This window comes from Pelecanus crispus, chromosome 5 (assembly GCF_030463565.1).
Source record: "Pelecanus crispus isolate bPelCri1 chromosome 5, bPelCri1.pri, whole genome shotgun sequence".
NCBI classification, from domain to species: Eukaryota; Metazoa; Chordata; class Aves; order Pelecaniformes; family Pelecanidae; genus Pelecanus; species Pelecanus crispus.
In genome coordinates, this window is record NC_134647.1 from 56,329,314 (window position 1) to 56,451,209 (window position 121,896).

Genomic DNA, 121,896 nt, shown 5'->3' on the forward strand with positions numbered 1-121,896 from the left:
GAGGGTTATGACTGCCAGGTCCCTGCACCCAGGCAGCTTCCACTGTGCACCTCCGTGGCACTACATCCCTCTGACAAACAGGGTTGCAACAGGTTGAGATGAGGAGGACGGGACTGACAGACAGACAGACAAGCAACAGGCAAACAGCCCAGGTGCATGAGTGACATTTTCCGTAGGAAGCCAGGCTAGAAGTCACTTCTGCAGAGCCATGTTCACGTTGCTTTGGGTCCTGAGCCCTGCCTCCAAGGTAATTAGTTCTTTAACTGTCTTTACACCAATGAGTGATTTAAGGAGCTCAATCTGTTTAGCTTATTGAAGAGCTGGGTAAAGAAGAAACTTTACCACAGTCTTTAAGCACCTGTGCAGGGAGATGATGTACAATATTTAGATAGGTCTTTGCCATAGTTGATGAAGACACCACAATGTCCAGCACTGAAAATTCAGCAAATTTCAAGCTGAAAGTGCAATGAGCCATTCTCTTGTAAGAGCAGTTGGCTGTCAGGATTACCGAGAGACCTGGCGGGCTCAGCGCCACTCAGAGTCGGGTCACCCACAAATTGTTGGTGTCCTCCGCAAATGAGCAGGGAAACCCCTTCCTTCAGGCTTATGCAGGTGCTCAAATGAGAAAACTTACACTGTAATCTTCAAGTATGCATAGCAGTGCACGAGAAGGGCTGTCCCAAGCAGGGGGTGGTGGATGGACAGAGCCTCAGAGAAAACAGGCAGTACATGGAACAGGAGGAGAACTTGGGAGTGAAGATAATAGATATAAAGGAACCAAAACTAGAGAAAGAAGTTGAGCAGCAGTCCTTTAAAAAAGGCACAGGAGAAGGTGTGCTTCAGGCAGGCTTTCACACAGCATGCTCTGGCACGGGTGTATTCCCTGCAAATACACAGAACTCATTGCTTTTCCTCGCCACCTCTGTGGGCACAAACATACGCTTTGAGTTCTCCCATCATCGTCGCTTCAAATTCTTCAGCTTCCCTCTGAATTGCAGCTTTACCTTATCTCTGTAAGTGTGATAGAGGGAAGAAATTACACATGGAGGAAAGCAATTTAAAATGTTCATTTTTTGTGAAGTTGTTGAAAAGACAAAACTGACATAGTTTCTTAGCACAGCATGTGCTCAGGAAAGATGCTCTTCAGAGCAAGGACATGGAAATACGTGATGGCTACTTCACTTTCAAGATCAGCAGCATGGAGCTGGCCACATCTTGCAGCTCCTAGCTCCTAGCTTTGTAGACACCCAGAGGTCCATGACACATAAGGACCCTGAAGGAGATGTAAAGCAGCATACGGAGAAGATGCATTTTGCGAGACAGCCCAAGCAGCGCCAGGACTCATTGCTCCTGCCAGCCATAGCGGCGAGGCCACGGGGTCTTGCAAGTTACAGGGAACTGGCCTGGCAGGGCCCTGGGGATGGTGCATGAGCACCAAGAGCATCCAGGCACATTTTCTGCTCCATGCCCCATGAGCCTTCACACCCGGCTAGCTGCCTGGTCAGCGACTCGGTCCAGAGATTTCTCAGTAATTCTTGGAGGTGTTTACTTTACTGTCTCATGCTACGTATTTGCATACATCCAATTTACAGTTCCCATCATCTAACTGCCTCAGTAATTGGGCAGCTGGTCTCAGAAATGCTGATTTACCGCTCTGCTGATGACATAATGTGTGTTTGCACTTGCAAGAGGCAGCCGTGAAATCCCTCCCTCCCGAACTGAATTCCACTATTGATTTTGCTTTATTGGATTAATATTACCATGACCTGCTGTTTTACTCAGCATGTTTAATACACTGGCAAGAACACACCCATGCAGCTCTGTATGGGTGCAAACTGCATTTCCCTCATGGGGCACGTGCATCTCCCCTGCTTTGGCACTCTTGCAAAGAAATAATAATCCCTGCCTGCTGGGAACAGCAATGAGACTGCAGCCAGGAGTGCAAACAGTAAATGCCACCTCGAAATATTTCTGGTTAGGTTGTGTTTTGCTTTGCCAAAACCTGCCTAGGCTGGGAGCAACTTTGCTGCTGCTTCCCCACGTCTCCCTGTGCCCACTGCCAGCTGCAGCATCCAGCACAGCCACCAAGCAAAGGGCTTCACCGTGACTTGTTCAGGTGGCTGCATGCATCCCTGCTGAGCTCCATGCACCGGCCATCGCTGGCGGTGGCAGCAGCAGAGATGCCTGAGCTGCCCAACCCACCTCAGTACAGCTGACTCAAGGAAGACAACATTCAGGACAAGTGAAAATGGTAATAAAGTGTTCCCGTCGCAGAGTGAGAGCACTCAGAGCCAGCTTCCCACACGGCCAGCTGTCTCGTGTGCTTTTTACGTTTGGTTTCCATCCAACCTGAAATAAGAGCAGTCTCCGAAGGAAGGCATTTGTCACTGCCCAAAAGGACTTGTAAGCAAGGTCAGCCCGGACTGCCACAGCGCAGCTTGCTGGTGCCTTGTGCTGAAGAAGGGCAGAAACATATTGTCCCCAAACCTCCACCCATGTCCCCCCTCAGCCCCAGGTGCACTGCAAAGAAAACAGCTACAGCACAGGCTCGGTACAAATTAAAAGAGCAAGAAAGCAATTTTGCTTATAGGCATGCTTGTTCTTGCAGTTCAGCAGGCCTGATTATTATTTTTTCCTGTAGCCGCTAATTTGTGTATTTGCTTATTTCCTAAAGGAAAGCTTTCTCTGTGAAGCCAGAAATGGCGAATGCCGGTGTTACATTCATACAGTGCTTCGGAGGCTTGCACATCGCTGTGCAGCCTGCCATGGCAGGGAGCTGATACCTGGGGGACATGGGTTTGCTTTGCATCACCCGGTGGCACGGGGCATCCAGCAGCAGAGCGCAGGACCTCTCCCACTGAATTTTCCCTTCATGACTTTCTAACCACCCTATGCAAAACGTGCCAGCAGGGACATGCCGGGGGAAATATTTTCTGAGAGGCTTTCAAAACTCCAGTGCAGTTCTTATGTGCCGGGACTTAGCGAGACCCCTTTTTTCCAGCACTGCACAACATGGTTGACGCGTACATTTCCCTTAATGTGCGAATTTGGGTAGCAGAAAACAGCACCAGAAGAGTTCATAATTTCAAGAGAGCAAATGATGAGGAGCACGTCACAAAAATGAAAGGCACTGGAAGGAAAAATACTTGCAAAAAGCAAGTTGAGGCTGCCCAGAGGGGACTGGGCAGCAGATCTCCACCTCTGTGATAGATAATATTAACTTTTCTACTAGTTCTTGAATTGCTTTAATTTCCGTGGAGCAGTAGGAACAAGCTCAGACCTTGCCGTCTACCCGTGCCTGCCTTGCTCTTCCCCGAACCCTCCGTTTCCCATGCCAGGAGTCCTGTGGGAGTAGTGGCAGCCGGGGGCTCGGGGGGGCCGGGAGCAGCCCCGTGCTGATGAGTCCCAATCACAACTTCCACGGAGCAGGTGGGCTCAAGTGTGTTAAAACGCCAGTCTTCCAGCTTCACCCATACTAATTATCTCCTGTCTCTTAGTAACTGGCTGGTACGGGTTATGTTAATACAGATTTAAATTCTCCAAAGGGCAGAAAATTAAAGGAAACTATGAATCAATTTACATTGCATCTGATTCACAAACCTACACACTCTACAAAATGAGCTGATTTGAAATAATTAAGGTTAAGAATGTCCTCATCACCTCTTCAATAATCCTACTAGATGCGCTGCATTTTCCCTGTCTTTACTCTTGCTCTCTTTAGCATTTCAAATTACACATCCTCCTTTGTTTTTTTCAAGCTATCGCAAATTTACCAGGCAGTTAAAAAGTGATATGTAATAATAATAACAGCAATAACAATAATAACAGCAATAGGCTGTGTTCACAGCAGTAGGAGCATAATGCCGAAGGAAGGGAGATGAACAGGGAATTCCTGCTTAGATATAGCCCTTTGAAGAGCAACCGCAGCACATGCTATTTGTCGAGCTGTGGGAATCAGATCATTTATAAGCCCTTTCACATGTGGAAGGGGGGGCCACAGCTCTCCCTGCAGCTTCAAAACCCTCCCTGGTGCAGCAGCCCCTGGCTTTAGCAAACATCTTCCTTTGCCTAGCAGACACCCATGCTCTGCTACAAGAGTTTCTTCTGCAGAGCTGCGAGGGCAAGCACTCCAACCCTTCTGAGGATTTCTCATTAAGGTAATTTTTTTTATCAGCAGGTTTTACTGTCAGGATGATACATTTAAATCAGCTCAACCACAGCTGACTCACGTGTGAATAACCCCTAATAAGGAGCAGAACCCGCTCATCATGAGGAAATTTTACAGGGAAATAGAGAAGGGATTTTTCCATCACCTCAGACCTGGTATGATGTGCTCCTCAGGCCATTCAGATGGTAAGATGACCCAGCTGGGTCTGAGATCCCACAGTACAAATGCATGGCAATTTTCTTTACCTACTGAAGGTAACATAGGGAGAATGGCTGTTTTCATGGATGTATTTCACAGCAATGGGATGCATTGCTCCAGTACACGCTTGCTTCCATTGATGCTTTTTATTAGCGAGTATAGATGTGTTAGTGGTTGCAGTAATTCTCTTCATTGGCAAATACACATCAACTACACGCAACGATGTGGCGGCAGTGGTATTTCACTCCAACAGACAACTGCTGTCTGTCTGGATTGCTCCAGCAATAAAGCAGAAGGAAAATGTCATGCATCTCCAATACTGCTTCCAAAGGTCTCCAGGGAGCGACGACATGGCCTTCCCCACCTGACCTCAGACAAGCACTACAGTGGGGATTTGTGAACAAGAGTTGCCAGAGTCCTCTGCTCGGAGTCAGGACACAGCAGGCTGCAAAGTACCCAAGGAGCAGGGCCCATTGCCACGAGAAGGTGGTGCCTGGTGCCAGCTGAAGGGCTCTGCAATGCTTCCAATGGAGCAGAAGGGCTCTGCAGGCACTGACGTGTGATGTTAAATAGAAGTGAATCGTGTCTTTTCTTGGCTTGGCTTGCTGAACCCTTAGTGCTTTGCAAACGAGAGGGTGTTTGATTTGATCGGGGTGACGCAGAAGCTCAGTTGTCTCCTTCATGCGTTGATCTGGCTCCATCAACTGCAAGCCAGAGCATTTGCTCCATGGTAGGTGACCCTGTGGTCCTTGGCCAGCCCTCTGCCATCTCAGGGAGGAGATGGATTTGTTTCCTTCTCCTCAGAAACAGGCCCACGGGCATGTTGGTCTGCAGACACACCGCAGGACAAGGCAACCTACACCCTGGGTTACTTTAGGAGGAGCAAGGCCAGGAGATGGGGGGGGGGGTATTAACACCCCTCTGCTTGGCACTGGCAAGGCTGCACCTGTAATAGAGCCCAGTTTGGGTCCCTGCCTCCAGTTCAGGAGAGAGGTGGACAAACCAAAGTCCACTAAGATGGTCAGGGCCAGATCTAGCACTGGCAATAGTCTTGCCCTGAGCCAGGCGCTGGACTAGGGATCAAACAGCAAACTTTGGTGATTCTGAGGTTCAAGATGCAAAGCCTTCCCTGCAAGGGAGGGACCATGACATCTTTGGGGAGACAAGCCTGTTGCTTCTCAGCATGCTGCAGAAACAAGCTGAAGATATTGAACCCCTGTGAACCATAGCCTGAATTTCAGCCCTGCCAAACAGACTCAGCAGCATTTGAATGGGGAGAGAAATGTCCAGGGGCGATGTCAGACCCTGGGAAATGCAGAGCAATTACAGCAACACCCAACTAGGCAAGCCTGCAACTTAGGAGCATAGCTGTGCTTTTCTCTTCAAGCCTTCCAGTTTGTATCACGTCTCGGGAGCTATTCCCCCTCTTCCTCCCCGCGGCGTGGACCAGCAGCTTGCATCCCACTTGTTGACACAGTTGTAAATTGCTCTTGACAAATTTAACAATGACTCAAGGGCAGTAAAGAAACAGCAAACAGCAAAGCATGACTGTTGTTCCTGCCAAAAACCCAGTGCGTGGCCCGGTGCCTCCTCCCCCAGCCACCTGCGCCTACCTCCGTGGGGCTGGGAACATGCGCTGACTGCAGCCAGGAAGGTCACTCACCCCCACTTAGAAATAAAATGCCAAATCACAGCTGACATTTGACTTGAACTCCCCTTGTCGAGTGTGCTGCAACAGGCACAGGAGCCTGCTCCAGGCAGGCTTGTGCCAGCAAAGGCGAGAGGAGCCCCCAGCACCTTTGCAGGTGGGCTCGCCTCTGCAGCTGATGCTTGAGGCTGGGAGCGCTGCCGTCCCCAGGAGCTAACGCCCATGGGCAGCACAGCTCCTGGTCAAACCTTCCTTGCAAGCTGCAGCCCCTGCTCCGTCTTGGATCGTGCCCTGGATGCTGCTGGTTGGCTGGGGATTTTAACCAGGCACGATCCCATGCATCCTGCAGAAGAGCCTATCTCCCATTTCACTCTGCCAGCAAAGCAAAGGGCTGGGTTTTCCCCGGCAAAGGGGCTGGAAGTGGAGTCACAGCTCACTGTGCCAGTAGCTAATTTCCCTGTGGGGCTGCAGGCCACTTCTCTCCTAAATAAAGCCATGGGGCATGGTCAAAAGCCCAACCCCACAGCCAGGGTAGCCCACGCCCTTTTGCTCCTTGCTCCAGTCCTCACCACTGCATGCAGAGAGCACAGTGAGCACCCAGGGGTGGGTCCTGGGGACCCACAATGAGGTGGGTCCATGACATCCCCCTCCAGCAGCACCAAAGCCAGCACTCATCTGCCAGGACACCTGGCCCTAGTTGCCCATGCCCTGCAGCCACCCTTCCCCTCTAGCCCCGGTTTTCAGGCAGTGCATTAGGTCGTGGAGGGCTCCTGTCACCAACATGTCTCGTGATTTGTGCCTCAGCCCTTCTGCTCTCCAGACTTCTGGGGCTTGGGTGCTCTGTGTGCTCCCAGCAGGACCACGTCAGCCGGAGAAGCAGGCAGGGATGGGAGAAGCCTGATGGGCTATTTGCATTGATAGCAGGAGGTATGATGGGAGTGAATATCAACTGTCATCTCCGTCATCTTGTGGCCAAGGTAACGGTGGGAAATGGGTTCGCCTTGTTGAATTCCTCTTCAGATGAAAAATAGCTAGCATCAAGCTGCTCTCGTTCACAGATTCCTCCTGTTCGGTTTCTAATATAACGATCCAATTTGCTCAACACAGCTGCAGTTTTTGGGCTCTTTCCAACTTCCGTGTCTGATACAGAAATTCTGCCTCCTGCGCAGAAATGAGCTGTCCATCCACATGCAGGATCCGTCCGCTTCCCCCTGCAATGCTCCCTGAACATGCTGTCCCCCATGCTCCAGGGTGCAGGACAGAAAACAGCACATGCAGGAACCTTTCCTGCACTTTTAAGGCTTTATTGCCCAAGGCAAAGGATTTGAAGAGTGCAGGCCTGGATGTCTGAGCCAACAGCGTGCAGTCACATCATCCCCTTCCCCTGCCCACAGCTCTTTCCCAAAGGCACCGGAAGCTCTTCCTTTAACTGGGTTCTCCCTTTAACACCAGTAGTTTGCTCCCTGAATTCTTTTGCTGCAAGATTAAGGCATATGGCAAAGAAGCAGAGCTGCCCGAATTGCGTGGCTCTTGCTTGCAAGAGAAGAGCACCTGCAAGTCATCTGGGACTCACTTTCCCGGGTGCTAGGTCAGCCGAGAGATCCCTATTTCTCACCTGAACATGGGAAGCAGACTTTGCCTGGCCTGCTCCCCTTCTCTGAATTACCCTAATCCAGCAGAAGAGGAGGATAATGCAGAAGGGGGTGCCCCCATCGTCCCTGCTCAGCTCTGTGCACCTGGGTCAGAGTTTATGATTCTTAATTCTTTCTTATTCTTACCCTGAGCACCGCGGTTCCCTCTATGCTGCCGGTCAGCAGACCCCCCTCCCCATGCCGTACAGCCTGCAGGTAGAATTTCTTTTCCGTCCCCTGCTTAGAGCCGTGATCTGACACTGCTCCCATGGGCAAACCATTGTGCTTGCAAATCTGACCATCTTCCCTCTGCTTAAACAAAACCCATCCTAAATATAACCTTGCCCTGGGCAATGGCTCGCCGAGCTTCCCACGCGCCGCAGGAGCCATGCAGCTGTGAAAGGAGCAGCGTCTCGGAGGGAGAGCTGCCAGTCACTCACCCTGCACGCAGGGCTCAGCACCCATGGCCGGGCAGGGACCGCTCTGACAGACAGACCCCTCAAACTTTCCCCATCTTGCTGAGCAGCCCTGGGAGGGGGACCAGACCTCAGCATCCCCCCGCAGAAGGACAGGAAGGACAGCAACCTCTGCGCCTCATCCTGCACCTGTGCCAGGCACCAGGCATGATGCACGGGGAGCTCTGACCTTTTAAAAGGGGATGTGCAGGTGGCAAAACAAGCCTCGCACCTCTGCTGCCAGGGGACAGGCAGGCGCAGGGCACTGCCGCTGCTCGGGGGGATGGCTGATGCCGTCGAAGGCTCATTTCTGCTTCGCGAGAGAAGAGCCATACAGCGGGGCAGAAATCAGAGCAGGCAGAGGCATGGCGCAGCTCTGGCCAGGCAGTTTGCCCATGCAGCTCCAATTCAGCTCCTTGAAAATGTTGTCCTACTTATTTAATCTTTCAGAAGGATGCCTGACGGGTTTTATAAAGTGGCTGAGTGCAGTTTATGCTCTTGGGTTGCAGGAAATTAAATGCCTTTTGGTTGTCTCTGAGGGTAGTAAAGAAAGAGTTCAGGAGCCTTATTAGACTTCATTTCCATTTCTCCCCATGTTGAAGGCATACTAAATAGCTCCATCTGGGTGGATTTGGAGTATCTGCCATTTGCATCTGTCGTTATTGTCATCTGCAGGACAAGCAACAGTATGGATTATTACAAGTTCAAAATTGAAAAAAAATCTTACACATTTTCTCATTTACTTTATTTTTTCACTTTTTTCCCATACTTATCATCTTGCAATTGTAAACAGCTTGGGCAGCTGAACTGTTGCTTCTCCTCAGTTTCATCGCCCTGATCCCAGACCCCGAGACTTTAAAGGCACACTGAAATCCAGACAAGAAACTGCTCCCACAAACTCTTACACTAGGGTCACATTTCTGCAACTCTAAGTTTCCAGAAATAAGTGCATCATATTTCTTTTTAATTCTAGGTTCAGAAGAGTTTTTCTCCTGTGTGTTTTGGATCTGTTTCTCTGAACGGAGCAGCCTGAGGAGGACCAAACACAAAGCAAGCGTATGATGAGGTTCCCCAGTCATTGAACCTGCCTTTAAATTTGCCCCTTAAATTCCTCTGCTGAGTTGTTGCACCCAAGAATGCTGCAAGGCATCTGGACTCTAGCAATTGGGCACAAAGGGAATCAATGACTTTCAGTGAGGAAGGGCAAGATTCTCCTGCTTGTACTGTCACTTCTCACCACACACCTGGCTACTGAGCAGGTTGCGAGATGTAGGGGTTGATGGAGAGGTGGATGTAATTCAGGTCAGGGAATGGGGCTCCTGGGAACCCTGCGGGGAGAAGGGCTTTTTCTCATTTTCTGAAAACAGCACTTCTATCGCAAAAAGCCACTTGGTTTGCTGCAAGTGGCAGAATTGGCGCTCTTTGACATTTCTGTTTCCCTGGGACATTTCTCTTTTACACTCTGTATATTAAAATACATTTTAAATTATTGTTATGTCACAAGGAAATGGCATGGCTATTTTAGTAATTATCTGGTTTATAGATTCATAAGCTTTAGGGCCAGAAGGGACTAATATGATCTGTAGAGCAGCGGCCAGAGAAGCTTGCCGGATGATTCCTCCCTCAAGCCCAGCATTTCTGGCCAAGCAACAATCCATCTTTGCCCAGAGAAAAATGCATCTGCAATTAGAAAACGTCAAGTGCTGGAGAATTTACATCACCTGTGGGCACCCTGTACCTGCACGGTGTGCTTGGCAGCTCTCCTCCCCAGCCACCTCGAGAGCGGCAGAGGGGCAGCCCACACTCTGCTATGGCGCTCTCATTAAGACAGAACTCTGTTTATACCAGGAAAAATCCTCTCTGCTTTGACCGTTTCCTTCCAAATGTCTGGAGCATTTGCAGAGGAAGGATGAGCTCAGGCTGAGCTGGCAGCACCAATCCAGCTGGCTACTGCCATCCACGGCAGGAGCACGTAACGGCTGGGGCCGTGCCAGCCCCAGAGAGCCCAACCAGGTGCACTGCCCAGGTACCCCTATCCAAAGGTACCCCGTCCATCAGCTTCCTCCTCCCTACAGGCTCCAGCATCTGTAATATCCAGGGCAGCACAACTGGAGATCACAGACTCTGCCAGAGTCCACGATCCTTTAGTTTGTTATCCTTTCCTTTCCTATAAGGAGAAATGCCTAGAGGTGGGACCTGGGGTCCTTTGCAGAAGCAGCAGGCTCTCCTGCTCCCAGGGTGCGAGGACCAGTTAATTGCTCCAATGTGATTTGTCAATCTGTTATCTCCAGTCCTCCCTCTGGAGCTGTGAAGAGTTTTACAAGTGCAGTGGGCAAAGAGGCTGATTCATTTCCCACAGCCTGGGGGCTGCACGGGAGCCCCCAGCCCCGGTGCCAGGCCCCCAGCAGCCACTGCAAAGTAGCTGTGGGTTGTTGTGGCACCGTGAGCTGTTTCACCTGCACGCCACAGTGGGGGACCAGGAATTAAATGGACTCTAATTTTATCGTCAGGGTTCATTAGGTTAATTAAATACTGTGGACGCACTCTGTTAATCAGCTTTGCAGTGGGAGAGTGGTTTCAGCAGGAGTCAAGGAGCTGCTCAGAAGCCGCTCGGCTAATGGTGCTAAATCCAATTTCATGCAACGGCACAGTGCTGGGGAGGTGATTAATGGGTTTCGTGTCTCCCCATCTGCGGGGGCTGTCCCCAGCTCCCCCCAGAGCTGGAGGGAGTGGGCGCTGGGCCAGCCTGGAGGCGGCTTGTTGCTGGCTCGCAGTGCAGCAGAGCCCGGTAGAGCTCCTCGCTCCTTTAAACAATCTTGGGATCTGGGCAAGGGAGAATTTTTTCAGGGCTGGTTGCAGCATCTTGATGCCAGGCAGGGCCAGTCCAGCTGCTTTGGTGAGCCCACCCAGGCACCTCGGCAGCGCCAGTCCCCATGCCCAACAATGTTTCAGCCAGTGGGGAGATGCTGATTCGGAGCTGTCACAGCAGAGAGCACTGGTGCTGTATTGAGGCAGAGCGATGATTTCAGGGGCCGATAACAAATTGTCCATACCAATATATTGCTGAATTCAATGATCTAATGCCATTTGGAAAGGATTTGCTTTTTCATATGTCTGAGAGGAAGATTAGAGACACCACCTTCAAGAAAGCTCTCATGGGCTATTCCCTCCTTTCTCCTTGGTACACGAGAAGTGACTTTGAAATATGAAATGGTGTTAACTGCAAATTAGTTGAAATAAAAGTACTCGTTATGGGACCCAAAGGTTTTCTTGGTGGGGAAAATTATCACCTGAACAAGCGGGAGGACGTGACTGGTGATGCCTTGAGGTCTGGGCTCCATGCAGAGTGGTGACACAGGCGTCACCACGTCAGGGGGTTGCCCCAGGCTGCTGAGCACAAGGAGGAGGGGGGTGATCAGAAATAAGTATATTTTCCCCCATTGCACAATGGGGATGAGAGAAGAGGTGGGCATCAGAGCATGCTCCAGCTAGGTATGTTGACTGAAGGTCCATAAAGGAGCTGGTGAAGGGCGGACTGGGCCAGTGCTGGGGGATAGCATCCCTCTTAACTTCACAGCAGCAAATAAAGGGCAAGTTTACTGGGATTCAGTGACTTTAGAGCAGGTGATAGGAAGATAATTATTTCCCATCCTCTGGCTTTTATGGGGACTTGATGCTCATCAGATAATTCTGATGTTGCTCTTTGATGAGATTATGACTTTGGCTGGTAAAGGTAACAGCACAGATGTGAAATACTTGGGCTTTGCTGGCATTTGAGTCTGGACACCGTGACAGTCTGATTTTAAAAGGTATCAGTAAAAGACACATTAAATTAATTAAAATGTAGCTGACAAGCCCATTTCAAGAAGTCAGCACGAGCCAGAAACCCTCAGCCAGCGGGCATTGCTGGGGTCTGCAGGGCTCAGGGTTTGGCATTTCTGCTGGTAGCATCGCTGCCGGCAGCGTTTGCCATGTGGCCAGGACAAGCCGAGAAGCTGCCACGGTGAACACAGGGCTGAGCTCTGCAGCCCATGACAAACAGGGAGCACAGGGGTGGAGGCTTTTTGGATGGTTCCCCTTCCCTGGGCTGAGCTAATGCACCTCTCAGCTTCTCCTCATATGGCCCATGCTCCCACCCCAGCCACCACGGTGGCCTCACCGGACTCGTGCCAGGATGTCACTGTCCTTGTGCCGGGGAGCCCAAGCCAGCCCCGGATCTGCAGCTGCAAACAGGCGTTTTCCCCCTGTCAGCTTCTAAACTCTGGCGATGCTATTTTAAAAGCTGAATTCAATGGATATGTCCATGTGCGCTTTTCTTACAGACAGTAATTTCAGCATCTGTTCGGGCTGCTGAAGCACCTTGTAGCACTGGAATCGTGTGCTCCAATATTTGTTAAAGGACAGGATTATTTTCCGTTGATTTCAGGCTAATCACACAAAGAAAAGCAACATCTGCTGAGTGAATGGGCTCCCAAGGAGAATTAACCACTCTCACACAGAAAAGAATGGGAAAGAGTTGAACCAGCAAGATTCTCTTTAGGAAGAAGAACATTTATTTTTAGATCCTCATGTGGCCCCATCCATCCCTCCCTCTTTTCTGCCAGTGCCCGTTGGAGGTGGGCAAATACCGCCAGCATCAGCTTTTCTCCTTCTTCCCCATCATCCCCATCCCCACATCTTGACTCTCCCTTACTGACTGAGCTACTCAGAAAAAAATACAATTTCTAGCTTGTCATCCTTCTGCGGTGCACATGAACTTATTTGCCAGCGAAATAAGTGCAACAGAGATTATTTGAATCCACGCCAAGGTTACCCATAAAACACAAGTCAGCTGCACAAAGGTGAAGTGGGGAGCCCCGGTAATAAGATGGAAGCAATATAGGAAACCATCCTAACAAGAGCGCAGTAATTAGAATTGGGCTGTTTGTTTCCCGTCGCATGAAGAGGCAAGCCATAAATCAGGAAGGCATCTGCCGTGCAGGATCCAAGGGCTCTCAAAGCAGTAGGAAAAAGCCATCCATCACTGTTAACAGAAGGAGGATTTGAGTTTAAATTACAGATTCTCTAACTATGCATTTGCAATTGTTTGGAAACAAAGTCCTCTTTAATTTCTCCCTTGGTGCTGGGAGGGGGCTGAGCTGGCTACAGCAGGGTTCGGCTCATGCCTAATCAGGCCCCAAAAGGAGCAGAAAGAGAAAATTGAGGGGGGACCCAAGGGCTCTGGTGCGTAGTTGCCGCCCTCCTGCTGAACATCTGCACCCACCCTCTTACCCACCTTGCCTTCTTCCCTTTGTGGCCATGTTCCCACTTACAACATGTTTCTGAAATAACCTGGTCCTTGAAACAGAGGTAAGGAAAGAGAGGGACAATCTCAAGACCTTTCTTCTTGCTGAACACTCCCGCTGACCTCTCTGTGCTTCCACCAGCGCCAAAGCCTCCTGCAGGGAAGCGCATCCTCAGGTTCCCCAGGAGATAGAATCATAGAATCATAGAATTGTTTAGGTTGGAAAAGACCTTTAAGATCATCCAGTCCAACCATTAACCTAACACTACCAAGTCCACCACTAAAACAATTAAGGGTAGAGTAATAATTAATTTCATGTTTCCTGGCTTGGTGGCTGGATTCTTTTTTAATGAAAGCAAAACTAGGAACCACTCAGGTTGGAAAGGATCTCTAAGATCATCAGTCCAACCATCGACCCAACACCACCATGCCCACTAAACCATGTCCCAGAGTGCCACATCTACCCGTTTTTTGAATGCTTCCAGGGATGGTGACTCCACCACCTCTCTGGGCAGCCTGTTCCAATGCTTGATGCAGGCACATTCCCCGACACCTGGTCCTGCAAAACCCTAGGCACTCGTTCACAGCCCTGGGCAAATCCTGTGCCCCACATTTTTGGACAGATGACCCTTCCCTGGGTGCCACCTTCAGCTGAGGCTGTGGAAATGATTCCTTCTGCATCCCAGCTCCTCCTGCGAGGCTTGGTCACCCCCCTGTCCCCATCATGCAGCCTGCAGCCACAGCCCTATGTCCCCCTCTTGCCCATTTGCTGTCACCCTGCTGGCATGCCCAGCACATTTCCATGTCTCCAGTGGCCCTGGTCCCTCAGCGTGCAGGTGTTAGCACAGGGACACCCCCCCCATCCAGGGTAGCCTGCCTCCTCCCTCTGGTGGCACTGGTGACACTGGGGACCAGCCACGCTCTGGCCCCAGCAGGCAGCAGGTGGGCGCAGAGGGGCTCTGAGCATTCCCCACCCCTCTCCCCAATGCCCCACCAAGGAGCTGGCCAGGCTGGCTCCGGGCACATCACTCCCCCCACCTCCTTCCATCCGTCTGTCTGTCCATTCTGGCAGCAGCAAGCAGCTGAGCACCCAGGCACCCACCTGAGCTGCTTGTCCCTCCTTCCACCAGTGTCCAACCACGGTGAAATTATGCAAATTCCATACTGATGGCAGCCGGGGCTATTAACAATGGTGCTTTAATTCTTCCCTGGGCATTTGCAGTCACTGGGATTTGGGGGCTGATATTTTATTTTTTCATATGAATATATCTCCAGGCAAGAAAGTTGAGCGGCAAACACAGAAACATTCATTGCCTGGATATGAGAGGTCCCTGAGGAGAATATATCAGAGTTACGGCATTAGCGTGTAAAATATGTGGGAGTGAGAGTGAAAGATTGCCTTTGCAGGCCATCACCTATCGACGGTGCGGCAAGACGGCTGTGGGAGAGGGGCAGAGCTGGGGGAGGTTTTCCAGGTGAGGGTAGGGACTGGCACGTGTCCCCGAGGGTGTAATTGAGCGCTGAGGAAGGCGTTTGCCATGGGCTTTGCCTCAGCAGGGCTGGGCGCAGGGAGTGTTTCTGGGAAAGCTGCACCCATTGGCAGGCACCAGCCTGTGGGCACAGCTACTGCACAGGCATGGCTGTGGTTTGGGCACCCAGGGGACTTTCATGTCCCCTTGCATGGGGAAAGGTGTGCATGCTCTCACGCTTATCAAGGGTGAGGACCAACCGCTTGCACCTAGCAGGAGAGATGCTCCCCCAACCTGGTGGGCTGGACGGGGGTATCCCAGCCCTTGCCTCGCCACCCTCGTAAGTCACCACATGTCAATCCCCAGATAAATGCAGGCTTGTGTCAGAATTAATCATTCTGGCAGTTTACAAGGCAATTAAAGGAAGGGGCCATGTGTCTGATTATACAGCAAATAAGCCTTGGCAAATTACAAACATATCAAAGGTAGTTCCAATTAGCTGCAGTGATTCACGGGGGAGAGCACCCAGGATAACAGCTCCTCCTCAGTTTGGTGTCTTGCAGTCGGGAACTGAGCAATAACAGGTCTGAAGATCATAAGCTGCATTCCCAAGTGAAGAATGCCAAGTATTGTATTTATTTATCAGCCGCAAGTGAGGGATTGCTATACGAAGCTTGACAGCTAGACGCGGCAATTAACATATCATTTGAATATGGCTACTTGCTTGTCACACAAATGAAGAAGATGCTCTCCTTTCTTGCTCCTTGGTCTAGAAGCTGAGAAAAGCCATATTCCTCCAGATTCCTTCTTGTCTCTGGTGCAACATAAAAGCTATGGCCAAATAGTGCCCACTGGACTGGGATCATAGGGACAAGGCTAGCCTGGAGTCCTCGGTGCCCTGGGCTCTTCCTGCAGAGAGGGGAGGTCTTGCTGTATAAATTCCCCTGCATCCAAACAAAACCAACCTCAAGACCTTTCCTTCTGCAGTGATTCTAGCTTAGGAACAGCATTGTGATAAACCATGAATGAATTTCACCAACCGACCGACAGCTTGACAAGCCAGCACCCTATGGTGTTGCCCCCCCCACCCCCACCCTGCCCCACTGTGGGATCACCAGGCTGGCTCCCTCTTACTTCTGGTCCTCACCCTCCTTCTCTTGGGCATCTTAGTTTTAGTCTAGTCTACCCTTAATTTTAGTCTAGTCTACCCTTAATTGGCTTAGAGTAGACTTGGTAGTGTGGGTTAATGGTTGGACTGGATGATCTTGAAGGTCTTTTCCAACCTAAACGAGTCTATGATTCTATGATCTGCCCTCAGCAACTCCCATCCCCATTGCTGCGGGCAGCCCAAGCTTCTTGTGGGCAGGGGAACCTGCCAGCCACCCAGGAACAAGCCCACTTGTGGGCTTCTTCCACTTTTGCATTATTTTTTTCCGCTCCATGGTCTGGCAGGCAGAGTGAGGCAGCTTCTTTCACCCACTGGGAGCACTTGGAGAAGTGGTGATTTAAGGGGATGTGACTCACCTTGCAGTGAGGTGGTCTGGGTGTAGAGGTTGGCAGGACTTTTTGGGTGGGTAGCAGTGGGGGAAGCTGTGCCCTGTGTGTGGCCCTTAGCAGCAAGCTGCAGATGTTTTCCAGCTGTGCCCAGGTACAGCCTAGAGGCTGTTGGAGCTGGGGAAGGAGCTGAGCCCTGGGGCTGTATGCTATGCTTGCTGTGGGGATGGGAAACATTCTACAATGAGGGGGTAAGTACTGATTTTTATAATGAGCAGCTGCTAATACATTTATTAATAAGTTTACTGACAACTATTACAACTGATCATGCTGAGGATGGTTAAGAATGATGTTTATGCAGTGTGTTCTTACAATACCATTTACGCATGTTTATCATTAATGGGCCAGTGAGATTAGAACAAGATGACTGTTGTATGGGATGGCTCTTGCGTGGCTGGGAATATTTATTCAGCGGATGTGGGCATTGCTTCAGCCTGCTGTGGGAGTACTCTGGCTGCTGGTCCTGGGTAGCTCCCATGTGTGGAGCCCTTGGAAAGCCCACATGGATGTGCTCCCACTGCCACCAGCTCCCTGTCATGGCAATGGGACCATGGGTGCCCCAAACCCTCTAGGCTCTCATGGCTTACTTGCAGACTGTGGTGGGGCTGGCTGAGGCTAGCAGGGAGGAATGTTAATTTTAGCCAGCACCTGCTCCGCTCCAGGGAGTGTATTTATTTCAGAAGCACCATGTGTTTGTCTTTCTGAAACAATAATGTTTCTAGACTTGGGCTTTGTGGAGAGCTTCCAAAAACCTGGGATAATTGCAAATAGAAAGGAAATCATAGTACAAAGAATCAAATGTCTATGAAGACAAAATCTGGGTTTTCAGGTGTTTCCATTAACAGTCCATCTGCACCCCGGTGGACATCAAAGATGGGCCTGTGTTTTTAAAAACAGCTCTGAAATTGTTTCCAGTCCCACCTCTAAAATAAATAAATACATACATACGTGTGTGCCTGATAAGAATGAGCTCTGCCAGCTCATCAGAATAAAATGTCAGCAAATGCCAGCAAGTTCCTGACCTTAATTCTAGCAGACTTGCCTTCCTCCCCTTTCTGAAGTTTTTTGCTTCCTTCGCAGCCCTTGCTATTTAGATGTTAATCACCAGATTTTGTTAAGCAGAAAAGGCATTTGCTTGCTGCGCTGACCCGCACACCTTGCTTAGCTCTTCTTCCCCCTGGGACTCTGCAGGTGACTGGAGGGACAAGGTGACTCCCTGCCCAAGCCCACCACGGGTTCACAGGTAGCGAGCTTTGGGATGCTCTGTGCCAGCTGGGCCTCGATGTCACGTAGGCGCGTGCTCTAGTGCACTCTTCAATGGCAGCACCATGACCCTAAAAGAATTTGCTGCTATAGGATTTTGTGGAAAGACATCAAAGCAAACTGGAGCACCCAACTATGAGCCAGATCCTACCTTCCCTATCTGAATTCCTGCCTAAGAGCCAATTTACTTTACAATTTATTGCTTAGAGGTGCAAAATCTGCCATCCGCTCATTTCCTCTCATAGCCATGCTCTGCGATGTTTCTCATTCCCACCCACATCCAGCACAATAAAACAAATATTTGCATACCTGGCCAAAAGCCCTTTTATTATTGCTCTCTGGAGGAGGGGCCTCCCGGGCACCAACAGTGCGCAATGTCTTTTCCCCAAAACCACTGTGCTGCACTGTCACTGCGGAAGCAACATGTGCAATGACGGCTATGGTGTAATCAGCCATGGGTACATTGAATCACTTGCTTTGAGAGAGCGAGCAGCAGGAGAAGGGGGACACAGGCCTGCTGGGGCTGCGGGGCGTGCTCGCCCTTGCCTTGTTTGCAGATGGCTGTCCTCTCCTCCCACGACGGTGCAGCACAAGAGTTGCAGGGAAAGTTGCAGCTGTGTTTGATGTACAAAGGGCTCTGCAAACATTACGTTTCCCCACATCCCCAAGGCTAGCTAAAAGATTACAAGTTGTTTCTGTCATAGGCTGTGGATGTTACAGTAAGAAACATGTCTTTCTGCTGGAAATACTGCAGTATTTTCATAGTGTGGGGGTTTTTTGTTTTTTTTTAAGGGCAAGACTAGACAGTGCATGCTGACACTTGCAGGCCAGACTGCCTTCATAAAATATTTGCACAATATCAGCTCTCTTCTAGTCCTGAAACCTATCAAAATTTTGGGTTGCTTTGAAAACCACTATGGGGGAGCTCAAAACACGCCTGGCCAACTCTTTCAGGTCCCTTGCTTTTGGGTACGTTGCTCAAGGCAAACCAATGCACAAGTGTGCTGCCAGCTGGGGTGACAGTCTGCTCTCCCCGTGGCACCCCAGCAGCCGCTGCCGGAGGATGTAGTGGAGCTGCGGGGCTCTGCCTCTGACTGACCTGCTGCTGGGCCTGTCCGGAGGGGTCTTGCGGTGGACTGTCAGGGTGGGCGCGTGGTGACAAACCTTTTTATCTGGGTTTCACATAAACATTGCAAGAACATCTTCTCAACTTCACAGGGTGAAAAAAGCAAGTCTGTGATTCTCAGGTGGGGCGTGGGACCATTTTTCCTGGGGTGCTGGGGCAGGAGCAAGGGCAGAAGCCCCCGAAAGCCCTGGGCTGCAGCGCAGGGGAGCTGGGGCAGGGCTGGAGATGGCAATCGCCTCCCGGCTCCGGTCTGAGCTTTCTGTGCTGCATTTCACGGCCTTCCCAGGAGATGGCAGGCCAGTTTTATAAATCCACACCCCGCGGTTGGCAGCCAGCAGCCGCAACCTGCGCCGAGAGAGGGCTGGGCAGGACCCCCGAGCGCCCGGGGAGGAGCGGGGACCCAGCCGCCTCCCCCCGGCCGCAGCTGGCGGGGTGCACCTCGGAGGCTCTTCCAAACTCTCCTGGTGAACGGGTGAGTCCTGCAGAAGGTCCTCGCGGCTCGCTCAGGATCGCAGGGGCCGCATCCCCGGCCATCCACCCTGGTTTTGGTGGGCTCCCCCCCTGCTCGGGTGGCGCGCGGACCTTTGGCCCGGGCCGTGGTGCAAACCCGGGCGGGAGCCACCGCGTCCTCGCCCGGGGCGGAAATGGATGGGACTGCGAAAACAAGCAAACCGGTTACACAACTTCGACGTGTAATTCCAGGGCTTCTAATTATTGATTTTGAAAGGGAGGAAACGGGTTCTGGACTTGCAGGACAAATACAAGTGTGAGAGTTTAACCCTCTCCCTATTCTTCAGGGATCTCCTGTACCTTCTGGTTGTGGTGGTGGTGGACTAAGCTCGACATCCTGGGATGAAAAGCCTGGAAAGGCTCTCCCAGGAAGCGGTGGTGGTTTGGCAGGCATGGTGCGAGGGCAGGGAGAGTTGGTCATTGACTCTTTTTTTTTTTTTTTTTTCTGGGCTCACAGTTAATTTCTGTAACATAACAGGAAGGTGGTATCGTGTGAAATGCTACAGGTATCCTAAACTCCCTGCAGAGCCTGCGTGACTCTGTCTGGAGCACAGCCTGATGCTGCAAATACCACCCAAATCACGCTTGGGGCAACAGGTGGGTGGGGGTTTGGGACAGAGCAGTCCCAGGAAGAGCTGCTGCCCCCCCCAAGCTGCTGTTTCCGTGCTGCAGCAGTACTGAGCTGCTGACAGAGAGCCCCACAAGCTGAGAGTCCAGAAGCAACTGCAGAGTGAGGCTTGTCCTTTGGTTCAACCCCAGTATTTGAAGAGCAGTCTCCAGGTTTGCTCTAGGTGCTGCAGCGGTCGCTGAGAACAGCTGCCGTGACTGTGGAAGAGGCCAGAGGAGCAGGCTGTGGGCTGCTCAGGGCATCCACCACCCACCAGCGTCTGCAAGCAGCCCCGGTGCTGCCAGGCAAACCCACCCAGACTGCCTGGGAGGAGCTGGTTTGCTCCCCCCGGGCTCTGAAGGCTTCCCATCAAACACCATCTCTGCGCCTGGGGGAAAACCCCCCAAAGGCACCATTCACTCAAGAGATGCTTGCAAGCCCTCCCACGCGGAAATTCAGTTCTTCACCAAATCCATGGGGATTTGCTAGCTGTGGAAAGCCAGCAGTCAGCAAGACTGTATGGCTTTAATCATATTTAGCACAGGAACAGGGCTCCAGAGAAGCTGTGGGATATCTGTCCCCGGGGATACTTGCAGCTCACCTAGATACAGCCCTGAGCTGCTGCTTTCGTCTTGAAGCTTGCCGTGCTTGGACATTGGACTAGAGACCTCCAGGGGACTTCTCCAGTGGCTGTATCATTCCCAGCACCTGGGACTTCAATGCTGTCAGCTAAACCTTTGCTAGAGGTAAACAGAAACCTTCAGCAAGAACCCAGAGCATCAAAGACCACAGAGCAGATCCAGGCTCAAGGCTATGCGACCACCAGCTTCTGCCCATCCCAAACTTAAGTGAGCTCAAGTGCCTTGTGGGTGTTCAGTTCTCTGTACCCTTTTTGCCCAGGGATCTCTGCAAGTGCAATCACCAAGCTGCTGCAGCTGCAATGCACAGCACTGATCCCCTGCCCCCTTCCAAAACAAGGGGTAAAGGTCTCCAAGAGCCCAGGGCTTGCTGGCATGTTGCCTTCAGTGGGAAATCATCCCTTGATTCACTTCTCCAAGTGCTTACAGCTCTGTATGCTCCCACCCCGAGCCTGGCACGGGGAAGCTGGCAGCACAGTGGCCATTCCCATACACCTCTCGTGGGCATGACTGAGCACAGGGATTTCTCAGCTTGTTCTCGGCAATTGTCTGCACCCAGCCCACTATCTGAGCCTCTGGGGATGGTGGAAAGCCCACTCCACTTTGAGGGGAAACAATAATTTTTCAGATGTGGCTGAAACACCATAGCTGTGGATGGCTTTGGACTACATTATAAACTCAATGCCACTTTCCCCACATTGATTCAGTCTGAAAAATCAATGGCCCTGGATCTGTTATGCCCAGGGAAGGGACAACAGCCAGCGCTGCTGTTTGCGCTGCAGTCAGTTAGAAACCTGAGGCACACGAGGGAAACATGCTCTGGTGTGTAGGACCATGCACGCAGAGCAAGGCAAGGGCTTTGGGAATTGTGGGTCTGCTGTGGACTGGGGGGACATTTCTGCCCTGGGAAAGGCTTGTCCCATGTGGTGCCTCTAGCATGTGCGAAGGCCAGTGTGAGCTTTTCAGCCACGTCGCAGTGAGGTGAGCTTCACAGCTGTCATGCAGCATCTGTGGGTGTTAAAACCCAGAGGGCTGGAGCCCTACCCGAGGGTGTGCCACACACGTGGGGATAAGGGGTGAAACAGCCTGGACTTGCAGTCAGAGCTACATGAGTGGGTCCCTGCACATCTGGAAAGCAACTCTGGGGTGCTTTCAGTGGGTGGGGGAGCACATTCACAGCTTTCAGGGCTTTTGTAGGGCATGGGAGGGTCTGGTCTGGTCACAAGGACTGGCCTTTCATTAAGCACAAGATGGGAGATTTTTCACCTCCAGCTCACTTGATTGCCACCATGCCCAGTGTTGATCTAAAGGCTCGGGTACAGAGTCCATTGGCCTGAGCGTTTGCAGCAGCCCGGGCTCTCCCACCCACCCGGGAGGGATGCATTTCTGGGGGCCCCGCTCCACCCGAGGGCTGTGCCCGGGGGAGGCGGCACAGCCTTCCCCCGCCGCTCGGCGCACCCCGGCCTGAGCAGGGCCCCCACCACCCTACCCACTTGCGAGGCTTGCCTTTTCGGTTTTTTCCTTCCCCCCCCGCCTTTTTTTAAACTTTGGCGGGGCTGGGGTGCAGACCCGCCACCGCGCACTAGGTGTCAGCGGTGCCTTCCCCAGCGCCCCTTTCGGGTCCTCATTTTTTTCACGCGTCCCTGCCCCTCCCCGCTGGAAGAGGCGGGGGGGGGGGGGTCGGAGCCCCGCGCTCCGCGACCCCCTCCCCGCCGCTCCCCGCCCTTCCTCCGCGCTCCGCGGCGGCGCGTCCCCGCCCCGGGGCCGGCCGGCGGCGAGGGGCGGAGGTTCGGCGGCGGCGGCGGCGGCGGCGGCGGCGCCGGGCGCGCTGCAGGGGCAGCCCGGCCGCCGCGGGGCCGCCATGCCCGCCAAGTCCAAGTACAACCTGGTGGATGACCGGCACGACCTCCGCATCCCCCTGCACAACGAGGACGCCTTCCAGCACGGCATCTGCTTCGAGGCCAAGGTGGGCAGCGGGCGCGGAGGGGGGTCCGCGGGGGTCCCTGACCAGCGCTTGCACCCCCGACCCCCCGGCATTCCCAGATTTCCAGCTCTCTTTTCGCATAGCCTTGTTTTTTCTCCGCTTTCCCCGTTGGCATTGCCTGCTCTCCCCCAAACTCGGCTGCAAAGAGTCGGGTGAGGCTTCCACCCATCCCATAAGGATGTCGAAGCTGGACGGATAGGTCAAGCTGGAGCGGGGTCGCTCTGCCGCTTTCCCTCCTTGGCCCCGCATCCCTCCTTGGCTTGGCGTGGCGTTGCCTGGGGACGTTGGCCCAGGAGAGCCAGGGACTGCGTGCATCTTCCTGGAAAGAGCGGAGGGCTCGGGCTTTGCTCCGCGTTTCCAGTGCTGTGGGTAACGCTGGAGCGCTGGCGTGGTGGGGAACGGTCGGTGTCCTGCAGGATGCCATGTACCCTGGTGCTCCTCTAATGGGATAAACTCATCGCGTGAGTGGATGAAGGAACTGTGCGCCGTTCGCGGTGCAGTGCAAGAGGTCAGGGCCACCCGCCCAAAATAAAAGCTTGCTGTTTCTCTTTACATATATAAACCATTCTTGCTAGTGGGTTTGGCAGGAAGCAGTATTTTTTTTTTCCTGTTGGGACCTCTCAGTCTCTTATTCCACTTAGGCTGTGGCTTCCCACAGTCTGAGTGCTTGCGCTCTCTCAGCAGGCTGGGAAAAAGCTGAGCTACCCGTCTGCGTTTCCCAGCCCTGAGCAGGTAACTTTGGCCAGCAGAACACCGAGAAGTAGCTGGCTGTGAAATTTGAAAAGGGGAAACACAAAATCCTGCCCCCTTTGCTGTTCCTGGGGGATACAGTTGTCATGCTGACAAGATACTCCAAGTGAGGTTGACTTGGAAAAAAACTGGTGTAAAACAGAGTTTGAGTGGCAGGGAGGGAGGCATCTGTCGTGCGCTGTTGTCCTTGGAGCACGGGTGCTGGCAGGGGAAGAATCGCAGCTTTGGCATTTAATCCTGTGCAGTGCCCCGGGGGGCAAGGCAGCGGCTCCTTGGAGGGTGCCAGTGTTATTGCCCTCTCTTCTTGCGGCTGGGAGGGTTCCTCTGCAGAGGCCATCGCCTGCCTGATGGCAGGCACCGTGCTGCAGAGAGCAGAACACCAGGGGAGTTGTTTACGGAGCAAACTTAAACCTGCTTTGCAACTCTTTCCTTGGAAAGACTGTACAAATTCAGCTTTGCAGCCTTTCGCTCCTGGATTATTGGAGCCAATTGCTGTTTTACTGCCAGCACCTGCTCACCCCTCACCTATGGGGAGGCTGCAAAGCATCTCCCCTCCTAAATCCCGTGTGCCCGGGCATTAAGTGCTGTGCTTCTTCCATGCCAGGTTTGGGTGGCCCAGCTTGGGGGATGAGGGGTGGGATGGGGCTTCAGTTGCCCCTCGGTCTGCTCATGGCTCATCTCTTTTCCATGCTGCTGGTCTGATTACGTTAATGGGGTGGTGCATATTAGTCTTTGTTAGCTCCTCTTTCTCTTATTTTGTATCCTGTGGCACACGTTACTGCCAAGCACAATCCATACGAAACCCCGCTTCCGAATTTGTGGGTTTCTCCAGCAGCTCCTGATGCCAGATGCAGAATGCAGATGGCTTAGGCAATTACTTCATCCTTTTATTAGATTGGTGGAGATTAATTAAATGCTTACACTCCTTTAATTCCTTTTATCCCAAGAATCCCGAGTGCTTAAACCTGCGTGGCTCTTGTTTCAGCCAGGCACCCAGCACGAGTCACAAAAATGAGGAACTCTGATTTAGAGCAGAACTTTGGGGGAAGATTAAAGAAGAAAAATGCTTGTCTGGGGCGCCGGGACTCGCGTGCCTGTCTCCTAAAAGCCTTCTGGGATTGCTGATAGTGCGGGCGGTGGGGATCCTGGTGTTACAGCCCTCAGCAGCTGGATCAGCAGTCTCTGCTCCGGCAGCCCGGGATTCCTGACGAGCTTGCTTGGGGCTCACCGCAGGGGGGTAACACAGGCCTGAGTCGGTATGCGCTGATTTATTGTTTTAATTTTTAATTTTATTTTTACACTCAGACCTACACTGTCTGCTGCTGTCTTTAAATGGCACACGTAGCGGATGTAATGCGTGTTTTGGTTCATCAGTAGCTGCTGGCATCCATGCTGATGTTCCACTTGCTTGTCTCCTGAGGGAGTCCCAGTGTCCCAGGGTGGGTGGCTGCAGGCAGTCAGGGTTTGGGCCCTTTTCAAGCACAGTGATGGACTTGCTCTGAAGCAAGCGGTGCTGTCACATGCACTGCTGTCAGGAGACTTGTGTTGCTCGACCCCACTGAAGCTACTTGCAGCCATATGCTCTGGCACAGGGACACTGAGTCTGAGTGAAGTGTCCTCTAAGGATTATGTTAATCCATTTTCTGGAGATAAATCCAATAGTTGGAAAATCCCACTCCATCTTCTTAGGAATAGTAATACATTTCATACTTTTGGATCTGTTTTCATTGGCCATCCCTCTTGGCATCAAACCCCTGTATGTCCCTGAGGCACCTCGGCCAGGCTGCTGGGAATCAGGGGGAGCTGGCTCTGAGGGAAGGCAGTGTGTTCGCTTTCTTCTGCATCTTGTGATCTGAATTGTTGAATAAAATCAAAGGCCTGGCCTCTTGAGTTAGCTGAAGCATTCGGATGAAAGAGCTGGGAGCTGCAGCGTGGCACAGGGGAGCAGGTGTAAATTCCCACTTGTGCAATGGTTTCCTGGTTAAATAAACGGGTACATAGAGAGTAAAGACTCCTTCTGTCCTCCTCCACCTCTCCACCCAGCACTTCTCCTCCAGTCAGGGCGAGGAGGAGGAGGGGGATGCGAGCTTACTCTTTATCTTCCCAAAGTCTTGGTGCTGCAGGACAAAACCCGAGGGCCAGCTTGTGCAACACCAGCAGTTCTGTGCATTCAGAAATCGTGACTCAGGCTACTCCAACGCCTCCAGAGAGATCAGCATGTAGAGGGAATTAAATGGGGTGGTGGAGCCTGTCACTGGACTGCCAGACCCTCCGTCCGTCTGTTCGAGTGCAGGGGTGCTGGGTGCTGCTGGGTTTGCAAGGGGAAGCTGTTACCGGCCCCCTCATTAGAGCCACTCTCAGGAGCTCACTGGGCTGGGCTCTCCTCCTGCCCTGGAGATCTTGTGGTCCAGAGCAAGGTCCCACCTACCAAATACCCATTATTTGGAAACAGCTGTTAATCCTTCAGTCCTGAGGCTCATTAATCCTTTCGCAGTGCCCTAATGTACATGGTTCCCAATGAAGGGGGAGGTGGGTGCAAGGAGCCTCTCTGCTCCCCCATCTGCAGGCAAGGGGAGAAGGGGCTGTCCAAGCAAACCTTGGTCCTCGGGCAGACCCACCGCCTGCAGTCCGGGACTGCCATGGGCTGGATCAAGACACGTGCTGAGACCTGGCTTTCCAGGTATCAGACCTGTTTGCAGATAAATGCGGGACTGGAGGTTTGGAAGGATTGCTGTTCTTCTGGGCAGCAGGTGGGGTTTTTGGGTTTGGGTGGTGGGGTTTTTTTTAAGGGATCTTGGCAACCAGGCATTTTCTCTCATGTTTGTCAGTACTTTTCTCTGCTTTTATGCGTGGGAAACTGAAGTTGAACCGAGCATCTGCTGCTGTCTATGTTTGGAGACGGGACATGAAGGAGACTTTAGTCTGATCCAGTATGTCCCTTCCTGTGAACCCCTCCAGCTCACCTCCTTCCCGAGGCTGCCAGTGCTGGCAGTGCCTGTGGGTTGCTGCAAAGATAATCACTTTGTCAGGAAAGGGATTGTAGCCTCAGGTGAACGCTAAGCAGCAAATGCATGTGTGTTTCCACTCTTGTGTATATTTTGATGTACGTAGGGGCCATACATAAAAGCATCTGAAATGGGTGGAGTTGCAGGCAGCTCTGATTTGGGTCTTCAGTTCCCCTCCTCTGCTTCAGCAAGGTTTCCTTTCCCAGAGGGCTGGGAAGCTGGAGACAGGTTGTGTGAAGCTCTGCACCTCTTTAGCTGCCTGGGAGAGACTTGGCAGCTTTATTTGGGGGCTGTTTGCACTGGCAGCTCTGGAGTACGGTGCGCTCTGTCAGGGCTGCTCAGCCCAGAGCAAAGCTGTGCTGTGATTTAGCCCAGGATTGCTTGCTCGAGGCTATAAATAACCTTCCCAAGTGCCACAAAAGTTCTCCTCTGAAACAGTGGCATATTTCTGCCATACTTGTTAAGTCGGTTCACAGGCTGCTTAGTGAAGCTCTTAGCCAAAAAAAAATCCCTCTGCTGGGATTTGGCAAAGCTGTGTGTGCTCAGACTGTGGGTACCAGCCAGGCAGTGCGTGGGCTTGGCAGATGCCAGAAGGTCCCAAGGAAGAAGTGATGGGGGTGGGATGCTCCCAGCCCTGCTTTCTGGCCACTGAAGTGCTCCGGTCTTGCGCATCCCATACAGGAACGCCTGTTAAGGCTGGAGCTGGGTGTAAGTGCAGGAAGCTCAGCCCCTGTGCGGGGGTCAGCTGTGGGCGGTGTGGCTGGGCTGGGTATGGGAAAGGGGGTGAGTGGACAGCCCTGCTTTATTGGCATGGAAAAACTTCAGCTTTCCTGCTGCACCCCCTTGCTCCTGGTGTCCCTGCCGCAGGGCTGCATCCTGCTGCAAAGGTGTCTCCCTCTGTTGCGCGAGCTCCATTTTGGATGCTGAGAGGGGAGCGTGGGTGCGGTGCACATGGCTCTGGTGGGCACTGGTGTCTTGGGACCCCCAGAGCTCTGTGTTACTGGCGCTCGAGCCCCTGCGCAGCTCATAGGCAGTGCAAGTGTTTCTAGGATCAGCAGCGGGGTAAGCACTTATATCCTTAGGGCATCAGCTTGACCAGTGGGGCCTGCCATGAGGTGTCCCTCTGCAAATGCCCGCTCGCTGGTTGTGTAGCTCTGGACGGGTCCAACACGCTGCGTTAAACTGCCTGGCTCCTAGGGCTGGATGCACCCCAGTGTCCTCCGGGTGCAGAGCCCTGTTAAGGGAGGACTGGGCAGGGCTGGAGCCCTCCAGCTCAGCAGAGAGCCCGCTGCACCCGCCTGCCGGGCTCAGGCTGGAAAGCCAAGACTTTTTTCCATTGAAGTCAGCTGGCGTCCCGACTTTTCCATCCCTTTTGGCCTCTGAGCCCACACCACTGTGGTCTGAGTAAACTTCCCCCCTTCCCTTCCAGCGAGGCTGGGTGTTCCTGGGGTGCAGGGCAGAGCTGGGGCCATGCCAGCCCACCCTGTGGCTCCCCGGGTGGAGGCTGTGCATGGGAGAGTGGGAGCACTGGGACAGCAAAAGCCCCAGGAACTGGATTTCTCCTTGCTTTCCCTGACCACGGCAGCCCCAGGAGAAGCCCTTATCAGCCAGGTTGCAGAGAGGCTGGGTGTTACCCCGGACACCGGGGAAATAAAGAGATTTCAAATCTCCGGGCTCAGGGCGCGTGGCTGGGGACTGGCGCCCAAGCACGTCCCTTGCTTCGTGGCACAGCCGTGTGTCACGGGGCTGATGTCCCAGTACCTGGTGTGGCCTGACGCTGTCCCAGATTCTTCAGAAATCTTGTGACCCTTGCGCCCCATATCTGATGCCTCCTGCCAGGCTGCTGGTACCTCCGGTAACCCCTCCCCAGCCTGGGTGCAGGGTCCCCTGCTCAGACGAGGCTCTCCTGGCCCGGAGGATGGCTGCATGGTGCGATGCCCCAGCCTGGGGCTGGTACCAGCGTGTCTCCTCTGCCTGCACTGCCACGCTGCCTGCCTGCCTGCAGCTCCTCTGCAGGAGCAGTGGCTCTTATCCGTGGCAAGCTCTCTGACTCAGGGTGGCTTTTGAAGCTGGAAACCCGGCAGCCAGCCAATCTAGGCTCCCCTGTAAGCTGGGCATGATTCAGCCCTGACCTTTGCACGCAGTATCGGGCTGGCGGAGAGGCAGCGTGCCTCCCTCGGGAAGGTGGCAGCTCCTCTCCAGGAAGGCTTTCGCTCCCCACCACTTCCCGCCACCCGCAAGGGCTCTCATCAACACCCCTTGGAAGGTGTCCCCATCTCAGGGATGCAATCGGCCTTCGGTTTTCCAAAAATATCTACCACCTGCTGTCAACAGAAAAAGCACCTTCTCAAGGAAATTCATTTCTGACAGAGCAGAAAATGAGCGATATTAAACAACCGCAGGGAAAAATGAGAAACTAAGTGACTTGTGCAAACATTGCTTTGGCAAAATGCTCTCCTTTGTTTTCTTGGTTTTTTGTCCTCTGGGCTGGGGAGGACTGGTATTTCCCTGAACTGGACAGGTCTTTTGTAAGCCATGGGCGGAGGCTGCATGGTGTGGGCTGCGTCTGGAGGCCCCTTGCAGCCGTACCTGCGACAGACAGGGGAGCGTATTTGCATGGGAGGGGGACAGCAAGCAAGCTCCCTTTGGGTGCCGAGAAGCCCGATGGGTGATGCCTGCCAAGCCTGTGCAAAGGCAGGGCGAGGGGCTGCGCTTTCTAGGGTCCCTGGAAGGACCGATGGACGGCTGGGTCCCACACATGGGGATGAGGAGCGGCGGGGCGAGCGGGGGGAAGGCACCCTGCAAAATAGGTACGTTGTGCCTGCCTGCCCGCGCCACCGGGCAATGCAGCCCCGAGTGGCTCTGGCCATTTGCAATGCGAGGGCTGCCTTTGTGGGGCTGCCAGAGCGCCTTGTTACAGGAGGGACCCCCTCAGCTGCCTATTCACTGGTGCTCGGAGCGGGCAGCCTTTCTCCTCCTAATTGGGCCCTCCCCACCGAGCCAGCCGTGCTCCCCCGCCTTCAGAGTGCAGGGATCGGTGATCCCCCTAATCCCGCCTGGCTCTTGGGTGCTCTCCACCTCTGCCCCCCATCCACTGGCAGGGCGGTGGGGCCACGGATCTGGAGGCGATTATTTGGGAAAGCTGTGTCCTGCATATGTGCATATAGTTTCCTCCTCCTCAGTTCCCGGGCGCTTGGGGAGGGTGGGTTCTTTCATGGGTTTATTTTCTTTGTCAGCTCTCTTTCACACAGCTTTATTTTCCTTCCTTTTGTCTCAGGCGCCTTCCTTTCTCCTCCCCGGGCCTGCTGCCTCCCTTTCCCGCAGGGCTGACCTGCTGGTACGGATGCTGGCCCGAGCCCTGGGAGCCCCTGCGGGGACCAGGGCCACTGCCATGCCTGGCACCTCGCTTGGGGCACACAGATTTTAAAGGAAAGCAAAAGCCCATGCCTGGGGTCTGGGAGCCCCCATGCTCGGGGGTCCCTGGGTCTCAGCGTTGGGGTGGGATGAGGGGGTAGTCCTCCACCCCATAGGCTCCTGCTGTTTTGCTGATCCTTGCCTCTGCCTCGCCTGCTTTTTCCCACACCTCTTCCCAAAATGAAGGTCAGTGCTGTGAGTGGGAGAGTTGGAGGAGAGCGGAGCAGAGCAGGAGAAGCCCTCGGTGCGCTTATTGCCTGCAAATCACTAATAAATATGGGTGGTTTCTCAGGCCGACCCCCCTCCTCGCCTTGGAAATAGTAGTTTAGCTGAAAGGCTGACCTCCAAGTCCACATTTTTGGGAGGATACTCACCACATTGTGAAGGGCTACTCCTCTGCAGTGCAGTTCCCGCTTGTGATTTCTGCCCTGAAGGCAGAAGTAATCTGGGGAGACTTTGTCCATCTGTTGAGTTTTGTGAAATGCGCAAAAAATACCTGCCTCCAAAGTGGAGGAAGAGGTGGGTGTTTTTGGAGCTGTGAGCACAGTAATTGTGTGAAGTGAGCCCACGCTGAGGCTGGAGGTGCTGTGGGCTCTGGTTCAGCCGTACACCCGGGTGCGGGATGCAGCAGGATGCCCAGGTTTGGAAGCAGAGGTGAATCCTGCATGGTTTGTGACCTGAGCCCCTTGGTTCAGGTGCTTGCAAGCATGGGCTGGAGGGGAATAGCTGAATAAAGGGACGTTATGTAGGATGGCATCGAGACATTTCCTACTGCTGGTGCTGTTTTTCAGCAGGGCCATCCAAGGAGGTCCAAGGTGGCGTCTGGTTTCTGCTCCATCACTTGCTTATGGGGTGGCACAGCCCTGCCGGGCTCGCACATGCAATTACGGGCATGACTGAGTGTTGCTGCTGGCCGAGGTTGTGGTCGTCAGCCAGGAGGTTGGCATTGCTCGAATTCATGTGGCTGTGGGAGCCAGCAGCGGACGGGGCTGTCTCCTGCCCGGCTGGTAGCTGCCACCGCTTGCCCCGTCCTTGCACGTGGCTGTACTCTGCGCTCGCCTGTGCAAGGAAAGCGATTACCCCTGCAGCAGCAGCGACCTCGTGCTGTTGGGAATAGCTAGAAGACGACATGCATCCTCTGGCTGTGCCTTTTGCTAGGAAAAGTCTGTCCTTCTCACACTTGAAGTTAAGAGGTCTCCCTTGCAGGAGAGTGGGAAGCAGTGCTGGGTGGCCCCCAGCAGAAGAGCGCTGTGGGGAGGCTCGGAGGGAGAGGTGCTGCGGAGCCAAGACGGGGTCGCCTGGCAGGGGAAGACGGGGAAAGGCTTCTCCCTTATGTGCTGCACGGTGACTGTGTGCCCAGGGCTCCGGCTGCCTCAGCCCTCCTCCTCATCTCCTGCCTTTTACTGATGGTTTCCAGGCTTTATATAAGAAAAGGGAATCGATTGATGTCAAAGACGCCTCTCTTAATGTGACCTGAACCTTTGAAGGGGTGGGAAGGCTCCATTTAGGGAACGCAACTGAACACTTATCAAGACTTGTGCTTTTGCAGTCGGGCATTCAGCAGTTGGGGTCTGGGCAGTTAATGCCGCCTTTGCCAGTGGCGTGCATCGTGGGCTTTAATTCCCGGTTACATAAAGCTGCCCTGCACTGTGGCAGCCTGCTCAGCACATGACGAACACGCCAGCTGTTTGGTGTTTATTTTTATATCCTCTCTCTGCCCGGTGCCGGTTGCTGGATGCTTGCCTCTGTCTGCACCCGGGGCAGGAGCTGTGCGGCTGGGGATGGCCTCGCTGTGCGGGTGGGCTTGTTGAGTTTGGGGTGTGGGTGTGGAAGGCTAGCAAGGAGCCCTTCATAGAGGTGGCAGCAGCATCCCAGCGGAGAGGAGCCAGGAGTCCTGCAGTGATGCTGGGTGAGAAATAACCCCTCTCTGCGGCCTCTGGCTGTACGACAACCCCTAGCACATGTTCGGCCTTTTAAACACCCGTCTCAGCGGTGCTGCTTGAAACCAGTGACCTGGGTTTTTACAGTGTCAGCAAAGGTTATGGCTGCGTTCACAGGAACACATAGCCCTGCCAGCTTTAGTGCCCGTGCTGCGCTGCCGAGGGTTACGTCAGCGCTCGTGTCGAGATGAAGCGTGGGATCACAGGGGGCTAGTAAATAGACTCGAAACGCTTTTCTTCTAACTACACGTTTTTAGTGCTCTGCATTGACTCTTCATCACTTGTCTGTTTTCTGATCCTTCTTCTGAATCTGCCCTCTTCCATTTTATTTTTAAAAAGGTTTTTGTTCGGCGTCTCTCCGTGCTGGGTCACAGCAGTGCTGCCTTTGGTCCCCTTTGAATAGCAAAGCGGCTCCTTTATTCTGGAGGCTTGGCCTGGAGGCTCTGCATCGCTGCAAAAACAGCCAAGGGTTTGGCAGGGCTGTGATTAAATAGTGAAGGGCCTGTCACAGGACAGGTTGCCCCAGCTATTTTAGGGATATTCCAATATGCAGGTCTATAATAGATGACTCAGTGCGGCCGAGGGGATATTGGATTATACCTCTGTACTTTGATCATGGCATAGATGAATGAGTCCTGCTGGCCTGATTACTGAAGTTATTTTATTGTTAGAATGAGGGTGGCTGAATCCTTGAAACATTGTGGTGAGGGAACAGCTTCGTGGTGGGAGGCTGGCAAGGCTTCAGGTGCAGTGGGCAAAACGCCGCCTGTTCCCCAGAAGCGACCCTGGGTTCTCTCCGGGGATGCCATCGAGGCCATGGTGGGTCTGTGAGGTTTCCAGTGCTGTGGAAACTCAACTAATCGTCTCTTTCTTTCCCGCTAGTACATCGGGAGCCTGGATGTGCCACGGCCAAACAGCCGGGTGGAGATCGTGACGGCCATGCGGCGGATCAGGGTGAGTGTGGTGAGGATGCTCCTTCCCCTTCTGCATTGGGGTGGCAGGGGCACCGCTCCTCCGTCTCCGCTTACAGCCTTCTCTCACATAAGTCCTGTCCTCCAGGTTATTCTTAACTGTATTTTTCACCGCCCCTCTCTCCGCTGAGATGTCTGTGTAAGCCAGGCACGGTGCCTGCAAGCTTCATGTGCCACACTGTCACGTTTGGAGCATCCCCAGCACTGGCTGTGCCTCCTGGTACCCGGGCATCCCGTGTGCCGTGGCTGGGGTTAGCTGCAGCCCCAGTGGTAGCAGGGCCGTCTCCGTGCTCACGGTGCTGCGTCCTGTGCAGGAGCGTGTGCTGCGGAGGCAGGGATGGGGTGGAAGGTGGGCGTGAGACACGGGGCTGCCAGCACCGGATGGAAACTATAGCATGTCCATGATACAGAGGATTTCCTCATGTGTCAGTCCCAATTCAGAGATAACAGCAAACTACTTGTGGAAGAGGTACGTTTGTGTTTGGCTGCTTGCGTAAGCACTTCAGCTGCATGAAAATTTGGGCGCTGCCTGGATGTGCCAGCAGGTTAGTAGATGGCAATGTGCAAATTAAAGCGCTGAGTAATGAGCTCTGGGGCTGGCCAGCAGTGAGCTTGTTTAATAGCGAGTAGGTCGGGGATGTCAGCTGGTAATGAAGTAATTTGGCTTCCCAAAATACTTATAGTCAGGATACGGGGAGCTGGTGCTGTATAATGCTTGGCTGATAGCCAGGAGAGGAGCTTTTCCTCTGCACCCCGGCCTCTTGCCTGCACGACTGGAAGGTGTTCAAGGGCGGGCTGGGAGGTGAGCAAACCACACACCCGGCGAGCTCGCTGCCCCAGGCTTAAAACAGCAGGAGCTTGACTGCTCTCCGACACACAAGACACACCTGTAGGCAGTGGCTGGACCTTGGTCCGATGTGCGTGGTGGTATGGCCACAGGCGCAGGTAATTTGGTCTGCTTCATGGGTCGCAGCAAGGGGTCTGCCCTGTCTTCCAGGGATGGCTCTCTCCTGGGAATAACACTCTTAATTGGAAGGAGCTGAGGATGGTTGCAGGGACATTGAGTAATGGATGAGCTGTCTTTCTGGTGGCCTCATGCAATCCCATGAGCACTGGACCTGTTCATGTGGCTGAGCAGCCCTACCGGAGCTCGGCTGTCGCCCTGCTCCTCATTCAGTCCCTCCTGCGGACTCTTGCTATAATCTTGTTCTCTCTTTTCTCATTGCCAGAGGAGGAGTATCATATCCCAAGGACACAGATTGCAAGGCTCTTCTGTTTCAAACTTTCAGCACATAAATAGTTTGTGGGCTTTTCCTAGCAGCTTTCCTACCGGCTGCCGTGTCCTCTTGATGGTGGTTAATATTGTGGCCAGTGCACAAGTTGAGAAGTCCTTTACGGCAGTAGGTTTGCTCACCTTGGTTCCAAACGAGGTTTGGGACAAAACAACTGTTACGCCATCAAGAGCTCTTATAAACAGCTGTTTCCTCTGCTGCCTTTCAAGATAAGACTTTTGAAAGAATGCAGCTCCAGCCCCAAAGTCACGTAACTCCACATCAGTATGGGAGGATAGGCACAACTTTGAGGGCTTAAATAAACTCCAGGAAAAAAAAAAACCACCAAAACATCCTTGTTGACCAATACAAATAAACTTAAGCATAATCTAGAAAATTCCTAGATAGCTCTGAATGGCAGCGAAAGGACACAAATTAGGGTAAAATAATGATTTTTCACGATGAATGATGTGCTTGAAACATGTGCTCAGGCTTTCTTGATCTAGTGTAAGACGGGACAGATGCAAATCATTGAAAGGCTGTGAGTTTGCAGATCAGATCTGCCCGAGAGACTTTTAATGTCTGTTTATTTGTCGTGGGGTGCTGTTTGTGAAGAGGACGCCAGGACGGTTTGTTTGACAGGAGTTTACGCATATAGCCCTTCCCTGGTTTCCTGTGTTTTGCGCTGCCCTCGCACCCAGCAGCAAGACATTACCGCAGCGTTGCAAGGGCATTTGCTGGCTGGGCTGGGTGCCTGAGGCTGGTTTCAGTTTGGCTGGAGGTCAAGGAATGCGTGTCCTTCTTAAAGCAGAAGGGTAGTTGTGTTCTTTAAGGAATAAAGTAATCCCAAAATATTGGCATGGGAAGAATGGAGGAAGAAAAAGCTTAGTTAGGCACAGAAAGCAAGTGATGGGAGATCTTCAACTGCAAGCTGCAGCGGTTCTGTATGGGGTGTGTGAAGCAGCTGCTGACCCTGAGGTTTGTATGTTTTTAATGCAGTCCCTGGTTTAGGGGGAAAGTGCTGTCTCCCAGCTTGTTCTGAGTTAATCGCTGCTGGTGAAGGAGGGGGACCCTTGCCGTCCCCCCTGCCGCTGCAACTCCCCTTTCTCAGTGCTGCCTTTACCCTAGCTGCTCACTGGGCTTTGCCTCTATTTACTAAAAAATAAAAAAAACCCAAAGATCCTGCAAAGAAGTGAGGAAAGCACCCTGCCTGACAGCAGGGGTCTTGAGGGGGAGAGCACCCTGGAAGCCCCCCATAACTGCCTGCACTGGGCTGGGAGCAGGGAGGGATGGGGCCACGAGCAGCAGCAGCTCCTGCAGCGCTGCCTCCCCTCTCCTCCCCGGCAGCTGGGACTTGGAGGGCAAGCGACGCAGGCCTGGCTGATCCCAGCTTCCTGTTTAGATGGAGACCTGACCCTTTGGGGGCAAAGAGGAGGACACGGCATAGCCGGCATTGCTGGGATTCCTGTTCCGCCTGGGCTCTGCCACCCTGCTGCCACTCTCCTGAGAGCAAAGCAGAGCAATGGCCGTGGGCAGAACGGCTCCACCAGAGCAAGGCGTATATATTAAGCCCAAATCTGGTCCCTTTTGTGGTTCTGGGTTGAGAGGGACTTTACACGTGGAGTTGGTGTCACAGGGCAGGGATGCCATCTCCTTCCTCTCCCCTGCTGAAGGGCTGGCAGTGGCATGGCCATCCTCATGGTGCTGGCCAGAGAGAGGGTTTCTGTCTAGAAGCAGGAGGATGTTGGAGAATTCCCGGGATTCTTGCAGCTCAGGGGCAAGAAGGGACAGGGAAGTGCTCAGCTGGCTGCCTCTGCCTCCCTCCTTCGGCTGGGCTTGCTGGGGACACAGTCCTGTCTTGCTCTGTGTCTTGGTACAAATCCCTGGCCCTGAAAGGACTTGGTGGAACGAGACATTAGCCGTGCCAAGGATGCACTTGGACAGCAATTTTGTGAGCATTTGCTGCAGTTTTCCTCCAAAGCCTACATCTTCTGGCTTTCTTGCAGAGCACCAATGGCCACATCAGTACTAATAAATACAATAGCCCAGGGCTTGTTTTCCTGGCAAGCGTTTGGGCTTATGTTTGTATAACTGAACCTCTTCTCCTCCTCATCCCAAAACAGGGTGACCCGTTCCGTGTTGCTTCATGCCCTAAACTGCTGGGGTAGGTTAGCCTTCACAATGCTCCTTTGCTCCTCTGGATGCAAGGTATGAGAAACCGATCCGTAAGTCCACATAGTTACCCATGGGCACCTGAATATCAGAAAGTCCCAAGCCCAACAGTCATTAAATGGTCATTAGAGCTGCAGCCAGCCTGTCCTGTTGGTGTAAGCCCAGGGAAGCTTCCTTGCCCAGGCTCTCCTGGGAAGCAGCAGCCCATAGGCCACAGTGGCATTCTGCTCTGTGCCAGTCACGGGCAAAGCTTGAGAAATTCAGATGGGAGCTCATGAGAGTGGTCTGGGACGGGTCATACATCCATCGGTTACTGAAGAGGATGTTATGGTACTGGAGAACAAGAGCCCAGCTGATGCATCTTCCCAACCATAAAGACTATGAGTTGTTGAAGATTTCAGTTTAAAGTGCCTGAGCTAGCTGCAAGACATCCTTTCTTTTCTCCTTTTTTTCCCCCCCTGCCCCAGAATGGCTGAGCACATGGGGCCCTAAATGATAACAATAACTGTATATTTTTTATGTTGTCATGATGTAAATATATGCAAATGCTTTCCTCTCTGTGCTCCTGGCATGTCTCCAGTGCAGCCAGTGCTACCTGGCTGGGGCTTGGTGTTGGTCGTTCTAGAGAATTTGGAATCATCATTTTTTTGCTACTTGGATTGCTGAGTGCAGCTTTAATCCAGGTTTTCTTTGATGACAGAAATGATTAAATCCTATATAGGCACTTCTTAAAAACTGCTTCTGTGGAAGTCTTCTGCAAGCCTGTTTCTGGGAAGCGTCCAGCTGAGTTTTGCAGGCTGAAAACAAGGAGGCATTTCGAGCACTTTAGAATCTAGCTTCTCTACACCTCCTACTCTGTCAGGTACATCTGATTTTGTGGGACTTCTGCTTTGCATAGCTGAGCTCTATTTTAGCAAATTGGCAAAACTGCTGAATTTCAACAAGCCTGTTTAAAGCAAGGCTTTGCATCTTCTGCAAGCCACATGCACAGTTGGACTGGTGTGAAAATTGATGCATTTGGCCAGTTATTTGTGTAGAGCGCCTGGTGTAATTCTGAGCTCATTTAATTAAAATATTTTGAGATACCCCTGTTCCTGCCATGGTGAGTTTTTAAAAGCATTAGGTCATTTACAAGGGTGCCTTCTTTTTTTTTTTTTTTTCTTTCATCATGCAAGGAGCAGCATAGCATGGCTGTCCCTGCTGTAAAACGGAGCAGGATTTGAAAGCAAGCTGGCCCTGCGTGCATGAGCCCTGCCTGGGGGCAGCCCACCCTTGGCTGCTCGCGGGGGACCTGCACAGCAGCAGGGGGCAGTGGGCTGGCCAGGAGATGCTCAGGCTTTGGCCACCTGAAGAGCGCAGCCTGCTCTTTGCCAAGTCACGGCACTCGGCGCAAGGTGAATTATTGGTGAGCTAATGACTTGACATTATTATCCAAGATGAACAAGATTACGTTGTATTGGATCTGGGAGGAAACAAAGGGATATCTGTAATAATTTCAATTGCTCTTTCAGTGCTCTGACAATCGCAGTAAAAAGGGTGAAGGCTTCTGGGTAAGTTCATTGTGTTTTTCCCAGCACCACCGGTGCCGCTTAACTTCATGATAAAATAACAGCTAGTCCGGTATTGCTACCAACATGCCACCTACTCAGTTGCATGAAATAGGTCAGGATCTCATCCTATGGTTAGTATTTAATCAATAAATTAGTACCCAGATTCACCGTAGCAGCCTTTTGACCAAGACTGCCCATAGGGGAGAGATGGTTTCCAGGAGAGTTAGCCAAAGCGTGGTGGCCCTGGCTTCGCTGTCTGTTTTAATGCCATGGCCAGGATGTGGCAAGTGCTTTCCAGCAAAGCTTTGAAGGTTACTGGCAGCGTTAAGTAGTGCGAGTTGTATGTACACTCTTGTGGTAATGCGCATGTAGTAAAACCGCAAGTTTAAGGGGGTAAATGAGTCCACATGGCAGAGGGCAGGCATCTGAACTGGTAAGAAGGTGTGAGCCATTAATGCTGGAAAGTGAGGTCTGAGCCCTGGAGGAAGCTGGGTAGGGACAGGGCCTTGGGCACCGCTTGCCAGAGGGACTTTGGGAAGGCGTTTCCGAGCAGACATGAGCAAGTACTGCCTGTGCCGGCTGTCTGCCAGGCTTGCTGGGTCACGCGGTGGCAGTAATGACTGGGCTCAGCTGGACGTGCAACCCAACAGGTCCTGGTGAGATGAGGGATGGGCATGATCCTCTTCCCCCGGTAGCTGCCCTAATAAATAAGTCATGATAAGCTCATTGCCTTTTGGCTTTCAGCAGTGCCCTAGCTAAGCGTTCTCTGCCAGGCTTGGGGCGGCAGCGTGTCACTTGTGGCCAGGCTCCAAATGGTGGTGGGGAGGAGAGCTTGGTGGCAAGGGGTCCAGCTTGGGAATGAGCAGGGAGTTTCCCAGCCAGACAGAGAGCTTGGCTGTGGGGCCAGTGAGGATGAAGGAAACCATAACCCAGACAGGGGAGTATGCTTTGGGAAGGCTGATGAGCCAGGAGGCGCATGCTGGTGCACGGTCTTCCCCATACCTCCTGTTTCTCTGGGATGCTCAGCCCTTCTGCTCTGAGCAAGCGTCCCGCGGGTTGGTGGTGCTCTGGCAGGAGCACATCAACTGCTGCTGGGCATGCCAGCGCAAGCAGCAATGCCTCTGGTGGGTGATGCTGGCCTGTAGCCAGGCAAATGGCTTTGAGAGGGCTGGGAGCCAGGTGGGCACTGAGCCCGGGGTAGGACTGGAGCTGCCGGCAAAAAGCTGGGAGGCAGCAGTGCCTCATGTCCCCTACGTCCCCATCACACATCCTTGCCCTGTACTTGCTTGGGTTGGCCTTTCCTCATTTGGGCTTTCTTCCTTCTCCGAGAGCCGACAGCGTCTCCCCGTGACTCATCTCACTCCCCGGCTAGGGGCTTTCCCCGACGGCGCTCATGATGAGTCACGTTACCGGCTCGCCTGATGCCATCGTCTGAGCCATTGGCAAATATCTGCCGGGAGCTCAAGGAAGAGAATGGGGAATAACATCTGCCAGGCCCCCTGAATGTGGGGGAGAGGGCAGACCTTCAGCATTGCTCCTTCCCAGCCCGGGAGTGCTCTGCCGGCTCCCACCCCCTGTCTAAATTCATGGAGAGCCTGTCAAGTCATTTCACAAATGTCTGTCTCCTTTTGTCCCCTTGTGCTCCTTCCTCTTCCTCCTGCTTCATGCTTGTTCTTCTTTGGCAATGTTTCTTCAAGCAAGCTTTAAGCATTGCACTAAGGGGTTGCATTATCCCTCGGGCTCAGCAGAGCTGCACATGCGGGGGTGTTGGCGCATGCTGGAGAGGTGCCCCTGGCTTTCCGTGGCTCCTTCCTTTGGGGCTCTCCATGTTACACGCACATTTTTGGTAGCGCAGCAGGCCCAGTTCAGTGCCAGGGCTCAGCTGCACTAGAAGCGAGGGAATCCAGTGCTGCAAACCTTGCTTTCCACAGGAACACGGCGCAGCTGGAGCACTGGCGTGCGTAACGTCTGCAGCCCCGCAAATGCCGCGGAAGCTGCTGGTGGTGCCGAGGCGGCTCTCCTGCTGTCCGTGTGCCTGCTCTGGCTTTTCCTTCTGCCTAGAAAGGAGTGATTTGTTGCATGCTCTGGCTCACAGGCATGATTGGATTTAGTCTGGCTGTCAGGGGGGAGGTCTGCAGCTTGTTCTGGGAGATTTGGGGTCATGAGAGCACTGGTAATTGCTGTTTGTGAGGGTTTGAAGAGTTCTTACAGAAACCTTCATCCTTTGAGAGCTCTTTGCTCCTTCTGCAAGGTGACAGAGCTGCCTTTGATTGCCTGACCCTCTAACTTGCATAAACCTCTGCAGAAATTACTGTTATTGAGGGAAAGGGCTGTGTTCAGTGTCACCATCCATAACACACCTAGCTCAGTGCTCTCCAGCCCCAGCACTGTCACAAAGAGGTGACAGTCTCTTCTGCTTCTAGAAACTTGCTGGCAAAGATAGCCATCTCCACTTATCTTTGCATTTTAGAGTAAATTCCTAACTGTGCATAAGAATAAGCTCCTGGTGCATGTGAGAGGTTGTAGAAAGGAGAAAATGGGTTTGAGAGGAGTACGCTGAGGTGTGGCTGATTTCAGGGTTGGCAACTCATCCTGACATCTCCCAGCACTTTCCTGGTCAGCATGGTGGAGAGCTGGACTCATCCCCCTTTTCCAATCCCCTTCAGTCTGTGTCTCCTCACACCCATGGCATTGCTTTTATTTGGAGGGTTTTTCTTCTGTTTTACTGCAACATGGAATTTTCCCATGTTTTTTTCATAAATTGGGGCTTTCATCAGTTTGCTGCCATCACGGCAACACTTTTGGGATGGAGTGGGGTCCAAACGCTCCCTTGTGCTGACCGCTGAAGCTGATGTTGCATGGACCTGAGCAGAAGAGACACGGGCAGCCATATCCTGGGCAGCCGCCTCTTCCAGCCAGGCATTAGCGTGTCCAGAGATGATACCTGGCTCTGGCTCTGTGATTAAGAGAAGAAATAGCTTAGGAAAAGGAGAGCAAAGAGTAAAAAAACCTCACAAGCAGGGGAGTAGGGGACAAGCAATATTTAATATCGGTTTTATGGATGAGAAACTGAGACACAGGGAGACTAAGTGACTTGTCAGACTCTTTCCGAGGGAGGCATCCCTGCGCAGGGAACCAGACTGAATTAAAATCAAACCAAGATGAAGTCAACACTTTAAATGCTACTCTTGTGTATGATTCTTTCTGCCCTTGTGCTTCTGTGCTGGTCCTCAAAGGCCAAGGACCCCATGATTTAATTTGTTGAAGCGTTCTCCTCTGCTGCATCACCTCAAAAGAGAAGCAACGCACGGAGCCGCAGCCTTGCAAAAAAATGCCACGTACACCAGTTTCTTCGCTGCTAAAATTAATTCTTGGTGGTTTTGGCTTGGTGCAGCATGAAGGCTTGTTCCAGGCGATGCTGTACACAAATGGCCGAGGGGGGAGACCAGCGTCAGAGCCTGCCTCACAGCCTGCGGCAAGGTGAGAAGGATTTTGGCGTGGGGTTTTGTGGCCGTGAGAGCTATAAGGGTGGGTGTGTTACGGCGTGTTCCTGCGGCGCGTGGGAGCGGAGGAAACGATCACATCTGTTTAAGAGGAGAGGCTGCAAAAACTATTGTGTGAGTTGGTCTGTGGAATGGATCTCCTTTAATTAGGGAGCTGGAGGAAAGGATGTGTCTATTGTAGGACAGCAGAACAACAAGCACAACCGAGAACAAGATAAAGGAGCCGAGCGCTCTCCCAGTCCCAGCGGAGAAGGGGTGTAGCGTGCAAAGCACGATGGAAGCCTTGGAGGTCCCCTGCCCCCTCCTGCCTGCACCTTCCTCCCCCGCAGGCAGGCTGTGGTGGCCGCTCAAGGGCTGCTGCTTCTTGGCACGGCACTGTGGTCCCCAGCTGCTCTGGTGTCCCTGTGGATCATAGTCAGTGGGTGAAGAGATGTGCTTCAATGGGGATTTTTGGAGGGATTCGACTTTCCCAGGCTGCAGTGAAGTCTGGCCAGAGGAAGACTTTAGATGAAGAGCGCAGCCAAATTTGGATGAATTTTCAGAGAAGAAAATGTTTTTTCTCATGCCAGGCTTCCCTGATGGAGAACAAGGATCCTAGTGATTCTTAATCTGTTGCTTGGTCTTCATCACCATGAGTTTAACATGGTGGAAGAAACCCCAACCAAACCAGTTCTCCTTGCCATATGCTTCCCTATGGAAACTGCTGATCCATTTCAGCAGAAACTGCAAAAATCGGCCTGGAGTGGGTATTCACTGCAGGGAACTTCAGCAAAGATGGTTAAATTTCAGCTTTTTCACTGAAAACCGGTGATGTTTTACAGTGCTGTTCTTGGATTGCAGTAGTGTTATGCATTATAGAGAGCCATCTCTTTCTTTTTCCCTCCAAAGCCTCCAGTTTTGTTTTGGCATTTTGCTCCAATGACATTTTCTTACTCCCTCTTAACATGATGGGTGAGACTGGTCTGGACTCCTTCAAACACTCCCTGATCCCCAGGAACTTTGGGGATGTGTGTGTATCTCTCCAGTACTGCAAATACAAGGAGCACATCTCTGCTGACCTCTACATACAAGCTAAGAAATCCTCAATATTTGAAAAAGAGAAATCCAGAGTAATTAACCCAGAGCTGGTGGTGAGCATGATTTGGGGTGTGGGTCCCACCGAGCTTTCTGTGAAGAGACATCTCTTTCTGTGGTTTGAATGGATCCAACTTCAACTCTCAGCTAGTCGATCTTCTGCAATTGCCTAAAGTCAAAGAGCCTTCAACATGAGGAAGCTCTCCCCGACTCCCAGGTCTGAGCTGCGGACAAGTCCCCTCCTAGTCTACTCTTTGCGTAAGCCAAATAGACTGAGTTTGTTTTAACCTCTGGGACCTAAGAGTCTGGGAAACCTGCCTCATGTTCTTTGCTTTTTTCTAAACTCTTTTCTATTGCTTCTTTGAAGTGTACGATAAAGCAGAACATGTTATGTTGGGGTGTGTTATATTAGTTGTGATTTCAACAGTGCTATGTTTTGTGGTAATTTCACCTTTCTACTTTGCTGTGCGTTGCCATGCTTATGTGCCCAAGACCACACTATCTTCATAGTGTCCTTTCCACTGGGATGACATCTTTTGATGTCTCTGCGTTTTTTTAGGATGCATTTCTGCATCTTGTGGATGCAGCTTCTGTTCCTTTTTCCTTTGGGGAGCCTGCTTGGCCAATGCCATATAAAATCAACCTGAAATGAGTAGATGCCAAATTCCTGTACGCTTGACCTGGATAGCAAATACCCTGTGTTTTCTCCCAGACCTGCATAAAAATGAGCATTGCTGTGTCTCCTTGCTGTGGGGTTTCCTGCAAGCACAGTGGCATTGTGTCATCTGTCTCTGTCGTTGCTTCATTTTTGGGATCCACAGGTGAGGTATATTTTGTCACCCTAATCTGGGCTGTATGGTTACTACAGATGACATTTTTCTCAAAATGCATGCAGAGGGGGAAACAGCAATGTATTCTCTAAGTTTCTTTGCCAGCCTAATACCTTTGTGAGGTACACTTTTAATTTTATTGAGGTAGTTTAGGATCTCAACTTGCATAGAACTACTGCTGTGCTGGGTTGTACTGTGATTCTTTTGCTTGACATTAAGTCCTATATTGGCTGTTTTCTAAGTCCGCCTAAAATCTTGGAACTTTTATTAGTTTGGATTTTTTTTCAAGGATCTGAGTCTGTAACTCTTTCTAAATCTCTCTAAAGGATATTATTTGGAGTTGTTGACTTTAAAGTGAATGATTTTTAATACCTACATTAGTTATTGCTGAAATAAGAACCATGAAACAAGTGTGATATGAATAATTACCTCTTTTTTCCAGTTACAACCAGAAACATTGTTGAGCACCACTGGCACCTAATGAGCCCCACAGGGCTGGCTGGTTTCTGATGCGCTAAGCGTTTAACGCTGCTGCTCATTCATTCTCTATTAATTGTCTGAATTTTGTAATTGCTGATTTAGTTACAGTATTACCGGCTTGCCTTCCTTCAGTTTGTCACTGCTGTTCTGCCTGGCTATTCTCATCTGCCTTCTCAACTGGTCTTACTCAAGCTTTTTATGCAACTGTGGGATTGCATCTCTTTGGTGAGCAGTAAAAAATACCAAAATAAATCCTGTATTTCACAACTTGGGGCGTAAATCTCACCGTGTTCCGAGTCAGCTCGCTTTGCTGCACTGACACCTTCCTGAAGCGCTGCGTGGGTATGTTCTTATGGTGCCCCTTTCTTTGTCGCCTGCCCTGGGGGTGGAATTGGGGTGTCTTTAGCTTGAGCCTGGGTGACTGCGCTCCTCTGTGGTGTCAGCCTCTGGCCCCCTCCGTGCAGGTGGGGATGATCTCAGCTGCCTTGAGGCAGGGTCTGCCTCAGAAAGAAAGCATTTGGGGAAGAAAGCTAATCTTGAACACAGAAATTTTGGTTTCCTGCTGGGGTGGAGGAAGGTGCCTGGCTGGGTGCTACCTGCACTGCTCAGCACCCAGCACTCCTGGGGTATCCCAGGGCATCGGGTCTTGCCAGTGCCAGCAAGAGGAAGGAGTTTAATTAGGGATTACTGTGAACAGGCGTGAGTAAGCTGCTGCAAATGGCAATGCTTTTCTTTAAGCCAAGCTCATTCTAGCACATGGGTTCAAACCCACTGTAGGCTGGATGAATACAGGCCATTTCTAGGCTCTTGTAGCTTCTTACCTTCTTCAAAGGGCGACTGCAAGGAGCCATCACCAAACAGTTTGTGCACCCGCTGCCTTTGCCTGCATAGGTCAAACCAATGCATATCTAATTAAAAATACCACAAATTCCAGTCAGATGTGGGGTTTCCAAGGAATGTGCTTCTGCTTATTTTAGCAACAGGTGGTAAATATTAAAACATGTACAGCTCATCTCTTGTCTTGTATCTCCAGGACTGTGAAAAGCAGCACGAAAGCAGTACCCGCAGATGCATGCAGAGCCCACTCCTTGTTTTCATTAAGCGAAGGGAGCAGCAAAAAAGCCCGGTTATTTTTGCAGCCAGTTTGACCAGTATCCCATACGCACCCACACACCGGTTAATTCGCACACGCCGCGCTTGGTCATCGGAGATGGCAGCGTGTGAAAGCAGGTGGGAGCTTGCCGCCTCCCACGCAGGCCTGGTCCGTGCTGTTATCGCTTCCTTGCATTTCTGAAAGGGGTTCCGAGATGTTTCCAAGGCTGGGGACTAGCCTGTGGCCCAGTCTCCACTGACCTTCACGCCTGGCTGAGAAACGCGGCTTTTCTGAGCCCACGAGCAGTCGCTCCCACTCGGAGCCATCACTGCGTGTGCCCAAGCTGGGGGAGAAATGATACGGCTGCGCTGGGATGGGGTCCCCAGCTTTTTTTTGTAAGCTCAGGATTAGTTAATCCCCAGTGAAGTGAACAATAACACGTGCATAGGGACCTGTTGTTGGCTTTGATGAGCTGCTGGGTGGAGCTGAGGCGTGTTGCTGGGAAGTGTGCTTCTGCACGGCTGGCTGCATCCCTCGTGTGCGCCGTGCTGCTGCATCCCATCTCCCTGCACTCACAGAACAGCCGTGGGCAGTGGGGCAAGCATCCCTGGGAGCCGGGGGGATACACTGATGTGTCTCAGGTCTCCTTTGAATCTCTGAGTTTAAGGTTTCTAAAGAAAAAACACAACACTTTAAGACTGGGACAAGGAGGTGTGAAACCCCTACGGATTTCCTGTAAGGGAGGTAAAAATCATCTTGTAAATGGGTGCCTGAAAAAGAGGGGGTGAGAATAAGCTGTCACCCAGGGGAACTTTGCCCTTTTAACTCTATGATTGATACTGATTTAATTTTTACCAGTTCTGATTTCTCTGAGATTCCTGTGAAGCTGCCTGGACTGAAGATGGCTTGTGTATGTGTCCCAGTTTGCCAGCTCAACTTGTGAAACTTGGAGGTAGTGAGGGGAGGTTGGAGGAAGTGGATCAAGGCAGCTATCTGGTAGGAAATAGCAAACTAAGCAGAAGGAATTTATTGCAAAATACTCAATGTTATTGGAAAACATATTTTGTGTGATAAATAGGTATGCTGTGATCCAGGGATTGTTTCAAAGAGGCAACCTTAACTCTGCTGCTCTCACAACATGGGTATTTTTAGACTGATTCCCATTTATACCCATCAGTACTCACGACTGTCACAGACGGTCACCAAAATTAAACCTGAAGTTAGATGGGAAAATAGGCACTGACCTTGTCAGTACAAACCAAAATCGTATCTTATTTCAGATGAACACATTCACCTCAGAGCCGCGTTTTCCTGTATGTGCAAATGCAAACTCTGAGGAACTGTGGAACAGTTTTAAAAAGCATCGTTAAGCCCAAGGAGAAGCATCCAATACTTCATTACTCCACCTCCCCTTCCAAATTACTGTGCCCTTTGATTAAAGTCTAGCTACTGCCAAAACCACCAGCACTGGGGTGTAGACAGGATCATGTGGGGAATTTAAGCCTGAGGAGCAGCTCAAACCCGAGCTGGCAGGATGGCAGAGGTGTGTCCAGCGTGTTTGCCCATGCCGTGCTGGCAGTTTGCCGATGGAGCCGGTGGGAACCTTGGTCCTGCCCCGAAACATCTCTGTGACTCCATGCCCTGCAATGGAAGCCATCCCCTCTGTGGGCATGAGCACTGCAGGCTGGTTTTGTCCCAGGTTTTGGCAGCAGAAGAGGGGAGCACAAGCAAAGTGACTGCACCATGGAGATCCCCAAATCTCCCTGCTGCCCTTGCCTCTTTCTCTCTCAGCCCCGGGAGGGAGCAGGGAGGTGCTGCTGGCACCCCATGGGCAAGCACCCTGCCAGTGTGCGGTGCATGGGCATGCCCACGGCTGGGCACATACCTTACATGTATTCCCTGCACGTGGGAATTGGGCTGGTAGCATGTGCTCACTGAAGCCACAATGGGATTTCATGCCCATGACAACGGGGAGTCCTTGATAGACATAGGCAGCAGCACAGCACTTTGGAAGGCTAGCTTAAGGCAGTCTTCTAAAAATGGGGTTTAGTCTATTTGTTGCTGATCAGATTAGCAGGCTGAGCAAGTATTCCAGTGTACTCCCCTCCAGCAAGCTTGAGTCCCCTGTGGGCTTAAAGCACAGCCCAGAAACAGTGGACTGTCAGATATTTTGAAGCCTTGTTCAGAAATGTCTCTTGGATGAAGCTGACCACCCTCCTGGGAGGTATCCCACTTTCCAGCCGCTTTATCCCCGACATGTGCTGCTGCCCCAGTAGAGCTGGGGCGATGCATGAGGGAGATGCAGGCAGGGGCAGGCTGGCAGGTGCCTTTCTGCTTTCGGGGTAGCAACCCGCAGCGAGGGCAGCAGGAGGGAGTGATGTTCCTCGCCTGGGTACCCCGCTGTCAGGAGCCCTGGCTCTCTGCTGCCCTACCTGCCTGACAGCCAGGCTCTCGGGACAGCTGCTGCCTCCATTCCCTGCTGTGTGGCAGACGTGCCCAGCTGTCATCTGGACACCACCCTGATATTCCCAGACCCATGTGGCTTGGATGCTCAGCGACTCTCTTCTGATCCGCGAGGCTACTCCTGGCCAGGTTGCATCTGTTTGCTACTGTGCCAGAGCTGTATTTTAAATCATTCCCTTTTCCTCTCCAGTGCTCTTTTCTTTCTGCCACTGTGTTTAGAGATACTGGCCGTGTTCTCTCGTTTAGCTGAAATGGTTAGGCTCCACTTGGATGGCCGGCGCTCCATGCTGAAACTCATTCAGAAGGCCTTTCTCTGTGCCTCTTCTTTGCCCACATTAAGTGGGCTTGTGCTGCGTGATTCTAACGAGATCTCTGGCTCATCCTGCACGGAGGTGTTGCACCTTGCCTGTCCTTATGAGGCACGGTTGCATTTGATGCATTCTATATGCATGCCACCAGTCCGAGCACACAGCACCTCTGCTCTTGGCAAGCAGGGTGCAGTGTGCGCCTTCCCGACGCATGGGCTTGCCCAGCCTTTTGGCCCAAGAAACTGTTGGTTCACAGGACACAGAGGCACATCGCTGTCCTGTGCTCGCTGTGCTGCCTGCCTCGGGGTGGTGCAGCCCTTCCAATGCTGGAAGTCACGCTCTTCCTCCCATTAACAAAGAGCCAGAAGGAAATAAAGGAGAGAAGAGATGTTCCTGGCTGCGGTCTGCTCCTGGTGCTCCCGCAGGACCCCAGCGCTGAGTTCTGGGTGCTGTTTACCCCATGAAGGGCATGTGGGCACCAGGTGCTGCCTTCCTGCTCCTTCTGCTCCCTGCTTTCTGTGCCCATCCCTGGGGCAGCTCGGCACCCCTGGCCAGGAAAGAGCCATGTCCCTTTCCGGTTCCCTTTCCCGCACAGCCCCCGGGCGACTGTGAGTCATCCGAGGGCACCGATGTCGGTGCCATTTCCTCGTGTGGTTCAGTAAAGCAAAATCCTCGTCCCCTGCACGGTGCCGCTGTTTGCCATTCCTCCCAATTACTGCTATTAAGATCCCAGCAGGGTCTCTCAGGCTTCCCTCCTGCAGGTTACGCCTGATCTCCTGCACGTTTCTGAGATTTACTTTCATTCCCTGTGTTTTCAGCAGCAGAAATTGCAAGGTATGTGGTTTTCCCCCTAGTTGTTAATTCTTGGAGCCGTGGAGCCGGTGCTGATTGACCTCAAGCTCAGCTGTCATTTTGTAATAAGTTAATTCTTCATCAAGAGAACAGTACTGCTCCTCCCCCCAAAATGCTGGGAAAGCCTTCGCTATTCTGCCAAGTCTTTCATTAGCCTGAGCTGACCTTGGGCTAAAGTCTAACTCTAAAGGTATTTTTATTAGTTGCTGTGCCAGGCAGCTGCAAGGAGGAGCCGCCGCGGGGTGCAGAGGGAGGTGGGCACCAGCTCCAGCGCCCTGCCCCGCTCCCCTGCCAGGACTGCACCAGCCCTGCCAGCCCGGCGCTTGCGGTTTCGTTCCCGTGATGAAGTGGGCTGCAGGAGCCGTGGGAGAGCTGCAGGGACATGGTCGCGGGCAGAGGTCGGAGCTTGGGCAGAGCTCGGGCTGCTCACATCGCAGGGTCCTTGCCAGCCAGACCTTCGCGTTCAGCAAAGGTGGCTCTGGGGGATCTGGCTTTGCTGAGAGTTTCATGTCCTTTCTGTATAAACACAAAGAAATACAGTTTTCTCATAAAAAATACATGCCCTTCTATGCTTTTTCTTATAGCAGATTTTTTCCCCTGCCTCCCGAGCTAGTAGCAATTAATTTTGTGGAAGTTGCTTTTCCCCTATTAATTGAATTCTCAGACCACTGCTCTTTCCCCAGTACAAGCTTGTAAACCTTTTCTTTTTTGAGGAGGGGGATAGAGGATAGAAGGGGACAGGGACGGCTCAATGCATTTAGGGGAACTTCTGTTAGAAAATTTCCCGTTTATTTGTATTCTGCTAGCACAATCTGACCATATAGCATTCCGGTACCTTCCCTTACTGACGGAGAGTGCCAGTGGGCAGACTTAAATCTGTACCTGCTGCAGTTTAGATGGGCTGGAATGAAATGAGGGCGTTTTTATTCAGGTTAACCTTTTTCAAATGCTTGTGAATTGTGGGGGGATGATGAATCAAGAAAGACATCATCTCCCTGATCTGCCTAACCTAGCATGCAGTGCGTGGTTACAAGTTTTCTTACACTTTTACTGTGTAGAAACAGTGTGACAGGGATGGATAGCAGGTTTCTAAGGACGCTGAGTTTTCCATGCTTTTCACACATACCCATCACACTTGGATTCATAGGTAATTTTACTCTAAGCTGACAAGGTTACATGCACTCTCTATTAAGCAACATATGTTACTCTGTTCTCCAGAAAGGGTAACTTTAATACTCTGACAGGAGGAATGTGTTGCGCAATGATGCATACACCAGCTGGCATTATTTTCCATCTAAAGTTATTTAAATAGCGAACTCCACAAAAAAGACAGATGTTGAAAATAGACTCCCACTAACCTGAGGTCAATGGCAAGGCTCTTGTGCTCTGACAAAATAGATGTTTCTTTTCTAATTGAGAAGATGAACATGTTTTTTTGTGGGCAGTGTAAAATTAAGGGGTAATCTTTATTCACTTTTTAGCTGGTTGGAGTTTACAAGTGATCTAATACTTCTTTTTCGTTAGTGAGACCACCTTTACTTTTTTTCTTGAATAATTTCTTTTTTTAACTTTGGCATATCTCAAATGTCCATTTTCAATCTTTGCTTAAAAATTTTAGTAGAGTGCTTAGAGCTTCAGTTGGATACTGTGGAGCTGTGCAAGTCCAGGATCAGAAGGGTTTCTCTGTTGCGCTTTCCATTTTCTGTGCCTTTCCCTGAAATTGTGTATCTTCTGGGATAACCACATTGCTATAGCCAAGAATTAATATAATCAACCCAGACTTGTAGTATTGTTACTGATATTTCAAAATCCAGAATTGTGCCCAAGATGGGCAAACTACCTAGGTTGAAAGTCAAGAAAGCCCTTCTGACCATTTAGTTATTTATAAGTAATACAGTGAAATGCTACGTGGTATGAAACCAAAGGGGAAAGAGTCACCTAAAATCAGAATGCCATATCCAGAGAGCATGGGGTGAATTGCTGTCACCCGGCTCCCTGCACCCAGGTGCTCCTGTTGGTCCTTTGCAACACGTAGCAAAGCTCCTCCTGAGCCTCCCCATCCCCTCCTGGCAGCAGAGCGGCTCCCACGCTGGCAGCTTTGAGAAACCCCACTTTTGCTTGGCCGCACGCGCAGTTTTGTATTGGCTCGGTGAGAAGCTTGTTAGCAGTGGTGGTGTGATTTTTAGCGGACCTTTGTGGATGCAGGGTGTATTCCCAGCAAGGGTTGCATGGCATTGGTCCAACCTCCCTGGAAGCATGCGGGTTTTCTTCTCCTCCGGGTCAGCTGGTGCCCGCTGGTTTTGGATGTGGCTGTGCAGATGGTCTCGGAGTCCCTTCAGTGGCTTTTTCAACCCTGCCATTCCCAGCAACAGGGAAAACTAAAACCCTAATGCTTTGCATCCCTCTTAAGCTTTCTCTCTCCATTTCACAGCAGAAGGAGGGATGTTGACAAATGTGGGCAGACCTGGCAGATCTCTGTGCCCAGGGCAGACAGAGCTATGGTCAAGAATAACTCCAAGCCAGGGAGGTCCTGATCAGTCATACAGAGAGAGGTTTCCCATTGCCCCATTAGTAAACAGGCTTGCAGGGCAGGTGTTAGCAAAGGCAGGTCCTGTTGACGTGCAGCAAGTCGGTGAGACCATCTGAGACATCCAGCAGTCTTCAGGAACAAAAAGCCCATGCTGGCATCTGTAGTCTGCTAATGGAAAGGATTTGCCATTGCTTTGGAGAAGTCCAAGGAGGTAGCATAGTACCAGCTACCCCTCTGGTGCTGGGAAGAGCTATGATGCACGCAGGGCACCCAGCCCAGCCCCAAGTACGGCTCCTGGGCTCGTGTCTCACCTGCTGACTGTGACCATCAGCCACTGCCTTCCCGGGAGCTGCAGGGGCTTGCTGGCCTGTGCAAGGACTTGTGGCTAGATGCGCCTTTCTTCTGCCATAGCCAGCAAGCAGCATCCCAGCACGGCAGGACACTGAGCGGGGCTGGTCGTGGCAGCTGCTATCACTGCTAATGTGAACTGCTGCACCACGAGCCGGCAGGTCTGAGTACAGATTCTGCCCTGTACAGTTTTGGGTTTATCCCTTACAGTCTCTGTGGCTCAAATCTCACTTAGAGAAACTGTGCAAACCTAATGCTTCCTTTGACCATAGCCAGAGCTACTGCTTGGGGTGAAATCCCTCTGGTTTGCTGAATTAGCCTCGTGAACAAGGCAGAGCAAATTGCACGCTGTGGCTGTAAGCGGGGGGGTAGCAGCACGCGAAAGGTGTGCCGGGCTCTGCAGAACAGTACGTGCTCCCTCTCGGTTTGGTCTGCTGCCCCTCTCTCCTGGGTGCTTTTCCTCCCTTCTTGCACCTATTTGCCCAAACTCAAATTTGAAAGTCTGCGAAAATCAGCAATACATCTCCTGTCCTGTGGGACTCAGTGTGCCTGCCCTGCACAGCCCAGGGATGCAAGCTGCAGTTTGGCTGAATTGCCATTTTATTGAATCCTCTTCCTTGCTAATTTGTTATTAAATTACAGTTAGTGTTTCATTAGAGCCCCAGTGGGCATGAGTTCATTAGTGTTTTATTGGTTAGAGCTGTGCTTCGTTGCATGGGAGATGTATCCCAAAGAGCGTCTGCACTCGTTGGAGTGATTGCACTAACGAGCTCTGGTTGGGCAGAATGTGCAATAGCTCTCTAAGCACATGGCTTGGACTTGCAAAGGAGCTTGGCTCTTGCCTCAGCATCAGGATAAAGGCCTGGATTTGTGCAAAGGTTTAAGAAATCTGGCCGGTCAGTCCTTCTCAGAATTTGACTTCTTTTGCTCCCGTCGGTTCTTGCTGGAGTTTTGCCATGAGCCGTCAGCACAAGGGGGCTTTGGTTTCAGCGTGGCAGAGGCAAAACAGCTTTCCCCATGGCACTCCCCTCTGCCAGGCTCAGGGCGAGCCTGGGCAGAATCCCTTGCATGCAGCCAGGGATTGCGGAAGTCTCTCTGAGGAGCTCTGCATTGATTCTGTCCCTGAAACATATACTGGGGCTGGGTAGCATCTTTGCTGAAACATCCTGGCCTGTCTGCGTTGCTGTCCTGGGGCTGTTACTCACCCAAAACCCAGGTTAAAAATAGTCTCTCTAACCCTGAGATATTTTTCAGGGTTGTTGTCTCTTCCAAGCCCACTTTAATTAGCACTTGGGGTGGCCCAGAATAGAAACCCCATGGCTCCAGCAGCTCGGAAATGCAACTTTTTGTTTATAATCAATGATCGTTAGGACCAATAAATCAGGCTGCAACTCCACAAGGTGCTGTGCAGTTGCTCCAGGTGCTATGGAGAGCATCCAGCTCAGCCCATGGCTCCTGGAAAAATCACATATAGAGCTTCAGAATGTGCTGGGTTAATTACTCCAAGGTAACCAGCCTGGAGCTCACCTTTTCAGGTCTAAATCAAGACATTTCTTTACTGTTAGGTACCAGACACGCTTCTGTGATTGCAGTACTGGTCTGGTGTCTTAGCAAGGCACAGGGAGGGGGCTCTTGGATGCAGTTTCACCTCTGCTTGTAACAAAGGGGAAGGGGAATATGAGAGATGGGACTTGGAAACCCACCCCAGGGGGCTTTTTGGTGATGGACTCTGCTGAGACCCTTCTCTGTGAGGAATAAGTCCTGCAAGCAGCATATGGGTATGTGCTGGGGATTTTGAGGCTGGCTGTAGCCATGATGGGAGCCTGAGCTCTGCTTTCTCCAGCCCATCACCATGGCTTCAGCCCCGGAGTGGGTGGGCTTGCACAGCTTGCCTCGTCTGTGCACTGGGGAGGGCAGAGCTGTGTTCCCCCATTGTTTTCTGAGTCATCTGTATCTCCCAACCCCAGCGGTGACTTTAAAATGGCTTTGAGGAATTGTTTTTTCAGGTCTTTTATCATTCGATTGCAGGTCAGGGCCAGCAGCTTTTCCTGCCTGCTGGCTCTGGCTGCCAAAGTTAATACATCATGCAGTGCTGGAAATGTCACCTGGAGGCTCGGCGTGGACCGGAGGCAGGGCTTTGCATCGGGGTGCCTGCCCTGTGCTCCCTCTGCAGAGAGACTGGCAAAATAATGAGAGGATTAATTAAATTCCTCTTCCTCAGACGTGTGAGGTGCAGGAGGTGCAGGATGCAGGGCTTTTCTGCTGCTGAGCAGGCGCAGAGGGTCTGTCCCCGTGGCTGTGCACAGCACCCTGTGTATGGGACCAGCACACTGGGTACCTGATGTGGGTGCACCCCTGGTAGACCAATTATGGGACACCCCAAAAGTCCCACAGCAGGAGGTTGCTCAGCCTAAATGGCTTATCTAGCCTATTCCCCTGCCAGCCCCCTCCCCACTTGCAAAACCCTAAATGCAAAAGTGGCTGGATTTTGGGAATCTCATTCTCTCCCTGGGGCTGGGCCAGAGCTTTGTGTTTAGTCACTGATCTTTGGAAGTTCTTGTTGTTTTTTTTTTCCTGTCCAGTGACTTCTAATCAAAGTGGGTAATTGCATTATCCCATCTCCCCTGGAGAGGTTCAAAGAATCCTCAGCAGTCATGTTCAGTTTTATACCGAGCCCCTAAAAAACCCCACTCGAAATGAGGTTTCTCTTACCAAAGCTCGGCAACGGCCACAAGCCAGTGGGGCAAACCCGGCCAGGCTGCGGAGCCCCAGGGGCTGGCAGGGCTGAGGAGGTGGTGGTCTCTCTGAGGAGATACGGCCCTTCAGAGGGGCAGAGCAGGTGCCTTTGAAACACAAGTTAACATTCCCAGCAGCATCCTGGACTGAGCAAAGCTTTATCCCCATCCAGGGGCCAGATTGCTTCAGGGTGTGCTCCTCTGGATGCTGGGCATGGGGACGCTGCGGGGCAAAAAGGCACCCTGTCCTGGCCTAGCATGGATGCGCCCGCTGATGTGGGCATGTGCTTGTGTTTGGGGAGGCACGCTGGGTCATGGAAATCTTTCCTTGCCCCTCTCGCCCCTTCCCATCGGAGCCTCTTCAGCCCTCCCTGGGGCTTTCCTGGCACAGGAAAGCTAATTCAGGTGTTTTCTTCTGTCCCTCACAGTATGAGTTTAAAGCCAAGAACATCAAGAAGAAGAAAGTGAGTCTCATCGTGTCGGTGGATGGTGTGAAGGTCATTCTGAAGAAGAAGAAGAAGGTAGGCAGCCCCGGTCCCTGCAGCAGCGGTGCCTTGGCAGCTGGAGCCCTCCCCTTGTGGTGCAGGGACCTGCAGGGTCCTTGAATTTTTGGGAAACTCTGGTGGGCTGGGACGGGCTGGGATCAGCCACAGATGAGCTGTGTTCCTGCAGGGTGGCCGAGTGAGTCCTGACGCAGGCATAGAAGGGGCTCAGGGGACCCTGTGGGAGGTGGTGTGGGACAATGCTGGCCCCAGCAGGATCCAGCCCTCGGCAAATGGTTGCAGGGGAGCAGCAGCAGAGCTGTGACAAACGCTTCCCGAGTCTGTCCCTGGACTGTGTCTGCCCTGTTCTTGATCTCAAGGGCAGCATCTGACGTACTCATTTTCAGCTTCTTTTCTTGCAGAAAAAAGAATGGGCCTGGGACGAGAACAAAATGCTCGTCATGCACGATCCCATCTACAGGTAAGCCTGCCTGCTGAAGGGACAGGGGCTTGCATGGCTCTGCTGTGCCACTTACCTGACGCCACACCAGCACCGTGCTGGGGACTGACCCTGCAGAGCCACTGCTGGCCCCACGGAGGGCAGCTCCCCTCGCTTGCTGCGCTCTCCAAAAGTCCCCAGCTCTTTTCCTCTATCTCACTGGCAAGAGCTAAGAGCGTGGGGCATCTGTGTCCCAGGGAGGCTGAACGGGAGTGAGGAAGAGTCCCAGCTATGCCGGGGAGGGGACGGCATGCTGGCTGGGGCAGGTGCCTGAGCGAGGAGGCCAGCTTTCCAAACAGGCAAGGAAGAGGAGTGAGGTTTGCTCTCCTAGGTCCCTGGAGAGCCTGGTTCCTGGGCCACTGGCTCTGTCCCTGGGGGCTGAGCAGAGAAAGCCCCATGCTGCCTTCGCAAAATGCTTGCTGCTGCTGAGTCAGCAGGCTAATTTTCCCAGGCAAGGCAAAACCACTGCCAAAAAGATTTCTGATTGGCTTTAGCAGGGATGTGCTGCAGAAGCTGGGCATCTGCCAGCACCCTGTACCCTGGGAAGCACTAGCTGCGGCCTTGGCAGTCTCCTGGGCATGTGGGTAATATGTATGTTGATATCCTTCCCTCCTTTCTGTCCTTGCAGGATATTCTACGTGTCACACGACTCCCAGGACCTAAAGATCTTCAGCTACATTGCCAGGGATGGGTCTAGCAATGTCTTCAGGTGCAACGTCTTCAAATCCAAGAAGAAGGTAAAGGTGTTGGGGTACTCATCTTGCCGTCGGGGGTCTCCGTGGGGCAGCTGGGGCAGGACCCCGTGGTGCTGCAGTCAGCACCCAGAGCACCATGGTGATCTAAGGTCTGGTGCCTGTGGCTGTGCTCAGCCCCCATGGCAGCGCACAGAGACCCTCGAGAGCTGTGCCAGGCCGGGGAGGGCACCAGGCAGGGGCAGCTGAGGTTACGCTCCTCCTCTCCTTGCCCGCTGCAGAGCCAAGCCATGCGCATTGTCCGGACTGTGGGGCAGGCGTTTGAGGTCTGCCACAAGCTGAGCCTGCAGCACACCCAGCAGAACGCGGACGGGCAGGAGGACGGAGACAGCGAGAGGAACAGTGACGACCTGGACGTCCCAGGTACTCTGTGAGGGTGGAGGCAGGGGTGGTGTGGGTGTCCTGGAGCCTGGCAGACGCAGTCTGCGGAATCACCGTCTTCCCACACTGCTCCTTGCTGGCTGGCACCTGCAGGGAACGGATTTGCACAGCAATCTGGCCTGCAGCGCCTCAGGCTCAAGCTGGGATCTTGCCCAGCAAGGAGCCTTCGCTAGGTGTTAGCCATCATCCTCGCAGACATCCCCCTTGCTGGGAGCCCATTAGCAGCGTCCGGGACTCTGCTGGGCACCTAAATGCTCTCCGTGCTCAGCTGCACACGCTGCAAACATTTCCTCTCTGCTTGCACAGAAGAGGCCCTAAGCACAGACCTTCCCTGCACCCTGAGGTGCTTGTGGGGCTGGGTCCAGCTCTCTGCTGTGGGGCTGGGTCCAGCTCTCTGCCGTGGACCCAGCTCACAGTCCATTGCCACCTCTGCAATTCCCTGCGTGTTTGGGATCTTGCATCAAGCTCCCAGGGCTACAGGCAGCCCATGGACCCCTCCTCCCTTCTCAGCCCTGTGGGTGGAGGGTGCAGGGATGCTCCTGGACCGGGGCTGCTGGTCCACCACATCACCCCAGGTTCTGCAGGGTCCCGGGGAGCTGCTGTGCTCCTTGGTGCCGGCAGCTGCGCTGGAGGGGAGACAGATGTTTTGCAAGAGGTTGGTCAAACACCTCCAGTGCCCGTCAGGATGCTGGTGGGTCCTGCTGTCTGTCCTTGTGTGGGCTACCTGGCCTGCAGCCCCACGCTGGGTGCTAGATCTGCCCCCATCCCATCAGGAGCAGCCTGGGCTGTGCCACGGTTTCCTGCCTGCCTCTGCAACCAGCGCTGTCGTGATGACCTAATCATTGGGCTGTCCTGGACTGGTCATTGTTTGTCTTTCCTCCACACAATGTCCCGGACATGATATGCAGTTCCCTGGGGATTTCTGAGCATCCGGGTTTTTTCCCCCCATAATCTCTTGTTTACCTTTCTTTAGCTTTCTCTGTGTCTTCTGCTCTTGACAGCCCGTTTCTCCCACATCAGGGGTTTTGGCTGCTGTTCCCCAGGTTTGCCATGCTGGGGCTGAGCGCGTTTTTGGCCGCAAGCCCTATCCTGGGCAGCAGCAGGAAGCACAGCCATGTCGCTCTGTACCTGCTTCCCCTCTGGAGCTGGAGGGTGGGTGGCACAGGGGCGGTGGGGAGCGGTGGGCATACCATGGGTGCATTGTAGCAAGCTCCTGCTCCAAGCGGGCTGTGCTGTGCTCTGACACTGCTCCCGCAGCCTGCCGCCTCACCGGTGCGGAGAGGGCGGCCGCCTCAGCGGAGGAGACGGACATCGATGCTGTGGAGCTGCCACTGCCCGGAGCCGACATCCTCGACTTCAGCCGCGGTGTGACCGATCTCGATGCCGTGGGCAAGGAGGCGAGCGCCTATGCCGACGCAAAGGTGCGTGGGTCCCTGCCCTCTGCGCTCAGGGCATGGTGCAGCCCCCGTCCTGCGGTTCTGATGCACATCCCAGGGATCAGGAGGGATTGTGCAGCATTTCCCAGCTCCTGGATCAAAGCCATCTGCCGCCGCAGGGCTGCCCTTTGGCTCAGGGCCCAGGGTGCTCCTGGAGAGCTCCGTGCCGAGGCTCAGCTATGTGCAGCCACATGGAAAGTGTCTGGGGCAGAGCTGATAGGGATTTCTTTTCCACCAAAAAAAAAAAAAAAAAAATTTTTTTGATACAGTGGAAATTCCCATGGGAAGCATCAGCCTTTTTGAGCCATTTTCTACAAAAAAAAGTTGGACTTTTGTCAAAACTGAAAAAAATGCTGTCTTCAAAGTTTTTCAGCACCCCCAGAAAAGTGTGCATTTGCTTTGAATGCAGCAGGTTCTTTCTTGGGTCTTTTGGGGGGCTGCTGTGTGCCACAGCCCATGTGTGCCTGGCGGCTCTCCATGGCAAGGAGCATGAGATCACACTTTCGACGCCGGTGTTTTGCAGGGCTGCCTCCACCCTGAAGATATCCTGACAGCGTCGCCCAAGATGCTGCTGCCCTCGTCTGCCCAGCTGCCTGACCTGGGAACGCCCCTCTCTGCCCACCACCAAATGCAGCTTCTCCAGCAGCTCCTGCAGCAGCAGCAGCAGCAGACGCAAGTGGCTGTGGCACAGGTTCTCCCCTCCGCTCTTTTCTGGGGGTAGTGGTAGGGCTGGGGTGTGCTCCTGAGCTCCTCGGTGCCAGAGCATCCCCTGCCTGGAGCGGGGCAGGTGTGGGTGGGGACCTGACCTGAGCCGGGATGGACCCCAACACCAGGGCATGGGAGCGGGCCGGGCAGTGTCCCCTATCTTCTGTGGCACAGCCTGCTCTGTCTCACTGTCCCAGCATGGGTCGCTGTGCCCTTGCTCCCAGCAATGGCTTCGTTAAGCCCGGATGGATTAGCGTTCAGTCTGCATGCCACCGGCTTTCTTGGTCGCTCAGCCCCTGTGTTCTTGCAAATGCCTGGCCTCAGTGTTAGCCCCTGCCGACTTGTTGTCCATGCAGGTATTTCTCATTTAAGCAGCTCTGGCCACTTTATCCAACTCATTACCTTAGCTTTAGTTGTTCCCTGACCCTTCGCAGAGCTCTCTGCAAATGTTCAACTTTCTTCCTGGCCTGAGTGGTCAACTCCAGCAGCCTTCCTGTTTTTTTCCCATCGTTTTCCTCTTCATCCATCAGAAAATCGGTATTGGTCCTTCTGGCCGTGCTGCTGCCCCAAGAGCCTGCATGCCTTCTGGGGTCACGGGCTCAGGAAGTTGCTTTCCCCTCTGGAAGAGAGACCTGTGTCCTCAGGGGATCCTGTATGTCTGCCCAAGTATAGTGTTGCTACAGGCAAAGCCAGGTCCCTCTGTGGCAGGGACTGCTCTCCTTTGGTAGTTCCCTGTCTTTGTGTACCTGCAGAGTCTCTCAGTGGCAATTTCTTTTTCTTCCTACTTCCAGATTAAAAAAAAATCTGAAATAGTGTAATGTCTTGGCTGTCTCGTGGGGTGGCAGCTGGTAGCCTCATCCCCCTCTCTCCAAGGATGCCCTGCCGTGGACCTCTGCCCACCACAGGATGGTTCTTGTCCCAGGAGCTGTCACTTAGCTGTGCTGTAATTCCTTCAGCATGCACCGTGGTGGTTTGATATCATTGTACTTTATTAATGAAAAAGTTGGGCCCTATCATGTCAAATGCCTTTCAGGTGACTGAAAGCATTAGATCAACACTTCTGTCAGTGGTAGTTGTTATCTTCTCTCAAAAAGTACCAAATCAGTTTGCCTCTGAACACATGGCGATAGGCAGAGGCTTAATTCTTCACTAACAAACCCTGGAGATCCGCTGTGTTGACCAGGATCTGTGCTTGGTCTATAGCTACAGGGACCATCCTGTAATTATCTCGGCCTCTAATTACTTGGCTGAGGATGAAATGACATTTAGTTCCCTTGTTGACCAGAGACTTGCTTTTGCAAGGCTTTTCCAGATACCTGTGAAAGTTCCTTCTCTTGAATTAAGGCCAGGAGTCCTTCCTGGGTGTTGTCCCCAGGGGGCTGGTGGCACGAGCCACTGCCCCTCTGCAAGATGTAACCTTTGGGCTCTGCTTGCATCTTCTCCCGGCATCACCTGAGCATCACCTGGGCCCTGCTGCAGGCGCCTGTGATGAAGACAGCTCTCCAGGTGCGAGGAAGGATGACTTCCAGGCTGATGCTGCCAGCACCAAGCTTTGGCACCCACTTAGTGTTTAATTGTGATTCCACCTCTGCTAGCTCGGCTCGGGGTCTCCGCTTCACCCACCATCATTCAGCAGAGGGCCCCTGTCCCACCGCGCTGCTGTGCCCCACTGTCCCACCGCTGGCAGGAGGAGTTGGAGGACATGACTGTGGCTCTCTGGCTTCCCTGGCAGTGGCAAAGCAAGTCCCAGTCCCTTGCCTGGCCTCCTGCCACCCACTGAGCTCCCTGCGCTTCACCTCTGCCCCGCCAAGGGCACTGCCCTGCCACCTTGCTGGCTGCAGTCAGGCAGCGCAGGACAAAGCAGGCAGCACCTGCCTGCCAGCAGACCCGGTGCTGCCTCCTGGTGCCCATCCAGGAGGGCAGGTGGCTCCCAGCTGTGCTGCTTTTGGGGCCCTGCAGCCGCAGCAGCAGCTCATGGGTTTGGCAGGCTACCGGGAGCTCCCCCTCTCTTCCCCAAGGTCACTTTCTAGGCCAAGGTAAAACTGCCTTTTTTGTTGTTCATTTTTGTTTTGGGTTTTTTTGTGGGGGGGGGTTCTTGTTTATTTTTTTGGGTTTGGGTTGGTTTTTTTTTTTTTTTTCCCATTAAATCCATGCTTTCCTGGTTCCCCATGAGCCTGGCTGGCTCAGTCCTTGCTGGAGAGAGGAGTGCTTGTAGGAGCCATGGGTGGGTGGCAGGAGAGGATGCTGAGCCGGTGTGGCTCCCGGCTGGCTCTGCACTGCTGTCCCCTTATCCAGAGTATGCTCCTGGGGCTCTCCTTGCTTGAACTCAGAGCAGAGAGCTGTCCCTGCTGCCCCTGGGCAAGGGCTTCTGGCTGGTCTCGCCCAGCAGCATCCCACCCTCCCTGGGACACCGTGCTGGTGATACAGATGCTTGCGTATGGGTAGTTATGCCAAAATCAATGGACTTCTTGCCTGTGGACTCCACTGGCTAGTGTCCAGGCATTGCCGCCCAGGGCCAGAATGAGCAGCCAGTTCGTGTCCCCAGAGCCACCATGTCTCAGCAGCGCTCTGCCATCTGTGTTGCTCCAGGCGTCATGCATGTCGCAGCCGGAGCCCTGTGTCTGCAGCTCTGGGGTGGTTCTGATGCTCCGACCCCTGCTAGTGACAGATGCCGCTGGCAGGACCCTGCCTCGTGCAAAACACCATGTCCGGGAAACCTGCCCAGAAAGACAGCTCGGCCAGGGCCGGCTCACAGCGCCTGGCTGCACCTTCATGCACCCACAAGCACCATCCAGTTGGTCGAGTGTGTCTTCTCTTCCACATCCATATGGCTTCCTCCTGGTCTGCCCTTTCCTCATGCATTTGTGGCACTCGTGCATAACTGACGGTTCGGTCAGCACCACCTCCCTTTGCTTCAGGCTTTTCCATCAGAGAGACCAGGGGACCATGCGCTGGATTTGCTGAGAATGCCCTGGTGTGACACTGCTGCCTGCCCCTGCTCTCCTCGTCACATCTGCGGGTACCCGCAGGGAATGGCTTCTTCATGAAATCGTTTGATGGGATGCTGGTGCGCCCTGGTAGAGGAGCAGGGATAACTGGAGTCGAAGCTCTCAGCCCTTGAGCAGCATCTCCCACACGCTCACCCAGTCTCTCCTGTCACACAGGTTCACTTGCTGAAGGACCAGCTGGCCGCGGAGGCAGCGGCGCGGCTGGAGGCCCAGGCTCGCGTGCACCAGCTCCTGCTCCAGAACAAAGACTTGCTGCAGCACATCTCGCTCCTGGTCAAACAGGTGCAGGAGCTGGAGCTGAAGCTGGCGGGGAACACCACCAGTAAGCGCTCCTGCCTCTTCCTCTCCCCTCGCAGCTAGCCGGGTCTGTGGAGGACATGTGTGTGGGTGTTTCTCGTGGGGTTTTTGTGCATTTCCAGTGGTTTTGCGCAGGGGGATATTAGTGCCCTTCTGGCCTGGCTTGTGCGTGTGCGGCAGGATGCTTGCATGCAGTGTGGGAGGGGGCATGGGGAGGGCTGTGTGGACAGGCAGTCACGTACATCCATCAGCTGTGTGTCTGCTTTCTCCAGTGGCTGCATGGTCTAGGCCAGCTCCTTACCTGCCCAAGAGCCCCTCCTTGACCTTCCTCTCCAGCAGACATGGCCATCAGCTCCCCAAAGGAGCTGGGGTGGGAGACAGATAACTTTTTATCCTGCAAAACTGGCACTTTACTGGCCAGCAGCAGTTCCTGGCACCAAGTGACCCCCTCTATATGGTGGTGGTGGGGAGGTTGACACCCAAATGGCCCCAGACCATCTTCCTCTGGCCAGTCTGCAGCCAGCCGTGGTGGCCAGGGGATGCCCAGGCAAGCCAGGGTGGCACTGTCTGCATCTCAGCCGTGCCCTTCTCTTGCAGCAGGCTCCCAGGACAGTCTGCTGGAGATCACCTTCCGCTCCAACGTCCTCCCTGTCCTCTGCGACCCGACCACCCCGCAGCCCGAGGACACCCACCCGCCGCCACTGGGTCCCAGCTCGGGCTTCCCCAGCACCCTGGGCAGCCCCATAGGTAGGAACGACTGTCTGGTGAAGCTGGAGTGCTACCACTTTCTGCCGAGCTCGGGGCCGCCCGCCCCAGAGCCGGCACTGGGCAGCCTGGAGCTCATCAAGTTCCGCGAGTCAGGCATCGCCTCCGAGTATGAGTCCAACACGGACGAGAGCGAGGAGCGCGACTCCTGGTCCCAGGAGGAACCGCCACGCCTGCTCCATGTCCAGCCCAGGCAGGACCTGGGCGACAGCCTGGAGGACGAGATCGCGGTGTAGGGGTCGGCAGGAGGTGGTGCAGAGCAGCCGGGACCCGCCGGAGCTGGGGCGGGCCCTGGCCGTAGCCCCCTGGCCCTGGCAGGGACGGGACAGCCCAGAGAGAGAGGGGGCGGAGGAGGGAGCGCGAGGCTTCCAGCACACGGCCGGGAGGTGTGTGGAGGTGAGGACAGAGCCATGCCGAGGGGGTGCGCTGGGCATGCTGCGCTCCAGCATGCATGGGCTTGTGTGCTGAGCTGGAGCATCCCCACTTCGCATCGGATGGCGAGCTGACAGCTGCTTGTGCTAACGCCCCGGTCCCCGTCCTCCTGCAAGCTGCGTGTTGAGGTCAGGCAGAGGCAAGGGACTCTCTGCTGGATTAGCTACTGCTGCTGGTGCTGCTGCAGGGGGGAGCAGTAAAGCAGATGAAGATTTTTGCTTGGGGAGTAAGAGAGCAGGCATGGGGCAGTGAGTGGGGACAAGAGCGACTGAGGAGCCAGCATGGGGTGGTGAGCAGGGACAGAGCTGCTGGCAGGGGGTCTGGCTCTCTGCATGGTGGAGAGGGTGGGAGATGAGGCCAGGGCCATGCTAGCAGGGTGATTAGGGTTGGTGACAGTGCACTGTCGGGGTGGGTGCGCAAGTGAGAGGTGAGGCAGCGAAGGACAGTGGGGATGAGCCTGGGAAGGAGCTGAAGGGGTGAGACGAGGTTGCGCAGGGTGGCTGGGTGCAGGCAGCTTCTGGCAGAGTGCTGGGGTGTTTGTGGCACTTCCAGGGCAGGGTTTGTCCCTGCCTGAGGCAGCTGGAGGGTGTGCAGTCACTGCCTGCTCCTCTCCCAGGCTGTGGAGCGGAGAGGAAGGCACAGCCCAGCGAGGAGCAGGGAGCCAGGGCACGCAGCACAGAGCTGTGGGGTGTCCTTCCCTTGTTGCCCAGCCCTTGGGCTCCTCGGCATGGCTGCCAGGTTTCAAAGCCTTTCTGGTGCTCTCAAGTTGCATATTCAAGCACTTCCCTGCACCCACCATCACCACAAACTCCCTGCTTTGCTTTATAGACAAAACCTCCCATTTCCAAGCAGTTGCTTGCCCCAAGACTGCTGGGGGATGCAGGGCTAGCATCGGCTGTGTGCAGGGATGGGCACTCTTGCCGCCCCTTGATGGGGAGTGAACTGCTGGTGTCTGCAGGTGGGCACCTTTGTGTCTCTGGTTTGCACCCTCCAGCAAAGTGAATCCAAGATCCCTCAGCAGACCCTGAGATGCCCATGGCTGAGGCATCTGTGGGAGCCTCCAGGGGATCCAGAGCTTGTCTCTTTTCTGCAAGCACATTTATCAGCTGCCTGTTGCTGCAGCCTCTAAGAGGCCATGGCTGAAGGGGTGTGAGCCAGCATCCTGATGTCCCCCCCTGCTCCTTGTGGAAACACTCGATGAGGTGGGGGTTGGCACAGTTGTCTTGCTCCCCATCCACCCTCCTATCCTGCTTCTGCTTCGCTTTGTTGCTTCCCTCTGCTCTTGCCTTCACCAGCTCTGTCTCTGCTAGATCTGCCTGCACCTAACCCCTAGCTGAGCATTTCCCAGGCACGAGCTCTTGCTCTCCTCCAGGGCTTAGCCCAGCTGCTGAGGAAGGTCCATCACTTCATTCTGCCCTGGTCCCCTTGGGACTGAGGACTGCTGAGTAGTGAGGTGTGGGTGAGACCCCCGGGGTCGGCACGAGCTGTGCTATGCACCCTCCACCACAGGAGGAGGCTGGATGCTGTGAGGAGCTAGAGAGTCCTAGTGGGAAGGAAGGCCATGTTTCAGCATCCCCAGCAGTGGCCTGGTGTCCAGAGGAGCCCCTGCACCACCCACAGAGGGGGCAGAGTGGGAGTGGGTGCTGGTTGGGACCTGGGCGCTCCTGGGCCACCAGTACTTCCATATGCCTTGTCCCACACCGCCGTGGGCAGCTGTGTGCCAGCCCCTCTGCCGGGGACCCCGACATCCCACGGCCAGCTCGCAGCGGTTGGAGGTGACAGCATGGGGTGGGAGGCTGGTCCCGCCAGGAAGGAGAGGTGGGGATGGCAGCACGCACAGGACATGGGCCAGGCAGGGTAGGGATGCATGGGTGAGCTCAGAGAGGGATTTTCATGTGGGCAGACAGATTGTGCAGGAGAGGGGATGGCAGGAGCTCACCATACGCGCAGGGCAGATGAAGGGAGAGCCTGGGAGGAGCCACAGCAGGCAGGAGGTCTCTTCCAGGCTGGGCTGCCTCAGAAAGCAAGCAGGGCTGAGCCTTCTCCCCAGGCCACCGCTCCTCCTGTCCCTGCTGCACACGCGCAGCCCAGGCCGTGCCCCGCAAGGAGCTGTCGGGACCAGCCATGGGCTCGGGCTCCTGCCCGGCACTCTACGCACAGGGACGGTGGCGGGTGCCCCATGGGCTGAGATGGGACCCGCCAGCATCCTGTCTCACCATAGGTGTACATGTGTAAATGATCCTCCTCCTAACTCAGCGCTGCCTCCAAGACGCCTCTCTAGCCTCTCACTTTTGTTATGGACCTTGACTGGGGATTTATAGCTCTATTTTTTGTCCTTTCTTTTCCTACAATTGTCGTGTTACTAACTGTTGACTCGATCTATCTGGGAAACCAATCTGTCAATGTAAGTGCACTTAACCCTTGGGTGTTGTCATTAGTCGACTGGCTTTTGCTAAATAAATCTTTCTATTTCTCAAGGCTTTCTGTTGTCTCTTCCTTCTCGCTGACTCTCTCTACACTTCTCTCCCCCTCCACGCTGGGAGCCAGCACTGATGGTGGCATCCCCTGGCCTTGCACAGACCCCCTCCAACCTGAGCATCCTCCTCTGTGGGACCCTTGTGGTGCCAGCTGCAGGCCGCCCGTGGGAGTGAGGTGCCCCAAATGTTGCTGGGGGTAGAGGGGTTTCAGCCTTCCCCTTCAGCCACTGCACAGTGCAGGCTCGTCTCAGGAGTGACCTGACAGCTCAAGGATGCTGGGGGGTCGTTCCCAGCACCTGCAGATCTCCCCATGGAGATGCAGAGATGCTAAGCAGTGTTTTCAGGGGCTTGGGAGATTTTTTGGCTGCTGGGGAAGGAAAAGTCAGGAAGAGCCTCTCTTAAAGGATGGCGGAAGTGTTGTGTAGGCAAGAGCAGCAGGCAGACAGGGCTGGCTGCTCCTAAACCAATTTATTCTGCTGCTGGCAGGAGCGATGAAGCAGTGCCCTCCCGCGGTGGCTGCCAGGCTGGTGGGGCTACACGGGCTCCCTGGGGGCTGCAGCCTCCTGCTCCTTGTGCTCCTTCTCCCACAGGGCCTTGAGCCTGCGGTAGTACACCTTGCAGCTGTAGCCCTCCTGGGAGCTGTGCTGGATGTGGGTCTTGAGCGACCACAGTGTGGGGAAGACGCGGCAGCACGACATGCACTGGTAGCCGCGCTGGGGCACCGGCTGCCCCTGGGAAGCAGCAAGGATATCCTGGACCGTGATGCTGGCTCCGCCACTGCCTGGCCTGTCCCTCTCGGGGGGCTGGGGCTTGTCTGAGGAGCCAGAGGAGGAGCAGATAATCTCCGAGAGGTCATCAGACTCCTCAGGTTCCCGGGTGCTGGTGGTCAGGCTGGTGGAGAGGCTGCCCAGGTGCTGCTGGGTGGCTTCTTTGGTGCACACAAAGTAGCTGTAGGGCGAGAACCAGGGCCGGTAGATGGTGCAGGTGTGGGCAGGGAGCTCACTGTCCGGCGGGGCTGCGGGGCCGCAGGCTGTGGAGGAAAGGGTCTGCAGTGAGTCGGGGTCCCTGCAAGAGCCCAGCCCGCCACGGGGTTGGGAGCAATGCTGGGGACCCTTCCTCTCTGAATGCTCACCCAGCGGCCCACTAGAGCTGTCCCACGGAGAGCTGGACTGGCATGGGGGCAGCAATGGGGGGCTCAAACTGGAGCTCCCAGGGGCAGCACCCACAGCTTTGAGGATTCCTGCTGGGAAGACATGGGGGAGAAACCGGTGTAGCTCAGACATGGGGTGTGACTGCAGGACCCCCCAGGTCCCCAGAAAGCACCCACTGCCATGGCAGTTCCCGGTCCCCTTTTCCCACCCGCACAGGAGGATACGCCCAGCTAAACCTCTCCACAGCCTGTCTGCCCACAGGCCCTCGCTGTGCCGCGGGAGGCTGAGCAGTGCCACAGCTGTGCCCAGGGGGTGCAAGGGGGACCCCTCCCCGCAGGCGGTGCCGGCTGCCTGCACCCCCTGCCTGCATAGTTGGCAGGCAGCAGGCTCACTAGGCAGGCTGGCAGGGCCCCAGGGGCATGGGGCCTCCGGGCTTCTTGTCCTGGTGCCATGGGGCATGGCCCCGATGGAAACGGTGGGCAGGACAAAGCTCTCCATCACCCCGTGTGTAGCTGGTGTGTGGCTCCCGTACCCATGCCATCATCAGCTGACGTCACAAAGGGCTGATGTCACGTGTGTACGGTGCATGGCAGGATGCTCCTGGGCAGTGGGCTCAGCCCCCAGGGTCTCTGGGGAGCTTGGCCAGTGCAAGGGAACGGCCAGCCTGGGCTGGAGAGGGAGCCTCGGTGGGGTGGGCAATGCAGAGCCCAGGCTGTGGGTGCCCCCAGAGAACCTCTGCTGCTTCACGGGTGCCTGGCTGACAAGGGCCCCACGTCAGTCCTGTCTCCGCGGGCAGCATAGCAGGTCTGGGCAGGGGGTTGGCGGTGCACCTCGCCCAGCAGCGTGGAAGGGACAGGCCCACTGTCCCCTTGCCATTCCCTTGGTAAATCCTCTCTCTCTCTCTCTTTCTTTCCACAACCTGCTTCCCAAGTCACTCGGTGTCAGGTAAGAGATGCTCTCGGTGTGTTGGCAGTGCCAGTGTGGGGCCCTGGGCTCGCTGCTACACCATCTCGCCCCATGCTGTCCCCACTGCATGCGCTGCCCTGCGCAGCCCTGGCATGGCCTGGCTGCCCACAGACTCTGCAGGGCTGCAGGAGCAGCCTTCAAGTCCCCCAAATTGTGTCCTCCATACTGCTGGGTTGGGAGCTGGCGGGCAGCTCTGGGACATGCCGTCCCTGCCGGGGTCCCCCCTCCAGCCTGGCTCACGCCCTCTCTCTGTTCCCTTTCCCCCTCCAGTGGACCAGAGCATGTTTGAGAATGCCAGCGCTAGCACGGCACCCACCCCGCGGCCACAGCACGTCCCCGCCACGGCAGGCACCCCGCTGCAGCCCTCCCGCCCCGCCGGCAGCCAGCACCTCCGTAACCTGGGCAAGGCCGTGGGGGCCAAGGTGAATGACCTCCTGCGCCGCAAGGAGCCAGCCAGCCTCCCCAGCGTGGGGGTGATGGAAGTGAACGCCAGCGCCGGGGCCGTGCTGGGCACGGGACAGCCAGCCAGCGAGGACGGGTAAGTGTCTCTGTGGCGTGCACCCTGCGGCGGGGCCATTGGGACAGGCTGGAGGGGTTCTGGCGTGGGGCTGCATGTCACTGCTCCTCTGTGCTTGCAGGGCTGTGGGGCTGGACACCTTCCCCCGGCTGGACCCCCCGCCCCCCGTCACCAAGAAGCGGACGCCGCGCGCCCTGAAGACCCCGCAGGACATGCTCATTGCACCGCAGCCAGCAGGGACCAGCCCAAGGAGCAGCACGGAGGAGCCCCTCGAACTGCCCGCAGTCCACCCTGCCCCAGCAGAGTGGTCGGGGACGAGGGACCCATCCCCTCCAGAATGCCCTGTGGTCCCTAGCGTGACCGGCACCACAGAGCCGAGCGGGGACCAGCCCACCACTGCCCTCCCCGTGCCTGACCTCATCCATAAGGGCAGCCTGGAGAGCCACTGGCGAGCGGGCGAGAGGGCCACCGAGACCTCACCCTGCACGGAGAAGCCCTCCCGGAGACCAGGGCTGGAGCATGAGCCACCAGGGAGCACAGGGCGGCCAGAGCCATGCACCCCTGGCCGAGAGGTGGAGGGTCCCCATCCCGACCTGCTGTCCTTTGAGTAGCAGTGAGGGAGCTGTGACGGGAGCACCGTGGGGGCTGGCTCTCCCAAACACGTCTCTCACCTCACTGTTGCTTGCCATTTTTGGGGTCATTATTTTGGAGAGGGGGGGAGCTTCAGCATGGCAGGAGCCATTGCTGCCCCAGCATGGGGTGTGGGGAACCATGACACCCCATTTGTCCAGAAATTCCCAGGAGGGTCACAGCCTGTCCTGCCATGGCTTCTGCAGCCCCAGCCCGGGCCCATTCACCCATAATTGCAAAGCTCCCATCCTGCCAAGGTGCCACCATCCTGTCCTCAGCCAGGGGCCACGCTGAGCTGGGGACCGAGGGTGGGCTTGCTCAGCAGCCTGAGTCCTCGTGCACGGGTGCAGAAACGCCAGCCTGCCCCCAACCCTTTCAGCTATGCTGGGGCAAGTGTCCCCCACGGTTCCCCACGTCTGTGCTGGCTGCCCCAGCCCAGAGCATGTCCCAGCTTCCATCATGTGTTTGCTGAGACGCCCCGTCCTGGTGTGCCAGCAGGTTCACCCAGCCCTAGTGCCCAGTGCCAGGAAGCTGGGATGGCAGACGTCCCCAAGGCCTTCTCCAGGTGCCAACCCCTTGGCGTTAGTCCTCCCAGTGCCACCTCTTTTTGCAGCAGAGCTTCACCTGCTCACAGCGCAGGCTCTGGCAGGGAGCAGGGTTGGATGCCTGGGGCTGCATGGCTGCTGGCCAGTGGGCTCTGGCAGGGAGTTGAGCTCCCTGCGAGACCCCCCTCCAGCTTCTGCTTGTTTCCTGGTCTCGCCCCAGCCACCACGGACTGGACTGACCTGCCCAGGCAGGGCCAGCACCACTGCTCTCCTTTATTTCCTGAGACGGTGACGTCTTCGCGAGACTGGGACACAAGAAGCCATGCGGTCCTCTGGTACTGCTCTATGATGTTTTCCCCATGAATTACAAGAGAGGTTAGCCAGCCTGTGGACCCCTGGGTCAGTGCAAGGAAGCAGCTGTGAGATGGCACTTTGCTTAGAGCTTTTATGTGCATCCTCACCGCAAAGGTGGTTTTGAGAGGAAAAGCTCCAAAGACCAGTTTTGGGCTGGAGGAGGCTAGGGGCTCATGCATGGGGCACCTCTGCTCACAATTCTCCTGAGCCACACAGGGCAGTTGGGCTGAAATAATGTCTTCCATGTGGTCCTGCTGAAAGAAGGAGGCCATGGGCCTGAGAGGTCCCTTTGCCCTGGCAGCAGCCACTGTGCCTCCTTGCCCATCGGCATGGCGGGTGCTGTAGCGGTGCCGGGGCTTTGCAGCACTCGGCCCCCGGGGATACCCCGCTCGAGAGCGAAGGAGATGCCGGAGCCGCGCAGAGCCCATGGCCAGCTGGCAGTCGGTGCTGAGGTATAACACACCCTGTGTACAATGTGATTATGCCGTGCATGGCCGATGCCACCCCACAAACAGAAATCTGTATGAGTATGTATATGTGTATGCTGCCTAGACCTACACTGCATTGTATATGTTGATGGGAACAAGGGCTTGTAGCCCCTCTTTGAGGAACCAGCGTCTTCCAACCCTGCCGATCACAAGGGGACCTCACTGCTGGTCCAGTCCCTCTATTTATGTTGTCTAGGGGGTGTGTGTAGTTTGGGACAAAAAAAATGCAGATTGCACAATAAATTTTTTTTTTTCTTTTTTACCCACTGACATGTAGCCATCCCTTGATGGGAGGGGACCGCCTGCACCAGCTCGGCATAGCCCCAAAGCCTCCCGATAAGGGCCAGAACCTGCTGGACTGGCTCCTGTATGGGGGCTGCAGAGCGGAGGAGGGAGGCAGCAGCCCGGTGCGGCTGAGGGCTGCCAGGGAAAGCCACCCTCCCGTGCCAGGCTTGCTGGGGTGATGGCATAGGACGACGGGGTCTGCTGTGTTAAAGCCACGGGGTTAAGGGAAGTATCCCCAAAAAGCGCTGCCAGAGGCCTGACACCTGCAAAGGGCACCCCCAACCCAGGAGCCAGGCCCAGTGGCAGGGCCACGGGGAGCTGGGGCACGCTGGGGGAGTCTGGCGGTGCCCGGGCTGAGGGGGTGACATGGCCGCCCTGCTGTCCTTGGCGCTGAGGGGACGGGAACCCCGGTTGGTGCCCGAGCTGAGGGGATGGGACCCCCGGTTGGTGCCCGAGCTGAGGGGATGGGACCCCCGGGGCTGCTGAGGGGACGGGCCCCGGTCGGTGCCGGGGCTGAGGGGACGGGACCCCCGGGAGAGCCGAGCGGACGAGACCCCGGCGTGCCCGGGCCGAGGGGCCGGGACCCCCGTGCGAAGCCCGCCCCGCCGCCAGCTCCGCCCCGCGCCGCCGGAGGGGAGGGGCCGCCGGGCGGGGCCGCCGCCGCCCCGCCCCGTTTCCGGTGTCATGGCGGCCGGAGCGCGGCCGGGGCCGGCACCGGGGCCGGTGCCCATCGCGCGGCGGCGGCGGGGCGGCGGCGGGCCGGCGATGTGAGGCGGGACGGCGCCATGTCGGGGTGCGTGTGGGGCGCGGCGCCGCTGCTGGAGGCGCTGGGCCGGCTGTGGGAGGTGCAGGCGCCGCTGGGCAGCGGCTCCTCGGCCTCCGTCTACCGGGTGCGCTGCTGCGGGGACCCGCGGGCCCCCCCGGGCGCCGTCAAGGAGTTCGTGCCGCCCCCGCCGCGGCCCGGCCCCGCGCGTCGCCCCGGCGCCCGCCCGCCCGCCGCCGACTGCGCCGAGTACGGCTTCCGCAAGGAGCGCGCCGCGCTCGAGCACCTCCGCGGGCACCGCAACATCGGTAACGGCACCCCGGCACCCCCCCCACCCCCCCGTCCTCCTGCCTGGGCACCCCCGATAGCCCCCCCCCGCTCCCCAAACCCCCGCTGCTCGGGGGGTCCCCGCAGGCACCTCCTATCCCCGGCACCCCCCCACCCCCGCCCGAGACAGTCTCCCCCAGGGCAAACTGGTGTCTCCAAACCACCACCCCCCCCAAACAGAGGGGGGAACCCCAAAACCCTTTGGATTATGGTTTCCCTCGCCGCCAAACTGACCCCCACAGGCAAGGCCCTAGACCAGTGTGCCCCTTGGATTGGCACCCCTGGGCAGGCAGGTTTGAGGGCCCCGAGCCTGGACACCCCAAAGCAGCATCCCTGCGGTGGGTGCTTCCCGGTACCCCCTTGGGGCAGGCTCCTGGGTACCCCACCCCTTCCCTGGGCTGGGGGCCTGCAGGTCGCCTCCCCGGGGAGGGCAGAGCAGGCAGGAGGTGGGTATCACCCTTTGGGCAGGCAGAGCAGGTCGCCCCGGGCAGGGCACCCCAAGTCCTCTGTTGGGCAGGGCAGCGGTGGGGCGGCGTCCGCCTGCCTGGCGCTGGCAGCAGCCCCCGGGCTGCCTGCGTGGGTGGGACTGGGCTTGGGAAGGGAGGAAGCCTGCGCGTCGGAGGCGGCTGCTGGAAGCCCCCAGGTTCTCCCGATGCTCATTTTTTTTTTGCCTGTGTGAGATGCTTTTTAATGCTGTAATATAGCTAGACACAGGAAGAGATTGGCAGATGTCCCAAAAAGAGTGATGCTACCTCCATTTTACCCACTGGCATCTGCTTATCCGTGTCCCAGGGACTGTCCTGAGCAGGAGCGCCCGGCCCCGTTGCTTTAGCAGAGCCTGGCGGGGTGTTGTGAGACCAGCCTGGCCGATGAAGCCCAGAGGGGTGACACAGCTGGTTTTCCCCTGCTGCTTCCCTCTGAAGTTTGGTTCTCCATCTCTCTGAGCATCACACTTTCTAAGACAGATGAGCTGCCTCCTGCAGCTTTTGTGGTCTTCTGGGCAGTAGTGGAGAGCGGTGGGGTGTGATGGCCATGTAGTTGCTCGTTACCAATGCCTGTCAATGCGTCCCGCCGTAGTGACACTGTACGGCGTGTTCACCAACCACTACTCTGCGAATGGCCCATCTCGCTGTCTGCTGCTGGAGCTGCTGGACATCAGCGTGTCAGAGCTGCTGCTGCACTCCAGCAACCAGGGCTGCTCCATGTGGATGATCCAGCACTGCGCCCGAGACGTTCTGGAAGCCCTGGCATTCCTGCACCACAAAGGCTACGTGCACGCAGACCTCAAGCCACGCAACATCCTGTGGAGCGCAGAGGAGGAGTGCTTTAAGCTCATTGACTTTGGACTTAGCTTCAAAGAGGGGAATCAGGTTTGGAACATGCTGCTCTCAAGCAGTTGGCTCTGTGTTGTGTTGGTCTGTGATGCTTTTGGCTCATGAGTGTGGGACTCGACGTGACCTGATCAGACTGGTAGCTGAGCTGGTGCTGAGGGTTTCCTGGAACAGGCTAAAATGTTGTCTGGCCCTAGAAACAGAAGCTCGTGTTCCCATTCTCCTTGTGTGTCTCTGGTTTCTGTTTATGTCTCAGCCTTTGTGCTACACATGACCACGAATTCCAAAGTTAACGATACACTGATGAAAGTGGTGTCTCACCTTCCTGGAAAGTTTGCTAGTTTTTATGTGGTCAGATGAGTGGGAGCACCCAGATCTGTAGAATTTCCTTTTATCATCCCTTATCATATGTAGTAGTAATCCAGGGTTCTTCATCAGTCTCCCCAGTCAATTCCATTATCTCTGGCAGTGTCCTTGTGCTTGTCTTTACATTCATCCTGTCTTCAGTAGCTTCCCTTTTTCAGTACGTCTGGAATTTTCTTTCCCATGTCATTGTGTTGACAAAAGCCCGTACTCTGGCTGTGGGTAGGCAGCCAGGCAACCTTCCTTACTGACACGGACAGATCTCTGCCTGTTCTGCTCTGCTTTTCCCATTTGCTGGGCTTTGACTCCCTCTTCACGCTGTCACTTTTTTATTTTGGTGATACTGGGTTTTGTGAGTTTGTTCTTGCCTTTTTTAATTCTTTTCCATGGCCTCTAATTAAAGCAGAGAGCCTCAGGAGGTTCTGCTGTTAGCTTGATAAAGCTTCCTTTCACCCCTCCGTCTCGCAGTAATGCCTGTGAGGGGTATCAGTAAAGCTTTTTCATCAGGTAGCGTCTTAGCAAATTTGCCTTTAATCACTGGGTGATGGGCAGTAAGTCTAGTAAATGAGCTATGATTTTTCTGTGCAGACATTGTCCTGGCTTGTCCCTACTCCATGCACTCTACTAATTTAAAGGTTTTAAATTCATATACTTCTTTTACTGGTTTACCTGGTATTGACAGTACAGCCCACTGATCTGTGAATATCAGAGGACTGTGTGGGTGACCTGTCTCCGAATTCTTTGGTACAGGAGCTGTTTTTAATATTTGTACTTCTTAACTCCTCCATGTTGTTCTTCAGTTCTCCCACGTTCTTGGCTGAACGCTGGTTTGTGCTGCTAATCTGTTGCTGTCTATCAGCAAAAAACATTCTCTTGGTGTCCTGTGTCTAATGCAGATTTTTTTTTTTTAATTCAGGTCTGTGATTTACTGCTTGCTCTGTGAGTTGCCTCATAATAGTTGATCAGGTGTTTTATTTGCTTCTATGGTTCCTTCCAATCTGCTTACTGTGGGCTGAGTTTCCTTTGCCTGTTCTCAGAAAAATGCTGGCTATATGGATGAACCTTCTGACCCTGCTCTGAATGTGCACCGTGTATCAGCTTCCCTGCACCACCCCTGCCTTGGGCAGCAGCATACATACACAATTTCCTTATCTGAGCCAAGACTACACTACTTTTATTTGTGACAGCTCTGCCGAGCTAATCCTTGCATAACTTTTACTGCTGTTACTGTTTAACAGAGAATGGCTGTACATAGAGCAAGGTCTCAGCCACTTACATCTCTCAAAATGCTTTAGATGGTAGGAGGGAAATTCCATCTCACAGTTTTTGCTGGTGGCATTGACCACGGTGTTTTCTGTATCTAAGTGTTGTTTGAGGGGGCTGCTAAACTGCTGCTTCTGCCATGCTAGATGTTCTGCTCTTTGCTGATAGGAGGAGGGACACTGATGAGCAATTTGTGTATCTTTTTTTTTTTTTAAGTTCATAAAGCACTTTTGAGCTCTGTTGCCTGAAAATGTCTTTTATAAACTTTGTTTTCAATCAGAGAACCAGATAATTTTGGTTTGAATATATTCCCCTGGTAAGAATTCCCAGTCCTGCGCTTTATCCGGGAAGCAGGCTTGCATATTCTTCTGTCATTCCTTGAGTCACATTGGTGTATCTAAAACGAGCCTTCCCATGTTAAAAAGGCGCAGCATGCAGTTCGTCTTTGGACACTTAGAAGACTTGGCTAGACAAAGCCACAACTGACTGATCAGGTATTGGCTGTGGGCAGGAGGCTGGACCTTCAGAGCAGCCCCTCCAGCCAGCACCTCTGTGATTCTATAATTTCTTGTTTCCTTTTAAGCAGGCAGCGCACCGGCATTTTATTTTACTCTGCCAGCCGTGGCGGCCGGGCAGGTATTGATCGCTGCAGCACTTCTGGCTGCGAGGGGGAGAAGAGGTGTGTGGGAAGCGGCTTTGATAATTTCCTTGTCTGAGTGTTAGGTGCCTGCTTCATTCTTCCAACATTTTGTTCCAGAGAACATCAGTACTTGAGTAATGGCAGCTGTTAACTGATCCTCACTGTTCAGACCAGGCTGTTTGTGCTCTCATGCAGCCGCTGTGGCAGCATGTTGTAGGTGTTCAGTCCTTATCCTGAAAACTCTAGTGTCTTCTGCTCTTATGAGAGGTTAATGGGCCAGTCTGCAGTGACATCCAGACTCTTCTCCCAGCAGTGCTGCCTTTCAGAGAGATCAGATGTTAGTGGGATGCCTGCTGTTTTGCTAGGAGATGTTTTCTCTTCCAGACAGTCTTGGTTTTTTCCCTTATCACCACAGCAGAATAGTGAGTTAAACTGCCTGCCTAACACGACTGGCTGTACAATGCTTTCTGTTAATTTAGCAATAGTATTTTGGTGACCCATTTGGAAGGGGCCCTGTGGACTGATTTAAGGATAGAGCAGAGAACCTGAATTTGGAAAATTAACTTTTTGTGTTTGTTTGATCTTCTGTAGGATGTGAAATATATTCAAACAGACGGGTATCGGGCTCCAGAGGCAGAACTGCAGAACTGCCTGGCACAGGCAGGGCTCCAGAGTGAGACGGAGTGTACCTCTGCTGTGGATCTGTGGAGTCTGGGAATTGTTTTACTGGAAATGTTCTCAGGAATGAAACTGAAACATACAGTCCAATCTCAGGAATGGAAGGTGAGTGAGAGCTGCTGCAGACATTGTTGCTTGCACCAAGTGAGTCCTCCTACTTCTTGTTCATAACCTGGATTTGTGAGGTAGCACCTGGCAACTAGAGAGTGTTTCCAGGATGTTTCTCTAATCCTATTGCCTTGAGAATTAAGGTTCCAGAGTCTTAAAGACCTGCCTGCCCTGTGGGACTGGCATATCTGAATGCTGCCTGTGTTCAGGCTACTGAAAGCTGAGGGCTCCAGGAGTCTGTGTTTGGAGCCTGTGTCTTGCCAAGATTTGGGAGGTGAGTTACACTGGCTGTAGTGTGACACAGAAGGAAGAATGAAATGGATAGCTGATGGCTGCCAACTAGTTCAGCAGCACAATGACAGAGGAATTATTTGCTGGTTTTAGTCTAATATTAGTGCTAATCTGGGGATCTTCTTGTAAATCTATATCCTGAGAAAACAAGAAGAAAGCTCTGTGTTGTGAGCCTGGAGCCTGACTCTGTCCTCTGTTCCGTATGAAATAACTTTGTTTTGTGTTCCCCTTCCCAGTAAGAGTATCCTTTTAGCATCATAACGTCCACGGTAATGGCAAATATGCCCGCGCATGGAAATTTCCAGCTTTCACACAGGCGAATGGGAAAAACTTCATCTGACGTGGACCTGCTGGTTTAACGTGAGGCTGGAGCATTGAGGATCTCTCACAAAATGCCAGAGTACCAGAGCCCTCTGCATCCAGTCCAGAAAATGATGGGTTATTGCAAGCTTTGCACTGTTGTTTTTTTTTTTCCTCCCTAAGCATTGTTTCGTTTTCTTTCCAGACAAACAGTTCTGCCATCATTGATCGCATATTTGCCAGTGAAGGGGTGGTAAATTCAGCCATTCCAGCTTATCACCTCAGAGACCTTATCAAAAGGTATCTTTCCATATTTAGTAACTGTTGCTTAAAGATGTGCTCTGTAAAGTCTCATGCCTTGCTCTTGATAACTTAGAGCCCACACCTAACACTTTTTTCCTTTTTTTTTCTTTTTTTAAAAAAATATCCCTGTCACTGTGCTAGTAACAAGTGCAAACGTTAGCAGAGATGCTTCAGGTCCTCTGATTTTGACACAGTTTGGAGTAAGCACATAAAGAATATCAGTCATGATGTTCATCATTTGCTGTTTCAGTGCTTTGCACTTCCTGCCAGTGAGGTTATATTTGGAGAAAACTGGAGACTTTGCTGCTTTAAGAGAGTGTTGTCAGAAACAAGAGAGGTGGGGCAGACAATGCTGCTTCTCCACTGTTGTCAAGATTCAAATGCACTTGTGCAGCTCTCTACTGAGAGGTCTGCCGACGGGATTGTTTTCGCTGTCCTGTGACTCTGCTCTGAGGCTACAGAGTGAATGAGGACACAACTTGGCAGAAGTAGCTTTGGGAGCCACTGGTAGAGCTGAGTAGGGGATGTTCTCAGGCAAGCCCTGGGCTATTAGCTGCTTTGAATCCCATTTGTGGAAAGATATGGGAGCTCCTCAGAGTGTGATCACTTTCATGAGACTGCATGTGTGCCTGAGACATGAGTGGCCTGGAGAGGTGGAGCTGGAACATGCAGTGTTCCTTGTGAACTTGTAAGTGAGCAACTTCCATCATTTGGTGCTGAGAGACACTGAGAAGGAAAGCCTACTGTATCATGTACTCAAAATGCTTTCAGGGGATCCTTTTGGTGTGCTTCAGCTGTGAACTGGAAGATGTGCTTCTCACTCTTCTCTTTGTACCATAAGCACCCCAAAGATGGGGTATTCCTCTGTACTGGCTTCCAGCCTGAGTTGAATTTGTCGATGCAGGAATGTCACATGCAAGAGCATAAGGGTGTCTTCTCTTCCAGCATGCTTCATTGTGACCAAGGAAAGCGAGCCTCCGCTGAGAAGGCTTTATGCAGCCCGTTCTTCAGCATTCCCTTTGGTAAGCTGTGCACATCGCCCCTGCTTACGATTTTCTCAGCATGTACTGGAAGCAGCACAGAATATAGTTAAATTGCATTGTTGCTGGTTCTGGCCTCATTGCCACTCCTTTGCTCTTTGCGGCGCTTGCCAGCCCTCTGCAGTACCGCAGCAGGCAGGTCCGAGCGATGCCTGTGCTCTCAGTGCTGCCCTGCAGGCTGTCACTTCTCCCTGGTTGGACTCCCGGTAAATTCTGCCCAGATCAAACTGACCAAGAGTGTATTGGTATTCATCTGAGGGGACAGAAATAACCACGGTACTTACCTAATATTGTGACCGTTAAGGTGCTTTTGAAGAGTGCAGTGCTATTTACAGCGAGTGGATGGTTTTTCTTATGCCAAGGGTTTCCCAGTTCAGAAGCCGGGAATGTCAGCGATGGGGGCAGTGGCTGGGTGTAGCATCTGCTGCTGCCTTCTCTGCGCTAGGTCGAATAATCCCAGTTGTGTTCTTGTGGTGCGAGCCTATTTTTGCAGTGACTGGCCTGCCTCTTCTGGGGTGTGTGTGGCAGGTCACAGACAGATGTCACTGTCGCTTTGATCTGGCACTTTCTCTTCAATTCAGTAAAATGGTTGTGTTTCCCTAGGACCACCCCCATGTGGGTTGCAGGCTGTCAGCAAAAGATGGGCTGAGACTGCCCTGTTTAGGCTTGTATCCCTCCCTGTTTTCTGTTCCAAAAGCAACACGGTAGCATTCTCCAGAGCTTGTCTGCTTTCAAGAACACCAGTGAAGAACTTTGTGTCCAGCTTTTCTGCAGCATAAATTAATGCTTCAGGCATCCAGCTTCTGGCTGGGCTAGCATTTTCCCTTGAATCTCAGCCCTGCTTTTCTTAAGCTGCTTGGTTTACCTTTCAGTGAAGGCTAAGTATTGCCTTTTGAGGTCTCAACAAGATACTGTCATTCCTGTGTATTAGGCAAGGGTAACAAACTTGTTCCTGTTTTCAAACTTCTCTTGCATCTTCAGAAGCTGGGACTGTTGTAATCAAAGCCACCGTCTGTGGAAGGAGCTGAACCTTGCAGCCAGTATTGCTTTAGAGCAGAGGGAATAGTATATTGGCAGTGCTTTCTGGTCTAGTTTTAAACACACAGACCTCTAACTGTACCTAGGAAGGTGCTTCTGTGGTTAGTGCTACAAGTTTATACAATAGCTTCAATTTTTCTTAGTTGCTGCTTCTCTTCTTTGCCAAACTTGTACATAAGCTTGTGTACACAAAGAAGCGTTTAGTGTTGCTTTCCTGAGAAGTCAAAAAATGGTCTGTCATTGCCTTTCACTTGGACAGGGTTGTTCTGTTTAGAGCAAAGACAGCTGAGAATGGCTTTCATTGTCATTTACAGCCAAGTCTTGACTTTCCAGTTCATCAACTTCTTTCCTGATCTGCTTGCAGGCTGCAGCCCTCTGTGTTGTCAGTGTGGTTGGTATCACCTGGCACTTTGAAGAGGAGCAGGGAGGCTGGGCAGAAAGTACCTCCTAGGGCAGAAGGGTATTTCAAGAAATTTGTCACTTGGTTACAGGAAGACCAGATGGCTCTGAGTCCCAGGGGTTGGTTTGCCTCCCTCTCTGAAAAAAGACATGCGAAATGAAGGACTTACTTGAATAAAAGGGGCAGCATATAAGACCGAGGCAACACTTAGATGTTCTTTCAGCCCCCGGTTCATCTGATGTTGTCTCTTGGTTGCCAGCAGTCCTGTGGAAGAATGGTCCCAGAGGTTTGCTTGGAGCTGGAACATGCCTGGTTATCTGAATGTAGCACCTTTCCTCGAAAGGCTGTCCCTGAGCGCTGTCTGGGCATCGTCTAGACTGATAAGGCCTTTCATCCTCTAAGCATTTCATAAGAACTCTTCCATGTCAGAAAGGAGATTTATAGCATGTGTGCTTGCCTGTCATCTACTCTTGCACTATGAAATCAACATCTTCTGTCTGTGCCTGGCAGAGATGTCAGCTCCCTCAAACGTATTGTGTGCTTAGCTTGGAAAAGTATTTCCAAGGAAATAATAGCCTACTATCTTTGCAAACATAGTCAGAAGGCTCAGACTGGAGAACTGGAGTAATTTCCTCCCTTTTCTCTCCTCTCTCTCACTGTCAAGTGTGAGAACTGAGAGGCACTGCTATTGTGCTTGGCTACTGTAGCTGCCAATACAAATAAAAACATTAACACTCTCCAAGTACTGCAAGCTGGGCTCCCAGATCTTAAATTCATGACTGGCCTGCCTGTCTCTTTCAGGAACATGAAATCTAGCTTTTGTCTCTGGAGAAGTGACGCTGTCCCTGCTGCTTTGAGTTTCTAGAGGACTGGGTGTCCTCTTGGACGTGGCTGTCATAGTTTGGCATTAGTCTGTCCACCTTGACTGTTTCCTTCTTCCACACTATTATACAAGCTACGCTGTTCCAGGCCGTCCTGGAGCTGCCTGTTTTTAGAGCCAGGTGCCCCATAGCAGTGAGCTTTATTTCTGCTCCTATAAAGTTGTTCATGGGATCAGTGCTTACCCACCTGGTGGCCACCCTCTTGTGGCCATGCCTTATTCTGTAGCACTGCATTGCTTAAGTAGCTAAGTAGTTATCCCCATTTCTGTTGCAAGATTGTATGGTGGTCTTCAAAACAATGCGTTGCAGTTGGATTTTGAAGGTGGGGGGGTTTACATGGTGTTTAGGGAAGAACTGAAAGATATTCTAGAGAGAGATAAGGCTTGTGCCTTAGTGTAGCTTAGGAATTGGAGTTATAGAAGCTGGCCAGCCTGTTTTCAGCTTGTCTGGTAGCAGTAACAGGACAGGCAGGTTGCAGAGTAGTTCTTTCATCTTCTTGTATCTCCAAATGTATCAGGCACTTGGCTCAACTAGCACAGCTCTTGAGGTCACATCAATTTCTGAGTCTGAGCTAAGCAGACATAACTCTAGTCTTAATTTCTGCTAGTGGTGTAATTTTAAAAGCAGTTTCAGGTGCTGGCCTCAGTATAATTGCAGGGTGCACTGAACCCTTTGGAAGAGTCTCTCAGTGCACAGGTTAAGATAAGTTAGACACAGGGAGAATACAAGCTGTAAATGCAGGTAATAATGGAGAGAAGCAAAACTGTACCACAAAGAGCAGTAAGTGCTTGTGTATGATTATGCATATTGAGTCAACTTCCTGTTTTCTTGCTCCTTTGGACTTTGATATCTTTTCTTTTCTCTAACTCCGTGGGTGTCAAACAGCTCCCCATATTGAAGATTTGGTGATGCTCCCCACACCTGTGCTGAGGCTGCTAAATGTTCTAAGCGATGCTTCTCTGCAGTGTGAAGAAGAATACGAAGGTTGGTGCAAGCCGTGCAATTCTCGCATAGCAATTTCGTCTTACAGGCTCTGTTTTGTTTGGCTTTGGGGATGCGAGAGCAAGCAGAAGAGCAATTAATAGGCGCAAGAACAGCAAACAAAGAGCTGCTCAGCTGAGATTTGGTACCAAGTGGGTCAACTGCACCAACAAAGAATAGACTAAAAGATTGAGACAGAAAGCAGAGCTTGTAGTGAGTTCTTGAAGGATCCCAGATTTAAAAAAAAAAAAAAAAAAAGAAAAAAGATTTATTTTGATTTTTTGTCTTTGGTTAAATGCCCACAGACCTCATAATGTGTTTGTGGCTCTGAGCTTCGGCTGGATGTGTGGAGTACTCTGGAGCCCAGTAGCAGAGATCGTCAAAAGTTTGCTAGTGAACTTATCCAACATCTCAGGAGAGAACTGAAATATCTTGTTGGCATTCTTAACTGTAGCAAAAACTATACGTGGTAGGTGGCAAGGCATGTCGGTGGAATTTGCATTTCTGCTTGCTCTCAAATCCACATGAGTGGCAGAAGCTAGAGAGCTCTGGGGATATGAGTTTAAAAGGCTGGGTTCTGCTCACACAAAGAAGGGTTTGTGGCAGCTACTTCAGTTCCCCTCTTCCAAGCCCTGTAACCAAAAAAAAAAAGAAAGCACACACAAATCCCAAATGTTTTAGCTACTGGAAGGCCAGGCTTTGTGTGCAAGGAAAAGCACTGTCTGTGTGCTCCAAGCCCTGCTGTTGGGGATTCACTGCCTGGTCTGTGTTCTGAGCCTCAGTTCAGACACTTCATCTCGGCCATTAAGCAGTGTCAGCTTCTGCTGTGGCACCTCTTGATTGTTTATTTTAAATTGAGAGGAAAAGACTATCTGTTGACTGAATGTTCCTGATGTGTTCATCTGTCCTTCATTTGTTTCTTTGCTCATCCTGGTTTGCGAGGTGAAAGACAACCAGCTCTTTCCTTTCTCAGATATCCTGGAAGACATACGGGAGGAGTGTCAGAAATACGGACCGGTGGTTTCCTTGCTTATTCCAAAGGAGAATCCTGGTAAAGGCCAAGTAAGTGAATGGAGGGAAGGGCTGCGTATTCCCACATACGCTCCATGTGCTGCAGGACTGCTGCTGAGCTCCTGGAAATCTCCTGGCTGATGACCGTGCTAAAAATAGCTGGTTATCTTGAAGGACAGCACAGGTTCCTTCCTGGTTATGTAAGGTTACCTAACCTGGGAGGTCCCCAAACAGCTTTAGCAGAGGAGCTGGGATATGGGAGCAAAGGGGAGAAGCCAAATGGGTGGGAGAGGAGGTGTTGAGGATGTAGAGCATCATCATACTTTCTTCCACCTCACCAAATATGCTGCCCTTAGAAATTAGGAGCAAGAGGTGAAATTCCAGTTCAGAGGTGCAGCTCCTTCCTTTTTAGCTCCACTGCTCTGGGCTCAACCAAGGATAGAGGGGAAAAGTTTGTTCAGGAGCTGTTTTCCTGGTTGCAGGGGTAGGAGGGGGGCAGGTGGCATGCTGCACTGGAAGTCCTATTTCTCCTCTCTCTCTTTCAGGTCTTTGTTGAATATGCAAATGCTGGTGATTCCAAAGCTGCCCAAAAAATGCTGACTGGAAAGATTTTTGATGGCAAGTTTGTTGTGGCTACGTTTTACCCACTGAGTGCCTATAAGAGAGGATATCTGTACCAAAACTTGCTGTAGGCAGTAGCAACAATCAGGAGAGTTGTCTTGCTCCTCTTCCTCATGTGTTTTACAGTTGAATGTACAAAAGAGCTTCCTAGCCCTGCTTTTGAGTCATCTGTGAAGGAGAGATGCAAAGGACTTAACTGGGCTTTGAAACCTTTGCTGCTGCTTTGTGATGTGCAGAGGAGGCCGGGATGGCTTTCAGCGTGTGCTTGTGTGTGTGTTGTGCTTGCTCATTTACATTGGGTGTGTGGCTTTGCCCCAGCGAGCGCTTGGGTGGCAGGAGTGGTGACTGTGGGAGCCTGGGAGGCCGAGCAGATCTTGGCAAGCGCTTTTAAGTGATTTGAAATGAGACCGTTTACAGTCTTGGCCTTAGCACTTGACTTTGCTCTGGAGAGAGGATTTCTTTGTTAAGCTTTCCTATAATGTGTGTGCTCTTCTCCAGTGTGGAAGTGGAGGAGGAGGAAGGCTTCCCTGCCTTTTGTTGATATCTGTGGTAAATAACGAACCAGAACCGCCATCCTCTCTAAACTAGACCAGGAAGACTTTTGAGTCTTCACATCATGTAGAGCAGAGAGAGGCAGCGAAATGAGATCTGCTGAGCCTACGGTGTTACCCTGTCGCCACCCTGTGACCCGAGAAGAGCCATCCGTCTGACCTGGCACAGATGGCATGCTGGGCTTAGGCAGTGTGGGTGACGCTGCCTGTGGTGAGCAGAACTTGCTTGTATGCCTGGGGTGGGCAGGGACTGATGGCGGATACATGTCGTCAGAGCAGTGCCGGCCTCAGTCCCGACACAACCTGTAAGCACTTTGTAGCCTGAGGTGATGTGAAAACCCTGTCGTGTGGAGTCATCTTTCTAGCATATACCCTGTGCTGGCACTGATGCTCCCTAGCTCTGATGCCAAATCATCTGTAATACGTAAGCGTCTTTAGGTGATATTTTAGGAAAGGAGTGCTACAGCACGTGGTGTTCTTTGTGTCTCAGCAGGACTCCTGCCCTGCGAGTCTTACAAGAAAGAACAAATATTTGTCTGTTGTAGGTCCCATGCTTGGCTTTTCTGTGTTGTGCATTTTGGTTTTGCATTAACCCATTAGACTTGCAGATTAGAAGCACTGACACTTTTGGTCCTTCATAGGTTACACAAAGGGCCTGAGGCAATCTGAGATCCTGTATAGAAAGGGCTCGCTCAGTCATCAGACTTGACTGGCCAGGAGAAGGTCTTTCCCAGTGTCAGGGACAACAGCCACATGCTTTTGCAGGACGGGGGCCGGGGGGGAACCTGGGTGAGCAGCGTCACTGCTCCCTCCAGAGCAAGCTCTTTGCTCATGTGGCTGTAATGCATGGGCAGAAGCTCGCTCAGGCAGCTGCTGGTGTGGGGTAGGAGGTGGCTGTTTCACAGAGGTGTGCAAACCCATACAGCCAGCAGAGCCTCTCCCTGCAAGGGTGGGCACATTGCTCCTGGTGAGCACAGCACGAAACAGCCCTACTTAGAGGGGGACCAGCGTATTCTGGCTTGCAGCCCTGGTACCAGTTTTAGTGAGGAGGAGAGCCCTTGTGAATTCTTTTCTCCAGCTGAAATACTTGCGGGCAGCTGCCTGAACCGTCTCTGACCTTCCCTGGAATAATACCTGAATTACCTTGCAGTTTACTTTTTGCATCTTGCTGATGCTGGACTTGCTGGAATCCTGCACTTAAAAGTTCCTCTTGATTTTTGCCTTGTGTGTGTGTGTGTGTGGTGTGTCAGGAGATCCAATGTCTGTGGCATTTCACAAGTCCGAGCTCCTCTCTGTGCTGGTGTAGAGTCCTGTCTACTGTGGCCCTTCCCAAACTCCCCCAGAAAGGACCAATCTCTTTGAATTTTTCTGTTGCCTTTGAGGTGGTAGGTTTTCCAGGAAAATAAAATATCCCACAGTGAGTTTTAAGGTGTGATTTGCTGATCAGACTTTCTGGGAATGATGCTACTTCGGTGTACATAGCTGTAAAGCAGCTTTGCATAGATGAGGTGTGTGATTCATTGCTTTTAATTTAACTGTCCTTGCAGTGAAGCACCTTTAGTGTCTGGGAGGAATTGGATGATTAACTGGGTGAGGGTTTTTCCTATGTGAAGAGCAGTCTTTAAAGTACTCTTAAGTATTGGTAGGCATTGACTGACCTCCTCAGCTCTGAGTTGTTGCTGTCCCTGGCAGGCTGAGCCAGGGGTGAAAGCACTTTGGCCCAGAAATTCGTGTGTTGAATGCCATCACGTCAGCAGCATTAAGCTGTGTCTGCCTGTTGGCTGGCAGAAGCAGACCCGAGAGCTCCTGCCCCGCTGAGTGCCAGCCCGTGTGGGGACGTGGGGAGTTCCCCTTGGTGCAGGGTGTGAGGTCTGTCACCTGCAGCAGTACCGGGACAGGGAGATGCCAGGGTGCAGGTGCAGAACTTAAAGGCATTTATGTTCTCACATGCATTTGTCTAGGACTGTGAGCTGCTCTGTCATCTTTCAAGCATATATCTTTTCCAGTCAGAATTGTGCTTTGGATTTGCAGCTAAAGGTAAAGAGCCATGCCAGGATTAGTCTTTAGAGAGGAGCTACAACCTGTTCCTGCAGCATGTTAGAGCTGTTCCACCAGAGTTTGGCTGGGGTTTTTTTCAGTTGCTTTAATAGGAGCTAAATAAATCTTCAAGATGCAAACTCCTGCCACAAGTTTTTCTCTCCGGATGCTCATTGACCAGGCTTGAGCACTGAGCTGGGCAAAAACCCCAAAGCTGCTTTTTTTTGTTTTCCTCCTGGCAAGAGTTGAAGATGCTGATCTCTGTCCTGTCACTGGATCCAGCCCCTGGCTTCCCTCTGCAGGCTGTGGGGTACAGGGAGGTCTAGAAACTCCTCAGAGCAGAAGCATTTTATCGTTATCCCTCACCCTCTGCCTTCAAAGCCTTTTTCTGTCAAGCTGAAGCTCACTCTGGTGTCTCAGCAAGCTATTGGTGGTGTGGCATAAGTTTCAGCCCTGCTAAAACCTGTGAGTTTCTTAACTCTAGATTGTATCTGAAGTGTGCATGGTGATTCAATCCAAGGCATCTGTCGCGGTGTGTGCCTGAATGGGCCTGGCTTTTCTCATCTCCAAACTACTGACTGCTTGCGTTGCCAGAAGTGTTGAGGCTTTCTGCTCAGAGGCTCACTGGGTTTCTTGATCTGTGCTGCTGACACAGCTCCCTCCAAACAGCCCTCGGTGTAGCACTGACCTACGTAGTCCTAGCTAGGTGACAGCTGGACGTGAAAACCCGCAGGCTGCCTTTGAGGGAGAGATCTACTTTGGGGTGGGAAGGGATGAAAGATGAAGCCTCTGGAGACGGCCAGGGAAGGCTGGCACTGCTCCGGTGGGATGCCAGGGCAGGCATCTGTCCGTGCTCCCTGGGAGGAGGCAGTCCAGGGGGCTGCATCCCCTTGGAGCGCGTGTGTGAACAGGCAATGTGTTGGTGCTCAGCTATTCCTTGGTGGTGTTTGGGTTTCATAGCTGATCTGACATGAAATGTCACTGCCAGTCGAAGAATAGCTGTCCTTCTGCCATTGATGTCTCTGTGGGAGCAATGAGGGAGAAAGTTCTTTACAGTTCCACCTATTTATTATATACAATGAGGGTAACTGGTTTTTAAATCACTGGTCGAAGCACAAATCGGCTCCAATCTTAGTTCCATTCCTGATTTTTATTCTCACTGGTCTCCAGCCTCCTAATAACATAGCCTTAGCACCGCGTTGCATCCAGGTTGTCTTTCCAGAGCGTTCAGTATGCTTCCTCCCGCTGTGCCGGATCCTGTAACCACCTGCCTCCCTGCGGGTTAGATGTCAACTGTTGTGTCCCGTCACGCACCATTGCTGAGCAGATGTGTGCTTGGTACAGATGATTAATAAATGATGCTTCAGTATGAAGCAGTTGTCCGTCATGCTTTTCTTGTGGGACCGCCGGTGAAATGCCACGTAGCTGAGCAAGTTCTGAGCACCAGGGCGTCTGTCCGGGGGGGGAACAGGGCTGTGACCCAGCCACGGTGCCATGGGGCGCCTTGTGCTTGGCAGCCGTGGGCATGCGGTTGCCCCTTGCTCAGTCCCACCAGCGCGGCTGAAAATCCCGGTGGGAGCGCCGGGGTGACCTTGGCCTGGCCAAGAGCCCGCCGTGTCCCCTCCGCGTCGCTTGGAGCTGCGCCTCCTGCGCCATCATGGGCGCTTTCCACGCTCGCTCCGGTGTAACGGTTTCTGAAGTGATATCATCCGCAGGGAGAAACGCCCGTCGGCTGACGAAGGCCGCTCCCCGGGGAGATGCTGTGAGTTGCCCAACTTTCTGCGGCTCTGGGCGGTGCGCGGCTGCAGCTGGAGCCAGGAGAGGGGGTGCGTGGGGTGAGGCGGCGGCGGGGTGAGCGGGTTTTTGGCTGCAGCCCGCGCTGATGTTACCACACGCTTCCCTAATTGCGGGGCAACGGATCGCTGCAGCGGTGCGGGCTGGGGCTGGCCGCGGCGCGGCTCCCGGGGCAGGGCTGGCTGAGAGGGTGGCTCTTGGGGGGGCTGCTCCTTTGCAGGGACCTTTTTGGGTGGAGTGGGGGTTGGTTTTCCCTGCGTGCCCCTCCTCTCTTGCTGCTAGAGGGGAGACGGAGGCGAGGGGGGCCGCTGCCAGCCCGACCAGCCTGGAGGCCGCGCCCCTGCCCGGGAAGGCCCGCCCTTCCCCCGCCCGGGGGCAGGCGGCGGCCGCAGCTCCCGCTTCACGCGTGGGCCCGGCGCGGGGAGAAGCAGCGGGAAGGGGCGGGGCTCTTACGGGAAACTCCGCTCCCCGCCTCGCCTGGAGAGGACCGGGGCCGCCCCCTTCCCGGGAGCGGAGCGGAGGCTGCGCCGCGCGGGGGGGACCGGGCCCGGCCCCCGCCTCTCCCGCTGGCGCGGCCGCGCGCTGACGTGGCGGGCGTTGCCATGGCAGCCACCGGCGCGCGCGCCTCCGCCGCAGCGGCCGCTCCGATTGGCGACGCCGCGGAGAGGGGGTGAGGGGGGGTTGCCACGCGCCCCCCCCTCCGCCTCCTCCCGGCGCCCATTGGGCGGGCGGCGCGCACCACGTGGCGCGGGGCGCAGCCGCCGCGCTGACGCCGCGCCCCGCGGCCAGTGAGGGCGCGGGACGTGCGGCCGCCGCCTGCCATTGGCGGGCGCGCGGCGGCGGGGGGCTATAAAGGGGCGGCGGGGGCGCGGCGGCTCCGCGGCGGCGGCGGGCGGGATGGAGGCAGCGGGGGGGGGCGCGGTCGGGGACGGGGCGGCGGCGGCGGCGGCGCTGGGGCAGCGGCTGGCGGCGGGCGGGCAGGGCCATGTGCTGCGCTTCTGGCCCGAGCTGGGCGACGCGGCCCGCCGGGCGCTGGCGGCGGAGCTGCGCGACATGGACGTGGCTGAGATCAACCGCTTCTTCCGCCGCGCCCGCGGGGACGGCGGGGCGGCGGCGGGGCTGGACGCGCGGATGGAGCCGGTGCCGCGGGACGTGCTGGGCAGCGCCTCCCGCGACCGCGGGCTGCTGCCGCGCTGGGAGAGCCGTGGTAGGTGCGGGGGGCGGCGGGGCCCGGCGCGGCGCGGAGCCGGCGCGGCGGGCCCCACGCGTGTGTGTGCTCTCCCGGGCGCAGGGCTGGCGGAGATCGCGGGGAGCCGTGTGGCCGTGCTGCTGCTGGCCGGCGGGCAGGGCACCCGCCTCGGCGTCCCCTACCCCAAGGGCATGTGCGACGTGGGGCTGCCCTCCCGCAAGACCCTCTTCCACCTCCAGGCCCAGCGCCTGCGGCGGCTGCAGCAGCTGGCGGAGGAGCGGCACGGCACCCCCTGCCACATCCCCTGGTGAGCGCCCTGCCCTGGGCCTTGGTGGGTCAGTGCCCCCTGGGGTGGCCTTGGCGGGACGAGGCTCACGGGGTGGTGTTGGCGGGGCCCCGTCGGCATCGGTGGGTCGAGGTCCTGCGGGTTGGCGCTGGCGGGGCCCTGTTGGCATCAGCCCAACTGGTGTTGGTGGGTTAAGGGCACGGGGGTTGGTGTTGTTCCCTTGGCGTTGGCTGGGTCAAAGCCCCGTTGGTTGGCCTTGGTGGGTCAAGGTCTTGTGGGTTGGCATGGGCCCGCTTGGTGTCGGCAAGGCCATGGGTCACCGGGTTGGTGCAGACCCCCTTGGCAGCCCAAGGGCCCGTGGGTTGGCGTAGACCAAAGAGGTGGGACCGCAGCGGGGCAGATCCTTCTAAATGTTTGTGAGGGAAGAAGCCTGTCCTGGGTGTTACAGGCGAAGCGGTTCCCCACATTTGGGATGAGGGGTGTGAGACCCTGCCTCTTCTCCCTGCTCACTGGGTCTCTTCTGTGCTGTAACAGGTACATTATGACAAGTGGCCGGACTATGGAGTCTACCAAGGAGTTCTTTCTGAAGCATCACTATTTTGGCTTGAAGAAGGAAAACGTAATCTTCTTCCAGCAGGGCATGCTGCCTGCCCTGGGGTTTGATGGGAAAATCCTGCTGGAGGAGAAGGGCAAGATTGCTATGGCACCAGGTCGGTGGCTGGGAGCTGGCAAGAGGGGTGCACGGGGGTGAGACACAGTGCTGAGTACAAGCTTTTGGAGCTGGAGCCTGCGTAGGGCAATTTTGCAGCGTGACGTGGCCTACGGGTGACGCAGGCTGGGAGGTGTCCTTTTTGGCAGGGAGAACCAGGGTGGGGTATGGCTGGGCTGGTGACCCTCCACCCCAGCTCCGTGGGGAAGGAGGATGAGCGTGGGTGGCTGATGGGACACCTGGGTGTTACTGTGGCCCCAGCAGTTTGTTCCCTCCACAGATGGCAACGGGGGCCTGTACCGGGCCCTGGGGGTGCACGGCATCATGGATGACATGGAGCGGAGGGGCGTGCAGAGTGTCCACGTCTACTGTGTGGACAACATCCTGGTGAAGGTGGCTGACCCCAGGTTCATCGGGTTCTGCTTGGAGAAGGGAGCGGACTGTGGAGCCAAGGTATGGTTTTGGGGGCAGGCAGGCACCGCTTTCCTGGAGCAGGGTGGGGTCTGTCCTGCTCCTTGCCTGCCTTCCCTGACTCCTCACCCTTCTTTCGCCGGCTTGCTACAGACAGGAGGGATAGCTAAGCACTGGGAGCTCGCTGGTGGAGTAGCACATGCTGCCAGAGTCCCACCTGCCCCTAGGGTCTGTCATCCTGGGGGATTTCGGGCATCACTGACCCCTGCCTGGTGCTGCTCCCCTCCTGCCTTGCATGGGGATGTGGCACTGAGCCTCAGGGCTCACAGGTTCCCTGGGGCCCAGAGCTGCCAGGGAGACCCGCAGGGCTTCCCGGTCCCCACCCAGATGCTGGGCAGCTGTTGTCCAGGTTGCGGCAGGGAACATGGGCAGCCGGATTCCCTGCCACAGGCTGCTAGCTGTCCCCAGCTGTGACGTCCTGGGCACCAGATTAGGACGCAGTGGGTGCAGCTGACGCTGAGCCCAGCCCCATGTCTCACGGGTAGGACGTTGCACACCTGAAGCTTTACTTAAAGGCTGGATTAAGAGCTAAAGGGGCTGTGTCGTGTTTGCATTGGGCTCGGCTCTGGCAAACAGGTGAGAGGCCTTGCTGGCCTTGAACCTTTCAGATAGTGAGTGGAAAGGGAAAGCAGTTCTTCCTTCTGGCCTGAGCGAGAGAAGGAGGAAATAAAGCCTAGCATGCCGAAAGGAGAAAGCCCTGTGTCCCTGCACACCACCCTGCAGTGGTGGCAGTGACAGGTAGGGATTTGCTGGGGGGTCCCATGCCCAGAGGGAGGTGTGTGAGGAAGAGGGAGGTAAGGCTGGGGGGCGGATGGCTCTGCTGAGCCAGCAGCCACCTGCTTGCATGCGGTAAGTTGGCTGTTCATGTGCGGGCTGGGTGCTAAAAATATCCATCCCCTCTGCCAGCTGCATGCAGGCTTGGTGACAGATCCTGCCTGCACCCTCTGGGTGTACCTGACACCCTGTCACCCAGCCTTGCCATCTCACCCTTCTCCAGTCACTGTCACCAGAAGCACCTGGGAGGGGAGGGCCGCAGTATCCCTATCCCTGCCTTAACCCTGCTGTTCTGCACAGGAAGAGGCCTCCTCGGGGGCTGCTAGATACAATGGGGTGTATTTGAAGTGTGGGGCTTTGGGGGCCTTCCCATGACAGTGCTTCTTTTGAGCAGGTGGTAGAGAAGACCAACCCCACGGAGCCAGTCGGCGTGGTGTGCCGAGTGGATGGCGTCTATCAGGTGGTGGAGTACAGCGAGATCTCCCTGGCCACTGCCCAGAAACGGGGCCCAGACGGGCGGCTGCTCTTCAACGCAGGCAACATCGCTAATCACTACTTCACTACGGCCTTCCTCAAAGACGTAGTCAAGTAAGGGTCTGCCGGGGTGCTGCTGGTGTGCCAGAGGAGGAGCACCGGTGCCGAGCGGAGCTGGCTGCCCGACCACCTGCGCCTTGCTTTCTGCTGTTTGAGCTCCAGCTGTTTGCAGGCGTGCTGGCATGAGGCCTGTGGAGTCTGGCCCCTGCCCCTGCACGCGTGGCCTGACCCCTGCCTATCTGCACAGTCCCTTCCTTGAGATAAGGTTTCCCCAGGCCATCACTGGCTGCTGGTGCCAGAGCGCAGGCGTGCAGGGCTGTCCTCTCCTGGCTGCTGTGGGGATGAGCAGCCCGTGCCTCTGGGCAGCTGGGGGTCAGGACAGAGCAGCTGTCCTGCCTCAGCAGTGTCTGAGCTGGGGGCTGGAGACGTGCCTTGCTTGGGTGAGTGACAGCTGTTTCGTGGCCTGTTGCAGCATTTATGAACCACAGCTGCAGCACCACGTAGCTGAGAAGAAGATCCCACACGTGGACATCACTACAGGGCAGCTGATCCAACCCGAGAAGCCCAACGGGATCAAGATGGAAAAGTTCGTCTTTGACATCTTCCAGTTTTCCAAGTACGCCCTTTTCTTTCTGCGGGGAGCAGGCTGCTGGCTCTCCCTTGGACAGCTCTGAGAGCCTCTGGGGGGTGCCAGGGCTGTGCCCACTGGTGATGCCCCGGGGTCAGGACAGGATGCCAGCTCCCATGCTGTTCAGCAGCAGTGGATGATTGTGCCCTGAGATGAGCAGGGGTGTGATCAGCAGGAGGGACAGGCGCTGCATGCGTCTTGCTCAGCTGAGTCCTGCTTCTGGGCTGGAGGAGCATCTGCTGATCCGACAGCCCAAGTCCTCCCCTCCCTCCTTCATGGCTGTGAGGACAGCCTGCGGGTGTGGGCTGCAGGGGGGCTGTGGTCCCCGCTCAGCCACCCTGGCAGGGGAGAAGCCAAAGCAACAGGGAGCAGCCAAGTTTCTTAAACCTGACCGATGCCCTGTTCCCCCCACCCCCAGGAAGTTTGTGGTGTACGAGGTGCTGCGTGAGGACGAGTTTTCTCCCCTGAAGAATGCGGACAGCCAGAACGGCAAGGACAACCCCACCACAGCCCGACACGCCTTGATGTCCCTGCACCACTGCTGGGTTCTCAATGCGGGGGGGCACTTTGTGGATGAAAATGGCACACGCATCCCTGCCATCCCTCGGTGAGTTGCTGCTACTGGTGCTTCTGCATCCTTTTTGGGCTGGGTGTAAAGCACTGGGCAGTCCCCAGCCCTTCTCCATTTCAGCGCTCCTGAAACCAGTGTTGCTGGAGTGACCAGTCGTGGGTCCCTTCTCCTGGGCGGTCCATGGGGCAGAGCTGGGTGCGGGCCGGGCAGTGCCTGCAGGAGGGGCACTCGCTCGGTCAGCAGGAGCTTTCCTTCTTGATTCAGCGCCTGTGAACTGAATCCCTGCAAGCCAAGGTTGCCCGTGCAGGGAGGAGGTGGCTCCCTAAAGCCCAAGCACACCAGCAGATCAGTGCAGCAGTCAGGCTGGGGTTGTGGCATCCCTCGACCGAGAGACTTCTCACTGCCCCCGTTTGGAGAACAGCAAACCCCAGACTTGTTCTGCTCTGTTTCTTCCCACCCTTGCTAACCCTTGTTTATTCCCACGTAGTGTCACAAACGGAAGGTCAGATGCCACCCCAGCAGATGTCAATGACAAGTAACTATACCGTGCAGCATGCATGGTGGCGGGGCTGTGCTTAGGTACTAACGGGCTGTAGGCGAAGCAGCGTGCCGGGCTGCGGTCGCTGCGATGGGTGCGCGCTGGTGAGCGGGCGCCCGTGGTGACTAATGGGGCTGGGGTGCTCGGGGCTGCATGCGGGGAGCGGGGCATGTCTCACTGCAGGACCCCGCGGGTGCCGCTTCTCACGGTGGCGGGTGGCAGGCAGCGGTGGCGGGTGGTAGGCAGCCTCTGCTCCCTCCGGGGCTGCTTTCCGCAGAGGCAGCTGGCGGGGATAACTGGAAGGGGCTTGTGCCATTGGTACAGATGCGGGACAGCAGGCAGCCTGCCGCTGATCGCACGCAGCCCCCAAAGGTCACCCCACAGGCGGGATGCTGTTGGGAAACACACTGGTGTGTCCCTTCGATGACACTCCCCTGTTTGTCACGCCACGGCGTAGCACGGCCTGGACTAATCCCAGCTGGTCCCGTAGTTGGAGATGGCTGCTGTCTCCCGGTGTCCGCCAGGCATCCGGGCAGATCGAAATGGGATTAAAAGCATTAAGTAAATGTCAAGCAGGCTTTGATGTAGCATGTGCAAATCTCAGTGTAGGCGGCCAGCTGTGCTTTGTGTGACTTCAGCTCTTGAGTTTTGAAGATCCAGACCATGACACCAGGGAAAGCCCCTGGCTCAGCACTTGAAAGTTTACAAAAATAAAAAAGAAAGTTAACAGAAGTGTTAAAGCAACTTCTGTAATAGCAGTGTGTTCTGTGAGCACAGGGCATGTGTGTGCGGCTGGGACTTAGAGCTGGTGAGTATAAATGACTTGCAGACTAAGCAGTCTTGTTACCTTTCCCCCGCTTCAGGAGAAGTTGCATCTTCTGGTACTTTCTGGTGGGATACACCTAGGGTCTCTGTTTTTAATTCAAGACTCCAAGTGCTTTCAGGCTTATAACTAGGCCATCACACTAGTTATAATGTAGGATAAAGGATGCACTTTATCCTACATTTATCCTTCATTGTCAGTTAATGGCAATTCTTTTTTTTTTTTTTTTTTTTAAAAACCATTATCTTGGAATGAATCTGACACTAAGGCAAACACAAATGCAAGGGCTGGGTTAGGATGGGTGAGTTTTATTTACTCACAGATGGGACAGGAGGGGGCTGAGCGAGTGCGTGGCAGCAGGGATGAGCTTTGATCTGGGCAGAGGGAGCAGCGTCACAGATGACGTCCTGCAATGCCTGTCTGACTGCAGTGGCGAGCGGGTGTGAAGGGGCACCCTGGGGTGCTGCTGTGCTTCCTCGTCAGCTTCGTGCAGCTGCAACCCCCGGCCAGGCTTACACACCAGCTGGATCCCGGGAGCATCTGGGGGGTCCTGCAAAGGCTGGTGGCAGCAGGAGCGGGGTCAGGGACCCCACGTGGCCCCCTGCCCAGCAGTGCTGCCATGGCTGTTCTCGGGCCAGGCTGCGTCGAGCAGCGCTGGCCTGGGTCTGCCGTTGTCCTCACCAGCTCAGGCTTGCGTGCAGAACAGAGGAGCCGAGACAGTTGATCTAAGAGGCAAAGACAGGAGGAGCAGGCAGTGCCGCAGGGAGTGTTTCTGGGTGAGCAGACATGCTTACCCTGTGTCCTCAGGTTGTGCTTTAAACAAGGAGCGTGTTTAAAAAAAGACCTGTTGTGACCAGCTGAGCAGGAAAGTGCTGTGAGTGCGTTTCTCATCACCCCAAGGATGCAGGAGGAGGAGGAGGAAGGGGTGACTAGCTTGCATGCAGCATCAAATACAGCGGGGCTGTGGTCCAGGCCGGGAGCGTAGGCACCACTGTACTTGCACACGTGGAAAGGCACGTAGATCCTCCTTAAAGCTGCATCTAAAGCTCTCTTCCCTTTCAGTTATTGCTGGTATCTAAACTTTAGCTCGCACCTCCATGGAGAGCACGCAAGGCTTGACTAACCCAGGGCAGCTCTGCGCTGGCGGGGTCTGCGTGGGCCAGCAGCCACCGGTGCCCCAGGCAGCCGCTGACCCCCTGTGCTGGCGTCTGCAAGACCTCTGGGCCCCATCTGCATCCCCTGCCGGGATGTGGCTAACCCTCCTCACTTTTTATTTTTCTCTGCAGCTTGAAGGATGCAAATGACCTGCCAATCCAGTGTGAAATTTCCCCTCTCATTTCCTACGGGGGTGAAGTGAGTACTGGCTCTCCAGAGCTCGGGCACCCTTGCGGATTAACTAGGCGGGTGGAGAGGCTGGCAGGACATGCATGGGAGACCTGGCTGGGGAGGGGGTAGCCGCAGAAGTGTGATTTGAATTCACTGTGGAGCTTTTCAAGGCAGTGTCCCCCAAGCCAGTAGCATGGGAGGGGACCAGAGCCACCTGGGAGCAGCTCAGCAGGTCAACAGAGCAGGGGACGCGGGGTGCATTCCTAACGGGCTGCTTTGTCCTCCCTTAGGGTCTGGAAAAGTACGTGAAGGACCGGGAGTTTCGCGCACCTTTGATTATCGACGAGGATGGGATCCATGAGCTGGTGAAGAACGGGATGTAGCGGCGGCATGGTGCCCGAGCCGGGCTGCCCATCCCACCTGGTGGGCTGGGAATTTGGACAAATGAAGGTTTATAGCTGTAACTGGTAGGGGCTGATCCTGCTCGCTCTGGTCCTGTGCAGAGGAGGATGTAACCCACTTGGTTCTTGGCATGTTGTACACTTCTATTTATATTTTAATTTAAAAACCAAACGCTTTATGGATTTCCCCTACCACGAAGCACAGTTATGGCACTGCTCTTTGCACTCCAGGCTGTCGGCATTTATTTTTAAACATGTATATAGTAACGGTCACTGTACATGCAGAGGATTTTTATGGTACGGGGCGGGGGTTAATCTTGAATTTTTATTTTTCTCAAATCTACATGACTATTTTTTTTAATAGGGTCCTTGTCATTGCCCATGTCCTCCCTTTTGGTCATCCTTTGTACGTTGCGCAACTGGAAACACCCGATTAAACTCTGAGTCCCTCCTGTCTGTCATCTGGTGGTGGGTTAGTGACAGTGGCTTTCCCTGCAGAGGCTCTACTCATAGAGCAGAGGTCCGACTGTGTCGCACCGAGCACACCGCTCTGCCCAGCTGCTGCCTGGGGGGGGGTCACAGGCAGGTCCTCTGGCCTGTGGCATTTGTATGCTGTGTTTCTGGAGGAAGTGGAGGGCTGTGCTTCCCTCTTGAATTGCTGCAAGCGGTGGCAAGCCTTGGGCAGGTAGGAATGGGTGGATGTGCAACGCACCCGGCGCACTTGGGGTGAAACCAGCCTGGCACGGTGCCGTCCAGCAGCATCGCCAGCCCTCTGCTTTTCCAGGGAGGGCTCCAGCTCCTGCCAGAGCCCACTGCCCCGAAGCGTGGTGTCCCCATGCCCTTGGGCAGAGCAGCTCTGCTGCCTCCCCTCCTTTTTAGGAGGGGAGATGGTGCTCAGCCGGCTCCTCTGCTGCTCCCAAGTCCTGCTGCAGCCACTGGAGTGGGGTGACACAGCTACCCACTGCCCTGCGGCTGCCTGGGGAGGGATTTTCCCTTGCAGGGCTGGGAAGGGGGCACACAGTGCTTCCCCCTGGCAGAAATCACCCAGTCCCCCAAGTGCCAAGGTGGCTACTGGGTACCCTGGGCTCAGCCGAGAACTTGGCTCCCCAGGCAATGTGCCTGGGAAGCTGGGGCCATGAGGGGGGTCCTGGCCGGTGCCGTGCCTGCTGGTGGCTCGCCATGGGCCAGCTGGGCTGCGTGTGGCCGAGGCAGGCTGGCGGCCACGGGTCCCAGGGGAGACGGCCCAGGATGGGAGCCAAGGCGGATGCGAGGAGCTGGTGCGGAGTCCTGTGGGTGGTCTGCACCACTGCCTCCCCCTCCCCACTGGCTCTGCCAGGTCCTGGGAGCAGCCGCCATGGGGAAGGGATGTCTCTGCTCCCCGGGGAGCAGGCAGGCACCCCCAAAGCTGCTCCTCCTTGGCATGGGGCAGGCGGCAGCCAGGGCACAGCGTGGCCCCGCTTGGGGGGGATGCACATGGCCCCAGGGCCAGTGCTGAGCAGGAGCAAGGGGCTGCACGGTGATCCAGGGGGATCGCTGCTCCGGCTGGCTCCCCGGGTGTTTGCTTTGGCTTTTTGGCTCTATTTGCACACCAACACCTTTGCATTAGGTCCTGGGATAGAGCGATGTAGCGCTGGCTGCCGCCGAGTCATTTGAGCACCAATTCCAGGTAGCAGGAGGGGAGCAGGACGGAGCGGAGCCAACCGGCGCTTGTGCCGGCGTGCACGTAGGGCAGCCCGCGCGCGGGCGAGGGCATTCCCCCGCCAGCTGATCTGAGGCGGCATGCCAGGGCATGGTGCGGAGCCCTGCAGCAGGCACCACACTAACCTGCTCCCTGCCTGCTCCTGCCTGTTCCCTGCCTGCCAGCCCAGAGGTATCTGTGGTGCTCTGCCTTGCCTGTGTTGCCCTGGGGCACGTATCTCGCTGCACCCCTGGCCGGGCTGGCACCACAGCCCCCGCTTTCTGGTGGCAGCAGTGAGGGTCGCTGGCATTCTGCTGCGGGCAGTGGACGGCTTTCCCTGCCCGTGACTGGGTTGGTTTGTCTGGAGGGCAGACAGGCTGGGACTCTGGCGTGGAGGTTGGTTTAGGGGCAAGGCTGCAGCCCTGGGGCTGCGGGGCACCCTGTGGGACGGGACTGCTTTTTGGGAGCCGCTGGCCTGCTGCCAGGGGTGCTGCTTCCCTCCCACAGCAGTGTTGGTGCTGGCATAAAGTACGGCCAAAACGCTAGTCTGAAAAAAAAAAAAAAAAAAAAAAAAAAGCTTTTTAAAATTGTTTTAATTGCATTTTTAGCTATTGCACAAAAATTAATGTGAGCTGATTATTATTATTTTCTCCCTGCCGTGTTGCGTAGTCGGTGGCTGCGGTGCCAAGCTGGTGCCTGGAAATGATGTCAAACCACGAGCTCAGCGTGCAGCCTGGGGAGCCAGAGCGTGTCTTCCGCGCCACGTGCTGGGGCAGGTCGGCTCTCTGGCCGGTGTCCTGGTTGCCTGTGCCCGCGCAGGAGCCCGGCACCCTTCCCACCGGGGGCCTGGAGCGGGTCAGCCCGTGCGGGACCCTCCGGGCCAGCGATGGGGCCTTGTGGAGCACCTCCATCACCTGCGTTTTGGGGGTGTCCCGCCTGGCCCCTGCAGCCCACGGCGCAGGAGGGTCCAGACACGTGTGCCATCCCACAGCCATGGGGGCAAGTGCCGGAGAGCGGAACGCTGCCTATTGCTTTAAGTTCCCTCACCGGCCACAGGGATTTTTTTTATTTTTTTCTCTCGCGCTATGAATGGGTTTTGCTGTAAATTATAGCTTTGCACACATTCCCTCGGGCCGAGGAAAATAACCTCCGCCAAAAAGCCAGCCTGGATTGGTGACTGGCTCCCTCTCTCCGCTCCCTAATTGAAACCAAATGTGCAAGATGTAGGATTGTGGGATTTCTGGCTGGCTCCCAGGAATCTGCAGAATGTGAACGCGCTCCCAGAGGCATCTTGCATCAGCCCGGGGAAGTTCGCTCCTCGCCTGGCTCCCCCGGCCCGGGTGAGGGGCGAGGAGCCCTCCCGCCTACTGCCGCCTCCCCGCTCTGGTGAGTCGCTCTCGGGTGCGTGGGGAGGCGTTTGCCCCCCGGCTTTGGGATTTTTGGGGGGGATGTGGGGTCACCCGTGCGCCGTGGCAGAGCCCAGGCAGAGAAGTCGGGGTGTGGGTCTACCCGGGAAGCGGCTGGGGCAGCAGCAGAGCAGCGTCCCCGCCTGGGGAGGTGACATTTGGGCCCCTCACTCAATTCTTTCCCCCCTCGCTGATCCCCCTGTGCCTTGTGCCAGGCCAGCGCTTCCTGGTGTCCCTCCTCACCTCCCGCCTGTGTGTGTGTTGGCAGAGCCGGCAGCGGTGCTGGCCAGCCAGAGAGGCCCCGCTGTCCGCCGGGTCCCCCAGCCAGGCACCAGGTCACACTGGGGAGGGGACAACGGGGCCACCGGTCTGGCGCTGCTGAGCATCCTGCCCCCCATCCCGGTGCTGGGGACCTGCCTGCGGCTTCCCAGCCCTGCACCGTGGCGGGGCAACACTGTGCACCGTGGCATGGCATCGCGGAGGAGGAGGACTGCAAGTTTTTGGCTGGCGGGGGTGCTTGCTGGGTGCAGGACCCACAGCACCATGTCGCTGGCACGTCTCTCTGGGGCAGCTGGCAACCACGGGGACGTGCCAGCCGCAACTCGCACCCTGCACAGCTGCGATGCCCCTGGCTGAGCCCACCGGCCCGCGGCTGGGGAGGTGCTTGCCACTGCAGAAAATGGGGCTGCATCCAGTCCAGCGAAGGTCTAAAATGGCATTTTTGGAGGGGAGGGGGACTACGGGTCCCGGCATGCTGCACTGCTCTCCCGCCGAGGCTGCGCTGGCGGCACGGCATGCTGGGGGCTGTAGTGCCAGCTGGGGTGGGGGTCCCAAACCCCCTTACCAAAACAGCGCATGCTGTGGGTCATGGTCCAGGGTCACAGGGAGCCTCTCGCTGCTCAGGGACTTTCCCTCCAGCATGGCCTCGGCGTGTCCCACCCGCCCGCCACCCCAGCAAGAGGGGAGCCCCCGGCCCTGTGCGAGGACGGGGGCTCTGCATCAGGAGCGCTGGCAGCCCTGGGAGACCCGTGTCCAGGACCTGGCGTGCACAGGGGGTGCGGGCTGCTGCCACCTGGTCCCTTCCCCATGGACAATGCTGCTCCGGTGCCAGCGAGGATGGCGGTGCCCACCTGGGAAGCGAGTGGGGGGACTTCACCAGCCAGCATGGGCTGGGGGCGAGCGGGACCGTGGCTCGGGTGGGATTTGTCTCTAAACAAATGTGGATTTAATTTTTTTTCCTGCTAATTTTCCCTGGTGGTTTCAGTAGAGTAAGAAGGGGGAAAAATAAAAAAGGGGGGAAAAAAAAGAAAGCAGCGGCCGAGGGAAGTTCCCAAGGCCAGTAGACGCCAGGGAGGAGCTCCACAAACTCTCTGCACTAAAAATTTCCAGTGATTGAGAATTTTCGGCAAACATTTGCAGAAAAAACGTTGCAAAGCCATCCCTTTTGCAGGGCTGGTGGAACAAAAATGATTTCCAGCTGGATTGCCAGTACTGCTCGGCTGGTTTGACCGCGTGTCCTTCAGCCCCCAGCTTCAGCGCCTGAGTCACCGTCTCCCCACTGTCCCCCAGCCCCGCTCCCCCGAGGAGCGATGAGCACTTTACAATGGCTGCGTGGGGATTATTTCCCTATATTAGACTAAATGTAAATGCGTTCCCTGCGGGAGATTATGGCATCTGGTATCCTGATGCTTAAAGAGTTTATTCAGCCTGAAAGAATAGTGGGAAAAAAATATCCCTGGATGTTTTTTGGAATGCAGAAGGAAATTGAGATTTTAATGTTGGGTGAACTGGCCATCATCAAACATGGGAGCCTTGTGCGTGCCTCTCAGCGATGCAGTTGAAATTCCCAGTTGCAGCTGAATAAGTTGCAACTAACTAAACTTTCCCAGCTGGGAACAGAAAAAAAAGCAACTGCATTTGTGCTTTTCCAAAAAATATTAGAGGGAACAAAGGGAAAAAATCACCCTAAGCCCAGGTGTTTATTTGTACCTCCTGCAGAGCTCGTGGTGTTTAGCAGAGACCCCTGGAAAATCCAGCAGCATGCTGCTGGGTGCAGAGAGCCTCTAGCAGGGTGCGGGTGGCAGCTCCCGGGACTTTGCACTTCCCTTGGGTGCTGGCATGGTCACAGCAAGCCTGCCTCACTCCTGCCGTGCCAAGCCCTGGTTTTGCCAGCAAGCAGGGCCATATCCAGCACCTCCCAGCGGGGCTCTGCAGGATGGGAGCATCCGCCATCTGGCAGCCAGTTCAGGGTGGCTTGGGCTTTCTCTTGGTGGTGGGGACAAGGCTGTGGGTCCCCACGTGGGGTGGGTGCAGGGACACAACCAGGCACCCACCTGTGGGGTCACTGGTGTTGGGCCAGCTCGGGGACCCGCCAGCCCAGCCCAGCCCAGCCATCCCTGGTACAGCAGGACTCAGCTGGGATTTATCCCAGTGCTCAAGTGCAGCCAAGTCCCGTTTGGCCAGGAGCTATGGTCCCTTTAACCCCCAGGTTAGTACATTGTTCCTGCAAAGGTTAATGCGCATGTAAACTCGATTAAAATAGCCTTTTTTAATAAAAAGAGCACTAATCTGCATCCAGTGCTTGTGTGAAGGGCTGTCCCAGGAGGACAAATGTCCCCTTGGCAAATAAGGGGAGGGGGGAACCTGGGGCAGGGCTGGTGGCATTTAGGGGATGCTGGTTTTCGTCACCCAGCGCTGGAGTCCCTGGTGCACCCCCCAGCCTGGTGCCATGCCCCGTGGCACTTCCCCAGAGGTGCGTGGGGGCAGCAAGACCTGCTCAGGCTCTGGGGGCTCCTGGCAGCCGAGGGCTAGCCAGGGTGATGGCCACTGCCCTGCAAAGTGGCCGTGGCAGCAGCACTGACGCAGAGGGCAGGCATGTCCCCGGGTTGGGGCTGGGGGATCCCCTCGTGCCACGGGCTGCACCCTGCTCCGAGGAGCCTCGCCAGCACCAGCCCTTTTGCTCCCCTTGCCGCAGCCCGAGCCCCTTTGCCAGGATCCCTAGGTGCCCTCCAACCCCATCCCATGCTCCCCAAGGAGGCAGTGGGTGCAAGCTGGCTCCCATGCCCTCTGTCACACCTTTCCGTGTCACCCATGTCCCTGAGCTCTTCTCTGCTGTGAAGAACTGTCACAATAAATAAGCCATAAATCTCGGGCGATTATCTGCTATTATCCCTCCCGAGCCAGAAGGCAGGGAAACCGCGTGTTTCAATGTGCTATTATTTTGTTAGATGATGGGGTTGTGCAATGTCTTGCTTTCAAAGCCATCCGAGGGCGGGTGGCCCAGCCGGAGCCTTTCTGCCCGTCAGTGGAGCCGGATGGCGCCGGCTCCGAGCAGAGCCCTGGGATGTTCATGTGGATCCTGTGGCCATTTCATGTGGCCGGCTTCAGGGATGCGGCAGGGCCATTTTACCTGCCTGTGCCAAAGCTGCGTCGTCACGGCACCATGATGCTGTGCCTCCTGAGGGGTGGTGACAGAGGGGATGGGAACTGGGACCCCTTTGACGACCATCACAGGCATGAGGCTTGGGGCTCAGCTCCTCCTCTGAGGCTGAGGTGGGGACAGAGGGTCTTGTGCAGGGGAAACCCTTCAGTTCTTGGCCAGCTGCCCCAAGTAGGACTGGCATTCCTGCACAGCTCGGTGTGACAAGTCCTGGCTCTGTCTCCGCAGGACTGCCGACATGCCGGCCCCCCCCAGACCAGCCCTGCTGCTCCTGCTGCTGCTGCTGCTGCTGCACATCCCGCAGTGTGCGAGAGCCCAGGTCAACCCGGGTAAGTGAGTTGGGGAGCAGGCAGCTGCAAGAGCTGTGAGGTGTGTTTCCCTGGGTTGTGCTCCTGCCAGGGCGTCCGAGCTTGGGCTCACGTCATCTCCGGGACTTTCCCAGCTCTGGGAGCAGTGTGTGATGGCCCCCTCAACCCCTCCCTGCCTGGGACACTCTGCTCTCCTGCACACGGCTCAGCCACCGCCGGTGACCCAGAAGCATCTCCACGTGCCATGGGCACCTCTCCTGGCACCGGCGGGCTGGCGGGGTGTTGGGGTACAGGCAAAGTGCTGCAGCCAGAGCCCTGGGCTCTGAGTGGGGCCCTTCTCCACTGGGGCCTCATTGAGCCCGTTCAGATTTGAGGCTGCGGCGTGCAGAAGGCAAGGCGCTGGGGTATTGTTTGCTGCCGCTGGGATGTGCTTTCTTTGGTGGTTTCACAGCAAACCAAGGTTGGCTTTAGTGAAGCGTCTTGACTAGGTGCCTGGCTTCTGCTCAGAAACCACAACACTGCGCCGGACGTCGGTGAGAGAAGTGTGTTTAAATGGTTGTTTCTGCAGGGCTCAGCCCCTTTCCTGCGCTGCAGGGATGGACACAGAGCCCAGGCTCCTTCAGCGTATCAGGGTTTCCCTGGGGCATCCCTTCAAAGGCTTCTTCCATCCATGGGAAGTGTTTGCTGAGTCTCAGGGAAGCAATCCCCTTTCTTCTGCAGCCATCCAGGGCCGGCAGCTTTGACTTTGCCTGGCCAGGATGGTTACTACCTAGGGCAAAGGAGCTGGGCTGGCTCCATGTTCAACAAGAATTAAATGGGAATTCAGTGGGAACTGCACTCTGAAGAGCATCACAAGTGGGAGAGCTGGAGACAAGAAGAGATGCTCCCCACCATGCCAGTGCTCACGCTGAAGAAGCGCCCATCCCTCTGTCGGATGCAGGAGATGGTCCCCGTGGTGCAGGGACCCGGGGATGGGAGCCAGCTGCTGGGTGGCACTGCACGCTGGGACACGGGCTGCTCGGCGGCGCAGCACCGGGCAAGCCGGAGGCCGCGGTGGGCAGGGGGCAGCCCCAGCACTGCCTCCTCGCCTGGGCCCTGCTGCCTCGGCGCGGGTGTGTGCTCGGGGCGGCGTGCGGAGGGAGCGCTGTGGGCTGGAGCCGGCGGCCAGACAGTAAACATGGCCAAACAAGCCGGCCTTTCAGCAGCTTTCTTGGCAGCCAGGCGTGAAAAAATAACTCCTGGGAAGTGGCATGGATGTGGTGCCGGGGGAGCCGGCTGCCGCTCCGGGACGCAGCCTGCCCGCCACCCCTGGTACTTTTCCACTCACAGCCGGGGCGGCAGCGGGGCTGGCAATGGGAGCCGCAGGACCAGCAGGGAGGGCAAGCTCCCACCTTCATCGCTTGTTCCCCAGGCAGGTGGGGGAGCAGCGGGGCGGAACGGCCGAGAACAGGTTGCTGCGGGTGGGTTTTTTGGGTGAGCAGCCTCTGGAGCGAGCCCTCTGCGTGCCCCTGGAACGAGGAGCGTGGGGACAGCAGTGCCAGCCCACGGGCTCTCCCTTCACCGCAGCTGAAACGATTGCCAGCAAGGCTGAAGGGATGACCGGGGATGGGGACCGGCTGCATCCAGCAGCCCTTGGAGCGCTGGATCTCCTTGCTCTCAGCTTCACTTTGAGCTGGGCTGGCATCCTTCTCTGGCCAGTGGCTCCATTTGCCCGGGCAGGTGTCTGCCTGTTCAGGACCATCCCGTTGTGCTTCATCCCCGCTCTGTAAGCCAGAGGGATGGAGAGTGCTGCGCCTCAGCTGCCCGGGCTGCAGCGCCCACGGCGCTGTGGATGTGCCCCAGCCCTGGCAGCGCCATGCCATACTTCAGCATGTATCTCAGCCCGGGAAGCAAGGAGCGATGCCCGCTCAGCACTCTGCCGGTCTCGTTGCAGCGGTGTGCCGGTACCCCTTGGGAATGTCGAGCGGGCACATCCCCGACGAGGACATCTCGGCCTCCAGCCAGTGGTCTGAGTCCACAGCTGCCACGTACGGACGGTGAGTGGCGGGGACCCTCCCGTGACAGCCACAGCCCCGGAGGAGCAGAAGAGGAGCACGGGGCTGGCTTTGGCAGCCTGCAAATGGCTCCTCCACTCCGGGTTCGCAGGCTGGACTCGGAGGACGGCGATGGCGCCTGGTGCCCCGAGATCCCGGTGGAGCCCGACGACCTGAAGGAGTTCCTGCAGATCGACCTGCGCGCCCTGCACTTCATCACACTGGTGGGCACCCAGGGGCGCCACGCCGGGGGCCACGGCAACGAGTTTGCCCCCATGTATAAGATCAACTACAGCCGGGACGGCACCCGCTGGATCTCCTGGAGGAACCGGCACAGGAAACAGGTGAGGAGGCGGGAGGGACTGCGCTGGGCGGCGGGTGGGGGGCTGCGCCTGCCTGTCCCCACCACGCTTCTCTCTTCTCCCCAGGTGCTGGATGGAAACACCAACCCCTACGACATCGTCCTCAGGGACCTGGAGCCGCCCCTCATCGCCCGCTTCGTCCGCTTCATCCCTGTCACCGACCACTCCATGAACGTCTGCCTGCGCGTGGAGCTGTACGGCTGCGTCTGGCTGGGTGGGTGGCATGGTCCCGCACCCTTCCCCATGTCCCCCAGAGCTGGGCTGTGGGGCTGTCTGTCTGCTGGGGGCTGTCTGTCCCACCAGGGGCTGGCAGCGCCCTGGGGCTGGCAGGGCTCACTGGCAGCAGGGTGTCCAGCACGGGCGGCAGCTCACCCTCCGCTCCCCGCAGATGGGCTGGTGTCCTACAACGCTCCGGCCGGGCAGCAGCTTGTCCTTCCCGGGGGCACTGTCATCTACCTGAATGACTCGGTGTATGATGGGGCATTTGGGTACAGGTGAGGACTGGGGGGGCTTCCGCACGGGGTGGGTGCTGCGCTGGGCAGGAGGGGATGGTTGTGTTTCTTTCCTGCGTTTGCAGGCTGGCATGCTGATCCTCAGCAGAGCAAACACTTGGGGTGTCCCTGAAGCAGGGGACATGGCCAGCTCTGGGAGGCTGCACGTGGTGATGCGGACAGCATGATGGGGGCAGCACCCCCAGCCCTTCTTTTGAATTTATGCTAACTGCACCGCACCGTCAGCATCCTGCAGCCTTTTCCAGAAAGAACCTCAAGAAGCACAAAAAAAACCCCCTCCCAAATTTCCCAGGGGCTGCAAGGAGCTGCTGGGGGGGGAATTCCAGGCACTGGCAGGTTTGTGAGGTTGGCTAGAGTCACACTCCCTTTCTCCCCATCACACATGCCAGCATGACGGAGGGCCTGGGCCAGCTGACGGACGGGGTGTCGGGGCTGGACGACTTCACGCAGACGCACGAGTACCACGTCTGGCCGGGCTACGACTACGTGGGCTGGCGCAATGAGAGCACCACTGGTGGCTACGTGGAGATCACCTTCGAGTTCGACCGCATCAGGAACTTCACCGCCATGAAGGTCCGCGTGCCCCCCGTCCTGCCCCCCGTGCCCGTCCGCTGCCATGGCCGCGCTGACGGGCTGCCCCACAGGTCCACTGCAACAACATGTTCGCCAAAGGGGTGAAGATCTTCAAGGAGGTGCAGTGCTACTTCCGTGCTGACGCCAGCGAGTGGGAGCCCAGCGCCGTCTCCTCAGTGCTGGTGCTGGATGACGTGAACCCCAGCGCCCGCTTCGTCACCGTGCCCCTGCTCCACCGCATGGCCAGCGCCATCAAGTGCCAGTACTACTTTGCCGATGCCTGGATGATGTTCAGCGAGATCACCTTCCAGTCGGGTACCTGTGGCCATGAGCCCCACAGGGACCAGACCCTCCTGGAGAGGGGGTTTGAGGAGGGAGCCGGGCTGTGGGGCACCCATGCCCCCCACCTTGATCCTCTCCTCTTCTCCCTTGCCAGATGCTGCCATGTACAACAACTCAGTGGCCCCCCCGGAGGTGCCTGTGGTCCCCACCACTTATGGTAAGGCATCAAAAACGCACATCGCCCTGAGCTGGGCAGGGGTCGGGGTCACCTCCCTGTGGGGTGATGCTCTGGGGGGCTCTGCCCCATCCAATGGAGGAAAAGGGCATGGGCTCTCCCCTTGCCCTGGCGTGACCAATTCTTGGTGTCCCTTCCTCCTGCCAGACCCCACACTCAAGGTAGACGACAGCAATACGCGCATCCTGATCGGGTGCCTGGTGGCAATCATCTTCATCCTGGTGGCCATCATCATCATCATACTGTGGCGGCAGTTCTGGCAGAAGATGCTGGAGAAGGTGGGCAAGGGTGGGGTGGCTGGCGAGGTGCCCCAGGGCACTGGCCTTGTCCCAGGTAGGTTCTCCTGGGAGCCCAGCAGGGGGAAAGCAGAGTCTGTGGGAGCTGATGCTCCCTTCCCCTCCTTGGGAAGGTTGTGATTTGCACCCATCTCCCAAGCAAAGGGATTTAGTTGAGCAGGGCGATGACTTTAGGATCTGCCTGCTTGTCCATCCCTCTGTCCCAAAGCTGGGCAGGGGAAGTGGAGCCAGAGGGGATCTCACTGCAGCCCTCGTCTAGCTGACGGCAGTCACAGAGGTGCTGGAGCCAAACTCTTCTCCATAGAGGCAGAAAATAGAAGCAGGGGGCATGAAGACAAATGTCTTCCCCAGGCAGGTGCTGCAGCCCTGGCACAGCCTGGAGCCCCTGGGGGGCTTGGGGCTGGGCACGGCCACAGTGCCATGGAGCACAGGAGACCCCGTCCCACTGGTGTTGTGGACACCCCATGTCCTAGCTCTCTCCTCCCTTGCCTCCGACTCGCAGGCATCACGGAGGATGCTGGATGATGAAATGACCGTCAGCCTCTCCCTGCCCAGCGAATCCAGCATGTTCAACCACAACCACTCCTCCTCCTCCAGTGAGCAGGAGTCCAGCTCTACCTACGACCACATATTCCCCCTGGGACCTGACTACCAGGAGCCCTCCCGCCTGATCCGCAAGCTGCCTGAGTTCACCCCAGGGGAGGAGGACACGGGTGAGAGCCAGGACACCCTCTGTGCTGAGACCCAGCCACCTTGCACCGAGCCCAATGTAGCCCCAGCCCCAGCTTTTGGTCAAGCTCCAAACATTTTGGCACGGGGAGGCGGTGGGGGGAGGATGTTGCATGAGCTCCTGTGCATCCCGCTCGAAGGTCACACAAAGCCCGTGACCGAGAGAGATCACCGGTGTCCATGCTGGACTGAGCTGTGTCCCCACTACCATCCTTGGGATGCTCCAGCATCTCTTCCATGGTGATCTGGAGGTCAGGCACCGATCCCTGCTCATCTGGCACTTGGGGCTGCGTCGGTGCATTTGTCAGTGATGGGGAAGGAGAACAGCAGCCTGCGGTGTCTGCAGGAGCCCAGCCATGCCAGGGCAGCACAGGGGCTCAGGGGAGGATGAGGACAGGGAAGCCGTGACTGGAGCTCCGGTGACTGGAGCGCTTGCGGGCGGCAGGGAGCGGAGGGTGCAGGGGAGGACACCCACGGCAGGGCCGGCCCCGCTGTCTCCCCCACAGGCTGCAGCGGCCCCGTGAAGCTGTCGCAGGCCAGTGTCCCTGAGGGTGTCCCCCACTACGCCGAGGCTGACATCGTGAACCTGCAGGGCGTGACGGGGAGCAACACCTACTCGGTGCCAGCCCTCACCATGGACCTGCTCTCGGGCAAGGACGTCGCCGTCGAGGAGTTCCCCAGGAAGCTGCTGACCTTCAAGGAGAAGCTGGGGGAAGGCCAGTTTGGGGAGGTGAGTGGGAGCTGGACCTGCTCTGAGCAGGGCTTGGGTAAGGCTCTTCCTGGTTCGCATGGGCCAGGGGAGGCCGTCAGTCGGCGGAGGTAAGGGCTGCCCATTGCCCCCCTCCAGGTTCACCTCTGTGAAGTGGAGGGCATGGAGAAGTTCACGGGCAAGGACTTTGCCCTGGAGGGCTTGGACGCCAGCTCCAACTGCCCCGTGCTGGTGGCTGTGAAGATGCTGCGAGCAGATGCCAACAAGAATGCCAGGTATGGGACCACGGGGTCCACGCACCCTGGCATTGCTCCCCCCCATGCAGAGCCCCCCCAGGAGAGCCGGGATGCTTCAAAAGCATCCCCTGCCTCCAGCGGGCAGGCGCTCTGTGCAGCCGTGAGGACCACATGTCTGAGCCATCTGGAGATGCTGGGCTGCCGCGATTCAGGACTCTTGGTCCTAGCTGGCCCTAACCAGCTCCCCAGCACCCCATCTACCAGCCGAGTCCAGCTGTGTGCGGATCAGCCCCAAGCTCCCCTTCATGGCCTCCAGTCCCAGGGGAAGGGACCCACGGGTCCCTGGAGACTCGGGTGGGTGGGTGGCACACTCAGCTGGTCTGTGCACACCTCTGTGCCTCTCCGGGTCTGTCTATCCGATCCATGTGGTTTCTGTTCCGGAAAGGAATGATTTTCTGAAGGAAATCAAGATCATGTCGCGACTGAAGGACCCCAACATCATCCGGCTGCTGGCGGTGTGCATCGCGGATGACCCGCTGTGCATGATCACCGAGTACATGGAGAACGGAGACCTCAACCAGTTCCTGTCCCGCCAGCAGACAGGCAGCCCCCCCGACGGTCATGCGCCCACCGTCAGGTAACGCCGCCCAGGATGGGCAGGGGCAGGCAGGGCTGCCTGCTCTAGGCACCCTGCCCGGCTGTGGGGTGCCCCACTCGGGGCCACGTACCCCCAGCTGCTGTCCTGCCCAGCCCCTCAGTCCTCCCTTGTCCCCCACCGGCAGCTACAGCGACCTGCGCTTCATGGCCACCCAGATCGCCTCTGGCATGAAGTACCTCTCCTCCCTCAACTTTGTGCACCGAGACCTGGCCACGCGCAACTGCCTGGTGGGGAAGCAGTACACCATCAAGATAGCCGACTTCGGCATGAGCAGGAATCTCTACAGCGGGGACTACTACCGCATCCAGGGGCGGGCAGTGCTCCCCATCCGCTGGATGTCCTGGGAGAGCATCCTGCTGGTACGCAAGGGGCTGGTGTCCTCTGACAGACACTGCTCTGATGGACACTGGCACGGCCCCAGGGCTGCTCACAGCCTCTTTTCCTCCATCTGGGGGGGTGCAGAAGGGATGGGGAAGTCTCTCCTCCCTGGAGCTCAGCTTTGGGGTGAAGCATGCAGCAAGCAGGAGTGGTAGCAGCTTTTCGAGGTGGGATGGGGGTACTACAGTGATCTTTGGTGTCCTGACGCCCAGCCTTTGAGCGGGATGTTTGACATTTTCTCCGGGCCATGGTCAGACCTGGAAGAGGGAGCAGGGTTACTTTTTATCTTTGCAGGGAGTTAGGTCCTTACCAAGCCCCAGCTCTCAGAGCAGTTGCTGCAAGCCAGACCCAGAGCTCACCAGGCTCTGGCCTTGGGCAAAGAGCAGGTCTGCGGGACCAAGCCCCACTCTGAGCCCAGATCAGGAAGCTGAAACATCCAGAAAGAGGTTTTGAACCCTGGGCACTTAGGGCTTATGGAGTTGGATGGGGTAATGCTCGTGTCCAACCCTGCTCTGCTCCCTCCGGTCAGGGCAAGTTCACAACGGCCAGTGATGTGTGGGCATTCGGTGTGACATTGTGGGAGACCTTCACGCTCTGCCGGGAGCAGCCCTACTCTCAGCTATCTGATGAGCAGGTCATCGAAAACACCGGCGAGTTTTTCCGGGACCAGGGCCGGCAGGTAGGGACAGGATGGGACGGGATGGGATGGGATGGGATGGGATGGGATGGGACAGCATGGGATGGGATGGGATGGGATGGGATGGGATGGGATGGGATAGGATGGGATGGGATGGGATGGGATGGGATGGGATGGGACGGGACGGGACAGGACGGGACAGGACAGGCAGTGGTATGCCTGGGGCACTGGGGGACCTCAGAAAAGGCTTTTAGGTGACCAGATAGGGAGCTTGTCTATGGGGGACTTATGGGGCAGGACTCCTCTGGGAAGGAGTCCTGGTGAAGGGCCCAGTATGGCAAACCCTGTACTTTACACTGCCCAAGGCACCAAGCGCTGGGCTTGGCTGCTGACCCCCCTCTGGCATTTAGCCAGGCTGGTAGACATGAGCAGGTGCCCCCATCCCCACCACCGTGCCATCTGGGGGTCCCCTTGCTCCTGAACACAGAACAGCACAGCCCCCTGCCCTGGTGCACAGAGAAATGGGACTCCCCAGGAGCAGTTTGCTTTTTGGTTTCTGTGGCAGTAATGCTCTCCCTTTGTCATCTTTGCTTTTTGTTTTGAAGACCTACCTTCCCCAGCCTGCACTTTGCCCTGACTCAGTCTATAAGCTAATGCTCAGCTGCTGGAGACGGGACACTAAAGATCGTCCCTCCTTCCAGGACATCCATCGCCTCCTCCAGGAGTCAGCCAGTGAAGAATGACCCTTTGCTCCCCCCCATCCCAGTCCCTATCCCTCCCCATCCCCAAAGGAGCCTCATACGCAAGCCGAAGCCACTTCACTCGGACTTAGCAATAAAACCCAGGCAGCTGGTCTTGTTCTCATTGTACAGTGAAGCTTCAGAGGAAAACCCCAAGGGCAGCAAGGAGAACCACGGCGTGGGATGACTCGGACCTCCCGCTCGCTTGCTGACCCAAGCCCAGGAGCGATGTGGGCTGAGACAAGGGTTATTTATTGGCGCAGCGTGTTCTTGGTGACGATGACCAGGGCAGAGCGGCTTCTCTCCCCTCATCGGAGGGGAGGAATGTCAGCTGGACTTTCTTCATGAGGAAGCTCCAGGCCCGTGCGTGGGGCAGGCACCTGGGGAAGGGATGCTTGCAGGTACCTGACTGCTGGAGCAGGGACCATCTGGCAGCCACTACCTGCTTGAGTTGGAGCCAGGAGTTGCCACTAGTTCACAGCGGGCTGTGCAATTACAGGGCAAAACTAAAAACTCTCCGGACATTTTGGGCTTTGGACACACCGCATGGAGGGGCAGGAAGCCCCGTCCCTGCCAGCCAGACCCCAGTTGCACAGGGAGAAGCCTGATGGCACTCCTGGCTCCTCGCCCAGCCACTGGAGCGGGCGGCGTGCTCAGCTGCGGCTCCTCCATGTCAGCCAGGGAGGACCAGGCATGCCAGCGCTGGCGAAAGGTGCGCCGAGGGGACCTCCTCTCGCCCACCACAGCCACTCCAGAGCTGCTCAACTGCCCGAGAAATGCATTTTGGATGACCCATGGGTGCTGTGTGGCAGCCGGTGGTGGGATGTTAGCACCTTTCACCTCCAAGAGAAAATCTCCAGGTCCTCCTCTCCCAGCGTTAACCCGCACCTTCACCTGCCATGAGAGGAAGGCACATAGCAGAGCTTTCAACATCTGCTGCCTGATGCTCAAGCCTGCAACAGCCCGTGGGCATGGAGCAGCAGGCACCCTGGCTCTCTCTGGCTCTCGGCCCAGGGCTTGCAGCTCTGCTGAAGCACCTGGTCTGGACCCTGCCACCCTGAGCATCCCGCAGCCATCTGGCACCAGTCCGTCCTCCTGGATCCGGCAGCTCCTTGAGCAAACTGGGCAGGTGCCAAAGCCACGTGCCCCCCAGGAGCCCTGGCAGGTTACCTGTCATGCCCCAAAATTGGACCCTCCTGCGGCTGGACAGGAGAAACTTTGTACTTAGAGGGTGCATGGACCCCTCCATACTTTCGTACGCATTAGTTCAGCACCATCAAGTCACGTGTGGCACAATTTCCAGTATACTATTGCTAAGGCATGTATATATGCAGTAGATGCACCTGTATATAGGGGCAAACACGCTGAAGAGACACTTGGTACGTGAATCTGGTTGCATGGTTTCCTTGCGGCGGTTCAGAAGGCAGCTTGCCTCCTCTGTGGGCACTCCCGGGAGCCTGGCTGGTGCCTGCCTGCCAGGGGGCTCTGGGGCCACACTGTGTGCCCCGAGATGCTGAGTGGGGAGAGCCTGGGGGAATGCACACAGGTAACAGCGTAAGAGATGGACGAAGGGTGCTCAAGACCTGCTGGCTGACCCACACCTGTTGCCCATCTCCTTGGGTGACAGGGAAGGTGCTCTGAGGCTCACCATCCATGTCAAGAGATGCCCACGGGCAGGGAACAAGGTGGGACAGCTGGCCTGGGAGAGGGGAGGGCAGGGACAGGGAGCTGTGTGCTCTGCGGAGGGGCTGGCTGGTCTCCCTGCGTGCGGTCCCGCTGGCTGTGGCAGACGAGGTCTCGTCCCTGCTGCACGTGTAGCCTGCGGCAGCACGGCGCTGTGCAGCTGAACCAGGAGCTGGGAGCACCAGGCTGGGCAGGGGCACGTCTGCCCCACGGGCACCGCGGCTCCCGACGACCCAAGGCCCTGAGCTGTGTGCGTGGGCACCCTGCATATGGGGCTGCACGGCCACAGGTTAGATAGCATGTTGTGGTGCCAGGGGAGCAGCCCCACCGCCCGGGGAGGTGTGGGGGGCTGGTGTGTGCATCCCCTGCTCCAGCTGTGACACCGGCCCCGCCAGGAGCTGGGCTGCTCCGGAGATCTCCAGTGGGCCCTGCACACCCAGACATCTCCCCCACAGCAGCACTGGGAAACGGTGGCCCAGAGGCCTTTCTGTTTGCCTGCCAAACTTCTCTCTGTGGCAAAGGACGGCAGGGCAGAGCGCGCCACGGCTGCCTGCGGAAGGCCTGCCTGCTGCAGCTGTGGAGCTCAAGGGGCTTGCCTTTTGCTGGGGTGTCAAGGCAGGGCAAAGCAAGGCAAGGCAAGGCAAGGCAGGGTAAAGCAAGGCAGGGTAAAGCAAGGCAAGGCAAGGCAAGGCAAGGTAAGGCAAGGCAGGGCAAGGCAAGGCAAGGCAAGGCAGGGCAAGGCAGGGCAAGGCAGGGTAAAGCAGCACAAGGCAAAGCAAGGCAAGGCAGGGCAAGGCAAGGCAAGGCAGCATAAAGCAAGGCAAGGTAAGGCAAGGAAGGGCAAGGCAAGGCAAGGCAGGGCAAGGCAAGGCAAGGCAAGGTAAGGCAGCATAAAGCAAGGCAAGGCAAGGCAGGATAAAGCAGCACAAGGCAAGGCAAGGCAAGGCAGGGCAAGGCAAGGCAGGGCAAGGCAAGGCAAGGCAAGGCAAGGCAAGGCAGGGCAAGGCAAGGCAAGGCAGGGCAAGGTAAGGCAAGGCAGGGCAAGGTAAGGCAAGGCAAGGCAAGGCAGGATAAAGCAGCACAAGGCAAGGCAAAGCAAGGCAAGGCAAGGCAGGGCAAGGCAAGGCAACGCAAGGCAAGGCAAGGCAAGGCAGGGCAAGGCAAGGCAAGGCAAGGCAAGGCAAGGCAAGGCAGGGCAGGGCAAGGCAAGGCAGGGCAAGGCAAGGCAAGGCAGGGCAAGGTAAGGCAAGGCAGGGCAAGGCAAGGCAGGGCAAGGCAAGGCAAGGCAGGGCAAGGCAAAGCAGGGCAAGGTAAGGCAACGCAGGGCAAGGCAAGGCAAGGCAAGGCAAGGCAGGATAAAGCAGCACAAGGCAAGGCAAAGCAAGGCAAGGCAAGGCAGGGCAAGGTAAGGCAACGCAGGGCAAGGCAAGGCAAGGCAAGGCAAGGCAGGGCAAGCAAGGCAAGGCAAGGCAGGGCAAGGTAAGGCAGGGCAGGGCAGGGCAAGGCAAGGCAGGGCAAGGCAAGGCAAGGCAGGGCAAGGTAAGGCAAGGCAGGGCAGGGCAAGGCAAGGCAGGGCAAGGCAAGGCAAGGCAAGGCAGGGCAAGGCAAAGCAGGGCAAGGCAAGGCAAGGCAGGGCAAGGCAATGCAAGGCAAGGCAAGGCAAGGCAAGGCAAGGCAGGATAAAGCAGCGCAAGGCAAGGCAGGATAAGGCAGGGCAAGGCAAGGCAAGGCAGGGCAAGGCAAGGCAAGGCAAGGCAAGGCAAAGCAGGGCAAGGCAAGGCAAGGCAGGGCAAGGCAATGCAAGGCAAGGCAAGGCAAGGCAAGGCAAGGCAAGGCAGGATAAAGCAGCGCAAGGCAAGGCAGGATAAAGCAGCACAAGGCAAGGCAAGGCAAGGCAGGGCAAGGCAAGGCAACGCAGGGCAAGGCAAGGCAAGGCAGGGCAAGGCAAGGCAATGCAGGGCAAGGCAGGGCAAGGCAAGGCAAGGCAAGGCAGGGCAAGGCAAAGCAGGGCAAGGCAAGGCAAGGCAGGGCAAGGCAATGCAAGGCAAGGCAAGGCAAGGCAGGATAAAGCAGCGCAAGGCAAGGCAAGGCAAGGCAAGGCAAGGCAAGGCAAGGCAAGGCAAGGCAGGATAAAGCAGCGCAAGGCAAGGCAGGATAAAGCAGCACAAGGCAAGGCAAGGCAGGGCAAGGCAAGGCAAGGCAGGGCAAGGCAAGGCAACGCAGGGCAAGGCAAGGCAACGCAGGGCAAGGCAAGGCAACGCAGGGCAAGGCAGGGCAAGGCAAGGCAAGGCAAGGCAGGGCAAGGCAAAGCAGGGCAAGGCAAGGCAAGGCAGGGCAAGGCAATGCAAGGCAAGGCAAGGCAAGGCAAGGCAGGATAAAGCAGCGCAAGGCAAGGCAAGGCAAGGCAGGGCAAAGCAAGGCAAGGCAAGGCAGCATAAAGCAAGGCAGGGCAAAGCAAGGCAGCGCAAGGGCAGCAGGGGGGAGCAGAGCAGCTCGGCGGAGTAGGCGTGGCCTGCGCAGCGGGGGCGTGGCCAGCACGGCAGGGGCGTGGCCTGCTCACGGAAGGGGGCGGGACCAAGGCGGGGGGGCGTGTCCCGGATCGCCCCGCCCCCCTCCTCTCGGCCCACCATCACGCCACCGGCGCCGCCGTCCCCGCCCCCTTTGCGCTCAGCGATTGGCGGGGGAGGCGGTGCGGGGCGGGGCGTCGCGTCGCGTGCCGGGGCCAGCCCCTTATAGCGCGGGGGGTGGCGGCGGCCACGGGAGATCGCGATGGAGCGTGTGGTGCTGGTGACCGGTGCAAGCGGGTGAGCGCCGGAGGCGGGGGAGGAACCATAACGGAGCGGGCTGGGGCGAGCCGGGGCGGGCCGGGCCGCCTCGGCCCGGCCCCCCCCCAGCCCGCTCCGCGTTGTGTCTGACACCGTATCGTTGCAGCGGCGTGGGGCTGGCGCTCTGCCGGAGGCTGCTGGAGGAGGATGGCCGCATCCATCTCTGCATCGCCTGCCGCAGCGCCCAGAAGAGCATAGCCACGCGAGACCTCATCCTGGCCGCCCACCCCGCCGCCCAGGTCTCTACCGTGGAAGTGGACCTGGGTAACCTGGCTTCCGTCCTCCGCGTCGCCCGTGAGCTCCGCTGCAGGTACCGGGTCTCCGTCCTCCGCCCCGCCGGACCCTCCTGTCCGCCCTTCGCCCCTCACTCCTGTGCTCTTCCCCCATGCAGGTTTCAGCGCCTGGACTTTGTCTACCTCAACGCTGGGATCATGCCCAACCCACACGTGAACTTCAAGGCACTCTGGCATGGTCTCCTCACCGGGTAGGAGATGTTGGGGGGGGTCTGGTCCCTGCCTTATGGGCAGTACGGGGTGCTGGCAGCATCATCACGGCCAAGGCACGCCCTTAGGTCTGAAGACCTTATCTCGCTTCCCCAGCGTGACACAGAGCACGTCCCTGTGGGATGCATGGCCTTGCGTGGGGTGGACTTGGCAGCTGGGTGAAGTGCCAGGGTGCTCCAAGGCACCCAGTGCTGCTTCTGATCCCTGGTGTGAGGCCTGCTGTGTGCAGGGGGAGGGCAAGGGTTCACCCAAAGCCTGCAGCTCTTGGCACTAGGCATTGAGTGAAAAAGGCTGGGGGTTGCTGGTGAGGTGGAGTTTGCTCTGAGTGGGTCTCCTTACTGTTGTTTTGGTTCCACTGTAGTTTTTTTGTAGTTGTTCTCAAATGTGGATCACAGTATTTTGTGAAGCTAATAGTTGATGCTTATTCTATAAGCACCATGGGGATAAGCATCATTATTCTATAAGCAACATGGGGAAGTTGAGCTAGGGAGCAAAGTGACTTGTACTGAGTCTCATACAGTTGTTTGGGTCTTGAACATAGCTGCTAGACCGCTTTCCTTATCCGAATTAGGCACGGCCCTAGGGCTTAGTTCCATGCTGGAGCTTGGTTTTTGTTATCTGAATGTGAAACAGAAGAGCAAGACTTTTTTTTTAATGGTACTTTACTGTGGTGAAGTGAAGGAAGGGACAAATCTTCTCTGGTCTAGTCATTATTGAAACACTTGCAAATAAAGGCACTGGGATACTCTGTAAACTTTTTCCAGCCATTTTTTCATGGATTAATAGAGCTTTTGAAGGTGAAACTAGAGAGTCTGTGTGGAGCCTGTGAGGTGGGGAATACTTCTGAAGGACTGAAGTGGGGCAGCACTAGATGCCTCCCAGTAGTGTTCCTCTCCAACTCCTGTCCTTGACTTCCAGGAAGGTGCTTCACATGCTGACCACTGCAGAAGGCATAATGACCCAGACGGACAGGCTTAATGGAGATGGACTGCAGGAAGTGTTTGCTACCAACCTCTTTGGACACTTTATCCTGGTGAGGCTGCGTATGAAGATTGAGCCCTCGGTCTGGTGGTTGGTGTGGGTATGGATGGGTACAGGCGGTACTGATGAATCAGTTCTGTCTTACAGGTTTGGATGCTGGCTCCAGCCTGACAGATAAAGAATGATAGGGCAAAGGTCTCGGGCTTTGTTAAAATAGCAATAAACGGTGATAGTCGTTGTTGCAAGTGTTAAAATAATCTCGAGGTTACTCTAGTTGGTCAGTGGATAGAGGTAAACCATGCGTAGTTCTCTCTGTCCAGGGTGAATACCAAGACTTGACTATATTAAATTCCGAGATGCTCGACTGAGCTGTGTAAGAGAATGGTGGCTGCTTCTAAATGCTGCTGGTGGACCTTTGGGCTGAAGGTATACTTGAGCAGCGGCTGCTTCTGGCTCGTCTAGTGAAGAATGGCCAAGACTAGGAAAGCTGAGATTAGCTTTGCAGTTCTTAAAAGCCACGAGCTTTACTGCAAGACTTGAAAATTACTGTGTTAAATAGTCAACAATTATTTTGCAGGTTCGTCAACTTGAGTCTCTGCTCTGTGGTAACGAAAACCCCTCACGACTCATCTGGACCTCCTCCAGCAATGCCAGGGAGTCTGCCTTCAGCCTTTCTGACTATCAGCATGCCAGGGGGAAGGAATCATACAGTTCTTCCAAATATGCTACTGACCTGACAAGTGTGGTTCTGAACAGGAAATTTAATAAGCAGGTGATGATGGGGTTTGCATGTCTGAAGAAACCTAATGAGCTCCTACTATTTATAATTATCATTACATTGTTGTTACCTAGTTGCATTCATTCATAGCAATCTGACATGTTCCTTAATGCACATGTAAGAACTAAGCATGGCTGAGGTTGAACCGCTGGTGTGAGTGGTGGAGAACCTGCCACAGAGATTGCTTCTGGGGTTCTTGTCAGAAAAACTTCTGAAAGCAGAAGATTTTTGGGAAGGGTCCCTACCTTGCAAGCTCTAGTTGTCTCTCTAGACCAAAGAATTGGTCTTAAAGACCTGCTGCTCTTTTCAGGCATACCTGCCTATCAGAACAGGGCTGCTCAGGCAGCTTTGCCTGCAAGCCCTCAAGGTGCAGGCTCTGCTGTCTCTCCTGATGGCTCCGTGCTGCTATTCAAGTTTGTCACACTAAGATGTATGAGCAACCTGCCTTCCCTGTCACGGGGATTACCAGATTTTGTCAGCAAGCTGCAGCCCTTGTTCAGCAATAGTGATTGCACTCTTCTGAAATACTTCAGGAGAAAATGGTTTGGTCCTAGAAGGCTGAACTCTTATTCTTAAAGGTGAGCTGGCGTTTGAGCGAAGCAGGCTGTAATTTGTGGGATGAGTGCTGTTGCTGCTGAGCTGCATGTAGACTGCACCATGAGGTTGTGATGTGTTGGGAGGCTGTACCTTTGGTCTCATGGGCTTGCAATGGGCACAGATTTAACATGGACATCTCCAGTTTGGACCTCTCAGAAACCACTACACCTAATCACTCTCTGGCTCTGGTAACTTCAGAAAGGAGAACATCTACTATTAACTGGTCTCTATACTCACCTTCATTTTCTTGCTGAGAAGCACTAGGAGGGAAGGAGTATGATCCATTCTTAAACTAGCTGTTGTGTATTTGCACACTGACTCAGTTTCTTCTCTGCAGGGTCTGTATTCCAGTGTTGTTTGTCCTGGTCTTGTTATGTCTAACATGACCTACAGCATTTTGCCAGTTTTTCTGTGGAAGCTGCTAATGCCCATCATGTGGTTGGTAAGTGGGTCTCCTGGCTGGTTTTGGGTTCAGGTAGCCCTGCTGTGATTGATATCCTTCACTGCAAGTGACGTGCAGCGTACTTCTGGCTCCTTGCCACCCGTGCTGCTATATAGCTCTTCCTTCTGTTGGACTGGGCAGGCTGGCCCCTCTGCAAACCTTCCCTTTGGCACCTTGGGGCCCTGATTTCCAAGCTGAGTTTGGAGGTTTGGTGCTGGGCAGCAGTGTACACTGAGCCAGGGTTCAGCCCTTCAGCCATAGCAGCGTTTGTCAAGGCTCCCCTGGGAAGGTTTGCCAGCCTGTTGTGGGCTTGTGAAACCCTATCACTTTGGTGGCAGCAGAGCTCAGGGCAAAACCTGGTCCCCGTGCTTTGAAATGCTGTTTGTTTCTATAATAGACGCTGTATTTTTCAGTGTTCTTCCTATCCCTCTAGAAGGGAGTGTCTCCTGCTCTCTTCTTTCCATCCCTCTGGAAAGCAAAGCCTGCTGCTCCCTGTTGCCTCTTCCCCTGCTTTCCCAAAACTTTCCTTGCCTTTCTTCCTCTGGGCTTCAGCTTTTCAGGTTCACTGCAGTTCTGTACCTGCATGCAGGCTGCCTGCTCTGAGCCTTGATGGTCTTGCTGCAAGATTGGCCTTTCTGCTTAAACTGCCTCAGCTGGCAGCAGCTGATCCTGATGGATCACATTTCTCCTGGCAGTGGAGAGGCAATGCCTTCTCACTTGTCCTCAACACTGGTGGTATTGCAGACCCTCTCTGCCTCCTGCCTGAGGTGCTCTTGAGACCATTCAAGAAGAGGTGCCTGCAGGGCATATGTGTGGCCCGTTGCCTCTTGCTTTGGGGGTGAGCTCTGTGTGGGGGCACAGAGCGAGGCTTGCTGATCTGGTGGGTGGCTCCAGAGACCAGAGTTTATGGTGATAAAGGGATGCTTTAGCTGTAAGTGTGCAGTGTTACCTGTAGGCAACTTTGAGAAGCATTTCTACCTCTGGTAGATGATCTGGTGTGGCTGGGCTGCAAGGGGCTTGCCAAAGAAACCTTGGGCCAAAATACAGATTCTGTTTTGTACTTCTTTTCCCCTCAGATCCGCTTCTTTGCCAAAACTTACACTCTGACACCTTATAATGGAGCAGAAGCTCATGTAAGTAGTTCACAACTTGATTTTAATATTCCTCCTTTCTGGGTAGCTCTTCCAGTGTCTGCTGGCTTGAACAAAAAGAGCCTCTCTGCCAGGCTGGTGGGTGGGTGCTGTATTTCCCCCCTGAACAGCTTACAGCAGTGAGTGCTAGGGGACCAGCTGTGACCAGGGCTGATCCAACAGGTGATGCTTTATGCCACTCATCAGGTGCCCATAAAGTAAATGATTTTGGAAAAACGCTATTCATTCCCTCTTGGTCAGGGAGAATGCTGCTCTCCCTGTTGGCAGTCATGCAGGCACAGGGGATGGAGGTGGGTGATGCAGGGCACAATGGGCATCAAGAACAGTAGTGAGCAAGTTTAGCCACATGAACTGCTTTAGTGATTTAGCACTGGGGCATAAACATTGTGTACTGTTGGATCTAGTAGGCCACAGCCAGCTCAGACCTTGTTCTTGAGACATCAGGTCTTCCCCTGCCTGGTAAAAGCACCTGTGTTGTGTTCTCCTGTGTCCATTGGCAGCCAGGTCCTTGACTGCAGGTTTGGTTGGGACAGTGTGCGCTAGACTTGTACATGTTTGTGCTCTTCTTCCTAGGTGTGGCTGTTCAAACAGAAGCCAGAGTACCTGGATGCGCTTGTCAAATACCACAGCTGTACTTCTGGACTGGGGAAGAACTATGTGGAGCCCAGAAAGGTAAATGGAGCGGCAGCCTCCTGCTGCAGGGGACTTGGCTAGGGGTCTGCCATCTGCCTTGCATGGAAGGGTTGGTGCCAAGGGTGTACTGTGGCTGGAGTGGAAGCAAGGTGCACGTTGAATGCTGACGTGGGGTTATCTGTGAGGTTTCCTGGAGTAACTCCTGGCTCAGGCTAGAGCCTGGAAGACAGTGGAGAGAATGGTTAGAACAGGATGAGTGTGTAATGATGCTTCCCCAAAATATGTTCTGGCTTGTGGCTGGTGCTAGATGCCTTTAGTTGCCTCTCTGAATGTAGAAGCTCTGGGGATGCACCCTACTATCCCCAGAGCTGCCCTCAGCATCTGTGGTGGCTGCCACCGAGGTGATGGTCTCACAGTGCTGTTCTTATTGTCTTCCAGATTGTTGTGGATGAAGAAACTGCTGAGAAATTTTATCAAAAGCTGTTGGAATTGGAGAAGCAGGTTCTAGAGAAATACAGTGACCTCCTAGATTAAGTAAAGCCAGTCTCAGTGGGATAACAGTCTTGTATCGGTAACATGGGCTTTCTTCATTCTGGTGCTACTTGTGTTGCCTGCTGTTCTGCAGGCACATGGCTTCAGACCCCATCTTCCTTCTCAACAGAAGGTGAACAGTTCCTGAAAATGGAACTGTGAAAACTGAAGAGAAATACTTAGTCTTTCTGGTATGGGATTTTTTCCTGGCATAACACTGGAGACCTAAAGTAGGTGGAGACTGTCTTTAACACAGTTGCAAAGCACTGTCTTGCAAAAGCATGACCGAACCGTGCACAGTTCGGGAACAGCCTCAAAACATGTGGTTTAAATCTGGCTTAGTGCAGGAAAGGCAACAGTCTGGGTGCTGCCCTGCGTCTTGGCTCTACTGGTCTTTCTAGATGGCTTGAACACATTACCTGTGGCTGATCCTGAAGTACTTGAAGGCCCATCTTCAGAAGAGCTGCTCTTCATTTGTACACCAAAGCTGGGGCGGCTTTCCAGATGTGCTCAACAAGATTGAACCTTACTGGAAATCAAGCTCGACACAGCATCTGAAGCCAAGCTCCTGAAGAGCTGGCCTGAGAAGCACACCCCTTGCCTCAACCATGAGGACAGATGCCTTGCTGTCCCCTGGGTATGGGGCCATATGTGTTGTAACCACAACTGGCTGGAAAGACTGAAGCTGTTGATGTTAACCTGGGCTCAGGGCTAGTCTGCTCTGTTTGTAGGCAAGAATGAGAGGTTACCATGTTATTTTATCTATTTAACTGTCTTTTTATATAAATTTAATGTACCAAGTATTCTTCCTGTTGTCTATCTGGGAAGCTTCACCAAGTACCTGGTGTACTTCAAATGCTGCAATGAATAAATGACTGGAACTGACTTGTCCTTGCTGCAGTGGTGTCTTTACTCCAATAGTTGGCTGCTTTTGACTCGGAGGGCTGGAAGGGAGGTTGGTTTGTTGCCTTGCACAATAAGCCTGTGCATAGCTGGGAAGCGTGAGGTCTGTCCTCTCCTGCCACAGGAGAGCTGCTAACAGCCTTTTTGGGTGTACTTCTCTTGTTCCTTCTAGTTAATGAAAGACATGAGTGACTTCTGAAGAATTCAGTGTGGTTTTAAGCACCTGTGGGGTGTCTGGGACTATTTCCCAGCCTTGGGCACTTGCGAGACATAGATGTCTCTGGTGCTTGCTCACCCTGATGTGTCACAATTACTGATGTAACGCTCCCTAGTAAGGAAGTGTTACAGTGTGCCCAGATGCTTCCCTGGGGCCTGGCAAGGGCCAAGTGAGGTTAGGAGGGAGGCTGCGCTGCTCAGCGCAGCACCACTCTGGCTGCGGTGAAGACTCCCTGAGCTCTGGAGGTGCAGCTGCTCTGCCCGGGCTGGTGCATCCCACTGGGGGCTGGAGACTCCACAAGGGTTGGCTTGGGGGTCTCTGTCAGAAACAGCAGAAGCACAGAGCTGGCATCTGGGAGAATCCAGGCTCTGCAGAAGCTCTTCATTGAGTTGGCTTGTAGGGATAGAGATTTAAAGATTCTTGCTTTTATTTTTTTCCTTCTTTGCACCCTCTGTTATTTCTGAGCATCTGTAGCT

At 55.0% G+C, this 121,896-nt stretch overlaps 7 protein-coding genes across 11 annotated transcripts; 6 read left to right on the forward strand and 1 right to left on the reverse strand.

Moving 5' to 3' along the window:
- The first annotated feature begins 22,412 nt into the window (after window positions 1-22,412).
- Window positions 22,413-62,385, forward strand: NOS1AP (nitric oxide synthase 1 adaptor protein). Of its 4 annotated transcripts, none has more exons than XM_075711025.1 (11): window positions 22,413-22,517; window positions 32,527-32,598; window positions 54,253-54,345; window positions 54,714-54,787; window positions 55,434-55,542; window positions 55,779-55,920; window positions 57,196-57,363; window positions 57,740-57,760; window positions 57,917-58,065; window positions 61,244-61,409; window positions 61,982-62,385. In XM_075711025.1, exons 1-11 carry the CDS (start codon window positions 22,413-22,415, stop codon window positions 62,383-62,385), a joined length of 1,503 nt encoding a protein of 500 aa, XP_075567140.1. The 4 variants fall into 4 exon arrangements, with proteins under 4 accessions (XP_075567140.1, XP_075567142.1, XP_075567141.1 ...); XM_075711027.1 differs by having other exon boundaries at window positions 54,729-54,787; XM_075711026.1 differs by lacking the exon at window positions 57,740-57,760 and having other exon boundaries at window positions 57,196-57,359; window positions 57,898-58,065.
- Window positions 62,386-65,591: 3,206 nt separating this feature from the next.
- SPATA46 (spermatogenesis associated 46) lies at window positions 65,592-66,707 on the reverse strand. The gene is made up of 2 exons (XM_009479410.2): window positions 66,602-66,707; window positions 65,592-66,073 (listed from the first exon to the last, which is right to left on the reverse strand). Exons 1-2 carry the CDS (start codon window positions 66,705-66,707, stop codon window positions 65,592-65,594), a joined length of 588 nt encoding a protein of 195 aa, XP_009477685.2.
- A 668-nt stretch (window positions 66,708-67,375) lies between these two features.
- On the forward strand, window positions 67,376-68,303 carry C5H1orf226 (chromosome 5 C1orf226 homolog). The gene is made up of 2 exons (XM_075711208.1): window positions 67,376-67,713; window positions 67,814-68,303. The coding sequence occupies exons 1-2, from the start codon at window positions 67,376-67,378 to the stop codon at window positions 68,301-68,303; spliced, it is 828 nt and encodes a 275-aa protein (XP_075567323.1).
- A 2,476-nt stretch (window positions 68,304-70,779) lies between these two features.
- On the forward strand, window positions 70,780-83,651 carry UHMK1 (U2AF homology motif kinase 1). Its single transcript, XM_075710964.1, has 8 exons — window positions 70,780-71,065; window positions 72,162-72,454; window positions 75,273-75,464; window positions 76,264-76,358; window positions 77,307-77,383; window positions 80,606-80,704; window positions 81,675-81,763; window positions 82,258-83,651. Exons 1-8 carry the CDS (start codon window positions 70,780-70,782, stop codon window positions 82,402-82,404), a joined length of 1,278 nt encoding a protein of 425 aa, XP_075567079.1. The 3' UTR covers window positions 82,405-83,651.
- A 3,961-nt stretch (window positions 83,652-87,612) lies between these two features.
- UAP1 (UDP-N-acetylglucosamine pyrophosphorylase 1) lies at window positions 87,613-95,421 on the forward strand. Its single transcript, XM_075710304.1, has 10 exons — window positions 87,613-87,922; window positions 88,007-88,211; window positions 88,725-88,900; window positions 89,180-89,352; window positions 90,539-90,732; window positions 91,151-91,294; window positions 91,725-91,913; window positions 92,365-92,412; window positions 94,525-94,591; window positions 94,855-95,421. Exons 1-10 carry the CDS (start codon window positions 87,613-87,615, stop codon window positions 94,945-94,947), a joined length of 1,599 nt encoding a protein of 532 aa, XP_075566419.1. The 3' UTR covers window positions 94,948-95,421.
- Window positions 95,422-101,726: 6,305 nt separating this feature from the next.
- Window positions 101,727-110,494, forward strand: DDR2 (discoidin domain receptor tyrosine kinase 2). Its single transcript, XM_075710399.1, has 16 exons — window positions 101,727-101,817; window positions 103,730-103,832; window positions 103,942-104,173; window positions 104,258-104,405; window positions 104,580-104,685; window positions 105,093-105,276; window positions 105,348-105,591; window positions 105,713-105,775; window positions 105,941-106,071; window positions 106,592-106,802; window positions 107,325-107,548; window positions 107,666-107,802; window positions 108,209-108,400; window positions 108,546-108,780; window positions 109,329-109,478; window positions 110,042-110,494. Exons 1-16 carry the CDS (start codon window positions 101,727-101,729, stop codon window positions 110,177-110,179), a joined length of 2,589 nt encoding a protein of 862 aa, XP_075566514.1. The 3' UTR covers window positions 110,180-110,494.
- Window positions 110,495-114,628: 4,134 nt separating this feature from the next.
- HSD17B7 (hydroxysteroid 17-beta dehydrogenase 7) lies at window positions 114,629-121,163 on the forward strand. 2 transcript variants are annotated; one of them, XM_075710958.1, is made up of 9 exons: window positions 114,629-114,663; window positions 114,791-114,994; window positions 115,076-115,168; window positions 116,106-116,220; window positions 116,746-116,940; window positions 117,881-117,985; window positions 119,062-119,118; window positions 119,710-119,808; window positions 120,208-121,163. In XM_075710958.1, exons 1-9 carry the CDS (start codon window positions 114,629-114,631, stop codon window positions 120,301-120,303), a joined length of 999 nt encoding a protein of 332 aa, XP_075567073.1. In that variant the 3' UTR covers window positions 120,304-121,163. The 2 variants fall into 2 exon arrangements, with proteins under 2 accessions (XP_075567073.1, XP_075567074.1); XM_075710959.1 differs by lacking the exon at window positions 115,076-115,168.
- The last annotated feature ends 733 nt before the right edge of the window (window positions 121,164-121,896 follow it).

Coding starts and splice junctions, on each gene's coding strand:
- NOS1AP (XM_075711025.1), top strand. CDS start 22,413: ATGCCCGCCAAGTCCAAGTACAACCTGGTGGATGACCGGCACGACCTC. Junction 58,066..61,243: donor CGCAAGTGGCTGTGGCACAG/GTTCTCCCCTCC, acceptor CCTGTCACACAG/GTTCACTTGCTGAAGGACCA. Junction 61,410..61,981: donor GCTGGCGGGGAACACCACCA/GTAAGCGCTCCT, acceptor CTTCTCTTGCAG/CAGGCTCCCAGGACAGTCTG.
- SPATA46 (XM_009479410.2), bottom strand. CDS start 66,707: ATGGAGAGCTTTGTCCTGCCCACCGTTTCCATCGGGGCCATGCCCCAT. Junction 66,074..66,601: donor GGGCCCTGCCAGCCTGCCTA/GTGAGCCTGCTG, acceptor GCGGCCCCGCAG/CCCCGCCGGACAGTGAGCTC.
- C5H1orf226 (XM_075711208.1), top strand. CDS start 67,376: ATGCCGTCCCTGCCGGGGTCCCCCCTCCAGCCTGGCTCACGCCCTCTC. Junction 67,714..67,813: donor CAGCCAGCCAGCGAGGACGG/GTAAGTGTCTCT, acceptor CTGTGCTTGCAG/GGCTGTGGGGCTGGACACCT.
- UHMK1 (XM_075710964.1), top strand. CDS start 70,780: ATGTCGGGGTGCGTGTGGGGCGCGGCGCCGCTGCTGGAGGCGCTGGGC. Junction 75,465..76,263: donor TCCAATCTCAGGAATGGAAG/GTGAGTGAGAGC, acceptor TTTTCTTTCCAG/ACAAACAGTTCTGCCATCAT. Junction 81,764..82,257: donor AGAATCCTGGTAAAGGCCAA/GTAAGTGAATGG, acceptor TCTCTCTTTCAG/GTCTTTGTTGAATATGCAAA.
- UAP1 (XM_075710304.1), top strand. CDS start 87,613: ATGGAGGCAGCGGGGGGGGGCGCGGTCGGGGACGGGGCGGCGGCGGCG. Junction 88,901..89,179: donor CAAGATTGCTATGGCACCAG/GTCGGTGGCTGG, acceptor TTCCCTCCACAG/ATGGCAACGGGGGCCTGTAC. Junction 92,413..94,524: donor CCAGCAGATGTCAATGACAA/GTAACTATACCG, acceptor TTTTCTCTGCAG/CTTGAAGGATGCAAATGACC.
- DDR2 (XM_075710399.1), top strand. CDS start 101,727: ATGCCGGCCCCCCCCAGACCAGCCCTGCTGCTCCTGCTGCTGCTGCTG. Junction 104,406..104,579: donor GTACGGCTGCGTCTGGCTGG/GTGGGTGGCATG, acceptor CGCTCCCCGCAG/ATGGGCTGGTGTCCTACAAC. Junction 108,781..109,328: donor CCTGGGAGAGCATCCTGCTG/GTACGCAAGGGG, acceptor CCCTCCGGTCAG/GGCAAGTTCACAACGGCCAG.
- HSD17B7 (XM_075710958.1), top strand. CDS start 114,629: ATGGAGCGTGTGGTGCTGGTGACCGGTGCAAGCGG. Junction 115,169..116,105: donor TGGCATGGTCTCCTCACCGG/GTAGGAGATGTT, acceptor CTTGACTTCCAG/GAAGGTGCTTCACATGCTGA. Junction 119,119..119,709: donor ATAATGGAGCAGAAGCTCAT/GTAAGTAGTTCA, acceptor TCTTCTTCCTAG/GTGTGGCTGTTCAAACAGAA.